The sequence below is a fragment of the Lepisma saccharinum genome, chromosome 1, assembly GCF_977018435.1.
Source record: "Lepisma saccharinum chromosome 1, izLepSacc3.1, whole genome shotgun sequence".
In the NCBI taxonomy this organism is placed as follows: Eukaryota; Metazoa; Arthropoda; class Insecta; order Zygentoma; family Lepismatidae; genus Lepisma; species Lepisma saccharinum.
The window spans coordinates 7691843-7810318 of record NC_139229.1 but is presented as its reverse complement, the minus strand read 5'-3'; the positions used below and the strand labels follow the sequence as shown (position 1 = coordinate 7810318).

Below are 118476 nucleotides of genomic sequence, written 5' to 3'. Positions count from 1 at the left end.
GGTTAGAAGGGGGCGCAAAAGCAATTCATTACAATGGCACGGAAATATGTGTCCTCTTAATGTATGAGTACCGTATCATACCACAGCCACGGATAACATCCTATAAATTTATTTAAAGATAAAGATTTTACTACTTTCAATTCGCCACACAGTGCGGGAGAACCAAATTACATTCATTTGTCCACAGTCGAAAAATAAGATAGTGCAAGAAAATCGTATTCCTGAAAGTTAAATGAACCTTCTGTGGCAACACGTGATCGCAAATAAACCCCGTAATTTCTTTATTGTAAAATCATGAACGTAACTCCAGTACATTCAACAACATATGACACAAAGTTTATGATGAGTACGTACATGTCGTTCATAACATTGTAACAAGATTGCATCCTCAATGTACATGTGGGGGGTATGTCCAACAACTGGAAGAGCAGCGGAGGGCGATTGTCGTTCCCTACGCTCTAACGTGAGGTGAAGAGTGTATCACTGCGCACAGGAGGGTTCTATGGCGTATTTGGAGCAAGTTTTTCTGTGAAATTGTCCCGATGACCGTGAATTTATGGCGGCGCGAGAATTTCTGCTCTGCATACTGTTTATAGCAGGTGTATTAACGAAGCGAACCGCGGGTGAGTACAATTTTTACGTGCCTTACATCTCTTGCAAGCCAATAAACAAGTGCGTAATGTGGCTTATATTGTGTAAGAGTGCGGTGCTTATCTAAACGAGGTTTAATATGGCTGCCGAAAACATGGTGTGTTGTTCTCAGTCATTGCAAAGCAAAAATGATGGTAGCAATGTGTTCTGAATGGCTATTTCTTACTGAAATGTCAAGTCTGAAATCAGTACAGAACTTTGGTTTCTTAGTAGTGTGAAGTTATTGATGTTATCAAAGTAAAAAATGCCTAATAAATGTACGTGTGCGTCTGCTTAAACATACAAACCTGTTATGTTTTCGTACAGAATGTGTCATTCCTACCTTGACCTTGAACGCGATTAAATGTAAGAAGTACAAATTCCCCTTAATACGTTTTATTCACTAATAAGAGATATAGTGCCAATGAAAGATGTTGTATTAGATGAGTGTTCTTTTACCGGATAGTGGGTAATAATGAAGTAAACATTGTGAATGGCAAGGACGCAACAGCGTGAACTTCGCAATGTAAATAAAACTGACAACAGTTTTAACCGCTATTTTGAGATAAGGCACATTTCATAGCGATGTAGGTTCGTGAATTTGGAAGATATGAATCATGTCTGGTATCTGTTGAAAAGGCTTAGCACTTCTAAATCGAGATCTTTTGGTTTTGGTGCGCTGACCAGTACTCTTCTACAACAAACTAGACGTTTAGGCAAATTCGAATAATGACAAGAAGCCTTTTCATGCTTGTCAGAAGGTAGATCGCACACTGTTATGTGAAATAATGACACTAATATACACATGTTGTGGAAGCATCGTACACAAGTGTGTAACATCCATTGATGTCCGATTAACTTTCGTACACACTCCCCCCGCCCCCTGAGCTATTGAATCGGAAAATAATTATAACGTTAAGCATACAGGGTGTTGTAGTTGATAGTGGATGTTAAAGCATCCTGTAGCAAGGGTTATAATACTTCAGAAAGTAAAAAGCGAGTGCGACAGTCTGGCACTTATTGTTACAGACACACTGTTATTTCAAATATGAAGACATCATAAAGAGAATGGTTCTATCAGTATTGTGAAGAAAAAATTACGTAACAGTGTAGTATATCGGAAACACATGAAAATCTGATATTTTGTGTTTTGCATGGTTCGTACTTACCAATTGTGTATTGCGGAACATAGTTCAAGGTGCCATTATGCTTTTTACACAAAAACAAACACAATTTTCACATACCGAGTGATTTCTTTGATTCATTTCCTCGCTTCCGTAACACACAATATGGCGGCCCCATCTTGACTCATGTGAGTATCCAATGTTTCCAACCTTCTTCACCAAAAAATACCTACTATCGTGTTGTCACCGGTGGAAATAGTACATTATGCATGGGTAGGTGATGCATAGCCCCACGACCCAGTCACGGATACCCCCAAGAACCATTTTGAATAAGGTTAGGTTAGGCAAGCATAGTGAAGAAAAAAAAAGGGGTTGGAAACACTGAAAGGGGGTGATGTCATGAAACGTACGCTGCATCCGGTTTAGGTACGGGAGCCAAATGAAAACTGGCAATTGTTCATCGGTGAGATATGAAAAATACATGATTTCAGTCAAATATATTCCACGATGAAAGAAAATACTTCGACGAACGTTGTAAACCTTAGACAAACTCATTTCCGTAAGTAGTTTCTTCTGTAAAATGTTTCCGATATACGAAACTGTAACAAAAATTTATTATGATAAGATTTGTTTTGGAATGAATCAGGGATGCAACACACACACAAAAACTTGTGTTGCAAGGGGGTCAAAGTGACCCAGCTTGTAGACGCCTCCCTCTTCAACACACTGTCAGTAAAACCACTAAACGTGGTTACATGAAGCTCAAAAAAATACTGACAGCCAGAGTAGTTGCCCATATAGATTTTGTGTAAACACTTTACCAAAACTTGGAACACTTTGACCTCAGCATTCCTAGGTAATGATTAAAAATTAAAGGAGAAGCAATGTTTAGACAGTTTCTTCCCATTTTTTTTATAATTTTACTTGAATTTTTAATACTTCACTGTAATGTGCACATGATAGTGAGACAACTTTTACACTGGCTTACATAGCATAAAATGTCCGAACAAATTGTACACCATGGAGAGGTGCAACCACAAATTTTTGTCTGGGGGGGGGGGATGCAAGTATCATGAGAAACGTACCAATAATAATAATAATTTTAATAAAAAATTGGCTAATTTGCGAAGATGAGGATGAGTGATGATGGCATGATTAAAATGATGAATTTATACTCGCAAACATCCATGCCCAAGCCGGGATTCGAACCCAGGACCAACATTATTATTACTATTAGTAGTGGTAGTATCGAAGACGTTATTATCTTTGTAAATTATGCAAAAAGGGGCTAGAAGTTTGTGCTAAAGCATTTGTGTTCCAACAAACGATTTGAATTACTTTTTTAACACGTTCAATTTCACATTAACAACGGAAAACAAATACATAAACTATTTTTGAAAGACAGAAAATGTTTGATAAATGCATTCCAAATATAATTCCTTTTTACATTAATATAACTTTCATGCACTATATATGTTTCACATATATGCAACGTGGAGTGACGTGGACACTAAATTGTGTGTGCATTCAAAGTTTCTTTAATAAATTATTACATACAGCATATATTATTTAAATATATTACACAACCAATTCATCCATCTCACAATAAACCAACAGCAAAAATTACATAAATTGTCTCTCAAAACAATTGTTCATGCATTTAAAACAAAATCAATTAAGACAAATCTCATTTCTCTGTCTGGTGATTTACAATGAATTACAGCGAACAAATATAAATAGCGAGTGAAGCGAGCAAGAAAACTTTTGAATCCAATTTTTTTGCAAGCTGAAATCAATATTAATTTAATAGGGCGCAAATGATTTAACGGAACGCCATGGCATTATATCATATACAAGTTTTGTGCCTCCCCAATGGTGTAATGGTAACATCGTCGCAAGTCGCCTTCTGACCAAGCGGTCCCAGTGGAGGCACATAGTGGTTCGGAGCCCTCTTTAAGCTATAGGGCCAGACTCAATTATCCTTTCTGTGCATAAAGTAGACTTTAAAAAATATATAAATGAATCAATTAATTTTACAACTTTTTTCATTTAGATCGTTTGGCGCCCAAGCCCGCCTCCCGCCGTTCCCTAGTTATGGTTCTGAACTTGATAAGACTAAGAAAAGGAGGTATTGCGAGCTATAAAATTTTACGAAAATTGTTTCTATTTGCATGAAATTTGAAGTTCTGGGCGGTAATTGCCTCCTGCAAGTACACTTGCCCCCCATAGAACTCATTCCCCACCAAGGTTGTGGGGGCAATCCCCCCCGTGTTTGCGCCACTGAAACCATGGTAATATAAGTGGGCGGTCATACTGGCCCAAAATACTCTGGCATGCATGGCTATATTTCACCCACCACTGGATGAAACCAAATCATTTGCTTTTCCAACTTAATCTGTCAGATGTAGTGTTGTGGGATATTTAAACATTTACTTTTTATGTTGCGTGGATGTATTTTTGATATTTACTGTCTCATTTCTTCCGCTTTAAACTAATCGCGGCGATGATGATAATGATGATTCCATGAAACGACAAGGGGAACCCCACAAAACTTTCTTAGTGCCATCGACGTGAGTGTAAGGAAACTTTCAAACCAATGGGACAAGCGACACTGGATGTTCACACTGTCACACTAGTGACACACACTTCCAGACTGTAAAATAGCATTCATTGCACGTGAGGGTCCAAACAGCAAACGACACGTTCATATGGCGTATTCGCTTTCTACTTGTTACTTCGGTCGGAAAGCTCCTTAAAGGAAGGGTGCTCAGACCGAAGCGACGCGCTACAGGGGGAGTTCCCAACTAAGTGACAAGCGACATGGTGCCTTCAGTCTATTGGCAAGCGTTCGCTGCTAATTGTGCGAACAACAGATAGGCGACACGAAAAACCGCACATTACAATAACAGATCCAGGCGACAGGATAAGTCACATGTGTCGCTTTGTTGCTTGTGCGTCACTGAAACTGGGGTATTTCCTCAATAGCTTGCAACATGTTGCCATGGTTTGTTGTTCGCGCATGTGCAATGCAATGAGTGTCTTGCTTTAGGGAGATGGCGCACCAAAGCGACAAGGGGCACGCGACACTTATCGCTTGAGGATTTCACCAACCGAACGCTGGCCTGTGCTTCCCGTCATGCCCGTCATGCAGCTACGATGTGAAATGTTGCTCTTGATTGGCTCGTTTCCAAGCAACATGTGTCGCTTCGGTGTGAAAGTTGCCTTGGACCGAAGGACCCATGTCGCTTTGGTGTGAAACCTCGTATCGCGTGTCGCTTTGGTGTAAAATCTCCTTGAGGAAACTGTGCAGTCAGAGCTTGTGACGGTTCAAAAGGCTGCATTGATTATGGACTGCTCGCTATCAATAGACACTCGTGGTTTGTTGCCTCGGTATGAAATATCTCTCAGGATACTATTTATATTCTAATAACATAGAAAAATAAAACTAGTACACAATCCAACACCTGACGTCCGGAATCACTTTGCGATGTTTCTTCTTGTGTTACGCATGCTATTTATTTATTAATTTTATTTTACTTTTCTTTCCAAATTAATGTCATTTCGTGACTGCAAATCGTTCCACAAATATAACTGTTTCCGTCAATTCACGTACCGCCTTTCAAGGCAAACAAATCTACATAATATATTCCAAAAACTAACAAAGCCGCATTACTTTCATAAGAAAATTAGCACCGAGATTGCTCGCACTGCCATCCATGTTTCTCATCCGTCTGGGGAACCAGTTTCTTGGGTCGTTTTCCACACTACATTATTCAAGGCGCTGTACTTTTTACGAAAACATTTTGAAAATGTCAATTTTTTCATAAAAAATATGCATGGTTATTCAAAATGTTTCTTGCTGATATGTCATGGTCCAGAAGAAGATCTCCAATTTAGAAAATCCTCTGAATATTGTCAGTTTCCACAAGTAGTTGCATATATTATTCTTTTTTATGGTTGGATGGGGTAGTGTGTCCTCGAAGAGTGGTATTATCTTGTCCTCTGGAAATTTAGTGCATCAAGTATCCATAATACCGATGTTGGGGCCAATTTTCCAGAAATCTATTCCATAAGATGGGTATGCAGTTTTTCTTATATTTTCCCCAATAAGTATCTACCAATGTTCAACATGACTTTATTGTTGTAGGAATTTTCATGCATACTAAATTTTTTCTTCACTTTGATCAGGTGGCCATAGAGAATGTTGAATATGAATTTTTGCATAAAATTTAAATTTTCTTTTCAACATTTGAATTGGGAAGTAAATGTATAAATGTCACATCTGCTGAGAGTCCTTGTCATTGTGCAAGAACAAATAAATCATTCCATCTCTATTACAATCAGCTCTCTTTCTACAATCTTTTTTGGTACATTGCGGCAAGTTCGAAAAGTGCACCTGGAATGTTCTCGTTTGATAGGCTCCCGTGAGATAAAGGCTAATGAAGAAAGTAATTATACTTGCATTTAGATCTTTAGCTAAAGATTTTGCAACCTCTTTTATTTAGTTTTCTTGTACCCTAAGTAAATACAGGGTTCATGCTACTCCATGTTGTGCACATTTTATGTTGAAAATTTGTGTCTGACGCATCTTTGTGTTACTAAACATCATTTACCCCAAATGAACATTTGTGTTATTGTATACAAGCACTGTAAAATAAATCAATCGTTGTTGGTAACCAACCTGTGGGGCAACAACCCTTCAGGGCCAGGACTTGCCTACCAACTGTGGGCCTCCAACTAGTTACGGGGTGATGTGTGGTCAGCACGACGAACCCCCCAGTCATTGTTGCTGTTTCCATGACCATGTTGCGCCACTTATTCATAGCTTCCCAAATTCCTTACGATGGTCGGTGGCCACGGTCCCGTACACAGGATGGAATCTCAGGAGAAGAGTTATGCTCTCCACCAGGACACTCAAACATATATGCATCCTGTAGCCCGAGTCCTAGACTGCACAGCTATAATGACACCTAGCCATCAGCCAATAAATATTTAACCAGCAAATGACGCACAGAATTTGATTCCCCTCCCCAACCCCTGCATGTTTTCAGGGCCCGAATCATGTCCTCTTTTTTATAACTTCATGTATTAAGGCATGCCATTAACCAGATGAGAGCTCATTGTGTCACAGGTCAAAATATTGATCAGTACATTGAAAATATTTGTCTGACACCTTATTTTGTTTTAACACACAGAATGCTCTCCATGAAAATCATGCTTTCGCTGCTGTCCACGCAAATCAAGAGTGCAGATTATACTGAGAGCAGCCCATTAATGTGACTATACTTGCTAAGATAGAGGCAATTTTTACCAAATGTCTATCGACTGCTTCGTATTTATTGCAGTTCTTCCTGCCAACACTACTACTCTCTACTGTCTTCGAAGAAAGACACAAAATCATCTGTAGTGAAGAACTCCATACTGGCTTAACGTCGATGACTGAAATGAATTTTTGTAAAAAAAATGTACATGCAAGTCAGACATGCAAATTTTGAACCACCGAAGACTAGAATTGAAACTGTGTCAGATGTTCGATTTTGTGAATACATTGGCTCGCACTAGCTATGTCTTGGTTATAAAGTACCCAAAACCCGTAGTTAATTGGTACTCGAGAAATTCATACAAACTACAAGAGAACCACATATTTAGATAATTTGCATTCATATTCACGTCTACATTTATTCTTCTACGCTTTGAGCAGTTTTTTAAGGCCTTAACAGGCATGTGGAATATATCTGGTTTAGTCCCCTTTTGGAACATCTATTGTATAGTTCACATATTCTCCTGATAGGTGATTTATGTATAATGTTTGATTTTCTCTTCCACTTCTTCACCTATTCTATGAACTGTTCCCTGAGCTGGGCATAATATCACTCACCTGTCACAAACTGACTTGCATGAAAAGTTCCAAACAACTGGATTCAAGTAGTAATCAGACAGAACAGTTTGCAAGAGGTAAAGCTAAAGTTTCCATGTGGATATAGCACCGTGCCATGATGGCACATTTAAGGGATGTGGTGGTAGGGCCCGAACATTCTCGATTTAGGCCATTTTGGAGGTGGTGATCAGCACCAGGCTACTGCCACCTGAATCCCCCCTCCCCCAGATGCAGTGGGGTCCACTAGTATTGCTCGGCAAATTGTCATGACTATTTTAAATAATTTTTCTCTTACATCCTGTGTGTTTTTAAGCGATGATTTTTTATGTATGCTGGCGCAGAAGTTGTCAACAGCTTGTTTTGAGTTTTCTTTTAATTCTTGAAGCTCTTATTGGATCAAATAAAGTGCACGAACATGGTGATGGACAATTTGCACGTCAGTACTCATGGATCCCACTGTACCCATTTATTTGAGGCTGGATGAGCCCCAGAGTCGCTTTATGCGGGACAAGGCCGGAAAAATTCCGACCTTAGATCACCCCCCCCCCCCCCCCGGGGGAATCGTACCCTTCGCTTCGATCATGCTCAGCTCGCACTTCGGTCACAATCAGGTGGAAAGAATATGTGACTTTGCCGAAGCTTGATCGTTCATGTGAACGTGTGTAACGAACAACCCACGGTTGTAACAGTCTTCTTCAGCCCGTTGCAGAGGATACGTCGTAACCCAGTTTTGTGCGTAGATGATGAGGGGGCTGAAGTCGAAGACCTATTGAAACCGAGAAAGGCGAGTATAGATAAAATTGATTGCGCAAAAAAATCCCAAAATATTTTCCTCTCAATTCTGTTTGTAAGACATCGGTAAAAATATGCGATTTCATAAACCCGAGTAAAGGAAATTTAAGAGAAGAACTAACCTAAACGACCGAAATACAATTACAACCAATGAACAAATTCAGTAGAGGCAAACCACAAATATGATCCATGAGCACTGGTTGTAATGACGTCCTTTGCATGAATTAAAATCATTGAATCAAAAAGCTAACCTGTTGACGGTCATATTTTTCCGGACAACCAAATTGTCATTTGTATGTGTGTGCAAAGGGAATGGAAGTATTGGTCAATCCTCGGTCAAGGGAAAAAATCATTCTTGATATCTAGACAAACTTGTTCGTCGTTTACGGAATACTAAATAAAATTTATTCCTTTTTTTTTAGTCAAGGAATACGACTTTTCACACGATGTGCGTAACAATCGGGTCCTTGAAACTATGCTTTATCTGTCATGTGTTGTGTTGGAAACTTTCTGATAAAAGAAATGGTAGACAATGTCGATATGAAACAATGAGGCCGAAAGTGTTCATGCCAAACCTAGGCCGACAAAGTAGTTTTGTCATTTACAGTTTTGCACATTGTAGCTGCGAATAAACGTTTGCCGATTTCAAACCGAAAGTATATCAATAAACAGTATTATATTTTAATAGCCGACCTCCGTGGCCGAGAGGTCCCGGGTTCGAATCCTTGCCTGGGTATGGGTGTTTGTGAGTGTCCATTCATCAATTTCATGATATCATCACTCATCTTAATCTTCGCAAATTAGCCAAAAGTGGAACAAAAGACAAAGTAAAATAAACTAAATCAATCAATTCGTTCTTGGCCGAGTGGTTAGCACAGCGCACTACTACGCCAGGTGCTCCGAATTCGAATCCCAACCTGACGTTTCTTAGGGCACAACGGCGTGGTTTTCAAAACGCAACCACTTTTGTTGGCGACCGCAAAAGGGGAAAAAAAATCTTGGTGGCAGTTGTGAACAAGTGCTGCGCGGTTGCATACATTCAAGATATGATTAGGTTTTCGATTGTTCTTAACTTTGAAACAAGGCGTCAAACCGAAAAACTTTATTTATAATGCATAGTGGAAGTTTATGCGTTGACACAATGTATGTTATTTATACTGTAAGTGTCCTAACGAGGGTGAAAGAGATCGAGGCATGAATTAAATTTTCAAGTTTCATCTCGATACCATCCTGATCTTGCCACCGAAAGTTCCCGTTTCGAATCCTGATCTGGGGAGAGGGGTCGAACCTGTCCGTCGACCCCCCTGGGAATTGAAATAGTTAAGAAAAACAAAGTGTGTTATTTTTATTGGCAGTAACAATAATAATAATGTTCAGCCAGTACTGGAACAGAATAACAAAAGTAAAAACAGCGTTAGATCGAAGAAATAATTATAAAACGCTGGAACCATCATAATTTCATGTTTTCATATTCTACAATTTAAGATATAGTAGTAGGTAAGTAGAGTAAGAAGCGACTTACTCCTTGGCTGCTACAGCCCCTGAAGGGCCTTGGCCTCTCTCACAATGATAGCCCATTCTCTTATGTCTTCTGCTCTATTTCTTCACCGTCTTACTCCCATCCTCCTCAACATCCTCTAACCATATTTTCCTTCTCCCTCCTGGGCTCCATTTGTAGTCCTCCTTAACCGCTCTGTTTTCAGGCATTATTTCCACATGTCCCAGCCACTTCAGTCTAATGCTTCTTATATCGGAAGCTATATCTGTTCTTTTTTGAAGAGTAAGAAGAAGCGACACATGTAATAAATAAAGTAGGTGTTTTATTATTATTACCTTATTTCGCCGCGTAATCATTGCACCCTGTTATTTCAGTCCGGATTTTGTTTTATAACCTTTCATCGCATAACCGTCGCATCCTGTTTTTTCAACCCAAATATTCGCTTATAACTTTTCATTGCGTAATCGTCGTGTCAGGTAACGAAACCAATGTGAGTGACGCATAATCTTCGGACACAAAGTATTAAATTTTGTAAATGCGTACATCCCAGCACTGTAGGAAATTTTCTCAAGTTTAATATTTCGACTATAATTCACAAATCAATATCAAGTAATGTGCTTTCCTTTTCAGACGGGAAAAATGAAATTATGTACATCGATTTGGACTATATTCAATTTTAACGTATATTCACAAGTATTCCGTGCAGTGTAGCAAAAAGTTACTTTTAAGTACCGGTAATGCCGACACAATCTTTTTTTTAAAAAAAATGAAGGAAAGCCTCACATAATGGTCGCACCCTACTTTTGTGCAGAGAAAAGTTGGCATAAAATCTGTGACGATTATGCTGTGAACTACGGTATTATTGAGGGTGTGAAATCTCGGGGGACAGGGGGACTTCCCCCACGAGACTTTTCCAGGGGGAGAGTTTTTGTTCTAACAACAAAAGATAACGAAGTCCTTACTTTTGAAGTCTAATATACTTTACGGGAATAATATCGAAAACACACACAAGAAACGAACAATAAAGATCTTCACCTGTAAGAACACTCAACCCAGCAATCGCCAGATCACAGAAATTAGGCCGACTGGTTAGTCGTCTTTCGTCAGCTACTGCGAAGTATATAAATAAAACACACATTAGCTTTTAGATGTGAATCTTATACAGGACACCATTAACTTCTTAATGTCTCTTCATCCCCCCCCCCAACTAGTCACGCAAATCATTGTTTATGACATTAGTAGCATATGCAAATCTTCAATTTGCAATCGAATTTGGAATGGACAGTCGATATAATATATTGTATATTTTATAATATAGTTTAATTATTTAATAATTGACATATTTAATGACATTATATATATATATATATATATATATATATATATATATATGCGTGTGTGTGTTTGTGCATCTACCCTCCACCAATCTGCAGTGATTTCGCACCCTGGATCATTATTATTATTATTACTATTACGTGTGAGAGACTTGTTTCGGACTCTTCCCGAAATATAGTTTTAGATGCGTGTCTGTTTCATTTTGGTGCATTTGCAGTTGTAAAACTTTTGGCTATGCTGTGGAATTTACGGCGTCTACAAATCCGTGTTGTCTTTTCGTACTTTGCAAAACTCCTGGTTTTCCTTCGTGGAAGAACAAGTTGGCGCAGGAAGAGACTAGCATGATTTCCTGTACCTGCTCCTCACAAAAGGACAGAGGGAGGTTCAGATTTTTTTCTTTCTTCTCTGCCGAGGTCGACCAGGTGCGCTCCTGTCCACAAGGGATGAGGGCTCCATCCCTCCGTTCGCGATCTGTTATGCCTCCGGGGCGGGTCGCCTTGCGTGGTGTTGCCAAATTTTGCAATGTGGGACCCCGGGTGGGTTTCTTTTACGAGACAGGAAGTCTCCTTCCATTCTCTCCCCTTGGGAAGAACATATTTCATGGTTTATGCAGCGTGGCCACTCCTCCATGTGGAAAGATTGGGGATTACGTGAAATGTCCATGAAATTTTCTGGTAGAGATGCTATTGGGGGAATAGCTTACCTGTAAGAAAGTGGGCTATGGCCAAATTTATGTATGTTCTGTGTTCATTGTTGGTGTGGATGGCTAGCCTAATTTCGGTGGGGGCAATTTCTTATTAAAAGGGTTAGGGTTTCTCTCTACCAGGGTGCGATATCATTGAAGACTGAAGGGGGGGGGGAGGGAGAAAGATTTTAAGCTATACACAGGAAATAATATATAATGTTATTAAATCTAAAATAAGTTACTAAAGTGAACTTAAATCAAACTTAAACAATTTTGGAACCGTAATAGACAAATGAACTTTGTGGTATTTAGCCAACATTTGTTTTTCTTACTTTTTAGTAACACTGTTATGACGGAGGTTTGATTTCGAAACAGTCGCCTTCCCTAAACGTTGGTTATCTTGGTATATAGTAAATTCACGGTTGTTTGAATATCATTTTAAACAGTGGCCCCAGTTCTGTGTAGTTGGGTGTCTTTTTTTTAGTTTGTCAAAGATATTTCGTCTTCTGGAGCCGATAAAACGACGTAAACAGTGATTAGCGTTCTTTCCTTTGGTGTTGGCGGTCCCGTGTGGGATTTCCGGTGCCCCCCCCAAAATATCGGCGTCATGATGGAAATTGAGGAACTACTTGAAAAGGAAAAGTAGCGTGTTCCGGTCTCTGAAGCCAAAAAATTACGGCGATGGATCCAGGCCCGTAGCTAGAACTGATCTCCAGGGGGGGGGATTCACGGGTTATCAGGGGGGGCTTTGTAAACCAAGTCCATATTTCAAAAGTTTAACAGTATTAAATGAAGTTGAATTATGTGTGTCGGGGGTCATTAAGTTAATTTAAAATATAAAATTTAGAAATATACAAATACTACAGTTTCTTCTATATCTTCTAAAACATAACTTGAAGTGCTAATGACTGCTACTGACACCACCCCTTCTACACACTCCTTACTATTTTTGATGATACAGATATTTATATTGTACAGGTTAAAATGTACAATATTCACTTCTAACATAGGCACTGCCATACCCTGGCCGAAGCAATAAAACTCCTCTTCGTTCCCAAAACTTTGGATATGTTGACATTTGAGGCAGATGTGGAAGGAATGTGGATGATGACGTAAAAATTCACAGATTTCTGTCACACGAGAGGCTGCAACAGGGGCAGTGAAGGTACAGATAAAGAAGGCCCGCTGTGAAAGAACTTTATAAAGTCTAGAAAATCTTCTAAACACTTGCCGCTGCTTATACTTCTGTTCATAAACAAGATGAACGAACAAAGTTGTGAACAAAATAATATTTGCTGTCTACATTTACACTCTTCCCCTCAAACAAATTAGAATACAAAATAGTTTTACCTAATGTCAAGGGGGCTCAACCCCCCCCCCTGGCCCCTGCCTGGCTACGGGCATGGATGGAACTCGCCTAAAGAAAAAGTTGGGCTGTTACGCCTTGAAGTTTGGGTAAAGCGACGTAATGAAAGACAAATAAGGCGTTGATAAAGATCTGGATAATGAAATGTTGGGCTTTCAATAAACCAGTGAAATAACTATTTTGCGACTATCCATGGATTTAAAATTTTTGGGTGTGTGGATACGTATGGACATTTTGCACCCGTCATTTATATCAGAAAATAAACCCTTATCTAAAACCCGTACCTTAATATTAAAAAAAAGGGTGCAAAGAGAAAGGTTAAAAATGCAAGTTGTAGAGGAGCCTACATAGGGCAAACACATTATAAATGGTATGGATAGTCTAAAAACTTACCTCAGAAACAGTGTAAATGGCTTGCTCTTCTCAAGAAGCATTTTTTTTTTTTTTTTGGCTAAATTACTATTTTCAAACATAGCTGACAAATCGTTGGGAAGGGTTAAAATCCTATTTGACAGGACCGTATATTCTAGGCTATCTGTGAAGCCTGAAGCCTAGAGGGTAAAATACAGAAGAACAATCGATTAGAAACTGTTTGTAAACCTAATTTCAAAAATATGATAATGACTATTCTGCAGTTGGCAACCTGAATTCTTGGAAGTTGGCAACCTGAATTCTTACAAGTTTGCAACCTGTCTCTGAGCCCAGGTCTTGGACTCAGCATACGCCACTGCTATTTGAGGGCATTAAAATCGCCACACTTGAAACAATGTTACAGGTGCTAAACTGCGAGAAGTGAAAAGGAATAGTATATGTAATTCAAGCGTTCCGGGTCCAATTTCCGCCGAGGAACTATGAACCCGGTACCGATTGTTCTTTGTGCGTAAAGCGAACGTGTGATTGCGAATCGAAGTTTTTGTCACTTGGCGCGGGGAAAGACGAGACCGCTCTGTGCAGCCGAGTGCGTCGTCCAAATACGGAAAGCTGCTTTGGAGAACTTTGTATTGGTCACGGGACCTCCCGCCTTCCTAGTGGACAGTAACAAATGCATCGCATTTCGGCAAAAGGCTGGCCAACCGGCGCGCACAATGGTTTTGGCAGGCCAGGGGGATTTGGATCTGGCAGCTTTATAATGAAATCGCCACGTTTTTCAAGTCCGGTTTGGATTCAAGGACTTTTTTTTGTCCCTTCCGTTCGCGTCTCCGTTTCGGGTCGCCGAAATTATTTTCGTTATCGGAGGATAAAATCTCAACTTGCTTGAGCTGGTCAGTGCGTTTCGCATGAAACAGCAGGAGACGTTGAGATCGAATTCTAGCCGGTCGGATCCCGGAATAAGGATTGGGATCATCATTAAAAGGCTTTAGTTCTTTCACTTTTGAGAGATGATTTTTTTAAAGACACACTGGTTTTCAAATTCAAAGATGGCAACACTTGCTTCATAGGGCTTTACACGGGATTTTTGCTGAGTAAATACGAGTACCCCATTTGACATTTTCCAACTAATTTTGGTTTTCGCAATTCTACAAGCATTGTATTGTGTCATAATTATATGCCTTTAATGACAAAAAAAGCTCAGTAGAAAATATTTGTAATGAGTGAAATTCAGGTATTCTGTTGAAAAGGCGGCCATATTGGCTTGTACCATTTGTGGAGACTGATAAACACTTAACTATCGTTGTTGTCAATCAATTCTAGTGGTGTGCGCGACGAAAAATTGTTTAAAATTCCAACGTTTCGAACGGGAAAAATTCGCCGGAAATGTTCGAAATTTTTTAATAAGAATTGCATAGCATATCGACCGATCCCTAATAAATAATAATCAGTCAACACATTGATGCGTGAAAAGTCAACAATTCAGGCGATCTACCACACAAGAGGTAGACAATCATTAACTGTTTTTGTGCTGTTTTCGATCCAAATAGTTTAGGGACTTTTCGTTTATCCTGTACCTTGATATTGTAGCGTTCTTATCAGTTATTCGCTCACATGGAGGAATTCTAGAGAATAATTCTAGGAATGCTAACAACTGTTATCTCCCCCATAATCATATTGTTTCATTGTTTTCTAAATTATTCACATCTGTTGGTAAATCATCATACATTCTAGTATTTCTTATATGACTTTTCCTATTCATTGACCATTTCAGGTTTAAGAGAAAGTAATGGTCGTCTCTTGATCCCCTGGTATAAAATGGAACTTTTCTTTTATCTAAGTGTTTGCATGTTATTATGTGTCGACGAGGATGTCTTTGTTTAGATGCGGGTTTAAACATTCAAAGAATTCAGCCACCGAAACTGCCATATTAATGTAAAGTAATTTTGATGGTATGATTCTTCATTAGTACTCATAATCATAAATATTGATTGTTCAATTATATGTCATAGTTGTCTTTTGCCTTTGTTAACGTGGATAATTGCATTGACGCAGATCTGTGGGGTGTATCAAATTTTCTCTGCAGCATATTAGTTCACTCAGATTTACGAAAATTGAGGAAATTCTCCCTTTTCTTGATTTTCTGCCGACCTCCGTGGCGGGGTAGTTAGCACAACGTCAAGGTTCCCGGGTTCCAATCCCGGCCTGGGCATGAGTGTCCTTTCATCAGTTTTATCATATCATCACTCATCCTCATCTTCGCAATTATCCAAAAGTAGCAGAAAAGCGAAATAAAATAAACAATCTGGATTATTTTTCCCAGGTACTTAGATTTCTAAATTCCTTCAGAGAAGATGAAAATAGACACCCCTCTCCCAATTTCTGAAAATAAAGGGTCTACCAATTTTAACGTCAGAACTTTGAAAGAGTTTTGTGGCAACACTGAGTGGAATGACGAGATGGAACTGTGACATCTGTGTGCAGTAGACTGTGGCAATTTATCATGGAGAGATACACAACGCATAGAAATTATTCGAATTTATTATCAAAATCCGTCTTCAGTTCGACAGACATTTCGTGCATTGAGAGGAATTTATGGTCTACATAATGGACCGACAGAACATACAGGACAGATGAAAATCCGCAAGTGATTCTGGACGTGCTCCTTCAACCTAAGAAAGTGACTGTGTGGTGTGGTTTTTGGGCCAATGGCGTGATCGGGCCTTATTTTTTTGAGGATCAGCATGGAAATCACGTGACTGTCAATGGGGAGCGATACAGGAATATGGTGGTGCAGTTTTTGTGGCCTAAACTGGCAAAACTTGACATCAACAATGTGTTTTTCCAACAGGACGGTGCCACTTGCCACACAGCTCGCCAAACAATGGAATTATTGCAGGAAAAGTTCCCCGGACGAGTTCTGTCCAGAAAGGGTGATGTGAACTGGCCACCAAGATCATGTGACCTAACCGCCCTGGATTATTTTCTATGGTGTTATGACAAATCTAAGGTCTATGAGACTAAGCTACACACAGTTCGTGACCTGAAATGGAGCATCGAACGAACCATTGAGGCTATACCGCTCAATATGTGTGCAGACGTGCTGGAAAATTGGACATTCAGAATCCATTCACCTACCGAAGCAGAGGAGGACATTTGAACGACATACTGTTCGAAACTTAATGCCATTGTTTGCTCTTCAAAATAAAAAAAATATATATACATATGTCATTATCACTTGTGGTTTTCATTCTATCTAATTTTAAAGATCTGACGCCCTATATATATATATATATACTCAGTTAATATTAGTATTTTTCAGTTTTATACTAGTGATCATATTTATAGCCAATTCTATAATGGGCGGGTCCCAGAAATGATGAAAGCAGACTTTATTGACTTTTTTTTTGTGTATAAATGTTTATTATTGTTTGCCACTTTTCTGCTAATTTTAACTTATCGCGACGATGAATGTAAATGATTAGGTTAAATTGATGGAAACTGACAAATGAACATCCAGCGGACTGTGGCTGAGCCCGTTATGTGGACTACTTTCTATCTCCCACCGAAGTTCCCCAGTTCGGGTCCCGGCATGGGGGTCCTTTGTCCTTCCTGTATCGTTTCTGCACGCTTTTACTGAATCACCCTTATATATGACCGGGTGTGTGATCTAAGGTCGGAATTTTCCTGCCTTGTTCCCGCATAAAGCGGCTCTGGGCCTCACCCAGCCTCAAATCAATGGCTACCCGGGGACACGCCTGGGAGGTAAAGGCGGCCGGAGCGTGGTGCTGATCACATCATTTCCAAAATGGCCCGAGATCGAGAATGTGTGGAGTCCTACCCCCCCCCCCCCCACACATCCTCTAAATGTACCTTCATGGCACTGTGCTATATGCACGGGGAACATTACTTTTTACCGTATATATGTATGTGTACAGTGGCGGCGATTGGGTGCCAACACTAGGGGGGGGGGTGGCAAGGATAGTTTACTTTCCCCTAAGTAAACAAGGTTATCATTAAGAGGCCAAAGTGCGAGGACAAAAAGTGGGAGTCAGTCAACTGCTAACACACGCCCGTCCCTATTCGCCGCCACAGTGTGTGTGTGTTCTTGTCCAACACTCAAGCGAGCGGCCTCCGTGACGGAGTGGTTAACGTAACGCGCTACGAAGCCAAATATCTCACATTCGAACCCTGGTCAATGCATGGCTGCACTCTGTATTTGTCCCATCGCCATTTTCATCAATTCATCCTCGTCGTCGCGATTAACCCTACAGGTAGAAAAGCAACGTCCAATATCCAAAACAGAAACAGTCTACAGCGATTTTGTTTTGAGTGGGGTAAGAAAAGCGGGCTAGGGGTCCTTGTTCAATCACAACGTAAAAAGAAAATAGATGAGCATGTACGAGCGCGATGAATGAACGCGTAAAGCATCTATCATCGCGAGCAATCCAACGTGGAAACAGCTGATGTGCGTATTTTCAATTCACTGATAGCCAAGCCTTGTTCAGTTCAACTTCCGTAGCTCCATATTTTTAACATACGTAGATCCATTGTTTTGCAAACTCCTCGCAAGAGCGCGCGCGCGAGAGAGAAAGGTTCCCGTTACGGCCATAAATAAAAAAAAAAAGGGGGAGAGCCGCATGCAGACCTGGATTTCGTTTGCTAACGCAGTGTAAACACGTGAGGCACACCATATTGATTTCTTGATTACAAAACTTTGCATAGCACGTAGCCGAGCACGCAAATTACACTCGCGTCCCACAAATTCACGGAAAAGGCTGGTCGTTAACGCAGGCGCGATAGCTGCGTTTACCCCATAAAGGCTCATTCAGATTTGAGTAAATAGAGCACGACACCATTTAAGTTACCGAGCAGCGGACGAGCAAGGGTTAATTCTATTTTTGTCGATATTTTTTTACCTTGTAGGTGGTCACTATTGCTACACTTTTCAACGGAAATGATAGACGGTAATAGGGTGACGAAGCGTTGTTCGTCCTGCACCGTGGGGTACGAAATCCAGGGTTGTTGAAGGTCCAGGAAACCATAAATGCTGTTGGGTTCCGAAACAGGGCCGGGACCTTCTTTCTCGCACAATTTAAATTCTGTCCAAGTTGCGTATTGTTTCATTTCAATACGGAACTTGAACCGTATTTAAATTGATCCGGAAAAATCGTTCCTGGTCCGAATCGAAATACTTTATTAAACATAAAAAAGGTTCTTTACGGTCTAGAGGTCCTCCCCGATGGCGCAGTGGTAGACTCGTCGCCTTGTAATCTAGGGGTCCCTGGTTCGATACCCGGTGGACGCACATGGTGGTTCGGATCCCACTTTAAACTGTAGGTCCAGTCCCGATTACCCTTAATGTGCTATCAATCAATATTTAGGGTCTAGAACTCATTTACACTTGCTGATTTTTTTCTCCCGGACGGGAATTGAATTTATTTACAATTCCTGGACCTTTAACAACCCTGGCGAAATCCTGAGGGGGCGGGGGGAGATTTCCCCCCACCAATCATCTTGGCCTAAAAATTCCCTCCCACCAAAAATATCAGAGGGTGGAGAGTTTTTGTTATGACAACAAAGATACGCAATTACTTTTGACTTCAAATGCACGTCACTAAGGATATCAAAAACGTGCATTTGAGTGTTTTCACCCCCCCCCCTTTTTCCCTTTTCAACAGACCACAAACGGATCTACACCAATAACAATATTCGCAATTCACAATAAAGGTAAAATGATTGATTTATTAGCTTTATTTTACCTCTGCTACTTTTGGTTGAGATAATAGTAAAACGAGAATGCAAGACTGATAAAAGTTATCTTATTGATTTATATTAATAGTTAGAAAACTAAACAAAAACTTATTATTTTGTAATTTATGGACATATTTGACCAGTTGGTAAAGGAATTACTTTGCTGCTTTATAAATATCTGATATGTAAAAAAGGAACAATTGAATTTCTTTATGTATATTTAACAATAAACAGATTTAATGATTTAATTATACATGTAAAAATAAATTTGTGTGTGTGTGTAAATTGAGATTTTCCTGCAGCGATTTACATTAACAACTTTACATGAAATTATATTAAATACGTGTGTGCGCTCAGTGGAAGGAGAGGATATCTCCTTAGGTAGAAAACTTCAAGCAAAGCCTCCACCCCCACCCCTCAGCTCTAGTTGCCTCCATGTTAAACATGAAACATCCCCCAGCTAGCCTCAAGGCTGTAGCAAACATCCCACATCTAGCAATTTGGATCACTGAGTGTGAGTGAGTGTGTGTGTCTTTGTACTCCTGTGTGTATAAAGAGCATTGCTAATATTACTTTAAATGTTATCACAAGTTACCGCATACAAAACTGCGAATATAGGGAAATGTTTTTCCCTTCAACGGGGCAACCAAAGTGAAGCATAAATAAATATTGCACATTTCAGTTGAACAACATGAAACATCTAAGGGTGATCCGTCAGATAAAAATCAAACAAGCTGAGTAGAAGAAAATATTCGTACTGGGCTTTGTAAATACCAGATGGTGTGCGTTAAGAAGTAAAATGTATGTAGCTTTTAATAAACTCGTGTTCTTGAAGGGGCTGCAACTCCTATCAGTGGCGTGCCCATGATTTTTGAAAGGGAGTCACGTATATATATATATATATATATATATATATATATATATATATATATATATATATATATTAGTAGTTAGCCCTCAGTTTGCCATCTTTTCCGCCTTTGACGGTATTTTTTTAGGAATACTGGGCCAAAGAGGAAGGGGTGGGGGCTATGTCTCCGCCAACCCCCCTTGAACACGTTATATCATCGGTTACGAGTCCTTTACAATATGTTGATCATTGAATAAGAATCTCTTGCCCATGCCCCGAACACAGTATCTTCATATTTCGTGATTTTATGCGCGAATTTTTCGTGTTTATATGCGAATTTTTCAAATCAATACTCAAGCTGTATGTGAAATTTAGTTAACAATTTTTTAAATATTGAATTTTCCATGTTTAGTACAACCGATATCTATAAGGGTTGTTCGATAAGTAAGTGAACTGGGCCTGTGATTTCGGTGTATGTAGAAATATGGAAAAAAACGATTGTGGGTGTTTATTGACACTTGTCTATTGCGCATTGTTAGTCATCTGTTTCATTCGTAGATTCGACCCTCAAACGTGAATGAGTGCAGGGATGGATTCCTCCAGATATGCACAACAGTGTGTGGTTCAGTTCCTGTGTGCTGAAGGTGTGCAGCCAGTAGAGATTGTTCGCCGGTTAAATGCTGTGTGCGGGAACGAAGCTTTGCAGCGTACGGGAGTGTTTAATTGGTGCAAATAATTCCGAGAAGGGAGAATAATTTGTGCAGCAGATCGTTGCGCATATCTGGAGGAATCCATCCCTCCACTCATTCACGTTTGAGGGTCGAATGTCTACCTGCGAATAAAAAAGATGACTAACAATGCGCATGTAACAGCGCAATAGACAAGTGTATCAATGAACACAAACGGTTACACATCAAGTGGAAGAACTCGTATACAACCACAGTATTTTTAGCTTTGTAATTCGATGTCCTCAAAATAATTCAAGGTTGGATTAAATAAAAGTAATTAATTCTTACGTCGTAGTGCCCTTCCTAGAGAAGGCTCCACCGGTAACAACATGAATAACTATACTATACATTCTATATATATGACCGAATCTACCATATGGCCGCAGATTTTAAAATTCGGCTAGCAACAGTGCAAACATTTATAAAGGCATGTTCACTTTGAACCGATACTTGAAAATTGTGGTACAGTAAAACCTTGTTTATCCGGATTAATGGGGGGATAAGTTGACCAGTTTAACGAAAGTCCGGATTAACTTAAATAACCTAATAGAACAGTAGAAAGTGCATTAAAACTCCGTTTATAGCAACAAAACACGTTTATTATGGTGTATTTAAAGGGCATAGGCCTAAATACAGTATACAGTACAGTACAAAGTCTGCGGGAAACAATTTTCATCAGTGGTTGACTGCCTTTTCTTTGGGAAGTTCTCCTGTTGACGTCTAGCCACATTTAAAACATTGCATTCTTCTTTTTTTTCCTTTTACCTGTCCGGATTAAGCGAAATCCGGCTTATCGGAGTCCGGATTAACGAGGTTTTACTGTAATTTGAAACTGTTCAAAATATTGAACAATATTACTGTGTCAGTATTCTACTCCAATTGTATACATCAATTTAACAAGAATTTCGATTTAAAATATCAAAAAATTAAAATACATATTACGTAATCACAAAATCTAGTTTTTTGCCACACAATTGGTGCCAAAAGACATAAGTTCAAATTTTGCATAATTTCCAGGATAATTAGACTCCGCGAAACTGTCGTACAGGATTTCTGCAGACCCCGTGAAAGACCAATGTGCCGGAAAGTATGGGCTGGTATTGGTAAATAAATTCTAACCGACACCACCAGCCCTAATGTTTATAATTCTGATTTAATGATGTGATACAAAACACACTAACATTAAAAGAAAAGTGTGTGCTCCCCTGTGCTTTGCACCACGCCATGAAGGCGTATAAAGGTTGTGGGGTTAGGGCCCCACACTTTCATGATCTCGGCCGAGCTGAGGGTGATTTGATCAGCACCACGCCCCTGGTCGCCTTTACCCCCCAGAGTTTCATCCAGGTACCCACAAACATTAACAAACACATACTGTACTCGTTATTTAAAAAGAAGGTAATGGAAATTTCCATAAGCGAATTTGAAATATTAAAAAGTAGATATATTTTTAGAACTGAATTTGAAAATTCAGGTGCCCTGTTCTCTTTACTCATTTCTGACGTTCTTGAAACAATTGGATTTTTATCATGTGGCTGAAAGGTTGTCTCCAACAGTACATTGCAGACGCCAGTATTAAAGTAGGATGGCTGCTCACCGGGAATTCCTTGAATTCCGAGAATTATGCGTGAATTTTTCTCGTAGATGTGAAAAATTGCACCTTTTTTTATTCCAAATCCCATTGAATTGATACATGTTTATGAGTGCCCTGACCCTGAGGCAAGTTTTTCTGAGTTTAGCTTTCATTTTTATCGAGGAAGGATTGATTGATTGAATTGCTTTATTTTACTTCGCTTCTTGTGCCACTTTTGACTAATTTGTGAAGATGGGGATGAGTGATGATATGATGAAATTGATAAATGGACAGTCACAAACATCCATGCCCAGGCCAGGATTCGAACTCGGGACCCCTGGAGTCGTGTGCTAACTACTCTGCCACGGGGGCCGGCTCGAGGAAGGAAAGGAAAGAGAATTCTCTGATCCGTTTTGTACTTCGTTAGTGTCCTTTGTGGAACAGTATATCTGACAGACGGAAGATTATTGCAAGGTAACATGTCTTAAAGCTAATTAGGTAAATTTGAATCTGAAATTCTTTTACAATTTTTGTAAATTAGTATATCCCGTAACATTTACGACTTGAGTTTGGAGCTGTGTTTCTAATCTGATTATGTGAAATGGCAAATGTAAACTCCGCACCTTAAATTATTTATTTTAAATATATGTGTTTGTGCCCTTGAATTTTTGGAAAGTTCGCCTTGAAAACCGGGAATTATACTTGAATTTTATCCTGGTCCTAGAGTGGGCACCCTGTAACGAAACGAGGAAGCAAAGGAGGAAAATAAATGTTACACGATCTGCTATTGGTTGAGAGCGAGTATGGGACTTGTTTATTACGTTCTCTCCTATCCTAACAGTTAGGAGGAGGGGAATCCCCGCGAGTTAACCCTGTTGATGATAAGCCTCATAAACATGCCAGTGCTTTCGTTGAAAGCATTCATTCCTTGTATTTGCTTACACTGATTCTTTTTTATATATAAGTTTATCTTCACATTGTTTACATCTTCCATATTAACATGGATAAGGCAGATGTAAAGATTTCCGCGAACTTGTTTGGTTTCGTCAATTTGGAATCCCTTTTTGTCATAATTTTATCCCAGTCACGCATTGAGAACGATCCCCGACTCAAGTTTCGCTGTTAGCCTCTTCGTGAAGCTAATTTAGAACCTGACTAAAGTTCCCGGTTCAAATTCCGGGCGTGGATGTTCGTTTGTGTAAGTTTCATCCTATCATCATTCACCCTCATCGCCGCGATCATTCTAAAAAGACAGAAAAGTATCGTCCTGGAAAACCTGGAATTTTAAAATATTCCTTCCAGGCATGGAAATTTCACATTTTTCCAAGCTGTACCTGGAATTTTGGAGATTGTCCTGGAAATTCCTTTGCCCCATTTTATTTGTATGATTTACAATAAGTATTCATTCAAAACAGGCCAGTGTCATGATAGTGGTTTATTTACTGATGTCACGTTGCTGTGTAATGTAGTCATAGTTTTGTGATAAGTTTTATTTTTGTGATTGAACTATAATGCCCCGCATTTTTGTATTATTTTGTATCGCTCAGAGGTAGAAAATATGATAATAATAATGGTTAAAAAAAAGGGTTTGCTATCCTAAATATTACAAGTTTTCTAAGGATATAATTCTTGTTTATTTGTAATACAATATGGTAATTTTTTATAAACTTATTTATACTTGTGTTTATTTTTCTACCTTTGTATTTTTTCTGTATTGTAAAAATTAAATAACCTTCATTATACTAAGAAATGAAAGGTGTGGAAAGGAGCAGGTGTAGGGGAGTTGGGAGCCTGCATTAAAAAAATTTAGAACTTTTTTTTATAATAAAAGAAAATATGTAATGAATGTGTATTTTGCCATGCTTACTTTCTACACTTGTCCTGGAGCAATTGTAGAAAATCCTTGAAAAGTCCTGGAAAAAATGCACGATTTTGTGTAGGAACCCTGTATTAAATCTAGAGAGGGAAAATAAACTCGAAATCCAAGTAGATTTTTCATTTTCTCAAAAGTGGGGGGCATCTTCTAAATAGGCACTCATAACTAAAATAGTCAAAAATTGATACTATAAAACTTAAGTGTTGCTCTCAGAAATGGCCTGAAACTGTTTCTAGAACAAAAAATAGCATTTTAGGGCAAACCCTCAGCCTGGTCTTTCCCATCGTCGCGATTGGCTCAAGGGGTGGGCAAGCGATGCAAAATGGAAATAAATTGAAAGAACGAACCTCACCTAAACTGTAGGTCCAGCTCGGATTAGCCTTGAAACGGCAACTACTCAGTTTCTTTCCCGTGTTTCGTGTAAGAATACATGCATGTTAAATGTTGTCCCATATACCTATATAACTTAAGTCTACAAGTGTATCATAGAATTTACAAAGTGTTCTTTTTATTTTATCGCTAATGTTTAAATTGAGCTATTTCTGAGCTTGTATCTATGCACGTAATATGGAAATGCGGTATAATCGTGAAAGGCATTACCTACGCAAACGTTTCGTGCATTCTCTTCATGAAACGTTGCACGAAAGGCTACTAAAGTACAGATGTGTTTCATTAATAGATTTATAATGAATGGGACCGATTAATTGGTTGATAATGATAATCAGCTGATAAAAGCGTATGAGTAAATTTGCTGTTGCTAATGATATATCTACGTATAAGCGTAGTTGATGTTTTTTTGTCGTAATAGTTCATGATGGAAAGCATCATGAATGTGGCTGACAGATTTCTTGGGTGTTATGTTTTAGGCTGCTTCTTTTTTTCCTGCTTCATCAATTTTTTGTCAGTTTTCAAGCGTGTTTTCTCACATTCTGAAGCTCCTCTCTCGTGAATCGCCATTGTTATTACGTCGCTCGATCCCGGTTATAGTGGAGATGTGGTAAGTACCACGCTCCTGTGGCCGCATCTGGAGTGACATCGGCAGAAAAATACATACCCGGGGACCGAACCCAGGTCTCTCGCGTGGCAGTTGGATCATAGATGTTTTCAGTGGACAACAGGTGGTTAGCTCATCGAAACTTAAGTTCATTGAATGAAGTTTAAGAACTCTTTATGCACGGGTAGGCTAATTTGGACTGGACCCGCAGTTTAAAAGGATCCGAACCACTGTGTGCTTCCAATAGGTATCGAACCCAGGCCCCCTTGTTTGCAAAGCAACGACGTTACCACTACACCATTTGGGACACCCTCTTCAAATTAGGGAGCTTTCAAAAACAAATGAACCTCACTTTCACCTAGTACATCCCGCCAACCGCTTCGTTCAGGCCAACGAGGCTCTGGCGCCTGAACCCATGATCAGGATAATCCTTTGTGTTGTCCTGTGTGCTGACTGCCCCCTCACAGTTCTTGTGAAGTAATGAATGAATTAGTTTTAAAAAAAATAGTAAGGGCATGTTTTCTTGTTCGGGACCTGCCGTCGATTTTGTCTTAGTTAATTAAGGGACTTTCCCCGTATTGCGTGACTGGGAAAAATAGTGGGATATTCCAGCGTTACGTGTGGCATTTTACACACAATTTAAAGTTATTGACATTAGATTGGATTAAAATATTCATAATGATCTGATTTCATGGAATTGTTAACTCCTTTGTGGTGTTTGCTAACAAATTAAAAATGTTGAGTGTGATGGCATAGGCTGAATGCATTAACAAAAGTGCGTTACGTGTGTGGCGATTTCATTTGTCTGTGAAGCACAAAGGCTGCAGATGCTACTAACTTTTATTGGTGAAATGTGCAAATTTATGCATTGACAATGCAATTAAAAATAATAATAATTTTATTTATTCATTTTGTTATTTAGTCCGTAAGATGATGTGTCCATGCTATCAAAATCATCGTAATATATAAATAGTAACAAGGGCTGCTGTACGTTGAACCCCACCCCATTATCTCTGTATATACACGGCCATGGACGTGGTCCAGGGTTTGGGAAATAAAAAAGAAAGAAATTGTGAAGCGTTTAATTGCGACGCTGCCGTTCGCGAGCGATGCAATTTGAAGAGGGCGGAAGCGATACTGCTTTTCAGCGCTGGTCGCTCTCTCTGGCCGTACCACACCCCAAAAGATGCAGCAGTCGGTGGCGCAGGCTCAGTGCGCGCTCCTGATATTGATTGGCGAGATATCGATCTTTCGGAGGGAGCGAGGCGAGTGCACTTGAAAACCCAGGAACTCTTTTGCCCAACGACACGCATACTTTCACACACATTCCCACTGCAGAGTAGCGCGTTTGCTTCTTTTACGTTGCCTGCAAGAGGGCGGGAAGAAGTTGGAAGGGGGGAGGAGGCTGCAGAGGAGAAGATTGTCATGAATGACTGTGTACTAATTTGTGCGTCACGGTGTCTCTGCCCGTGGGAGAATGCTAAACGATGTTATTGTAGTAGTAAGAAGCGCGCCTCGATGCAGCGTAGCGTTCTTTTTTCTTCTTTTTTGACTACGACAACAAATGTACGTTGTAGGCTAATATTCTGGTAAACACACTGCTGGACTTTTATGCTTCCCAAAATCTTAATAGGAAGTTTTTAAAATTTTCTTCAGACAATAAAACACAACTGAAATATTTTTAAATATGCTAAAGTTGTTTTTAATCACAAATGCAAACAACGACTCGTTAATTATAACATACTAGCTGATTGCCCAGCGTTGCCCGGATATTTATTTATCCCAATCTTGTATTAGACGGGAAAATAATGAATTCTGACTATAGTGTAAAATGTACCTAATTTTAAATGTGATCGTGAATTTCACCAATTAGCTTAGCGACTCCGAAAACTATGGATTCGACACTAATCTAGGTCATTTGTGGCATTTTGTTTTTCACCCCCCCCCCCATGCCGATAGGTGATGAACTTGAAGTTTAACCGCATTGAGAGTCACGAAAACTATGGATTCCACACTAATATAGGTCGTTTTGACAACACCGCCTGAATGTTAGACAACCCGATAAACACTATCGTTGTGCAGATTGCATAGAGTCACGAATGTCTGTTTGCGCGGAATTTAATATAGGTCGTTTTCGATTATTTTTACATGGGAACCCCACCCGGGGTGCCAGGACTGTCTTACCCCCAAAGTATTCTTTCCAGATTGCAAGTGATACCTGTACCAAGTTTGAAATTGCTCCAGGTGTTCGAGAGTTATGCAGGATCAAACACCCCCCCCCCACACACACAGGTACATCCATTTTTATATAGAGAGAGATTAGTGGACGCCTAGTAGGTAGGGCATCCGACTGCCATGTGGAAGACCAAGGTTTGATTCCCGGGGTGGGTCATCTAACATCAGAATTCTTCCGGCCTCTGGGGCTCACCCAACATCAAATCAATGGGTACCTGGGGGATAAAGCCAGCCAAAGCGTTTTGCTGGTCACATAACCTCCAAAATGTCGGAGATCGCGAATGTATGTGGGGCCTTACCCCCCCCCCCCCCAAACACACACCCTAAATATGCCTTCATGGCACGGGGAGTTTTACCTTTATCAAAGTGGTATTAACGGTACGTTTTTAAAATGTTCTTCACTACACAACTGAAATATTCTTAAATATGCTAAACTTGTTTTTAATCGGGCAAAGTATTAAAGTTTCGTGAATCTTGTAAATGTTAAATTATTCATGGTCAAAGTTCACATAAATTGCCCTTTTTGAGCCCGCTTAAATATACAAAATGTGCTGTAACTCCGCCCCTATTTTGCCTAGGAAGCTCAAATAAAGTATATTGCACAGGGAATTGAACAAGCCTACCTTTGAAAAAATATAATTTTGTCACGTGACCTTGATCTTTGACCTTGAATATCTCAAAACATGTCATCACCAAAATTCGTGAAAAATATATATTTGGTCCCTCATGCCATACTCTAAAGCATCAAAAAATAATTCTGGGACTGCAATGGGATCAGAAGATACAAAATAATATGTGCAAGTATGCGACTGATAAAGAGTCTCATTACATGAACTATGATGAGTCAAAAGTCCCTTAACACCCCCTACAAAATGTAATGGAGTTATCCTGGTCATGAAAGAAATAGGTTAGGCACAAGGAGATCCCTAGCTGTGTGTGTCAAGTGCAGGTCCGGCATATTGTTGACCGCCATATTGAATTCAACGCAAAAATTTCAAAGGAAAGTTGGTGTTGTGATATATTAAATCAGGCTAGAATTTCAGGAGAAATGAAGCGGCGAAGGTTTTTCCAACCTATCTTAAGCCAGCAAGAAGTTATGCGCATATATTTCACTTACAATATATGCACATTATAATGTTGTCAATGTTTCTGTGAGCACACTCGTTCACGTCTCTCACACTCACATAGAACATTTGGCAATGTAGCAAGTGCAACATCATCTCAAGCAGCAACTATGCCTTCTCGCAGATGGTCAATATCACTGACTTTTAGTGCATGCACCATTCTCTTCAAATGTTTCTGAAGGTAAAAGTTCTCCTAAGATGTTAGATCTAGGGTATGTGCAGGCCTTTTAATAGATCCCCGTCTGCCCATCTATCTACCTAGAAATTTACCATGAAGAAATTACCACAATATCCACATAGTGTGGTCACACTCTGTTCGGTTTCAAAACTCTGAAAAAGTGCCATATCCCGTAAGTAAGGATGAAAAACCTGTTCACGTAACAAATCCAAGAAGCCCTCACCATTAAAGGTTCCATTGTTGAATATGGACCATTCCCATTTTCCATACACTATATCACATAACTAGCTTACCAGCAACATCCATTCGGCTGGGATCTGTCTACTGTAGATGATCAAATCACAGGTATTGCATATTCTTTTTATTAACTTCACCGTGAATATAAAAATTAGCCTCGTCACTGAAGAATTTTTCATTCCAAAGAAAATGTCACGTAATTGTTTGAGGTACTTTTCCCAATATTCTTCACAATTCAACTATTTGGTGAATGTTGCTGATTAAAATCATATGCAAAGGCACATATACTTCTTTCTCTCTCGAGATATCAGCGTGATCTCGATGAGTTCCTAACACGTTAGGAACATTCTAATGCTTTGTTTTTAACACCTCGAAAAGGAGAAAATGGTTACAAGCATGCAGTAATAATTTTTTGCTGGTTAAATATAAGTTAGAAAAACCTTCGCCGCTTAATTTCTCGTAAAATTCTATCCTGATTTGATGCTTCACATCACCCCCTTTCCTTTGAAATTTTTGCGTTTCAATATGCCGGACCTGCGCTTAACACACACAGCTAGGGATCTCTCTGTGCCTCACCTATTTCTTTCATGACCAGGATAACTCCTTTTCATTTTGTAGGGGGTGTTAAGGGACTTTTGACTCGTCATAGTTCATGCAATGACACTTTTATCAGTCACATACTTACACATATTATTTTGTATCTTCTGATCCCATTGCAGTCCCAGAATGATTTTTTTATATGTTTTAGAGTTTGGCATGAGAGACCAAATATATATTTTTCACGAATTTTGGTGATGACATGTTTTGAGATATTCAAGGTAAAAAATCAAGGTCACGTGACAAAATTATATTTTTATCTAAAGGTAGGCTTGTTAAATATCCCTGGAAAGCTTGTCCAATTCCCTGTACAATAAGCTTTATTTGAGCTTCCTAGGCAAGATAGGGTGGAGTTACAGTACATTTAGTATAGGTAAGTGGGCTCAAAAAGGGCAATTTATGCAAACTTTGACCTTGAAAAATTTAACAATTACAAGATTCAACAAAACTAAAAATTTTCAAAGTTACTAAGTTCCATGCATAGTTTTAAAGATGGTCAGGTTGGAAATTGCACATATCTGTGTTGCTTTGGCATGGAATGACACTAATGCTATATCCTGGACATTCCAACATGCCATGGAGGCATAGGGGTGTTTAGGTTGTGTGATCGCCACCATGCTCCGGTCGAGGTTATATGCCTTATATCCTTAATTTCTGAAGAAAAATTGTCCCTTCCCTTCTCCGCCCCTGGACAACAAAGTACAGAACATTGTCAAAATACACATGGGAATGATCGCTGGCATGTCTCGAACAAGAAAGTTATTGCACTTGTTATGATATGAACAATACAACACAACTTGTACCCCCAAATGATACGTCTGTATGCCACTGATCCATTCAGCCTAATGCACAGTTACCTTGAAATGACTGTCGCTACTAGATGGACGAATCAAGTACCGTTATATGCGGAATAAACCATAGAATCGGACTATATAAAATTATGCACATTGAGTGTATATATGGATGTGGGGTGCCCTCCCCCCCCCCCCTCCGCCACTGGACAACAAAGTACAGGACATTGTCAACATACACATGGGAATGATCGCAGCAAACTATTTCCAAATTGAGGTTCAACTGCGCTATTGACACTATTGTAGTGGAACAAAAATTCGGGTCTTTGTTGGGCACAATGCTTTTTTTCTTCAGAGGAAGCAGCCATTTTCCCGACTTTTTATGGAAGAACAAAACGTGCAAGAGTCCTTAGGGTGCAATATATGTGTTAACAATAATATAAAAGAAGAAAATCGCAATTTTAGCAAAAAATAGTGACATTTTAACGCAAAAACTATGAACATGACAAGGTATCTTTTAAAAGATACCGGGAGTTACAGGAACCTGTCTTTTAAAGATAGGTGGTAAACAAGAGGTTTTAATGTTAAGAATGGGATGCATGTTAGCATTTTATCGCCATTATTTGACTGCTGTAATAATGTACATGACGTGAAATATCACCTTTTTTTTTCATTATTCTAATCCGATATTAAAAAAAATAAATAAGTGAAACTTTAAATGTGCCTAGTTCTGTATGTGAAGTGAATATTATACAGTTAGTCAGTCTTTATTGTAATAATAATTGTCTTATTCTCCCCCAGGATCATCGAGCATTAATGTGACATTGAAATTCCTGGAGGAACCAAAAGATGTAGTGGCAGTTCGCAGCAAGCCTTTTCTCTTCAATTGCTCAGTCTCTTCAGACCCAGTGTATGGGCCTGTCAACGTCACCTGGATGCACCAGGATAAACTAGTCAATGAGCCAAGACGCACTGTACTACCCAATGGCTCACTCTACTTCAGGAAGGTAAGCGAGGCTCCTGATTACTTAGTGTGTGTGCACATCTTTGAAACTAGATCAACTTTTTCTACGACAACTGATATCTTCAGCATGTCTTCTTTCAGTTCATGTGCTTTTCTATGCCATCGGAAGTTTGGTAATCCCAAGTGAACAAGTAAAAAAATACTCCCACAGTGGTCTAGTCGTTAGGGCGTCTGATTGCCATGTGGGAGACCCAGGTTCGATTCCTGGTGTAGGTGATCTAAGGTCGAAATTTCTGGCCCTCTCCCTGCATAAAGCAGCTCTGGGGCTCACCCAGCCTCAAACCAATGGGTACCTGTGGGTAAAGGTAGTTGGAGCATGGTGCTGGTCACATCACCTCCAAAATGGTCGAGATGGAAAATGTGTGGGGCCCTATCCCCACATCCCGACCATCTCTTTCCATGGCTCTCCCCAGGGAAAGGTCGATGGGGAAGGAGCAGTTTAGGGCACTTGCATCTGTCTGAACACAACTTCCTCCTGCCCTTAATGACCATCACAGCATGAATGTTTCTCTACAAAAGTTAGATTTTCCCCTCAAGTTTCTGTCACATAGTAATCACCTGCATTTTAGGAACTATAAACTGTAGAATAGACTTTTTCTTGTGTGATGAGGGTGCAGCTGCAAAATTCTTCTAAATTTTTCCATTGGTACCAAATTTGACTTTGCATATTGTATCTGGGCTTGGTTTATTTCATGAATTTACATATTTCTTTCTTGCTTCCAGGTGTTCCACAAGCGCTCAGGGCGCACAGTCATAGACGAAGGAGTCTACAAATGCATTGCAAAAAATTCTGTGGGTGTACTAGTCTCCCGACCTGCACAGCTCCGTGTTGCAGGTGAGTTGCAGTTCATCGGGTTTGCACCCTGAAACCTTTAACTGTGTGCCAATGCATGATGTACGTATGTAATCAACTGAGGTGCAAAACAAACCCGCTTTCTTATGCATTTACTATTTTTTTCTTGACTTTTGGGGGGAGATAAAGGATAATGAAATGTCTGGCCAATGGGGAGGGTGTTTGCCTCTTAAGGCATCATCAATGTTGATGGATAATGGGAGATGTGTTGTCCTACCAGTGGCACAGGCATCTTTTGTGATATTTGTGTGAAAGGGTAAGAATATTGATTTACTTCATTTTCCAGCCACACTCAACGTTATGTTGTGTGCTTTCTTAGTGTGCAGAAAAATGCATTGAGATTGGTTAATTTGGTGTTTTAAGTCCACTTTATGCACAGTAAGGCTAATCGGGACTGGACCTACAGTTTAATGTGGGATCTGAACCACTATGTGCCTCCACCGGGTATCAAACCCAGAACCCCAAATGCATTGAGATACTTGACTCTTGTCTTTATACCTTGTTAACACTAGAATGGCGAAGGATCTAATACCACCTAGAACAGCGGAAAGATGTCATTTTGACCCCTCATAAGAAATACCTTTAAAATTCCAATTATTTTAGAATGGGAACATATTTTTAATTTTTAATTATTTTCTATACTTTATCAAAGTGTTTAAGTGGTTTATGATACATTTTGATTACAAATAAAAATTATAATCATAAACAACTGAGCACTCCAGAATACGTAACATTTCACCGCAATAACCTGCTACTTGATGTGACATGTTTGGAGATGTCATTCCCGGTACAAGAACAGTAGATACACGACGACATGTAAACTGTAACAAGTAGGAACATGCCAAAGACAGGTTGACACAGGAACTGCAACCTAATGCTGATATTGCACCATGCATAAATGAAACTTTACAGGGCTCAAATTGACCCCTCCACCTGTTCTAGAGGTATAATGTGAAATTTCAGAGAAATATATTATATTTTGTAGACTCCAATATATTATCTTAAAAATGACAAAGAAAATTATGAAAAGTTACAAAATTTCGAGGAGAAAATAAGAAAAACTGGTGCCAGGAGTCCCAGGTTCGAATCCCAGCTTGGCATGTGTGTTTCATTGTGAGTGTCCTTTCACCAATTTCATCACTCATCCTCATCTTTGTGATTAGCCAAAATTGGCAGAAAAGTGAAGTAAAATAATATCAATCAATCAAACTATCCCTTTTTGAAGTCCAGTTATTTGCCATATGCATTATCTTAGATGGGCTCCCTTGTAGCCAAAAGGCTAGCACTCTTCCCTTTGGTGCAAGTGGTCCCGGGTTCGATTTTCAGTGGGAGCCCCCAAAATTTTGGCATTGACCCAATATTGTGAGAACAATGAGGGAGCTACTTGAAAAGAAGCAGTAGTGGACTCTGTTCCTGAAAGCCAGAAAACAAAGGTGATGGATGGGGCTCGATGCGCTGACCACATTTCACACACTAAAAAAGCTGCTCTGGCAGGCCTTGGCCCTTAGAGGGCTGTTGAGCATGGAGTTTAGTATCTTACATTTTCTTTGGATATAGTATTTCCTCCCAGTGTCTCCCCTCTTACGTCTGACATCGTTGATGCCAGCTAATGAACCCCTTTAAATAATTCATTTGAAAGAAGATGCAAAAATTACTAACTCAGTGGAAAAAAGTAAAAGGTAAAGGTAAAGTGCTCCCCTGTGCTTAGCACCATGCCATGAAGGCGTGTGGGGGTAATGCCCCATACTTTCTTGATCCAGTCGCAAGTGGGGGTGATACTATTACAAATTTGTGCAAAACTATTGCTAATTTGGAGCATCTTTCACACTATATTTTACCTTTCTAGATACCAGTAACTTTTTCAATGTTTTTGAATTAGCTTGGAAAGTTGAGAAATTTGTCTTAAATGTCATAATACCGCATTTCAACGCATAATCATCGCAGATTTTATTCCAAATTATTTTGGAGTGAACCATTATGTTGAAGATTTTTTTAAAAATTGTGTCAGTAATCCCGGTACTTAGAAATAATTTATTATTAATTGTTTCAAGATTAGGATGCCCAGAATTCTCATGAATATACATTAAAATTGAATACTCCAAATCGATGCTCATCATTTCTTTGTGACCGTTCAGAAAACACTTTCCCGGTATGAAAAAAATGAACACATTAGTTGTTGTTCATTTGTACATTACAGTCGAAATATTACACTTGAGAAAATTTACCAGAGAAAATTTAACAGTGTTGTGAAGTATGGACTTAAAACATTTAATCTTCTGTGTCCGAAGATTCTGCACCATTCTCATTGGTTTTGCGCAATTACACAATAAAAGATTATAAACCATTTTTTGGACTGCAAATACAGGATGCAACGATTATACAGTGGCTACGTTATGCGATGAAATGTGTGAAATGAGTAGGAAGGATACGAGAGGACAAGATCAACATTTTAAGGTGTAAATATTTTTAAAATGTCCACAACAATTTCAGTGCTCTGTATGTTAATATTATTTATAATTAATGTTATTGTGTGTTTGAAATTATATAGCAATTTTAGATGGAAGTTTTTTTAAAAAAAAATTCCCTCCTCCTCCCAAAGTACTATTTTTTGTTGTACGGGAAGTCGTGCATCGAATTTTGAAAATGTAGTAATTGCCTACTTTTTTTTCCAGAACTCTCACATAACTTCTCCGAGCCTCCGACAGATGTGTCTGTCGAGGTGGGAGATGTTGCTCGCTTTAGGTGCCAAATTGAATCTGTTCCAGAAGCCCTGATTTCATGGGAAAGAAATAGGGAAAGTCTACCTCATGAGGACAGGTGCGTGTGTCAAAAGAACTCCATGATTTTAGAAGTACATGTATGTTGTTAGCAAATAAGATTTCAGCTTTCTGTTTGTTCAACAGTGTATATAGTAAATATAAACCTTATGTGTGATGAGAGAGAAAATGTGCCATCAGTTGCACGATTCACTGTTGACCTTGATACCATAGAGCACTGCAGCTGATTGGTTATTATGTAACAGAAAGCACACCCTGTTATTTGGTAAAAGGAAACTTGAGTAGATTGTTATTGTTATTGATTTGGTGTTTTTAAGTCCACTTTATGCACAGTAAGGCTAATCGGGACTGGACCTACAGTTTAAAGTGGGATCTGAACCACTGTGGCAAGTGCCTCCACCGGGTATTTAACCCGGGACCCCTTGATTACAAGGCGATGACGCTACCGCTGCGCCCCGAAACTTGAGTAGTGTAATGGCTAGAGTGGTAATCAATTTTTGTCATAAGGGTATTGGGCAAAAGTTATAACTTGAGCAGCTTCCCACCAAAAGAGTATCTCCATTACCAAACCGTGCTGAATGTCTGTTGAAAGGGTCAGTGGCCTTTACCTCTTATGAAAATATGAATGTATAGTACGCCCAGAAAGTAAGTTCCGTTTGCAATTGTGCCACTGCACCACTGTGACTGTGAGGGTGCGCATGCATGCCAAGTTGTTTGACCCATTGGCAAGGTACAGACGTCAGTTGGAGGAAAGATAGTAATGCAGATACTTCGTAGTGGGTTGTGATAATGATTAAGAAAATCGAGATGCCTGCCGCACATGAAGTGTAGTCTGTGATCTCATATTTGAATGCACGGAATATATCAGCAGCTGGAATCCACCATTAGATTGGCGAGGTGTATGAGGAACAGGTCATGAGTACATTGATGGTACGGAGATGGGTGCGACAGTTCAATGAAGGACGGAACAATGTGCACGATGAGGAATGCAGTAAGTGGATGGCCATCTGTGGTGGATGACAGCTTGGTCCGTGCATTGGAAGAGAAGATTAAAGAGAGCAGACGATTCACACTTTCAGTGCATTTTCCATACTTTTTCCCGGTCTGTTTCATGAAATTTGTATATGTTGTCTCGTTATGATAAGTGTCTGAGCAATGGTGGCAACTGTGTTGAAAATCAGTCCAAGATACGTACTTCAGTGTGCAGTAAATTTTTTTGTTCCACATTTTGTTTTTATAATTAACAAACAGAACTTACAAGGGAAAGTGAAATGAAAACCTTAATTTGTTTTTGTTTCTTATCTAATAGATTTCTGTATGTAGGGTTGCACAAGTTTGCTACATGTTAGCACAGACCTTTTGCTTATCTACATATATTTTCAAGTTTGAGTTAGTTCCTGTATACCATAAGAATAATAGGTGTTTGGGGTCCATGTGCAGTCGCTTATAAGCCAATGCGAAGAAGGCCTTTCCATCCATCTGTATGCGAACTGATTCCATTGTCGAACTTTCTCCTCCATTCTTAAACTTGCTGGTGTGATAAGCATGCACAGAGATATTGACTGTCATTTGCCGAGAAATTTTAGCCTGACAAGAGGACAAGAAACCACTCCTCTTCACTGGTGCAAGTGTGTATAGGAGGCATCATCTTTAAAATAACAAAAGTGATGTTTTGAAGCTTACTTGATTAGCGTTGCAGCCTTGAGGTCGTTTTGTAAATAACAGTTGACCTCATTTTTTATTGGACTTATAAGGTTTTTATTTTTGACTTGTAATACTTTCTGGATGACCCCTGTATGTTAAAGCAAAGCTCTTTTAATTGATATGGTATAGTTCCAGTGGAAAACATTAATTGTTACAATTGGTATCAGTTGGAAACTGCAAGAGTATCTGCATTGATATCGTCTCAACCCTACTTTTTTGAGATGAGCACATGTGCGTAATGAGATGGAAGGCTATTTTTGAAGGTGTTTTTAGAATGATGGAAATAGACATGCTATAAATACGTTTTCTGAGACGTGATTTTTATCTTCCAGGTATTTGAATTTACCGTCAGGAGTCCTACAGATAACCAGTGTGCAGCCAACCGATGCGGGTAGTTACAGGTGAGTCTTGTAGCGGAGTCTTCGTATGCATCTTCTGTTCACTGTCCAAGCTGAACTCTAGCATTTAAATTAATATAAGTTCAGATATGTTTTTTAAAATATGTGTTTGTAAGCTAACTAGGTTGCAGTCTTATAATCCTGACAGTTGCAAATTTCTGTTTGCTTCCGAGTTGAAATATTCATAACATGGCCAAAGTTAAAAGTCCAACCACTTTTTTGCAGTGGCGTCTCGTCCCTTGGGGCTTCTGGGGCTTAGCCTCTAAAGAAAAACGGACGTATTGACGTAATTTTCAATCACCATAATACATAACTATCACACAATCTTTTAAAAGGCGATTTTTACCGACGTAAGTTCATCGTCAGCAGCAATGGATATGACAGCGCTCCTAGCGGCATTGATGTCGGTTATCATCTCGGGGCTCGTCGCAGAGGAAGGCATGGTCTACGCTACACTCTACAGTGAAAGTCACGTGCTAGCAGAAACAGCGAAGGGAGGGGTGCAATGGGTTTGGATGTTGATTCGGGGGTTACTTCCGTGGCATCGCGTTTGTTCGATCCTGCGTGTTGTAGTGTAATGTTGTGGTGGCTTTTATTCGCTATGAACAAAGTGGATTTCTTGTTGGCAACACCATTTCAGACATTGAGTGACCAAGAAAACTTGTTGTTAAACAATTAGGTCCTGACCATCCGAGTGTTACATTAATACAAAAACACAAATCACAATCACGCTCTTTCAATCCAGACTGGTACAATAGAAAACCGTGGTTGACAGCTAGCGAGATCAAGAAAACTCTCTTTTGTTTTAATTGCCTTTTGTTTGGTGGTGATGCTTCATGGACAGTTCATGGTATAAGTGATCTCAAACATCTTTCTGAAAGAATTAAGTCACATGAAACTAGTTCTTCGCACATTGGAAACTCGTTAAATATTGTTATCGTTAAATAAGTCCAATTTTGTAGTCTAGAAGAAGAAAAATACCTATTTTTGTAATTCATGTGAATTGTCATTATATTTTAAATTCTTTAAAAAATAAGCCCCGGCCAAATTTGAGGCCACGAGACGCCACTGCTTTTTTGTATATTTTGAGTTCTGTGAATAGATGTGCATCATAGCATTTATTGTGGTATCAGTATTATTTTGGTTTTGAGTTGCTGTTTTAAGTCCACTTTATGCACAGTAAGGCTAATCGGGACTGGACCTACAGTTTAAAGTGGGATCCGAACCACTTGTGCCTCCACCAGGTATCGTACCTGGGACCCCTTGATTACAAGGCAATGACGAAACCACTGTGCCATGGGGGAGGCCTGGATATCAGTATTAAAAAAAAATATGTTCTGCATACCTCATGTCCTTATATTACTTCATGTTTCTGTAAGTTTTCTATTTGCGAACAGTTATAGTTTTTGTAAAATTAAACGACATGTCCTAGAATAAATCAAAGCATCATCTTTGATGGCTAAATTTTCTAAGAAGCAAGGCGATATTTGAACAAACATGTTTGTTCTGTGACTTTGTCGGCATGATTTGTGAAACAGTGTTGTTACCAGTATTCATCATGTACACCATTGCTTCACAAATTATATCAAGAAGTCCCAAGAATATAAACCTCGTTTCAAATCTGTCATTGCTTCCTAGAACATTTAGCCACCTTTAATCCTGACACTTGTGGTATGATTCTTTATTTACTCAGTGTTAAGAAGTTTTTTTAAGTTCTTTTACAGTCAGGTAGGCTAATTTGGGACAGAAGTACAGTTTAAAATTAAATCCAAACCACTATGTAATGTACCTTGGAAGCCTTTGATTGAAAGGTGCTTTGTGGTTTTTACGCACACAGCTGGAAAATGGAAATATATATATGTAAAAGTTTGGATATTTGTAAATGCTCTTCCCAAGGTTGCTTTCTGCCCGGTAGCCGTGGAAGCCAATGGTTGTTTTCATTCAACGGCTTTCCTGCTTCAAAGGTAACAATAGGGCCTTGCCCTGGTGGTTGGGGGCAGGCCGTTTGTCGGAGGTATAAGTACCGGGCTCAGACTTGTTACGGGCTCTCAGATACTCAGACCCACAGATCTCGGAAAGTTGCCGTCACTCAGATACTCCGATACAAGGCCCGATGGATTGACAGTTTTTTATGGATGCATAGAGATACACAGAGAGTGAGCGCCGTATATATAGGGACCTCTGCATGATAAACTGCAGGGGCAGTTTAGCGCTGTGCTAAATAGTGCGCTCCTAGCTCAGATAAGATGTACATTACTGAATGAGAGGATGGCATAGGGACTCTGGCATCATTAACTGTGAGAGCGGGTTAGCGCTATGCTAAATAGTGCGCTCGTAGAGTGAAGTCCTTGAAGACCTGTTAACTGCATTTCTTTGTTTTGGGGCAAAAGGCAACCGGGAGCAGGGGTTAATAGATTGTAACGTAAAGATGTATATACGGAGAAGGGCAGCAGTGTAAATAAAGGTACACATACAAGATAAATCTCAGTGAGACGTGTATTGTTTATCGTAACAAAGGTGAAAGTGTTACCATTCTGCCAGCAGGAAGACCCTCTTCTTAATAAACACAGTCAAAAAAGTTTTGCATCAGTACAGAAAATGACAAAAGATATATGAAGCACAAGGTTTAGTGACAATGACAGTGGGAATATAAAAGAAAAGATGAAGAACAAGATATGTTGAATGAAAAGGGAACAAAAAAACGTACAATTTTCTCAGAAATGTGTTTAAAACGAAAATGGCACAATTCATGACGGAGGCGAAAAAACAAAGAACTCTCACAAGAAGACTGTTCGTCATAGCGGATCCACCAGAAACATTGTCTACCACATGGTGTGTCCTCCCCTGGCTGCAGGAAGGTATTGTACATGCTGTGGCATACTGAGGATGAGACGATCAAGGTGATCTTGTGGTAAGCGATCCCATTCGTCCTGTGACGCAAGAAGAACTTCACGAAGATTGGTGGGAACCACAAGGACGATTGGTGGGAGCCACAGGACGGTTTTCTGCAATAGCATTTTTTAGCATCGACCATACATGTTCGATGCAATTCATGTCGGGACTTTGCGCTGGCCAGAGCATGCGACGGATATTCGCCGCCTGCAGATAATCGTGCACCATCTGTGTGCAGTGTGGATGGGCATTGTCATCCACCAAGACAAACTCGTCACCAATTTCCTGAAATGGTTCCACAGTCGTGTGGAGAATGTCCCTGACATAACGAACAGCTGTTTGTGTCCCTCTAATTGGAATTAGGGGCGTTCGACGTCCGAGCATGATCCCTGCCCACACCATGATTCCTCCTCCTTGGTATGGATGGATCCCCTAGACACCACGAAGCTGCTCCTGCAGTCCAGGGCCTCGCCACACCCATCCTCTTCGTGAATGTGGCCTTAGACAGAGCCTACATTCATCGGTGAAGAGCACAGCCCAATGATCGGGTCCCCAATTTCGATGTGCACAGACCCAATGCACACGGTCGCGCCGATGTCGTGGCAATAGGTACTGGTGCTGGAGAGGTCTTCTGGAACGTAAACCACTTTCTCGGAGTCTGTTACGGACAATTTGGTTTTGACACACTCACACCAGAGGCTGCCTGGAGGGCATGAGTGATGTTCTTTGCCGTCATGGTATTCTGGCGCCAAGCTGAGAGTCTTACATAGCGCTCTTGTGCTGGTGTTGTGACCCGTGGACGACCTGTCCGTTGACGATCTGCTACTGTTACTGTGTCTGTATACCGCATCCAGGTCCTACAGACATCACTTTGCGCCACTCCACAGCCCTAGCTACAGCCCGTTGTGACATGCCAGTCTGCAGTAGCGTGATGATTCTGGCCCGATCAAACTACACTATTGTACGCCTAGGCATGCCTTGCACACAGCTGCACTCGCTCGCCTTCGCTAACTGGACACAAGGAGCACTTAACTAACCTTCGCCGACTACTGTGGTGCTACGCTTGAACACACGCATGTGCTTGCTGACTCCGGTAGTCGTCTTTGGTGATCGGTATTGCATGTCGACCGTGTTATTTCGCACAATGAGCTCTGCTTCATCGTTTCTTGTCCGCTTCGGCATGTTGCGGACGCTATTTTCATCACTTCTCTGGTGATGCAAAACGTTTTTGACTGTGTTTATTATGATGCCATAAACATGACATATTTTACAGGATTTTCAAATGGAATACACTTAAATATTAATTTTGGAGGCTAGAAACTTTTGTAAGCAGGTAACGCACACAAAGTTGTTAAAAATATGTTTCATTTAATATCCTTTTGTTCATTTACTCATATCTACCGTCTCATATTTCATACCCTATTATGGAATAACTGTCCCTCATCATGCTGTGCTGTCTAAAGCATCAGGCTATGGGACATGTGCAGGTTCGAGTCTCCTGGGTGGAAGTGTAACAACCTTTCTCCTGAGATTTCACGCAGTGTATGAGACCAGTGGCCAGTCACCACTGTGAGGAAATTGGGGAGCTACGAATGAATAGCGTAATCCAGTCATCGAAAAGCTAAAACATGAATGACATCTGGGGGTTCGTAGTGCTGACCTCACATCACCCTGCAACTGGTTGGATGGTCACCCACCTCTCCTGAGGCAGGTGGCAGTGAGGCCGTTAGTCGGTAGGTGGGCCATGGCCCTCACGAGCTGTTGTGCCACGGGTTATTAAATTATTATGGAAGAGATACCCAGCATCATAACGTAGGAAGTGTAAGTACAGGTGATTAGAAAGAATTGTATTTATTTAGATTTATACAGTTCTCAATTTTCACACCTTAATCTGTGCTCTGTGATATTTTTCAGGTGCCTGGCCAACAATACAGTAACCATGAAGCAGAGGCGCAGTTCAGAAGCCACTCTCAGGGTGATCAATCAGACAGAGACTTACCGCCATCCTCAGTTCCTCTCCTCTGCAGTTACGGTCAAGGCACAAAAAGGTGACAACGTTCTCTTGGAATGCAGTGCTAGTGGGTGGCCAGCTCCACAGTTATCATGGTCTCATGTGCCGAAAGGTAACGAAAAGTGCACTGATTTTAAATTTTAATGATATCAAAAACTTGATAAGACTTTAATGTATAATTTAGAGTGCTGCAACGAGGCCTTTTTTGCTCGAGCATCTAATAGTCCTCATGGATGGCACTAGATGGCATGAGGAATTGACAGCTTCTTCGCTCGAGCGAATAACGCTCGAACAGGCAAAACAATCTGTATACGCTCGAAGCCCAGTAGTTCACAGATAACTGTAATTTGTCTGTGGTAGTGTGCCTCAAATATGGATCATGAAATGAAAGAAGCATTGAAATTGAAACTTAAGTGAGCATAGTCATCATCTCCATGTAATGTAAATGTAGTTTAGTCTATTCTACCAATACATAGCGATATATGAAAATGAAATAGATGATTATGGGCTGAAACTGCCAGGGTAGATTTATACACATAGGCTACGATTATTGTCACATTGAAATTATATTTTATTCGATACACTCGAGTGTATCATGCTCAAGTGTGGGAGGCCCGAACAAATATGAGCGAGTGAAAGTAGTCCCATGCAGTTCTCTAGTGTAAAGTAAGACCAAATCTGAGTTAATACAGGCATCATCAGGGTGATATTACAGTAGTGTCACGCTTATCCAACATAAATGAGTCGGCAGAACGTCTGATAAGCGAAAATATCGGATAATAGGAAGGTGTTAAAAGAAAGCCTATTAAACTTCAAACGAATGTTATAATTTTACACATTACGAACCTAATACAGTAATCTTATTTTACAACAATACAGAAAAAAATAACTGGAAAAATGAACTTACAGTTACAGAATTGTCTGAAGTTACACATCTGCTTTCCTGATGATTGCAGTTTCTTCGCTGCCAAGTCTCGCCATCTTTGCAGCATCATTATGTCGATTCCTGTAGCTTTTTCTTGTTCCTCAATGTATTTAATTGCAGTTTCTAGAGCCTTAACTTCATCGTTATGTGAAATTCTGCGAGGCTCAACAGTTAGTGCTTGATCTGGATCTTCAATTTCGTTGTCTTTGCAATTGACAGGAGCGACAATCTCTTCATCAGTTATTTCATACTGATCATCATCCTTCATCCAACTTTCGATTTCTTGCAAAGATGCATCCTCACATCCAGGGATATGTTCCACTAAAGGTCAAATTGTTTCTTTGGTTTCATCTGTGGTTTCCTTTCCCATACTTTCATCATCACCTTGGTCCCTGAACTGTGTAAAGCAAACATACGAAGCTTCACTAACTTTTTCATAGTCACATTTTTTCATAGTTTTTCTTTCTTTTAATAGTTTTTCTTTCTTTAAATTCACCCTCCATAACTCTTGATGCACACCATTTTTCTATTGCTATTCGTTTTCTTTTCCAGTCCCCTACTGTTAACCCATCCAACGCCAAAGTCGTCAGCTACCTTCTGCATTGTCTCTCCCTTGTCCAGTCTCTTGATTGCCGCAAGTTTTTGTTCTATCGATACCACAACTTTCTTTCTTTTCATCGCCATTCTGTACTTGCGTAAAGTTCAACTTTTAAACAACACAACAACGTTTGTCAAATTAACACACAGACAGACATACGCATGTAACAGACGATAAACCAATCTGCATACAATGATAAACTGCACTGCACTGAGTAGTGAATGACAGACACATGAGTCATAGTGTAGGCAGGCACGCCACACCACGGGGTAGAGTCTGGAGAAACTAAAAATAGACTAAGCTCACGCTCGGCAACTTGCAGTTCTTGTTGCCGATTGTTATTTTTTTCCCCCGGTGGTAAGCAAGACTCTACTGTACTTTATTAACTTTTAACTTGCATGCCTCACGTACGGCAGAACTCCCTGAGTCATGGAGTTACTTCTCATATTTAAAAATACGTGGAGAACAACCAAGGGTGTATTGATTTTTTTACGATAATTTCTTGGCACTTAAAACCTGCAACATACGCTTGAAGTGGAAAATCTTAGCAGGGGGTTTGTTTGGTCAAGCCTTAGGGCCAGCTTGTGGATTGTTCCTATTGTTTAACATGGTAACAGTGAGGGGTGGATGCTGTGCAATAATGTTGTTACCTGGGCCATATCAGATACCTTTTCAGCATGTTGATCGTTCACGGTGTTTGCAAAAACGCTGCGCAATACTTGCAAAAGTCTAATTATCCTGGTGGTTTGTGCAAAATTTAAGTTCCTTTAATTTGGACCAACTTTGTATTGTGATTGCAGAACAGGTATTTTAATATTCTGGTGTAAATTTTTTAATTTTTTGAAACAAAACTCTGGTAAATTGATGTTTATAACTGGAGTGGAAAACTCAGTCACTAATGTTAATCAGTATTTTGAACAGCTTTTACTTGTTTCCATGTTAATAAAACATTAAAATGCTGACCAAAGCAACATTTATTGTTAAATTTTGCCTTGTTCAGTATTTTAAAGCTTGAACTTGTTACAATTTTCAAGCATTGATATCTATATCTTTGGAAGCATTGATATCTATATCTTTGGAAGCATTGATATCTATATCTTTGGGAATCTCTAAGAACCCCATCTGTATCAGTTCTATCATTGTATTATTACTATTAGTACACTAAAACTTCAGTAATCCGGACAGCGATGAGCAGTACTTTGCTTAATCTGGACAAGCAAAAAATAAAGAAACAAAATGCAAGGTTTTAAATGTGGCTAGAAGTCAACAAGAGAACTTCCCAAAGAAAAGACAGTCAACCACTGATGAAATTCTGTTTCCTGCAGACTTTGTACTGTACTGTATAGTGTATTTAGGCCTATGCCCTATAAATACACCATAATGAACTTGTTTTGTTGCTATTAACGGAGTTTTAATGCACTTTCTACTGTTCTTTTAGGTTATTTCAGTTAATCTGAACTTTCGGTAAACAAGGTTTTACTGTCATCATGATTCATGTTAGGAGGAAATGTTTCACAAACTTTTTTGTATCTTCCAACCCAATAGAGTTGAAAGAAGAAGCCAATACCAAACAATAAAAACAATTGGACCTCAGTTATTCTGTAGTTAAATTGAATATGCCATGGGTTGTTAAAAATACAGTCTGCATGTGTTTAATTACTAGGGTCTTGCAAACAGAACTCCATGAACTTAAAAGTGATGAGGTTGGTGTATTTCTTTCAGGAGGTGAAAGCCAGCCAGTCAGCACCACTCAATCAGGTACAAATAATTTGCTTGTAAGTAATATTCAGAAAGAGGATGAAGGTACATACGTGTGCAAAGGTGCCAATCGAAATCACAGTGACCATACTGAAAATTCCATTACTCAGGTATGTATACATTGCTTTTGCATTAATTAAATTTTCTATTCACTGACATCTCAGTGAACAAGTCATTGATACTTTTTTAGTTGTGTAATCAGTACAAACAAAAATATATTCATTATATTTGTAGACACATGACAGTGGTTTGAATCCCACTTGAAACTGTAAGTCCAGTCCCGATTAGCCTATCTATGCATAAAGTTGACCGAAAACAACAAATTTATCATTAGATTTGTAGTTCTGACAAAAGTTGCTCATTTACATAGGCATACCACAGAAAGAACATTTGGCGTGTTCACAAAAGATTTGTTACGAGGTAGCCATGAAAAAAAGTGTTAAGGATAAGAGATACTGTTTCCTCCACTTAGTGCAAGGAATCAAATAGGAGGGTGATGAACGGGTTTGGCAGCTGGAAGGGTACATAAATAGTTGTGCAAGTATTATTCTTAACCCCTTATGTGTGGAATTTTCAGAACAAGTCACTTTTGGGATTTTTTTTTCTTTCCCAAAATTCCATTTCATCACTCTCTTCTTCTATTTGCGATTCAGATTCACTGCCACTGCTTTCAGAGATCAACAAGTGCAACCACTGATAACTTTCCACTCTTAAATATGGCAGACATTTTAAGGGGGGTTTGCATTTACCACTCTGGTTTTCCCCAGAGTTATTTACTTATTTTATTATAAAATTTTGATTTTCTCAAAATTTTGGAGGGGCTGTAGCCCCCCCCCCCCCCCCCCCCGTCTGTGTGTGCCAGTGAGTGCAACTCAGGCATCCAGATAACACAGTGGTAATGTCGTCGGTTTGTAATGAAGAGATCCCGGATTTGATACCTGTGGAGCCACATTGCACAGTGGTTCGGTTCACAGCAGAAAAAAATAGTTTTCTGGATGTAATGAACTCTTTTGGTCTGTCTCATACAATTACAACTCCAACTAGAATCACCAACAAAACAAAAAGTACAATAGACAATATTTTTACCAATATAAACGTTAATAAATATTCAGTAGAAACTTGCATAGGTTTTTCTGACCATGATTCTCAGCTTATTAAGGTAAACGTAATAGAAGACAAGCGGAATCATAAACCACGTGTAAAATTCAGAGTTATGAGACCTACAAACAATGATGAGAACATTTCAAAATTCAGAAACGCGCTTAAATCAGAAACATGGGATTTTATAAACAATATGGCTGTAAACGTAAACGCGAAATTCGAAAAATTTCTTGATACTGTAAGATACCATTTTAATAAATGTTTTCCCATAAAAAAAGCACGAGTTCACAACAAAACCAATTGCCTATGGATAACCAAGGAAATTAAAAATCTTAGCAAATTAAAACGATCATTGCATAAACAGAGTAAATATGCAAACAGCCCTACCCTTAAAGATCATTACAAACAGTTCAACAAAAATTACAAGAAAACATTAAAACATTACAAACAGTTGTATGTTGATAAAAAGTTGAATAATTCAGAAAACAAAACTGCAGAACTATGGAAAATAGTTAATCATATAACAGGTAAAAAAACGACCACGAATCAAGATATCATATTAGAAGCAGGTAATGTAATAGAGACAGATCCTCAAAAAATAGCTAATACTTTTAATAATTATTTTGTTAATGTAGCACTTAACCTGCAACTTAACATCAGCGTAACGGACACATACAAAGAAAAGTTAAATAATGTGAAAAGATCTTTCACGCATTCTTTTTATATGACCCCTACTACAGACGAAGAAATTTCCAACATAATTCGAAATATGAAAAACAAAAAGTCAACAGGGCTAGATTCAATGCCGATTAACGTGATCAAAGAGATTTGCACGTACATTAACGAGCCTTTGGCTAAATTAATTAACGAGTGTATGGAAAATGGAAGCTTTCCAGATTGTCTAAAAATATCAAAAGTAATACCCTTATATAAGAAAGGAAATAAAACAAAAATTGAAAACTATAGACCAATTTCCTTATTGTCAATTTTTTCAAAAATTTTCGAAAAATTAATTTATAATAGGATAATAAAGTATGCAGAAGGGGTTTGTGAAATCGAAAACAACAAAAAATGCCATTTTTTATGTAATTGATAATATTCTTTCCGCCATAAACAAAACGTATTCTGTTGTTGGAATTTTTTGTGATTTATCAAAAGCGTTTGACTGTGTGAATCATCACATACTACTAGAGAAATTAAAATACTACGGAATCCGCGGTCTATCAAATAAATTAATAGAATCCTATTTATCGAATAGAAAACAGAGCGTTGCAATAAATAGCTTATCCAATAATGGGACGCAAACAACATATTACTCCGAATTGAAAGATGTGGTTATTGGAATCCCTCAAGGATCGATACTAGGACCCCTATTGTTTTTATTGTTCATAAATGATCTTCCAGCAAATGTTGAAACTGCCCAAGTTACTCTTTTTGCTGATGATACTACGGCTTTAGTAGATTCTGTTAACGATGTAACTTTAATTCAAAAAACGGAAGAAGCTCTTACTGAACTACAAAGCTGGTTTTCAGCAAACAAACTTTCTATGAACAACGAAAAAACTAATATAATAAAATTTGGTGTATCTAGACCCAAAAACTCTTCTATTAAGCAATATAATTTCACATTAGGGCATGCCGTTATAATAGCTACTAACAATACAAAATTTCTTGGAATATTTATAGACGAGTGTCTAAACTGGAAAGTTCACATAGATCATTTATGCAAGAGGCTAAACACCGTATGTTACCAATTAAGAACCTTAAAAAATAGTTTCAATACAGTATGTATGCTAAATATCTATTTCTCAAACTTCGAAAGTATTTTGAGGTATGGTATCCAATTTTGGGGGAACTCGGCTCAATCGCAGAGGATTTTTAAAATTCAAAAAAGAGCATTGCGTATTTTGGCAAATGCACACAAAACTGATACATGTAAACCTCTTTTCAAAAAATTCCGTATATTAACACTTCCAAGTTTGTACATACTTGAAACACTTACTTTCATACACGAAACACAATCGAACTATCCAAAGAACATAGACACTCACAATTACAATACCAGACAAAAAGATAACTTCCACATTCCCAAAGTGCGGCTAACTGCATACCAAACGGGACCTTTTTACTCAGGCATCCAGTTATACAATATATTACCAAAAAGTTACAAAAATTTTGAAAGATCCACAATCTTTAAAAGTAAAGTGAAAAAATTGTTATTGGAATACACATTATATTCAGTTCAAGAATTTCAAGAATTAAATAACTTTATAAAATAAATGAAGATTGTATACACTAGATAATATGTACTTTTACAGCACTAGTTCACTTCAAAAATAAATTTGTCAGTCTATGTTTTACTATTATATTATGTTATATTATAAAAAAATCTTCCAAATTGATGTATATATGTATATGTATATATTATGTGCGATGTCAACATGTTGTATTTTGTAATGTACATGCACCAATGCCCCTCAGGGGTACTTTCGGTGTGAAAATTGCTCAATAAACTCAAACTCAATAAACTCAATAAACTCCCTTTAAACCATAGGTGCAGCCCCGATTAACCGATATGAGTTTTTCATCTTCTTCCCGTTCTGCTACTGTTTTCTGTTTTGACTACAGCTAGCAAAATCACCTAACATGATTGTTATGTTCTCAACATCTGGGCCGTGTATATATATATATGCCTTCCGCATTGCAACAGCTCATTGCCAAACACTTAATGGTATTTTTAATAAACTCTTCCCTGCTTAATAAATTAATTAAATAGACCTGAGTCGATACTGATGTCGGATGTATCAGTGTCACAAATTATTGGTTGGATTTTATTTCACTTGATGTTATTTACAAATGCTTTTGTGGGGCCCAGGAGTCTGGTTATCCTGGAAGTTATGCAAAAATTGAATGTTTACAATCTATTTTTCACGAAGATCATGTGAAAAACTGTATTTAGGCTTTTTGATATTCTAATTTTCTGATGTAATAGTTGAAAATTCTGAAGGAGAGACTGGTAAAAAAATATAAAAGATAATATGAAATTATGTTATGTACAAAACTATATTTTTGAAAATAGTAAACAATTAATTTTTAAATCACTTCTGTATTGTTGCAGTGGAACCTCAATTTACATTTTTCAGGGGACCAAGCTGAAAAGAACAAAATGTGGGAAAATTTAAAACCGAGGAACATTTTGTTATGTTGACCCTGTAAAGATGTGAATGTATAATGCAGGAAAATGTAAAATCGAAGAACATAAAATCATTGTTCCACTATATACTCTAGTTTATGGGAACTGTAGGAATATCTCTCAGATCAGTACATGCCTTGTGCATAGAAACTATAATTATTATGTTTTAGATATTGCTATTCTCTTACTCTGTGTGTTAATTATACAAGCGTGTGTTTTCCTGAAACGTCACAATGAAAAACTGTTTTCTTATGCTTGTACTAACCGTAAACTACAGGAAAATAAATGTTAAGCATATTTTGCGAACACTTACTGTCAATGACTATCAACAGTGTATCCAAGACCTGTACAAACGCAGTGTATTGCCTCCTCTGGGGATTATTTTGAAAGTGATAAAGTCATGTGAAGGTAATTACTTGCTTTCTTTCCTAAAAAAGTTCAGTTTTTTTATGGGTAAACCTTGTACTTATGGCATTTTAGATTGTTTAATCACCATTTTGTCAGCATGCTGTTGTATACAAACTAGCTATACAATCATAGACTGCAGATTCTAAAAATTTATTTTTGTGTTAAGCAATACAGTTAATATTTGCATGCTAATGTAAACATTATTTTTGTCTTTATTACAGGCTTCAACATTAATAGTGCAAGTTAGTCCTTATTTCATTAAGCCACCAATGTCTCAGGGTTACCCTACAGCCAAAACGGTGCGATTTGAGTGTGAAGTTGGCGGAAATCCAACCCCGAGTGTAGTCTGGTATAGAAACGGAGAACTCTTACAAATAAACGGCAGGATAAAACAACGAGAAAACACTTTGGTTCTCTCGAACACAGTAACATCTGACTCAGGTCTTTACCAGTGTGTTGCGGAGAACTCAGTTGGCACGAACTGGGCTGCAGCAAGGCTGCTTGTGAATGCTTCACAAAACCAGCAGGACCCACCTCAGGATTTACGATGTCAGCCTGTATCCTCAAGCGAGATAAAGCTGATGTGGAACAACTCTGACACTACAAGAAATTCTACTATTCAGGCCTACACCGTTCATTATCTCCCAACAAGTAAGTAGGTCCAACTCTGGTTTCACGGTCTGGGTTTTGGAAATGTGCATTTGTATATCAGTGTTTATTTCAGACACAGAAGCGATTTGTATCAGTCATGACTAGACCTCGGATTTTTAGGTTTTAAAATGTGTGCTTTAAGGTTCCTCAAATAGGCTCTAAAATCCTAAGATAGGCTCTTGAAATTAGACTGGAAAAAATACTGATTAGGTATAATTGTTAAAAACAAAATTTCAAGGGAACCAACCATAAGAAACTTAATAGACATATACGAGGTTTATTCAAAACGTACCAGACTTTCATTAATTAAAGAAATTGTGTATTCAGATACCACAATCTTACATTATTCTCCTTCAAAGTAGTCCCCTTGGGCTGCCACACACTTCTCCCAACGGTTCTCCCACTGTTGAAAGCAGTGCTGGAGAGCCTCTTTTGGGATTGCATGCAGCTGGTTCGTTGCATTTTGCATGATGTCTTCTCTGGACTGAAATCTGTTTCCTTTCAGGGGCATTTTAAGTTTGGGTAAAAGCCAGAAATCACATGGTGCCATGTCAGGAGAGTAGGGAGCCTGACAAGCACAGGTGTGCTGTGTTTGGCCAGGAAAGTCTGAATCAAATCTGAAAGATGGGCGGGTGCGTTATCGTGATGGAGCAGCTTCGGCACGAACTTCGCTGAGATTCTCCTGAGGCCCAAATCATTAGTTAAAATGGAATGAACGGATCCAATGCTGATGCCCACCTCGTCTGAAAGTTATCTGATCGTGATTAAACGATCCTGCATGACCAGGGTCCTCACTTGGTCCATGACGATCTCATTTCTGGATGTTGAGGGCCTACCAGAACGTGCTTAACTCTCCACTGACATGCAGCCATCTTTGAAGCGGTTGTACCACTCCTTTATCTGTGTGGTGCCCATTGCTTCGTCCCCGAAGGCCTGTCGAATCTTGCAGATCGTTTCCACTTGGGATTCTCCAAGCTTGACACAAAATTTAATGCAGTTGCGTTGTTCAAGTTTTTCAGTCATTTTGTCAAATATGAAACTCCGACGCTGCTCACTTACACCTCGCTCATCAGCGGTCAGCCGGCAACTTGACTGCTTCTGCAGGCTGGAAAAAAAAATGTGCATTAGGATCACCTACATACGTGCATCAAACCACGCCTCCCTAACTACATTTGTTTACGCCAAAAAAATTAAGGTCTGATACTTTTTGAACAAACCTCGTATAACCACCAAATGTTAATTTTCTAACCAAATTTTCACTTCTATGCATCCTTTTCAAAATTATCCACAAATTATTGTAATACTAACACTTGATCTGTTAGAAAAAGTCACTTGTTGAAGAAAAATCAATTGTGTATAATTCCTGCACAATACATAACAATATTTGTACTTCATTCATGTTGAGGAGAATAAACAACGTGGTTGATAATATAAGACGTAAACGAATTTCTCAGCATATGGACAGCGACAGCAGGAATTTTGTAGAAGGCGGCCCTACAGAAGGCATCCAAATTCCACCCAACCCACCAAAAAATCAGGTCAGTGCTAACCGAATTCAAATCTTGGCTGGAAGCCAACAACTTGAATTTGAATTTTGAATTTGAAGTTAAAATTTTGGGAGCGTCAGCACTTAGGCTATTTTGTTCCCGTCACATTATACGGGGGTCAGACCCTTATCATTACAAATAACAACTCTAACGTTGAATAACTAAAAATCTTAAAATGTTCTGACTATTGTTAAAAGCTGAGGCTGTAAATGGGCACTCAGCACACACAAGGACAAAAACAGGACAACACACGCAAAATTATACTGGCCATAGTGCCAGTCGCCAGAGCCTCGTTAGTCTTTAGTCCAGGGTGCACTACGTGGAAGTGAGGTTGACTTTTGGGCGCCTACGTGGAAGGTACCCCTTACACCCCGGAAGCCAACAACTGATGGTGCATGAAATCTGTATGTGATCATGTATAAAGGTGATGACTACTCCTGAAAAATGCATGAAAAACTAAATGGTGATTCATACAAGACCATCGACAGGGACCCAACCGAAAAGTGCAAACGCATTATTAAGCGTGCAGTTGAAAGTTGTGTGATGCTGAACCAGGAAAACTGCAAACTTCTCAACACCCATCCATCTCCCGCCATAGCGTATGGCATCCCAAAAATGCACAAACAGGTATTCCGATGCGCGTCATCGTCACAGGATAGTTGACATGTATAACTCCATCCCAATCGACCTAGCCCTCAGCTCAGTGGAAAGATGGCTTTCTGCCAATAAGGTCTAACAAGTGGAAGTATCTGGAGGTATGCAAGTTATTGGAAATCTGCCTCAGGTACAACTATTTTCAATTTTAAGACAAGTATTTCATACAAACAGAAGGTTTGGCAACCCCCTGTCCGCTCCCATAGCTAACATTGTCATGCACCTAGCTAAAAAAGATATTCTTCACTCACCAGAACTCCGAGACATACGATACGGCAGATGACACCTTGGTCGTTTACAAAAGGGAAGAGGAAATGGATCTACTAGTGGAAAAACTTAGCAACATTCACCCCAGGTTGAAATTTACAGTAGAACTGGAAAAGCATGGCATCCTTAACTTCCTAGACCTAACCATCAAAAGGAGGGACAACAAATTCACCACCACGGTCTATAGAAAACCAGGGGCAGGGAACCAGTATATCCACTCCCTTTCCAACCACCCACCCCAGCATAAAGCCAATGTATGTCTTAACTTCTACAGAAGTGCTTTCTCGCACTGTTCAAGTGAAGAAGATTTGAAGGAAGAAGTTACCATAGTGACGGACATAGGACTTCAAAATGGATACACAGTACATCAACACTCTACATGGTGCAGCAAAGCAGAAATGCAAGTACGACAACCTGATTCACTCCACCCAGCCAGCAGTGATAAAGCTAAATGGATTGCCTTCCCTTACCACCAGACTACATGCAACCACCTAGCCGAGACCTTGAAACAATATTACATAAAACTCGCACACAAACCAACAAACAAAATAGCCAGTGCCCTAAGCAAACAAGAGATCATTCCTTTCCCCAATAGACAACCCAGGTGTATATGATGCCCAGTGTGAGTGCAACTCAAACTACATTGGCAGATCCATCAGATCTGTCAACGAGCGTATACAACAGCATTTAGCAGACACAAAAAAATCCCAACCCACTACCAAATTCTACCACTTAGATCTGTGTATATGCTGTATCAATTTCTGGTATTATGCAACATCAATTTGCCTATGCCTGCGTCTAGGCATTGGACTACTAATGCCATCTAACTGCAAATGAGGGAAGTATTTCAAACTGGATAATTTTGTGGGATTTAAGTTGAAGCCAAAAGTTGGTTCAGTCGTCAAACACTCAGATTCTGTTCCACAGTTTTTCATAAGCTTTTCAGCAAGTTAAGTTTAATATTTGGTTTGAAAAACAAACCATGGTAAGATGTGCGTGCCAAATGTAATTTACGTGAACCAATACGAAAATTTTAATTATTTTGGTAGTGTACATATATTTAATGGGTTTTTGATTTGGGAAAAGCAGCAACTCATGAGAAATTTGCTTCACAAAATCTGGGTACAGTAAACTTTCATATTTGAGAGCAAGTAATTGTTTATTCAATTGCAGGCCATTTATAGAAACTAAGGATGGCCAAAAAATCTGGATAACAGATATCTGAATTTCATATTATCTTGTATCCATTTCGGATTGAACATATAATCTGGATAATGTGGATAGTATGGATATCTGGGTAATTGAGATATCCGGATAGTACAGATCTCATGAAGGATTTGTAGAATATGTGTACAGTGAAATATGAACATGAGAAATAAAAGAATATGTGGATAGGCTGCAAAATGGACAAATGAGAAAACTGTCCAGATAATGCACACATCGGGATATACAGATTTGACCATCTCTAATAGAAACATCATATTGGAAACCCAACAATTTTACTGATATGTCTGTATTGGGCAACACATAGAGTTCTGATTAATCTATCTGATTATTATTATTATTATTATTATTATTATTATTATTATTTATTTGTTCAGCACAGGATACATTTCCCAATTATGTTGAACATAATACACTGTGAATAAATAACAAGAGAGAAAAAAGAATACATGAAAGTATGAGCGTCTATGCATTTATTATTTTGAAACCTAAGGATAACCAGCAATGCACACAATTAAAAATAGATCTAATATTGAACTGTCTCTTTTGCTCTTACAGATGGTGGTGAAGAACTGCAGAATGTTAATACGGAGACGACACATCTTATCACCAAACTAAAACCTTACACCAATTACACATTTTATGTGAGATCGTACAGTGTCCTTTCCGCAAGTGACCAATCAGAACGAGTTATATGCTGTACATTGGAAGGGGGTGAGTAACTTTGCATCTCCTGAATATCACATCTGTCTACAGTTAAACCTCGATGAAAGCGGTTTTTGAGGAGACTATCTGGGAAAAATGTAAAATCTGTGTGCCATTTTGTGTTTTTGGGACCAGAAATGTAAAATTTAGGCAAGAATTTACAATACCGGACCCTTCCGTAATTTCTATCCTAGTTGTTATACTCACGAAATACCTAGTCCCGATGACGTATCTGAGGTTAACATGTGGGGGTGACGTGTTGAAATTGTTAATTGACGTGTAGAAGTTGTAAAATAAGCTTTTCAATTACCGCAATCGTTCTCCATATACAAGCATGGAAACCATGTTTGTTGAAGGTAGGAAATAAAGTTCTTTCTTTCGTCATTTTTTTTAGTAAATTTTAGTTGGGTACATATTAATAATAAAGGGGCATTCGTTCATATTTTGCATAGTCAATAATTTAGGACACTTCATCACGATTGTGTATTTAAAATTTGTCGCTCAAATGCTACAAAACTGACATTTTTTTACGGTGCCCCACAAACCATTCATGGTAAGGTTAGGTTAGATTAGGCAAACATAGTTAAAATTTTATTCTAAAACGTAAAATATGGAAAAAACCATTGTTTTCGTAGAGAAATCCAGGGTTTCTGTTCCGATCGCTGACCACTCAATTTCACTTATTTTGCAATTTCTACATGTGACCCCCAAATTTTAACTTCAAATTCGTGATTAGGAGGCCTTAATTAGTGAGTATGCGAAGTATTACAAAAATCGGGGAGGGGTCCGGTATTGTAAACTCACTCCAAAATTTGTACAGCAGAAAAATGTAAATTCTGGGATTGTGAAAAATAGTGCACTACATTTTTGTGGACACATTAACTCCTTAAAAGTATTAGTGATTAAATTATAACCGATACTTCCTGGTACCACTGTTATTGGCCAATACCAATACCACTGTACTGATATTTGTTTGGCCCAAATCTTTATCTCAGAAACTACTCAGTCTACAAATGTGAAACATGCTACTCTGAAAGACACTTAAAATGTCAGTTTGATTAAATATAAAATTGTTGTGAATTGTTTATACGTAGGTTGGAAATTTAATAGTGGGAACTATTTATTCTCAAATGATACAAAAGAAACTTTTACATCCCTTCAATGTAGTCACCAGCATTGTGTACAACCCGTTGCCAGCGATGTGGAAGTCGTAGTATTTCTGTAGCAGTGCTTGTTCTGTTGATGGTTTGAATGGAGAATTGCCTGAAGAATCTCTGGAACAGCTCAGAAGCGAATGTCACGAAGTGTTTCCTTCATCTTAGGAATCCAATCAAAGTCACAGGGGCTGGTAGAGCACCTGTCAGCGCCATCCAGCTAACAAATCCGCCACAGGTTGCGCTACATGCACTCGAACATTGTCCTGCAAAATGGTGGGAGAATTCAGCAGAAAGTGTCCCTCTTCTTTCATAACCCAGGTTGCACCTTATGTTCCAAAAATGAACATTATACTGCACATTGACAGTCTGTCCTGGAGGTAGGGTGGGCATCACCAGAACTTTCACATTAGTTGGGTTCTGACTACACAACTTTAGACTGCCAACTCCTACGATGCTCTATACTTCTTGTCACTGCCCGTGCACCTAGTGTTGGAAGGAAGAGTCCATTTACTGGGAGGTACTTAGGTGTCAAACTAACATGTGGTATAAGTGAGAAGCACCGGTTCCATTTCATGGTGTATATACAGCAGTGTTGCCACTATTAAATTTCCAACCAAGGTATTAATATGGTGTTTTTTTCCCTTTGTTTTGAATTTTTGAGGGGGCCTTAATGCTCTCAAACCCCTCCTTTGTGTATGCCCTTGCTTTTGAGAGCTTCCCGTTCCTTTGTAGTGCCTTCCAGAGCCCCTGAGGTGGCTTTGGAAGCAACCAGTCCAACTTCGCTGAAAGTCACATGGACACCTTTAAGCAGCGACGAAGCTCAAGGAATTGTCACAGAGTATAAGATCCAGTGGCGACCGAAGAACAACCCTTCCTCCTTCATCGATGCAGTGAAGGGTGATGTGTACGAGTACACTATGACACGTATGTATTGTTATTTTGTTGTACTAAAGTTCAAGTTATGTACTTGCATGGTTGATTGTAAACTCAAATTTAAAAAAAAAAAAAAAATATGTATTCACCAAGTAAAGCTAAAGTTCCCTGTGCACATAACATAGCACTGTGCCATGAAGGCACATTTAGGGAATGTGGGAGTAGGGCACAATTTTGGACAATTTTGGAGGTGATGTGATCAGCACCAAGTGTATGCAATAAATCAATTTTATGTTGTAAGGTTTTATTGTTGGTTATATCTAATTTGGATGGGAAATATTAATTGCTACTGTATCAGTTTTTTGGTTTATCAGGAAATTTACTGATAATTTTAACAATCTGATAATAGAATATTGCAAACGTGAAGTTTGTGTTTTCGCGTTGCAGAGGTGCATAGTTTTTTTTTTCGATTAATTTCGAAGGCTCACTGCCTTCATTCACTAAGGACAGGTATGGCGTCTGTTGTGAAGATGGTATAGTGGAACCACAAGCAAAAAAACCTGCGCAGAAGCACATCGCGCCGGTGGGTGCGGGAAAGGGCAGGGGGGAAGGAACATTCAGCAGGCTCACGGCAGCGTTGCCAGGCCTATTGATTTCTCGGGAGAATTCCTTAATAAACTATTGCTATGGAACCTCCAACGGCCAGCTCAAAAACACGTTTCCTGCTCATCTTTACTTGAACATGGAGGGGAGAAGTGGAGTGGAACTCCACTCAGCCGTGAAAAGTGCTGTTTGAACTGTGGAATTATGTCAAACGCTACTCAATTGTGCTAGGAAATTATTTTATTACTTTTACTACATTACTATTTTTAGATGGCTGTATTTTATCCCACCCTAAACTCTATTTCTATTTTAGTTATTTTACGTCGCTTTTGTGCCTCTACGGGCAAGTACGACAATATGGATGAATGAAAAACTGATGAAATGGATGAAATGACAGATACACAGTGAAAAACGTCCTTGCCTTACTAGGTAGAAACACTGACTTCGTAGCATGGGCAAATTATGTTATACATGTATGTGTTTGTGGGTGTGTGTGTTTTTACCAGACGGGGAGGATGGGTGGCACCCTAGCATAAGCCTTGCTATCTTGAATTATTGAGGAAGACATGCTGTCTAATTGACATATGTAATGCATTTTTTCATTATGGCGCAGGATGCGTGCCCACCCCTATCGATAGCTGTACACCGAACACCAGCAGAAGGGAAATTGATTTGTTATTGTTAGCATTCGACTTGAAAGATTGTGGAAAATCGCCGACAACGAAAGGCGGCACGTTAGCTTCATCTGTGAACACAACTTTCTACCATTTCCTGTCATAAAAATTCCTCGCGATAATAGAGGCATCGCAAACCCCTTGTGTCGGTGCTGAGAAAGGGCAAATTTGAGGGTGTTTTCCACGCACCCTCTAACCGGAAAATGCGGAAGAGATGAAAGATGTTGGTCGGTTCCTTCGGGCGATTTACTTTCTTTTGTTTGAAACATGTCCACTCCTGAAATGGAGATCTTCGGTATATTTTCGCCAAACACAGGGTGCTGGGTTTAGCACCATTGTTACAAAAGTATCTGTGACGTTTACACCGTAAACAATGCATGCCACTCCCCTTGCCCCCCCAGTGCGCACAACTATGCCGCCCCTCCCCCCCCCCCCCCCCAAGAACGTCGTTCATCCGGTACTATTAGATCATCTGATTTTGTAGCAGAACTTCTGGTTTCCAAGGAACAATCTCCCGAATTTTTTCAAATCTGACCTGGCAACACTGCCCCGAACACCGATAACTGCAGGGAAGTTGCGCAAACGCTTTGGACGGAAGGTTTTTTTCCTTGTGGTCGAGCTATAGCATGTCACTTCTTTGTTTGTTCCCAGGTGGCGGAAGTTACATTTTCTCTCATCCCGTGGCGCTGGCCAAGAAACACACCCCAGCGCTAGCATACGGGAGGTTGTTCATTTTATGAAGGAACATAATTATGAAAGTCCAACAATTTTTATGATGTAATTTGCCTCTATATATATTAGGGACGAAAGTAATTGGTACTCTTTTTATTGGCCAATACAAGCATATTGGTTTATCTGTCAGAATTTTTGATAATTTTCCTATTTAAGTGAATTTAAAGGTATAATTCATGTGTCTTTGTTTTATAAAGTAAATGTGCAGCGTTGTTTTTATAACATTTACACATTACACATATTAACATTAATTCACAAGGTACATGTAACATTTATAATTTCATATCGAATTGGTAGAATATCGGTTAACAGTAAATTTTGTATTGGTGTGGGCATATCATCATCATCATCCTTCACAGTTTCCTGCCTCTTGCTGGGTCGGCATAGAAGTCAAGCCTCTCCATTTTCTTCTGGTCTTCCACCACTCTTTTCTTTCCACGATGTTCCAATCTTGCCCTCTTCTCCTAACACTCCATATCACTATTTAATAATAAATTAACCAACCGAATGCTTTTAGAAATCTGCTCTTTCTACCGACATATGGGTCTCCCCTTTGGCCTTGTTCCCACTTCTTGTGTATTTTTATACTGTTACTGGCAGTTCTACATCCACCCTCTTCATGTGTCCAAACCATCTCATCTGTGCCTGATCTATTTTGTCCTGAAGCTTCACCAGCCCCACTGTTTGTCGGATCTCCTCATACCTTATTTTGTCCCTTCTAGTCTTCCCCAATATACTCCTTACGAATTTCATCTCCACTACCTGCATTTTCCTTTTGTCTCCACTTCCTGCATCTGTCATTGTCCAAGTCTCCTCCATACATAATTATTGGCACATAGTATGTATTATATATTACCTTCTTGCATTTCATAGATGCATCTCTGTTCCATATTAATCTTCGAACACTTCTATAGAGTCCACCACCTATTTGTCCCCTCCTCATCTATTCTTCCACTTCTCTCAATTATGCTTCCTAGATATTTGAAGCTTTCCACTACCCTCAACTCTTCCGTATCCATTTTTATTCTTGGTTCATTTCTGGCTCTGTTTCTTGTTGTTATTAGCACCTCGCTCTTTTCTGTGGGCATACATATTGTCTATTCTTGTCAATAATTGAATCCTCCCAAGTAATAGTGTCACTTATTTATTTCAGGTCTTCTTCCTGGTAAAGTGTACGAAGTGAGAGTGTTGGCAGCTACGAGTATAGGATGGCAAACGTTTTCCGACAACAAACCTCTTTGGACGGTGTACGAGATGCCAAATCACGGTCAAGGGAATGTACCTTCAGCACCAACTGTGCACTTGACTGTTGTGAACTCTACCTCGATTGAGGTAAGGAATATTCTCTCTGCTTATCTTTGTTGTGTCGCACTCTTAATTAAGGTGAAGAGTGGCAGTTTTAAACTATGTGTGCATTTATTTCAATGGACACTGCTACTAAAAGGAGACCCAACTATACACGAGAATATGATTTTTTCTACATGTTCAATGCGAAAATATTCATTCTTTTCTTAGGGCACGTCCGTTTACCCCTTCCTTACAAAGGTAAAGTGCTCCCCTGTGCTATGCGCCACGCCATGAAGGCGTATAGGGGATGTGAGGTTAGGGTCCCACACTTCGTTGATCACGGCTGAAGGTGGGGGTGATGTGATCAGCACCCTGCCCCTGGCTGCCTTTACCCCCCCCTCCCCAAGAGTTTCCTCCAGGTACCCACTTTATATGATGCTGGGTGGGTGCAGGATCTGCTTGAACAGGTGGAAAAAATCCCGGTTCTCTCCTGCCAGGAATCGAACCCGGGTCTCATAATAGGTTTATTACAATGAAATATTGTTTTTTACACAGAGGAAAGTGTAAAAATTAATATTTGATGTTTGGTTCATCGCCAGATCTCCAGCTGGGAACCATTCACGTCCAAACACACTTGAAATCTTGGTTGGAATCAGAGAATTTCATTCGGACAGTGCTCGTCTGGAATGTTGTGAATCACATCACTTGTATTGAACTTCAGGTCGTCAAGGTCTGTCGGTTTCTGTGCATACACCTGAGTTTTGACATGTCCCCACAGCCAGTAATCGCTAGACATAAAATCTGGTAACCTTGCGGGCCAAGGTGTGGGTCCTCTGCAGCATTGACACCATCTTGGAATGACACAACACTCAGCAGTGTGGGCAGAACAAAATTTTAAATTTTCCTCTATAAAAAAACAATATTTCGTTTTAATAAACTTATTATTTTAAAGTTTTATCTTTTTAGAATCCTTCAGGACTTTTTAAAACCCACTGTATTTTCTGTGATGCGATGGGACAAAATAAGCTTTACTAAATTAACCTGTTTGATATTGATACAACTGATTTTGTTAGTCTTGACCTTTTCAGTTAAGCTGATTTGAATTTTAAGATCCTTCCATGCCTTTCTGAGAAGTACATTTAAATGTTTGCAATATTTCAGGTTATGTGGACATTGCCACCTGAAAGCAAGTACAAACCAACAGGATACAAATTGACCTACAGGAAACAGAACAGCAAAGCTGAAGGTCCTATCAAGTTACCAGCAAGCCAGTGTGAACATCTTCTTGTTGAGTTAGGTATGTATGATCGATGCGGTGGCAATTCCCAGTTACCCAATATTTTTCTGTGAGACGAACTTCCATGGTATGTTGTATCAAAATGCATTCATTTCAGAACCAAGATCTCGAGAGTTGTACTTCAGGTAAAAGGTAAAAGGTAAAGTGTTCCCTTGTGCATAGCACAACGCCATGAAGGCGTATAGGGGGTGTGGGGGTAACGCCCCACACTTTCTTGATCCGGTCGTGAGTGAGGGTGATGTGATCAGCATCACACCCCTGACCGCCTTTACCCCCCAGGGTTTCCCCCAGGTACCCATGTTATTCGACGCTGGGTGGGCGCCGGGGCCGCTTTTACCGTTAGAAAAGTTCCCGGATTTGAACCGGCTGGGGATCGAACCCGGGACCTTGAGCATGGTAGTCAGATGCGTTACCGACTGAGCCACCGCGGCCACCAGTACTTCAGATACAATGTTTTTTTTTTTCCTTATTGAACCTAAATCGACAGAAAATTCAAAATACAATAGACATTCATTTGTGTGTACAATAAATGTGAGCAGAAATTCCTCTCTGTAATGAATTAATAGTGTTTGTTTTAAAAAATTAAAATTCAGTGTTTTCTTAATTTGATGAATAAAAATGTTAGCAAACATTATATTCCTGCAGAATTTGAGAATTTTCTCATCAGCACTTTCATGCAGCAGCCTTAAATTATTAGCCATCAAAAATTAATTGCAACCCTCTATTTTGAGTTCAAGATAATAAAATAATAATACAGGGTGTCGAAAAGTAAAGAAATCAACAAATAAGTCAAGATATCAATAAAAAGTCTAGAAATTATACTTGTGGTCAAGAATTTTTGCTATCACTATAACTTACGTATCTATTGATTTAATTTATTTTACTTCACTTTTCCCCCCTCTTTTTGGCTAATCATGAAGTTGAGGATGAACGTTTGTAAGATAAGATGGATGAAGGGGCAATCACAAATGTATGACAACACGAGCCCCACAGAAGATTAAACTGGCTGAGAGTGCAGACGCCAGAGCCTCGCCTCTCTAGTCTGCCAAATGCAGTCCAGATATAGCAAGTCTAATTCTCTTGTTATGTATAACTTCAGTTTTCATCGTAACTGGCCTTTTAGTAGGGTTTTTTATTAAATATTTATTTTCTTACAAGGTGTACAACTTTGCTTCCGCCGTTTTTCCCCAAAAATATGACGCTGTAATGAAAAACATTGCTTACCCAGGCATTATTCAAAGTATTGTCCATCGCTGGCCACTACTTTCTCCCATCTTTCGGGTAGCGTACGAAAACCGCGTCTAAAAAATTGTTCATCTTTGGAGGCGATCCACGAATCGATCCTTTTTTTGACTTCTTCATAAGATCGGAAGTGTTGGTCAGCCAGTTCATGAGCCATTGATCTAAACAGGTGATAATCAGAGGGAGCGATGTCTGGAGAATAAGGTGGGTGGGGTAGGACGTCCCATCTTAATGTTTCCAGGTACGTTTTCACCACTTTGGCAACGTGGGGTCGTGCGTTGTCATGCTGCAAAATCACTTTGTCGTGCCTCTCGCTGTATTGCGGCCGTTTGTCCTTCAATGCTCAGCTCAAACGCATTAATTGCGTTTGATAACGAGCACCTGTGATTGTTTCACTTGGTTTTAACAGCTCATAGTACACGACGCCGAGCTGGTCTTCCACCACTATGCCGGTCTTCGACGTTAAAGTCACCGTTCTTGAAGCGTTGAAACCACTCACGACAGGTTCTCTCACTTATAGCGTCCTCGCCATACGTAGTGGAGAGCATTCGATGAGCCTCAGCCGCAGTTTTCTTCATATTGAAACAAAAAAGTAGAACCTCCCGCAAATGGCGAGAATTTGGCTCGTACACTGACATTTTCAATCGCGAACAACTTCACGATGCACACACCACTCGACTAATGTTTGAATGGGGTTATCTTGACAGAGGTCCAAGATAACTGCGTGACGTCTGCGATCTGCTTCTTTCGACCGCTACTTCCTGTTGTTGCCACCTGTCGGAAAACGGCGGAAACAAAGTTGTACACCTTGTAATTTGCTAATTTCAAATAATGTTTTGAATCATTGCAATTTTAACAAATATATTGCTTGTTTACACAGCATGTGATTTTATCCTTTGAAGTAGATTTACATCAAGCATTGTGCACTTTTAAGAAGAATCCTCTAGTTTGGTTACAAACTATATGCCCTTTCACATGTAATTCTTTCACGATGTAAGCATGCCCGGGTTTGAATTCCAATCTGGGCATGGGTGTTATTTATGACTGTCCGTTCATAAGTTCCATCATAGTACATATATAATATATTGAAAGAAAGGTAGGAGTGCCAGAAAGACAAAATAGCATGCAGAAAGGAAATGGGAAAGACCAGACACTGGAAAAAAATATTGTAATTATATTTAACCTTTTGCTTACCAATCCCATTTTGCCAGGTAAGCTCCTTGTCTACCAGGCCAATTTTAAGCAAAATGCAGAGTTTCATTTAGATGACTGTAGATCGGAGGCTAATTGTCCTAGACAGACGAATGATATATCATTATACGTGGAATGAACCATACATTCGGACTACATACAATTTATGTACATTGAGTGTATGTATGGATGCAGGGGAGGGGAGGAACCGGAAAATTTCAAAATTTCTGAAGAGAAATGCCCCTTCCCCCCCTCCGTCTCTGGACAACAAAGTACAGAACATTGTCAAAATACACATGGAAATGATCGCTGGAATGTCTGGAACAAGAAAATAATTGCACTATTATGATATGAACAATCAACACGACTTGTACCCCAAAAACGATATGTCTGTACGCATTGAGCCATTCAGCAATATGCGCAGTTACCTTGAAACGACTGTAGGTCCGAAGCTAATTGCCCTAGACGGACGAATCAAGTACCATTATATGCGGAATAAACCATAAAATCGGACTATATAAAATTTATGCACATTGAGTGTATATATGGATGTGGGGGAGGAGAGGAACCGGAAAATGATATATCATTATACGTGGAATGAACCGTACATTCGGACTACATACAATTTATGTACATTGAGTGTATGTATGGATGCGGGGGAGGGGAGGAACCGGAAAATTTCAAAATTTCTGAAGAGAAATGCCCCTTCCCCCCTCCGTCTCTGGACAACAAAGTACAGGACATTGTCAAAATACACATGGAAATGATTGCAGGCATGTTTGGAACAAGAGAAAAATTGCACTATTATCATATGAGCAATAGAACACGACTTGTAGCCCCCCCCCTTCCCCCAAACGACATGTCTGTGCGCCACTGACTCAAGCCTCGGGTTGCAGAGTTACCTTGAAACACCTGTATATTGGAGGCTAATTACCCTAGACTGATGAATCAAGTACCGTTATATGCAGAATGAACCATAGATTCGGACTACATACAATTTATGCACATTGACTGTATACATGGATGTGGGGGGAGGGGAGGAACCGGAAAATTCCAAAATTTCTGAAGAAAAATGCCCCTTCCCCCCTCCGCCCCTGGACAACAAAATACATGACATTGTCAAAATACACATGGAAATGATCGCAGGCATATTTGGAACAAGAAAATAATTTAATTATTATCATACAAGTAATAGAACACAACTTGTAACCCCGAAAAGACATGTCTATGTGCCACTGATTCAGTTTCAAAGGAAGCCGCCATTTTCCCGGCATTCCCCCCCCCCCCCTTTTATGGGGAAAGAGTCTTTACGGTGCAGTATGTGTGTTAACAATAATATAAAAGAAGAAAATTGCAATTCCAGCAAAAAATAGCGACATTATGACGTAAAAACTACGACCTTGTCGAGGTATCTATATATAGATAGCTGGTAAACAAGGGGTATACCTAGAGGTATCTATTTATAGATAGCTGGTAAACAAAAGGTTTTAAAAGATGATGATTGATTGCTGAACCAACACCATCAACAGGGATAATTAGATGAAGATGTGTCATTGCGAAGTTTAAAAACTTCTTGAGTTATACACAAAATGCTGTTAACCGTCGCCTGGCCAAGTGGGAGACTTTGGGTCCCCTATACTATGATTGTGTCTTATTATTCTTAACCTATGTGACGTAAAATGTTGTTATTTTTTGTATGTTTTACTTTCAAAAATACTCTCCTTTGGGTATCTTGTGTTTTGTTTTTGGAATCTTAATTAACCCCACAATGGCATTTTATTGCATTGGGTTACCCTAGGCCCCCCACTCTTCATGTTCACGTCACCAAAACTTTCATTCTATTAATATATAGATATATGTGAAGATTTATGACCTGCTATTTAGTTACTTATTATTTGTATTTATGTATTTTTGTATAATAATCATAATAATATGAATATAAGGATGTTTAGTTTTTTTGGTCAAGCCAGTATTGTTTGGTTTACTTTGGTGTTACAAGTTCATTCGCAATTTTTTATACTTATTGTGGGTAATGTTATTACCGCTTCGTAGTGTAGCATTCATTCTTTCTGGTCTGCAGGTTGGGAATACAGTGTTTTACGAAGTGGTCCACTAGTTAAAAATGCATAATTTAGGTTGGGGGTCACTTAGGTACCCCATTTCAAGATTCATGTAACTTTTCGACCATGGTTGGGCAAGGGTTAAGTGCAAAATAACATGTTTTGATGCAGTTCAAGTATTTTAAATTTTAAGTTGACATCATACAGCAAATGTTTGCTTTTTGATAACCATCTCCCCAAAATTAGGATTGACTTGTCAAGGGGTTACAATTATATTAAATGCAGTACTGCTCTTGCTTTTATTTATTGTTTTAAAAATTAAATGGCAGTCAGAACATAATATCTTATCTTCACAGTACCTCAAACGTGGTATGAAGTGCTGGTACAGGGCTACAACCAGGATGGTGATGGGAGTGTAGGCCAGAAATCAATCCACACTCTTCCGGAAGACAGTGGCGAGACTGACGACTCAGACATTTCAGGATTGGCGGAGCCACCAACGAATTTGGAGGCTGCACCTATGAGCTCTTCGAGCATTTATTTGACCTGGATTCCACCTCAGATTACCGTCAATGTCAGCTATTACACTGTGTGCTACCACCAGGTTCAGAATACATTGGCGGTAAATGCCTCTGCTATGAGTTACATTCGAAGGTAGGTAGGATGTGTTAAAAAATTGTTATATTCCGCTTTCTGAGTTGAGGTGATACAGTTTCAAACTATTTTCATTGTTGTAATCATTCAAACCAATTCCTGTTATGATACAGGGTTTTCCAAAAGTCCTTTCCACGTTTAAATTCACTATAACTTTGTAATGAAGTGAAATGAAGTTTGTACTGCACAGCAGTATTCAAAGTTTTACCTGACAACAATGCGCATTGAGAGGATCATGTGACTGCAAGTGATCAGGTGGTACCAAGATTGCGTTGATTCAGGAGAAAGCACAGTGTATTCTGTGGTATGCAGAACTGAAATCGGGTATTCTGCTGCGTATTTTCCTGCTACATTATGCAACAAAATTATTATTTTTTCTTAATTATTAAGGCTCAGTCACAATGCTGACCAACAGTATTCACAATCCTGACCAACAGTATTCTGGTTATAGAACATTGCGCAACATTGCTGACATGTTTAATTATTGATCTTTTATTTTCTATTAATTTGCTGTTCCTTAATTTTTCAGCACAAGTCAAGGTGTGGAGGTCAGTGATCTGAGGCCATTCACATTGTATGAATTTAGCGTAAGGTCCCACACTCAGAACAATCACTACGGACCATACAGCCATAAAGTTGAATGCAGGACGAAGGAAGGTTGTAAGTACCTAATTTTTTTTTAGCTTACTCTAGTGGTTAGGAATGTAATATTTTAATGTATCTTGGGTGAAAAGTATACTTGTATGATAGTTGTGTATCTCTGAAAATATGGATGCCAATGTTATCTCAGGAACTCCAACACATTGTTACAAAAACAAATACTTTCTCTTTAATAGAATTTTCTACAGATTTCACATGTCTCATCATAAATGTAATATCTCCAATGGTTTAGTAAATATAACAAAATAACTAACATGATTGATGTTTCGAATATCTTTGTTCACCTTTCCCACAAAACAAGTTATACCCCAAGAGGTAGACATCACAGAAAGATGAGTTTGGTACCAAACGAAAGAACAGAAAATTGTCTATAATGTACAGTGTACATTTAAAAGAAGTAGTACAGTAGTCATCTCCTTGTGTCCTGCATCGTGGTCGTATGGTCTAAGGCGTCTCCTCGGGGAAGCGTAACAACTTTTCTCCTGAGATTTCGGCCTGTGTATGGAACTTGTGGCCACCCACCATCATGAGGAAATTGGGGAGCTATGACTGAGTAGCATTACCCGATCATGAAAACCTACAGCAATGACTGGTGGTTTGTCATGCTGACCAAACATCACCTCATAACTGGTTGAATAATCTCCCACCTCGGCACGTGAGGCCGTCAGTCATCAGTTAGGCCCTGGCCCTCAAAAGCTGTTTCGTCATGGGTTACTATTTATTAGGGATGGGACCAATTAATCGGTACTCTATCGGTATCGGCCGATATAGGCATATCAGGTAATCGGTAAAAATACCGATTATTTTACCGATCCAATATATGGATAACTACCTGATAATTTAGTGCAAAATTTTGCCATTTTGTTGTAATTTTTATGGATAATCTCGATGCCCTACTTTAAAAAAAAGTAAATGTTTAAATATGCAATTTCTTTAGCACTGCAGTCACCTTGAAACACACATGTATTAAGGAGGTCAATGAATCTTTCAGGTTCTTCAAGGACCATTTTTAATTTTATATCGGATCGGTTATCGGTATCGGTAAATTTTATATCAGTACTTTATCGGTATCGGCCAAAATTTCATATCAGCCCATCCCTACTATTTATATTTATAGTAGTGCTGAGCCAATACCGATGTTGATGTATTGGCCGATAACAGTGGTGTACCAAAGTAAAAGTAAAGTGCTACCCTATTCTTTGCACCACGCAATGGAGGCGTATAGGGGGTGTGGAGTTAGGGTCCTACACTTTCTTGATCATGGCTGAAGGTGTGGGTGATGTGATCAGCACCATTCCCCTGGCTGTCTTTATCCCCCAGAGTTTCCTCCAGGCACTCACTTTATACAATTCTGGATGAGCATCGGATCTGCTTGAACAGGTGGAAAAAATACCGGTCTCCCCTGTCGGGGATGAACCTGGGTCTCACGCATGGTAGTCAGATGCCCTAAGGACTGAGCTACCGTGGCTCTTATACCAGTGTATACCAGATACTGAAATTGCTGATGCACGCAATTTTCAATTCAATCCGATCAATCAAAGCTAGATGAGACCATAGCATCAATGTCTGCCTCCTTAGTGATAAAACTCACATTATTCTAAATTAGCAATGATAATTATGTAGTATTGATGAATACAATACCATTGTTTAAGAATCCAACATGCTAGATCTGTGTTGAGTAACCTTTTGTTTCCTCTTTCTAACCTTAGTGCCAGGTAAACCACGGGACTTGAGCTGGATTCCAGTCAACACGACAAGTGTGCAGGTAATATGGAAGGAACCACATCAGGCGAATGGCATTATCCGAAGCTATGTGGTTCATTATACCTTGGATAAAAGTATCCCTAAAATTGAGTGGCAGAAACAGACAACCAATGGCTCTCATTGCGTTATTGAGGTAAGATATTACAAATATTATTTGTATGTTGATTAAGGGGGGGGGGAGTTAAGCTTTGATTATCTGAACTCTTTGTGTTACACTTTACACTTTTCACCCTTTTCAATTATGAATTACTCAGGGTGGCTACTCACTGGGAATTCCTTGAATTCTGGGAACTGTCCAGGAATTTTACTCCACAGACGTGAGAAATTGGAAATTTATAAATCTAAATGCCATTGAAGCTATACATATTTATGTATGCTCTGGGGGTATGTTTTTCACAGTTTTGCTTTTGTGTTTTATCGAGGAAGTAAAATATAGCTACAGTGGAAAACAAAACAGATTTCTGTCAGTCCATATACTTTGTTAACATTCTTCGCATAACAATCTCTCTGACAGACATAGTAAGTCATGTGATGGCACCAAATCTAATCTTTTTTGGGATTTTAAGCTACGAGTTCCTTTATGACGGAAATTCGACTGCGTTTAGCATCAGTTCATTGTCTGTCTGGATACGTTTTAATCACAATGATCCTTTATATTGTTAATATATTTGTGTGTGTGTGTAAGAGGGGGGGGAGTTTGCCTTGAAACCCAGGAATTATACTTGAATTTTATCAGGGTCTTAGAGTAGCCACCCTGTTTGTAGTTGTAGCACTACTACAAAGTGAGTCTGTCAGTGATGTGTCATAGACTGTGAACTATATAAAAAATGTCATGTACAATACTGTTTTAAATGAAGTGCTATTTACAGTAAGGTTTGTTCATATCCAGCTGGAATGAAGCATATTAACTTCAAACATTTCTTGCACTTCTCTTTAAAAGAATCAATTGCTTCGTAGATGTTGGAGCCTAGGGAATGATGTGACAATCATAGGACAAAAATAGTGTATGTTTGGCATCAAGTGAGACTATTTTGTGCATTAAGTAGCTACAATGGAAATTGTTTGTAAAGAATGTAATGAACTCCTCACACTTTTTCCACATGTATAAGTTTTACATTGTGTGTCCTCTGATGTAGACTATTTACGATTAAAATTATCCGATTTGCCATGGGGTAAAATTTTGGGAACTCCTGTATGTAGGGCACTATCCTGTGTTGAAGTCGTTCAAAGCATGAAGAATGTACGAAAGAGTAATTAACATCTACTGTTCAGTTTTTGGCTCTAAGTCATTTCATGAGTTAGAACAAGTGAAAAGTTTTCATGTGTTTCCTCCCCGTGGAATCAACAAAATGAAATTTGTAAGTAAATAAGGGAAAATCAAAATGGTTGATAGAAGACTGGCATGGAGGATAACACTGAATTGTGACAAGGAAATTTCGAAGAATGCACAAGACTAAGCCCCGCGACAAGTTAAGTTTGCATCAACTTTTCGCCAATGTAGACCCAAACGTGCACGCATAATATAGTTTCGCTGCAATACTGCCGATTTTCTCAATGTCTGTGACATGAACAGCTCGGCGGTCGAGGCAAGACTCGCACGGGAGATGCTGAGCGCCGTTCTAGCGCGGTTTAATACATAAAACCTGTCGCAGGGTATACTCACTTTATTTTTTGAAAGATGATTTATATATTACCTTGCAAGTAAAGTTTTAAATTCTACTGTATAAAAAAAACATGTTTTTTGTTGAAAAGTCATGATGTGTTTTGCCCAATGCATCCAGGTAAAGAATGTACAATGTATGTATGTAGGAAATTTGGAACTACAGGGTGGCGACAAACCTGGAAAACCGGGAAAAGTCAGAGAATTTGAGGTGTCAAAAAAAGTCAGGGAAATGTCAGGGAATTTAGTCTTCACTGACTGTTTTTTTATTATTTATTTAAAGATATCATTATGGAACTCTGCACGGGAACAGGAAATCTCGTTCCTAAGTTTCGGCCTCAACTTTTAGGCCCATTTTATGCGCAACACAAACATGGCGCCAGAAACTAGTGATGGCAGGAGGAGAAAGACTTTTTTTGGAGGAAAATTGTTATAACTCGGGCACTATGGGAGAAATCTACTTCAGATAACTTTTGTTTTTCAGCTAAAACATCAGCGCATGCAGCCGTGTACAATTCAGAACGTCGAACCGAGGAAGGGGGATGGCGGCGTGATCCCCGAATTTCAATGGGAAAAAACATAAAAATCTGGAGTTTACCCCCTTTTCTCCCACTATTTTGAAGAGAAACCGCGAACTTTAGTATTCTTTTCAAAGAATGGATATTTCTCAAGAGAATGAAACATGTTTCATTTTCTTGGGTGCCATACAAGTTGAATAATAAGCCAAAATGTGTTGTTTTTTTTTTACAAAAAATAAGTAATTTGCATTTTTGAAGGAAAATTGTTATAACTCGTGCACTGTGGGAGCAATCTACTTCGGATAAGTTTTGTTTTGCAGCTATAACATCATAGCATGCAACTGTAAAATTCAGAACGACAGACCAAGGAAGGAGGGTTTAGGGGCACAACCCTCGAATTTTAATGGAAAAAAAAAAAATCTGGAGTTTGCCCCCTTCTTCCCCCGCTATTTTGGGGAGAGGGTGCGAACTTTAGTATTATTTTCAAAGAATGGACATTTCTCAAGAGAACTTAACATGTTTCATGTTCTTGGGTGCCATACAAGTTGAATAATAAGCCAAAATGTGATTTTTTTTACGAAAAATAGGTAATTTGCATTTTGGAGGAAAATTGTTATAACTCTGGCACTATTGGAGCAATCTACTTCAGAAAAGTTTTGTTTTGCAGCTAGAACATCAGAGCATGCAACCGTGTACAATTCAGAATGCCGAACCGAGGAAGAGGGGCTTGGGTTGGGGGGAGCAACCCTTGAATTTCAATGAAAAAAAAATCTGGAGTTTGCACCCTCTTTTCCTGCTATTTTGGGGAGTAGGAACAAACCTTCGTATTCTCTTCAAAGAATGGATGGTTCCAAAGAGAATGAAACATGTTTCATGTTCTTGGGTGCCATACAAGTTGAATAATATGCCAAAATGTGAAACTGTTTTTTACGAAAAATAGGTCATTTGCATATTGCTCAGAAAATTGTTATAACTCTGGCACTATGGGAGCAATCTACTTCGGATAAGTTTTGTTTTGCAGTTAAAACATCATTGCATGCAACAGTGTACAATTCAGAATGCCGAAATGAGGACGGGGGGTTTGGGGGCGCGACCACTGAATTTCAATGAAAAAATCTGCAGTTTGCCCCCCTCCTCTCCTGCTATTTTGGGAAGAAGGTGCAAACCTTAGTATTCTCTTCAAAGAATGGACGTCTCGAGAGAGATTGAAACATGTTTCATGTTCCTGGGTGCCTACAAGTTCAATAATGAGCCAAAATGTGAATCTCTGTTCGGAAATGTGGCATGGATATGTTGCGGAGAGGTGGGGAGATTGGTCATCAATATGAATTTTCCAGGCTTGCTCCAGACCTGTGTCAGTCTCCACTCAAACATAAGAGTATGAAGGTCCAAAAAGCACATTCATTTCGTAATCAGCACCATGATACCATTTGGTATCATCGGATGAGTACGACCTTACTCTGATGATACCATATGGTATCATCGGGGAGTAAAGGTTAAGCCACTAAATATTACGTGGAAAATGCATTGAATTATCATTTTTTCTTGTCCGTATGGGAGTTGTAAGGGGACTTGTGAACAGATGGAGGGGATAAGAGTGGGTGGTGCCATCCGACGATAGTTGTCGGACGTCGTAGTAAGGCATTTTGTTGGGCAAACTGAAGGAAAATGGAAACAAATAGGTTCCATTGATATATACGATTTTGTTGAATATCGCCACCGGACAAAGTACCTCACTACAACATACGACAGAAATTGCATGGACTGCAACATCCAACAAAAATTGCATGCATAAATAAGAAGAGCATTAGACTGCAAATATGCTGCTGGAATTTTATTACTCTTCTGGCTCACTTCACCTTATTTAATGTAGCAGTGATTACGAAGGTTTTCTTTCATCATCCTGACATATTACTGGTTTTGCACAAGTTAACATACGTTTACAATGACATTGCACTATTCTTAGATATCAAGAAGAATCCAACCAAATGGGATATATATTGAATACTATCACGAAAAAGTGAAACCCAAATCTGCATTGATGAATGTTTTAAAAATTGGCAAGTGCATGCTCCCAACCTCAAATTTACTGCAACACTAGTATTGCAATGAAATTAATCCCACTCTCTGTCCTGTCTGTTTAAACTCATGAGAGATGGTCATTAATCTCTCACTGAGTAAGGTTAATGTCCAATATTATGAAATAAAATACTAATAATAAATACGTAAATGCTTTAATATCATATTTACTCAAATCATTCAATCATAAAAGCAAATCACTTTCTTCAAGAATTGACTTTTCTCTGCCAGCCCTGCTAAATTTTCACTTTCCATATACTGATTTATACGAGGGTTGGCCAGAAAGTAATTTCCAATTAGTAGGGACATTGATATTTCGCAAACGTGAAAAATGGTAATTGCTGCGACCTTGTGTTTATGAATGTTCAGTGTGATGTCTGGACACATTTTTCGGCCGTTCAAAATATCGAAATAATGCAAATTTGGCATAAAATGCGAATTTTTGTCATTTTTAGTGATTTTTTTTTTAAAGAAATGTCCTAAAACAATGAAAAACTCCATGAAATCCAACATTCTTGTCTTTTCTAGGCCATGTTTGTGTACATAGAACATGCAAGTTTTCCAACATTTTACTCAAGAGTAAACTATAGAGTTATACGTACATGGAATAATTCCGACAGCTACATTAAATCATGTATTTCCCACGATTTTTTCAACTTCTATCAAAACCATTTGCATCACAAAGCAAAGTGGCATGGTTCTAACAGGAGATTAAGTGTGTATCTACCGTCACACGGGAGCCACATCTTCGTATTTGTCGCACGAGATATGTTTTGAATTACCAAGCTAAGTGCGTACCATCGGCATTTGTCGAGCAAGTAATAATGGAACTCAGTCATTAGGGCATCTGACTATTATGCGAGATACCCGGGGTCATTCCCCTGCGGTGGAGAACCGGGATGTTTTCCACCTATTCAAACTGCTCCGGTGCCCACCCAGCATCATATGAAGCTGGTACCTTGAGGAATAAAGGTAGCCAGGAGTGTGGTGCTGATTACATCACCCGCACCTTCAGCCGTGATCAAGAAAGTGTGGGGCCCTAACTTTACACCCCTATACAACTTCATGGAAAAGTGCAGGGGAGCACTTTACTTTTACTTCCTGAAAAATCTGTTCCAACATATCAAACTGTCACGAAAATACGTAGACCATGTGACCTACAATTTAAAATAATAGTTTAAAAGCACAATGGAGTATTAATTTCTGGTATATTTGGCAGATAAATGTTCTAAAACAAAAACGCTAATTTTGGAAAACTTAACACTAACAAGTCAAAAAAGATAATGCTATTTTTTGGTGCCTGTCACGTGAGATTGATTGATTTTAATTTTTTGGGTGCGTCGCCACTTATGGTCATTATGCGCCCATCAGAATATAGGGGGAAAATTCCATTATCTAAAATCCTTACCTTAAAATTAAAAAAGGGTATGGAAAATAACTTTCCCAAAATAACTTTCAAGATATCAAACTCTCATGATGAGGCATAAGCCATGTGACTTACAATTTGAAACAGTAGTTTGAAAACACCATGAAGGTATAATTTCAGATATTTGCCAGAAAATTCGCTAAAATGAAAATGTGAATTTTGGGAAAAGTAACACCGTAAAAATAAAATATAAGATAATACACCTATTTAAAATATATATATATATATATATCAAGGTCCCTACCGATTAGGCATAAATAAAACAAGAATATCAGTTGTAATTTATTGCATTAGTAACAGTGAGTCCTAACCTAATTTTCGGCATAATCACCACCATTGTTCTGGCATTTGTCGTAGCATGGCACTAAATTTTGTATGCCCATGGTATATGTGTCTGACAGCAAAGACTGGAACTATCTCTACCGCAGTGTAGCTGTCAAATCCTTGTCCTGCCAGAAACCTCTTCAGTTAAACAAAGAGATGAAAGTCTGTACATACAAGGCCAGGGCTGTACAGGGAGTGGTCCAAGATCTCTCACCTGAAGTCATGGAAACGCCCGTGTGTACTCAGCTGTATGGGGTTGTGCACATTCGATTGGCCTTCCGTGAATTGTCTGCACCATCGTCTGACCATACTATCCGGTCTGCACACCTCACACGATTGCTGGTGGCTCTGTGCCAAATTCTGAGCGTGCAATGTAGGCTACATCGCAGTCGGTGGGAGACTGTATGACAGCTGCAATCTTTAACCTAGAACTGTCGTAAAACGGCTGCATTGCAACTGTACCAGATTACAGCTACATGCCACTTCTTCCTGCCTGCATGTGTGTGTGTGTCGCTCTCCGCCCACTACTGCTGCGTATAGGCACCATTGGAGCTTTTTTCAGGATGCCCCTCTTATATGAACTTTCAGAATCTTTTATTATTAGAGTGTTCCTGTTTTAATGTGTTGATTAGCTAAATCAGGTACCTATATAATGCAAATCTATAAATTCCTTGCGTTAAATTTCTAATACTTACATACCCTTTTCGTCAGCATTAATGGTATAATATACAGAAGATGCCATCTTACAAAAGCAACTCGCCCCCTCACATCGGAACTAGCCTCTTCTTTTACAGAAGTCCTCCAGCAATTTTTGCAATCGCAAAAAACGGATGAGATTAATCAGTGGTTATTTCCTGGTTTATTTCTGCTTTTTTAAGTATCTCTTGTAAATTTTCCTTCAGCTCAAAAAAAATAATTATAGACCGAGAAAAAAGATCACCGTTTGAATGTGGATTTGACCCTGCATGTTGTCAGTTTCACAGTACTTCACTTGGATATACTGTACTGAAGCAGAAATATCATCGATAATGTAAGGAAATATGACACTTTCTTTTGTTCGATTCAGTTGTTTCACTTATATGCAAGAGTTAAGTTTTTTGTTTTACAGAGAAGAGAGAAGTAGCTTTATGCATTGAAAAATGAGTCCGCACTCATAGCTTTTGCAAGCAGAGGGTTCCAAACCTCAGTGGAAATATCAACATATAATACCGAGAATGTATAAGGAGACTTATAAATTACAAATTGTATTTCTTAATCAATCACTCTTCACTCTTATCTCATTTAGTCGTAACTTTAAAAATATTCAAGTATTTTATTTTAAACTTACTGCGTATGACAAAATTCCATAATCCTTCCTTAGCTTGTGAATTGTAATAATTTTCCAAATTCACTATTTTGCAGTTTGAATTCAAATCATAGAGAATAGAGAAATTAAGTCAATTACATAGAAGATAATAGGGGAAGAGGGATAAATATGAAATAGGGGTACAAATATGGAATACCATTATATCTCTCCTGGTAAGTGCTGCACTCTTGCAAGAACTACGTGAAAAGCTGGGCAGTGTCCCTCACCACCACAGGAAGCAGTTAGTTTGCATCTCGAGGTTGAACAGGGCACGTTACGATTGTTGTGGTCCCCGTCCAAAGTGAAAAGTTTGTAGTTAAGTACCTTTTTGCGTTGTGCTTCTTATTAGTACACAGAATGAAAATACATTGTATACAGTTTAGTAGCATATCAATCAGGCTTTATTCTGGTATTTTGCGTATATTATTGAGGTGAGTTTGAATACACTCGTGGCCCTCGATACTCGAAGGTAACAGTGGCTCAAATATGGAATAGTAGTATTCCATATTTATACCCCATTTATGTACAAAAATTAATAACGTGGACTTGCATCTGGATCCAAACCCGAAGATGGAGCAGGACCTTCTGCTAGAAGTGAAGTGGCCACCTCACCTGAAGAGGCAAGGCAGTAGGGGGAGGAAAGCAGGGACCTCTCATATCCTGAGCTCATCGCCATATAAGACTTCCATTGAAATGTCCACTGCTGTTAAGAAACAGCCTGTTAAAAACAATTGGAAAGAAGGGAAATCGTCATTACCAAAAGACTGCGAATCATCAGACTCGGACAGCGACGGCATATTCAGCATGCGAGATGACTCTTCTGATCTCAGTATGTCAGATGCCAGAACACCAAGTAGTGATGATGCTGAATGTCTCTTCTGTACTGGACAATTTTCTGATGATAAGCTTGGAGAAGAATGGGTTAAGTGCGAAATGTGTGTTATGTGGGCTCATACTGAATGTGCAGGATATGATAATGGACTTTACATTTGCAATTTTTGTAAGTAGGTAAATAGTGCCCTCATAATCATAGTAATACAGACATGTACAGTTCAGAAACTTTCTCATATTTGTGACTTTACAGTGTTCATTTATTTCATGTTTTCGCTACAATTGTGTTTATTGTGTTTATATGTTCATTTTCTGCACAATGTTGCCAGTATTCCATATTTGTACCCCATTTTCTTTTGGAGCAATCATGTCAACTTTTAGGAAAATGTTATTTGCAAATACTTACTATAATGTTACTTAGTCTAAACCTTATATTCTATTAAAGAACTAATTAAGGAAGAAGAGGGTAGTTTCTCACATATATTCTTCAAAAAATGTGCCATTGAATGGTCAAAAACAAAATGGTATTCCATATTTGTCCCCCTTCCTCTATTGGTACTTAACAAAACCATACGTGGATCTGTGCGAGTTTATTATTTCTATTTGCAAAAACATCGATTTAGTTTAGTTTGTAATTGTCAGGGAAAAATGTAAATTTTGCAACATGGAAGTGTGCAGATGCAGCACTGCTTTGAAGAACCAGTGTATATATGTAGGTTTCATCTGCGTTATTTTTGCCTATCATTATTACATGTTTCGTCCTCATCACAGCTTCACCTTCGTTTTAGTTCCTGGTATTCACATCGTTAGGGGCATGCATATTTCGTTTTTGACGAAAAAACAAAATGTGAAAACACATTCTAATGTTAATGTTTCTGAAAGGTGTGAGGTGCATTTTGCTACCCTGTTTTGTCACGAAATGATGCAAAATGAACTGCAAAATGCGAAATAGACTCTTTAAACACGAAATTTCGAGTTTATTTACCAACGCGTCACTTACTGAAGTTTGAATTATCTTGGGAGTTATGCAATTTACGGAAAATTTATTAATTCTGCTGTAAATATTTGAGAAGCAAGAATGGACCCCTTTATACAGGGATAAACTTAATATTGTGGTAATTACATAAATGGGCTATTAGAAAGGTTATGTTTATTTTGTAATAAGTGCAGTTTTTAAATCAAATTTTGGATTACGTTCACAATTTTAAAACCAAAATGTCATTTTACATGCTGCCGCTATAACCCTGAAAGTTAATTTTTTTTACCGCTTTTGAACCTGAAATGGACTGTTTTGTACCAAAATTTTGCTTTTTTTTTTTTTTTTTACCAAAAATATGCGCCTCTACAAATCGAAATTCACAATATTTAAAAATAATGCGTAACTTGAACGTCTTCATAACAGCCACGACCACACACTACTACTAGCTACTTCTAACTGGACGTAAACGAGGGATTTATCCTACGTACGGTGGCCATATTGAAAGTGACACTAGTGCTCAAGTGCTAATTTTAATCACAAATAGTCTTTATCGTAGGTACACGTCTGTTGACTGAATAGGAATGAAAGTGTGCTTATGTTGTGTGATGCTTTGTTTCAGATTGCTGGTCTGTCGCCGAATGCAAGGTATTACTTGTCCGTCAGCGCAGCAACCCAAGCTGGTGTGGGTCTACCTACAGATGAAATCACCATCACCATTCCCCTTGTGACTAGTCCAAGTGAGGAACCTTCAGATATCCATCAACCTCCCAAGGATTGGAATGTTGGTAAGCAGACATGTCCATAATCAATAAGGTATGTAGCCACAGTAGCTCAGTTCGTAGAGCATCTGGCTATCATGTGGATTCGATGGGGGCAACCCAGAGTGGTAACAGAAGCCACGCATGATGCTGATCACATCATCTCAACTATGACCGAGATCGAGAATATATAGAGCTCTCCCACCATATGCCTTCATGCCATGTTTGCACATGCACAGACGTATCTTTACCTTTACGTAAGTTTTGCCTAGCTTCTCGTTCAAATTTGCCATTTCAGTTACAGTTTGCTAAATTCAGGGAAACATGTGTAGTGAGGTAGGAAATTTTGAAAATACTTCCAAAAAAACTGGAAATATCAGCTTTTTTATACTTGTCAAGATTTGAGTTTACCAAAATGATTTAGATTTTCAGCTTTTTGGCAGCTGGCTGGCTAGAAGATACTTGGTACTTACATTGTAGCGTCCAGTGTTGCAAAGTGCATAATCATCATATTTTCGACAAAGGATCATACTGTTCTGTTTGAAATTATACCGGATGTTTCAATAAATTTTATATTATTTCGTAATCAAACGACGTTACCAATTCTCATGTAAATGATCTGAAAATTTAACAGTATATGTAGAAACACCTCAAAAGTCAGTGTGTAATAAGGTATGTTTTTGTCTTTAGAGGTATAGACATGCCATTCACTGGAAAAGAAAAGGCCTTTTTTGTGTGTGTGTGTTATGTATGCTCGAGTACAGTCAAACAATACTGTGGAGTGTGCATGTGTGAGGGAAATTGAGTTGAAATTGCATTGAAAATGCACTAACTGTAATGCAGATATGGACATGGCACAAAAAGTTCAAAAAAGGATGGCTGTCTGTGCAGGGCAAAAGGATCTGGACAGTGTGCGAAGCCCCAGGAAGTCCATAAGAACAAGTCAGGAAAATCAGATCCCTGTGACGACAGTTTGGCGTGTCATAAGGAAGCGCTTGCGAATGAGGCTGCAGCTTGTCAAGCTTTAAAGACAGATGACAAGCGAATGCCCAAGCAATTGTGTGTCGATATACGAGAGAGACCCCTTGTGATTTTTTGTTTTGGTGGTATGTGAAGGGCCTCCATTTATCCCACCTCCTACAAGCCTAGAGGAACTCCAGCAGAGAATCGCCGCTGCACTGAAGACTGTTACTGCTGACATTCTGCAGAGTGTTTGGCAGAAGCAGAAGCGGGACTACCTACTTGACATGTGCCGTGCCACAGGCAGTATGCATAATTGAACACTTGTGAACAATCGTTTGTGACATCCACATACCTTTGAATTTCTTATTCAAATTTTTATGCATAAATCTTATTCAGTTGAGGATTGCACCTCTGTAGTTTCCTTTATCTTGACTATGTAGTTACTGAGATATTTACATCTGTAATGATATCAAATTTTTTGAAACACACTGTACATTTCAGTGCAATTTTGGTGATGAATGTTTGTCCCAAGCAAGGGTAGCTGGGTGAAAACGATTTGTGAAAGATGAGATTATGACGAGACTAGGCAGACGAGGCTTCCCCGCTCCTATATGTCCTCATGCAATTGCTCTACAAAGTTCCCAAACCTAAATTCTCCCTCAAAATTTTAGGACCACTGCACGTTGGACACACCCGTCAGGCAACGCACGGATACGCAGCATTGCAATTGCTCTCGTGAGATTATGCCCTTAAAGCTTCAAGTTTAAAAAAAAAAATCATCGTCCAATAATAAAACAAATGTTGACCAACCAGTAAGAATGATCAGCCCTGTGAATGAATTTAGATCACCCCTTGCCCTTACATTTAATGTAAATTCCCGCAGACTTTAGGAGAAACAACTAATTTATACTGATAATTGAAATTCAATACTCAAGAAGACCAACTATTTAGCTTAACGGGGGGGGGGGGGGGGGGTGCTAGCTTTCAGTACGCTCCAACCCAGAATAGCAGACTCGAATATGAAGTGCCCGAGCTGAAAAAGAAGTTCAGATTATTGCCCATGGAGACCAGAGCAAGATGAACCTTCCCAGCCTGAAAGAAATATTATCATTAACATGATACCACATAAAATACACTAAAGCATGTATGGATTCGAATTGCTGATTCAGAGTCTGAAATATTGATTTGACGACAACTATTTATTTACATCAGAACGTAAACAAGCTTGTATTTGACATTAAGTATTCTACTCATATGCCATGTGCCAAGTACACATTATTATCTTTCCTACCAGAAAATTATAAATGTTTCATGTACTGGAATTGTATAATCCAGAAAAATATGAAACTGAATCATTCATCAAAAAGTTTTGCCGTAAAGACAAACGTCTGAGACATATAACGTTCTTTACGATTGATAGTAAATTCCACAACTGTTCTTATTTTCTTTTTATTCAATATGGCTACCTAGGATGCCAAGTTTCCCGCCGAAACTCAACACAAGGAATGCACACGAATTATGGCCATAATTAGACACACGGATGCTAGCATATACGAAATTGAGAATGAAATTTTGTATAGTTCACGTTCCTTCCCGTTCATCTAACTGCGATGCAAGATTTGTACTTACAAGTCAGCTGACATCGGGCGAAAAATTCTGTCATCTTTAACTTAAAATATCCATTTTAAGACACCATGGAGAGTAAATGTTCATTGGAATTTTTGAAGAACGGTCCTTAATAAACAAATTAAGGCAAATGGATTCACTTAACACTTCCTAGTAAGCCCGATTTCCATTGATACTTATTACATGTTCTTTCACATCCGCCATAGCTTCTCCTTTTTTCCCGGACCGAGTCCTCGAACCGTTCCGCCGATCCGATTCCTACTACGTCCATTCCACGGCTTCTGCACAGGCAACGGGTTCGGTGATCCGTTCTTTGAACCAGTTCACTTTTATTGCGCATTCTTCCAGTGTTGACGAATGTTTCTCTTTTCTTTTAAATTCGCAATGTACATTACTATTGCGATAACTTTGTAAATGTACATAATCTAATTTGAAAAATATTATCAGTTGTTGTATACACAATCCAATCTTATATTTTCATCGCTAATGCAATCATTCGTACTAATTTACACTCAGAGTACATTGAGGACATCTATTATCAAATCTTAGTATTAATCTTCAGTTCAATAAGCTATTTGGCACTCAAATGCCATCTATGGGCAGTTTCGGCACAATCAGTCTTAATTTACATTTCAGTTGTCACAGTTATGACAGTTATTGTCATAAGATTGTGTGAAGAGTAAACCTCATGGCTGTTTAATAAGGTCCCACTACTGGATATGTGGACCACCAGAAACACTATTCGAAAGTGTTATTCACAAGCTACTAGGCTGTTGGTGAAAGGGTAGCTAACAGAAGCTTAACTTGGAAAAATAAGATGTTACATGTTTTCATTGCAATGCTAATAAAAGTGTACACAAATATTTTTCATGTTTGAATATTCAGCTGCCTCAGTAGAAACGTCATGAGTAGGGGCATGCATATTATTTTGTTTTTGACGAAAACATGAAATTGTAAAATAACACTTTGTAATGTTATTTTTCATGTTTTTGAAAGGTGTGAGGTGCATTTTGTTACCATCTTTTGTCATGAAATGATGCATGATAAACTGAAAATGCAAAATAAACTATTAAACCCGAAATTTATGTTTATTACCATCGTGACACCTTCAGAGGTCAGAATTATCCTGTGAGTTATTCAATTCATGGGAAATTGAATAATTCTGTTTCGTTTGAGAAGCAAATATCGACTCTTTAATACAGGAATAAACTTCTTACTCTAACAGGCATGCAAGACAGTCTCTGCCTGGCTTTTCCCTCAGAGTCAGTATTGACAACTTAGCTCTCTTGGAGCCAGATCTGGCTCTTTCGTGCACTCGTTTGCCTTTGAACTGGGGTGGCCGCCCCCGTGCCTCACTATGATACCATCACTGGTTCCGGCCCACATAGACCAACTTTACCATGATTATACATTTTGCATGTGACGTTATATTGTTATATTAGGTGCGTTGCACCATCCCTATTATATCCCCAGCTACTTTTTTTTTATAGCGCCTTGTTGACTTGAAATTGGCATAATATTGTTATCAGGGAATCCTTTATTTTTGATATCGTACAACCATGAGGATCTAGATGGTGAAAACTAAGAATAAATTGTCATCAATTTAGAGTTAATGGTAATAGCAGTACCCCATCCCTTTGACAACTAACATTACTCTAGGAAGCACTTCGTAAATCTAGGTCCTTGAAAGCCAGTTTTAACTCCATTTAAGGGAAAATTTAGTTCTTTTATGCACACCAGGTTTTGCAACACTGCCAGGAAAGCAAGGAGAAATGCATTGGGCATATGGGAGTATTTTTTGATTTGTTATCTTGGGAATATCAAACTTCCGATGGAATATAAAATTATATCAACAGGAAGAGGGCAGTTTGAAGAAGTGATTGCCCAGCAGAAAAGTCGAAACTCCCATTTGATTAGCCGTAACTTGATGTTGAAGTTGATTCCCCATAAGAAATACATGGGATTCTGAAAATTCTTATTCGTCATTTTTTTACAGGTCGTATCTAGCTTAATAATGAACTTTGAAAAATGCTTTGAGCTGCCACATGTGTACCCCCACGTTTTTCTTCAGTAGCATTTCCCATTCCGACGATATTAAAATAAATGCACACATGGTGCGTAACTGTATCTCCTCTCCTTAATAGCACATTTACAAAGTTATCAAAGTGAAATGTTAGTTTTGTGTAATAAGTACAGTTTTTAAACCAAATGTAGATTTTTATTCACCATTTCAACACCGAAATCCATTTTGATCCCGAAATGTGCCCAGTTTTTGTACTTATATCTTTATCTTTATTCACCATAAATATGTGGCTCTAGTGATGAGTTGTTGATTCAAGGTCTCGCCACTTTAGGTTCTGGGTTTAAGTCCTGCATGGGACATCAAAATGTTCCCTCATCAATTTAATTTATCATAATTCTCATCATTACACTTATCTAAAGGTGATGCAAAATATGAAAATGCAGAAAAATAGCAGTGCAAAAATGTGTGTTACTTTCATGCAGTCTAAAAGAACTAATTCTTCTGTGATTAGGTTTGTTTTGTATTTAGTGTGAACAAATCAGAAGTACTAATTCATTGCATTTTTAATTTTCCTTGCAGGTTTAACAGCTGGAATAGCAATGGGTGTAGCATCCATTACGATTTGTGCAGTCGTAATTCTGTTCCGGAAGCAGTGCATGAATCCTTCTCCCAATATACCTCATCGAAGTTCGAACCACCAACCCAGCGCAGGGCATGTAAATGGGAACGGCTTTTACAAGGACAGAAATGCAAGGCCCAGCGGAACATACGAAATGGACCTTTTCATTCCGATGTTAACTAATATACCTCCTGAATCGAATACCCATCTGGATACGAAGGTAATGTTTCACTCATGAGCTCAGACATTGAGCGTGTGCGAGAGAAAGTGAGAGAGAGCAAGCTTAGGTCACTCTTTTTAAGTGTTTGCACCAGTAGTGTTTGTTAGCACAGTAGATTTATTGGTGCCAGTAAACAGGGATACTGGTAAAATCTCAGGAGACCGGGGGCTCAAAATTAAGTTTGGGATCATTTTGTGTCTACAACGGGGTGAATTTCAATTCTTCAATAATTGACACTTGACAAATTCTGTTCAACTGAACAATTGAGAATAATTCATTGCAACTATGTAGATATTAGGAATGGACCGATATGAAATTTTGGCCAATACTGATATAAAATTGCAAATGGGTCTTGAAGAATGTGAATGGTTCATTGACCTCCTTAATAAATGTATGTTTTAAGCTGACTGCAGTACAAAAGAAGTTGTACATTTAGACAATTACTTTTTGAAAAAGTAGGGCATGGAAACTTACAACAAAATGGCAGAATTTTGCACTAAATTATGAGATATTTATAGAACGGATAAAATAATCAGTAATGTTACCGATACCAGTAGAGTACCTATTAATCTGCCCCATCCCTAGTATATATAAACCTCAGATTTTTTTTCCACTTTTTGTACACTTATCTTACATAGGCAATGGATTTCACCCCACTCTTTATGTATACTTTTCAAAGTGAAGGTTGGGGCAGGCGGGGAGGGTCTTACATAACAGTTATGTATGTTTCCATGTTGCAACAATCCTATTGAAAGTGAAGAGGGTATTTTCAAATTTGACGCCCCAGATTCGAATCCTGCCTTGGACATAGGTGTTCTGTGTGTTAGCCAGAAGTGGCAGAAAAACAAAGTAAAAAAATAAAACATCAATCAATCAATGTGAAGTGTACATGAATACAACTTTTTTTTATTTATTTATAAGAAGACTCTTGTACTTTTCTCATCCTACACTGCAGTCTACATTAAACTTTTTCGTGGTTTCAGTTCACGAGAGGATATGAGCCTTTGTCAGACCTTATGGCAAAATCCTAAATACATAGAATGTAAACTGAAATAGCTCGTGGCATATTTTGGTTTGAATTGTATGCTCAGTTTCAGGAAGTTGGCACTTGTTTTCAGATTTGCCAGTTTGAATCCAATAATATACAGTCAACTCTCGAGACGACGACCTTTCACAGTTCCCAGGAAAAAGGTTGTTATTTTGAAGGGGTCGTTATTGGAATTTGCACCAATTTTCAGCTTAAACGGAGCTCAAATGGACACAAAGATGCCTAGGAGACGGTAACACCGTTATCCTGGTAGTTATAAAACCTGTTATGCACATGACGCGTGTTGTGAGAAGGAAAATAGAAGAAAACGTTTTCACAAAAAGGATTTAAAATAATGTTACTTTCTTTTAATTGTGCAGTTGTTGCTCTTCCAGGAAATGCTTACAATTCTCGTTCATGAGAAACCCGTTTGCACTGAGACCTATGGAAAGTAAAACAATCTCTCGCTTATTGCAAGCGAAACTCGAAGAATCTTGACACCAGTTACACTGGCGCCAGCAAAGGTCTGGAGATAATTGGGCAGAATGAACGTTGGATTTTATACGGGTCTACTGGAGCATTGTCTGTAGCAAGATTAACTGGTAAGATAAGATCTCTCCGGAGAAACAACACAACCTTTCCAGGCACCAGACGACGACAAAAAAAAAAAAAAAAAAAAAAGGCGGGGCTGTAAATTTCGTTCTGGTTCGGCTGTTTAAAATACATCAGAAAAAAAAGTCACATTTTCTTTGCTTCAACCAACTTCATAGTCACCCCTTCTCCATTCAAGGGAGGAGTCCAAACTCCTTCCTCGACTTGCATTGTAATCCAGCATGAAAAAGGAAACACGCAACTTGCGATCTGTTTTCACCCAATGCTTATTCTAGGACACATCATTAAACAGTGTCGCAGTCGATAATGATTCGAGTTTGGAATTGGATTTCACTTTAAACTGTATATTTAGTCCCGATTAGCCCATCAGCATAAAATGAACTCAAAACAAGCTTTATGAAACCTGCGCATTTTTAGATATCAAAATGGGAGATCGTTATTTACTCTCACGTTAATTGACAATTTAATGTTGGATTTAGAAGTATTCTCGATCTCAAACATCCTCTCCTCCAAACATTTTCCCATTGAATAATGTTTCTTTAAATCGGACTCAGCGTCCATTCCTACATTGAGCACTTTTTCCTCCCACATGAATGGTTCTGAAGAAAAGCGGCTATTATATTGTGTGCATTTTCTTCCAACATGCTCCGAGTGTGAGGAAGTTTATTCTTGTCAAATGAAAATTAAATTTACAGTTTTGCTTATCAGAAGGCGCAGAATATGAAGGTGTTTTTCTTTCTGGAGATCAAATTTCCTTATCTTCAAATCAAAACAGCTTTGCGAGATTCTAAACAAAGGTTAAAGAACGCATTTTGAATGAAAGCGGTTACTGGAAGTTGTCGGCTACAAGGCCAAGAGTTGCTCACTCACGGGGACCTGCTGAAATCGAGGTCAGAGCTGGACAGACAGTCCTGTCTTCCAGGCACCACACATGTGTCAAGGTCGATTTAAAATAACATCCAAGCACATTCGATCTTCTCTTCTCACGTATCCAAAAGCAAGTGAAATCAGAATGTCAAAACAAGCGTAGCGTGTTGGGTAGCGGCCGTTGGGTGCAGGCTAACATTGGTACGTTTGGGGGAGGGGAAGGTAGAGGTCAAATGCTATTGGATATCACTCAAGCTTGGTGTGGTGGTGTCTAATTTTAGATCTTGCGAGCGGTAGAGTGTTCGTGAAAGGAATGGGTGCGAATAAAATGAGTGGAAGAAACTTATTTCTCGGCCGATTTCCTTCAATTTTTCAACTTTTTTCCAAATTTTGTGTGTGTGTGTGTGTGTGTGTGTGTGTGTGTGTGTGTGTGTGTGTGTGTGTGTGTGTGTGTGTGTGTGTGTGTGTGTGAGAGAGAGAGAGAGAGAGAGAGAGAGAGAGAGAGAGAGTGAGAGAGAGAGAGAGAGAGTGAGAGTGAGTGAGTGAGTGAGTGTGTGTGAAAGCAAGGAGGGCCAAAAGGGCTAAGTAAAAATCAAATAAGGTAAAAGGAAACACTCACCGGACAGTAGGAAAATTCAAAATTTTCGCTAATTTATAGCATCATCGGTGTGAGAAGAAACAGAAGACGGTTCCGGTGAGTGTTTCCTTTTACCTTATTTGATTTTTATATATATATATATATATATATATATATATATATATATATATATATATATATACAAAAAATGAAGGAGACAGTAAACACTTACCACACGAATAGAGATAATTCAATATTTCGCGATCTGAGTCGCATTTTCAAGAAGGTAGATAAAAGATCGACGACACTTTGAGTAGAGGCACAGAATACTGACCGTAGCGTCTCTACGGTCAGTGTTGCCAGAAACAGTTGAAAGGAAACACGAAATACTTTAGCCAGTGTTTACTGTAAGGTGGGTGGGTAGTTTCGGGGAGGAGAGGAAAGAGTTACTGGTTGGCTAGGTTGAGTCCGGGGGGTATAGTGGCGTGCATGCCTGCTATATAGGCCCTTTCCCATCGCCTACGGAAAGATGTGTCAGAGCGGGGGGGGGTAAAAGGTGGATGATGGCAACACGGAAGCAGTTATTGAAGGTGGTGTTATGGCTGTTGGTGTGGATGGCAACTGTGAAATCGGAGTTTTGGGTGGAGGAACGGTGATTATTTATCCTTAGATTCAAGGGGGTGGAGGTTTCGCCTAGGTAGAAGTTGCCCCAGATTTGACAGATGAGGGTGTAAATTAGGTTGGATGAGTGGCAGGTGCCCTTAGGGTGAAGGGTGAACTCACCTGCCGCTGTGGGGATCAGGAGGGTGGGGGAGGTGATGAGTATGGGGCATATCTTGCATCTGGGTTTGTTGCACCTGTGGGCTGGGGGAAGGGGTGCGGAAGGGGTGGGGGTGTTTCGGACCAAGATGTTTTGGAGGTTGGGGGGGGCGACGGAAGACGACCCTAGGTTTTTCCCGAAAGATGTCTCTGGTCTCGGGATCACTGTGCAGGATGGGGAGGAGGGAGTGGAGGGTATGTCTGATTTTCGTAATGCTGCTTCCATGTTGCCATCATCCACCTTTTACCCCCCCCCCCCCCCCCGCCCGCTCTGACACATCTTTCCGCAGGCGATGGGAAAGGGCCTATATAGCAGGCATGCACGCCACTATACCCCCCGGACTCAACCTAGCCAACCAGTAACTCTTTCCTCTCCTCCCCGTAACTACCCACCCACCTTACAGTAAACACTGGCTAAAGTATTTTGTGTTTCCTTTCAACTGTTTCTGGCAACACTGACCGTAGAGACGCTACGGTAAGTATTCTGTGCCTCTACTCAAAGTGTCGTCGATCTTTTATCTACCTTCTTGAAAATGCGACTCAGATCGCGAAATATTGAATTATTTCTATTCGTGTGGTAAGTGTTTACTGTCTCCTTCATTATTTGTGTATATATATATATATATATATAGAGGGAGAGAGAGAGAGAGAGAGGGGGGGGGGAAGAGAGGAAGAAAGAAGGAGAAGAACTCTAAGAGAGAGAGAGAGAGAGAGAGGGGGGGGAGACAGAGGAAGAGGAAGACTTCTCATTTTCTTTCCTCTCTTTCATTCCCTTCTTCTTTCCTTCCTTCCTTTCTTTGTTTTAGTTTATTTTCTAGTCCACTTTATGCACTGAAAGACTAATTGAAACTGAACCTACAGTTTAAAGTGGGATAAACACTTCGTGTGGCCTCCCCGATGGTGTAGTGGTAACATCATCGACTTGTAATCAAGGGGTCCCAAGTTCAATACCCAGTGGAATCACTGGCTCAGTGGTTCGGATCCCACTTTAAACTGTAGGCCCAGTCACGATTAGCCTGTCTGTGCATAAAGTGGACTTAAAACAGCAAATCAAGCCACTATGTGTCTCCACCTTATATCAAACCCAGGAACCTTTGATTACAAGGCAACAATATTACCACTATGCCATTGGGAAGACCTAATACCACCGGTATCAGCCAATGCTAATACACGTCGACATAGGTGTCTGTTCAGACTTACTGAACACATACATACCTACTGAACAGACACACACACAGATAAGGAGCGGAACATAGTTTTTTTTAGTTTTTTTTTACATTTTTCATGGGATCACTGTGAAAGAACAGGGTTGCTACGCGACTGGAAAACCTGGAAAACAGGGAAAAGTCAGGGAATTTGGTTGGTCAGGGAAAAGTCAGGGAATAGTCAGGGAATTTTGCATATTTTCTGGAATTTACGCGCATTTTGGAGTTGCAGGACAACCAGTTACAAAATGAACGAACGGTTCATTTCCACTTCCGAATTCGGTTCTTGTGATTCCAGTTCCACAAAAAAATTCAGTTCAGAAACTTGTTCCTTTCGTCATTATGACTTCTAGTCTGTTATGTACAAAATTATGGTTCCTTTGCATTTCGATTCTATATTTATTCACTCTCGGATCTAGGTTCTTGGATCCGTTCATTTTGCGACTCGTTTTTGTGAACCTGTTCAAGAACGGAATTTGGAGAGGCCTGAGATTTTTCCTTAGCGAACAAGCTATTCAAGACTAAACCTACGCACCAGCTATCCTGAGAATTTCTTGCGGAGAAAATGTTGTTTTAGCTTTGTGTGTGGTGATTAAATTTCCTTTCTGCAAGAACACAACCGTTTGGAACCCGTTCTCTTTTGGTACGTGAAGTGGAGCAGGTTGGTGTTCGGACAGTTCATTGGCTTTGGATCTGCAATAACTGTATACTCCTTGAACCAAGAACAATGTAATACTTTCTGCCTTGAAGAGCAGAATTTCACGTAAACTGGTTGTGGTTGACGTCACACTGGACGGATGCGGATGCCTAGTAAAAACAAAGGGACTCACTACTTCGTTCCTCCCGTGAACCCGTTCTGTGAATTTGAGTTCTTCGTTTGCGACTCGTTCAGAAGCAACCTGATCAACTAGTTCATTTGCTCGTTGTCGTAGTTTTTACATTGCAGAGATGTGTTACATGCGAGAAATTAGTGATTATATGCAGTATGAGTGACGTCATTATTCGAATATGCACGTGTTTTGTGCATGTAGAATGAATTTATTTTTTAAAAACTGGTGCGAAAAGAGGAATTAAACGTACGCCGGTCACACATCGTTGTTAGGTTAGGAATGTTGGTTTGATGCCGATAGTAATTTTACGTATTTTTTGCGTGTAGAATGAAATTATGCTGAAAAGTGGTGAAAATGGGCCCAAGTTCCTTTTGTTCTATTACGATTTCATCATACTACAAATGCAACTTTTACATGGTTAGATTTCAATTTAGTATGTCTGTTAACACATACAGTTTTAGCGATTACTTAAGATTTTGTCAATACATGCTTTTGTGGTTAGGTTAGGAAGGTCAGGTTTGGTTGTCTTAGAATTAAAATAAAGACCCTCAATGCACTCTGATTGCGTAGGGCATTTTGAAGTTTTCTTTTCAACATAAATAACTTTTTTCGAATCCAAACAGTGCTCATTATTTTAAGGAAGGTTCAAATTTTGTGTCACAATGATTACCAAAATTCTATGATAACTAGTCTTCATGCTAGGAAAATTTGAAAAAATCATAAAACATTTGGAACTGTTACCTTTTAATAGACAGATTTCTATGTTTTCGGTAATAGAAAATTGGTTCCAGCATGTGGAAAACTCAAGTAATGGAGATATTTGATTCCAAAGTATGGCCCACGTATATATTTTTTTTAGGTGTATGGTGGGTCACCAGCCCCATTCACGTTCTGAATTTCCGAAATATGTACTATTTTCAATAAATTTAAAAATATAATCATTAAACTTATTGCATATTTTCTAAAGGTACATGACCTAATTTTCTGTTGTTTCTCATTTGTATTGATATAATGGAGGTTGTATACAGGTTACATTGTACAGCTTTGATATATGCCACATTTTTTTATTGATTTTTTACACCACTTTAATTGTAATGACTTAGTGAAAATGCGGAAGTACAATAGTTTTTATTTTTTCATTGAATAGCATTGTATTAATCTCTTGGTAAATTTTCAGCTAATAACTGTGTATATTCATATTCATAATAATTAACGTGCCTGCATATTTTATTGAAAAACATGAGGTTCAAAAGGAAAAATCATGACAACAAACATGTCTGGAAAAATTTCATTTCTGGTCTGGAAAACCTGGAAAAGTCAGGGAATTTCATAATCAAAAAATCGTAGCTACCCTGAAGAAACAACTAAAATAGGAGACAGTGTAAAATGTTTAATCAAGGTTCCAGTGTGTGTCCGTGTGTACATGTGTTTGTCCACTCACTCCCAGCCAGAACCTGGTCTAACACAACATTATTAATGCCACACATCACCCATAGAGCGACCACAAAGAAAAGAACCTTCAACGAAAAGTCTCCGTGCATCTTTCCCTTGTTTTGTTCAGCTCGGGCCACAAGGAAGCATGCTCCACTCTGTCCCTCCCCTCAGCGTGGGAGTACGGTGCACAGGAGTTGCGGGTCTGTGCAGGTTTTTTTTGCTTGTGGTTCCACTATAAGAAAACACTACTTGGCAGATCTTGGTCCTCAAAATTATGTTGCACTGGAGAACTTATGTATTAACCAGTCCTATCCAAAGGGTTTTCAATAAAAAATTAAACTCTCTTAAGATACATGAATTATTACTTTACATTCATCAGAATAATAAGAAAATGTCAAAAATGTGTGTGCACTCATTAACAAACTGCTTAATAGAAGTGTGTACAGTTTTTATCAAAATTCCTTTTTTCTTTCTTCTTAGGGTGGGTATCCAAATGGGCAGATCAATGGTCTTAAATACCCTCTTCTGACCAACGGGCAGATTCCAAATGGTCATGTGACCAGAGATAAGGCCAATGTCCATATAACCGAGAACCCTCAGGTAGGTGCAAATTTTCAGTTTCCGTGGACTCTCATTCATGTGCATAATTCACTTTAAATTTTTTTAAATATATTCGTGAAAATGTCTGAATACAGTGCTTCTCACAGTCAAGTCGCCAGACAGTGAGAGCGTGTGTGCCGGCAAACTGAATGCAACATCTGCAGAACTGAAACCGCTACCTATGTAATGAAATAAGCTTGTACGATTACAGTGACAGTTACAATTAAAATGAACACATACCTTGTTAAAAGAGGTGTTGGAAATGTCCTCTTGCATCCATGCTGATGTCTTTCAATTCTTGTAATGTATGGCTTTAGGTTTAAAAGCTTGGTAGCTCTCCACGCAGGCATCACGTATGTCTGTTTCTTGTGCAAGGCACCTGAGGGATTTTTGAAGAGTATGTTCCAATCGTGCTCCAACGTCGTCTAGTTTCTCCTCTGTAAGCACACGCTGTTTCCCTAAATTTGTTCACAAGTTATCGAACACTGTTGGTGGAACAGTAACATCTGGGAATTCTAACTTCCGTACGAGAATTCGTAATGATGTAAGAGTTCATTGTTTTAAATTGTACGGATAACGTGTCATTATTAGGCTACAGAAAGGCACCAGTAATGCATAAAACAAAACAACAAAAACCCTTGTTAACACGTACAAACTGGATACTGAAGCACTGACGCGTCCAGTGCCAAGGTCAGCATACAGCTGTTTGTCTAAATGCCGATAGAAGCACTCTCACCCCCCTCCCCCCCAGCCCTATGCATGCTAGCCACCACTCCAGGGAGACATAAGTGCTGTATATATTTATATGGTGCACTGAAAAGCATCATAAGCATAGTAGAATAGACAGGTAACTAACTCTTAAAGTTAGTATTGTGACTAAGCAGGAAACCTGATTCTGTTACACTCACTGACTGATGTATCTGTCGATTTTGCAGGAGAAGGTAAAGGGGTTAGGTTAGAGACAAGATGTGGTATAACACGTATCCTATTTACCAGGTATGTAGGCCACCTCAGTTACCCAGAAAATGGACAGAACTCATTTTGGGGAAGTTAGATTTGTACCCCTTATCCTCCCTGCATGCTCTATGAAAGTATAAAGTGTTGCGAAAATCTGAAGCCACTTTTCTATTTCGCTTAGATCATTTTCACGCTTTCTTTTCAACTGTGCTGTTTCTGTGCCAAAGAGAATGCAATTCTCTGTGATTTGCCTCTGACTACACATGCAGTGGACACCTCAGGGACTTCCATTGTTTTTCCACATTTCATGCAGCAAGTTGATGCAGAGTGAAGACAGCTGAAAAGCAATGAAATCACCCTGGTTCTTTTGACTGTAGGTGCTTGACAGGAGTTGTAAACTGTCTGAAACAGTTCATATGTCTTGGCAACTATTTTTTTTTCGCGAGAATTCAGGACCAACATAAAAAAATCGAAATATGCAAATGGAAGAGGACACTTTATGGAATTGAACAACGTATGAACTAGGCAGGTCATGTGTATCTGGGGCTGGTAGGGAAGTGCCAAAGAAACCATTTCAAAAGTTTCCTTCTACATGTATGTATTAGTCACAAGGCTACATTGTCAGTACAAAAACAAAAGAGGTGCAAACAAAGCACCCTACGAACCCTCTGAGAAGTCCTTAAGTGTGTCCACAACGTGGTGCAAATGATGTGGGAGGCGTCGAATACCATCCACCTCATCAGGTTTGAGTTGAGACATCTCATGTTTCACGGCAATGGTAATTTCCTCTGAGTCTGAAACTGTCTCCCACATCGTTGGCAGCATGTTTTGGATACTCTTGGGGACTTCTTAAAAGGATTCATAGGGTACTTTGTTCTTTGCTCCTCTCTTGTTTTTGTTCCGGCAATGTAGCCTTGTGACTAATACACGCATGTAGAAGGAGACTTTTTTAATGGTTTCTTTGGCACTTCCCTACCAACCCCTGGTACACATGACCCACTTTGTTCATACATTGTTCAATTCCATAAAGCCTCCTATTCCATTTGTATATTTCAAACTTTTTTACGTGTCCTGCATTCTCGTGAAAAAAAAAAAAATAGCCATTGTATACATATGTACACAATTTATCTTGACTTTCAAGGAATGATCAATGGAATCCTTTTAACAACGGTTAAATAAATACTCTTTATTCATTTTGGCTAAGAAATAAAGTCGTATATTCATGAATACAGGTTGTTTATTTCCACACAACAGGACATAGAATATGCAACACTGTAATCAGTAGCCTTCAAATGGCCTCTGCTTACATTTTCTTGCTATTGTTTTTTAATATTCATTACTATCTTCCTCAACTCCTGGCACAAATGTAGTTGACATACATGAAGCACAACCAGTGATGTGCGTCTACGCGTAAACAATGATTGTCTACATTCTACGTGTAGACAATGTAGACAACACGGCGCTCGACGTTCTCCATGCAAAACACGTGCATTGTTCTAGAAGCAGTAACCAGCATCAGCAGGTGAAGTATTCCACTGTACAAAAATAAGTGTTTTAAGTATTTATTTACGTTCAACCAATTCAACTGCAAAATAAACGTGTCGCGACATATCCAAAAAATGTGATGTCCGTAGAATGACAGATTTGTTTTACTTCTATTTCCACCATTTCACACGTGGAAAAATCTGCTATAAAGACACATGCACTTTCCTATGCAGTAATAAAACAAAATACTATTTTCAGCCTTCCCTTTTGTCAGTGTAAAGAATAATGTCAGTTTTCACTATGCCTGTCGTTTGTTTTTCATTTGGTAGTCCCTTTTCCTCTTTTTCGATAACTTCGATTACGTCGGATGGTGTTAAGTTGCCCAGATTATCGATGTGTTTGAAAAAAAAAAAACTTTCTCTTTCAAGGACCACTGGGATTTCCTTCTTCCCTCTTGTTTGTATTGTCTACAGTAGACTATGTAAACTATAAGCCAATGTAATCTTCATGTAGATTATGCGTAGAGAACGCATGTAGACGTAAACTTGTAGTCTACGGGACATCACTGAGCACAACTATGTCGGTGGTAAATTGAATCCCTCTCAAAATATGCCGAATTCCTAGCAAAATATTAAAGGAATATCCTCAAAAAGCATACCAGTTGAATCATTTAGAGCAGCAGTTCTCAATTTTTTTTCTCATTGTATCCTTTAGTCATCACTAAACATCTAATGTACCGGGCTGTATGTGAAAAGATGGTAAACAAATGAGCATTAGAATCCTACGTTTATTATTTTATTGAGTGTTCCTACATTTACAATCTTTATGATTAGTTACAAAAATTAAAATGTGAAACACATGTTTGTTAAGTTTATAAAAACGTTAATTTTCATATATTTTTTCCATAGTTTGTAAACAAACTGTCAAGCATAATTTTGGAGTTTTTATTGTAAATCCTCGGAGTTTCTAATGAGAAGGATGTACCTGCATAGCCTGACACAGTTTCTTGATGTCTGGTTGTGTACTTGGAAATTTCAAGCGGAAATTTAAAATCCAAATTTGGTCTATTTCAGTTCTTGCGTTTTAGTTCACCATGGATAAAAAAACACTCTGACATAAGTATGTAGTGGATCAACAACTTTATTGCACGGTCAACAATATGAGGAAAATCGTCTACTCTCTGCAACCAAAAGTCCATGAAAGATGTTCTCTTCAAACTGAATTTCACGAGTTTCATTACAGGACAGTTCAGCAACTTCTTCTTTCTTCTTAATTGAAAAGAAATCTGGGTCTGGAATCCTCTACTGCAGAAAAAGGGACTCATATCCAAAAATCATTGAAAGTCTGCTCTACACACCTGCAGCAAATATATTGTGTGGGTATTCTCGACATTTCTCTTCCGAGCTGATCGCGTACCCCCTTCGAGTCTTTAATGTACCCCTGGGGGTACGGGTACCACAGTCTGGCCAAGTAGCACGTACGCAAAGCCTGCTTTGTTTGACTTACCGTCGTAATATTGATCAGGGTGTCTACCAAAATAACAAATTCAGAATTCTTGACTTTTTCTTAACATTTATTTAATCCCCCTCTACTTAGGTACAGCACATTTTGTTTAGCCTGAGCTCTGGCATGCGCAAAGCGGGAAAGGTTTGTCGTCTGCAGAAAACGTCACGTGACTCATAGGAGCAGTGTTGCAATATGCGGAAGTTACAATTCTACTAGACAAAAAACTGGCAAAGCTATATACTGTTGTCTCATTATAAAAGTTACTTATGAATCGAAAGTAGTACGCTGTCCTTCATGATAGTGAAATTCGTCAATTGCTCTACGAATATAACACACTTGTCAAATTCTTCCACATCACTTTTAAATGTATTTCTTTTGTGTGGTTTGTTAGGCGTTACTAATCCCTTCCCAGTTACTTTGTAGAGATCATTTTCGTTTCAAAGTACTTACTGACATATCAGTAGCTGCGGAAACACGTTTTTGCACTTGTTTCACATTCAACGCAAGACTATTGTCAGCTTCTTTCTTCATAAACTTATGCACGTTAAGAAAATTGCTCTACTCTGACTATGAATCACTTTGCTTTCTCCAATATTCATTCCAGTTTTCACCTCAGCTTCCATTGAATAAAACACCCTAAGGAACACAGGTTGACAATCGCCTTACTCGTGGTAACACGATCTGCCTTCCCCCCCCACCCCCACCCTGAGAGGAAGAGGAGGAGAAGGAGGATGCCTCTTTTGCGGAGAAGTTTAATCACTGACAAAAAGAATCCTCTGTTATTCTTTTCCTTAAACTATCACCTTCTCAAACTGTCGGTTTTTAAAAATATATACATAATATAAATGCAGTAAGTACCGAACACACCTACCAATAAGCTCTGAAGTCAGATTATGGATATAGGTAATTGTTAAGGCAGTTAGCAACTCTGCTCTCAGTGTAACTCTCGCATCGTCGTGCTGATGGCAGGCTTCTTCGCAACTGAAGGCCAGAGCTCAAGCTAAACCGAATGGCCTGTACAGTTGGAAATTGAGAAAATAGATAACTATTCAATGAAAAGCCCGTACCATAAGGCCAGTTGATAACTGAAGCTGTAATTTAACAAGACATTTAGACTTGCTTTGATTATTAATGCATGTAAAAATTAATGCTTCCGACTTCATCCTGGATGGGAAATTGCCACATTACTTAATATTTTTGGAAAACTTTAAGATTGTAATTCTTAATAAACAAAGTGAACATATCTTAACCACAATTCAAAACAATTTCAACTTCAAATATTAAATTTTATCAAATCCCAGTACAAGTGTATAACAATGTAAATTCACAATAATTTCTTGACTTTCTTGACCTACGTGTTGATTTCTTGGGTGATAGACACCCTGTTGATGTACATGTTGGTATTGGCTAGATCTAAACCATTTTTCTCTTATTTTTCAGTGCATCCCGGTCGCAGAGCACTGCATACCATTTCCGAAACAGGCCAACAGAGTCTCAGGCCAATCCGATTCAACAGATGAAGATTTCAGTCGTCCACAATCCGTTTCAAACGTGTCTCATAACGATGCTGAGAAGTCATTGGATCTGGATTTCGACGACCTGCACGAAGTTGGCCAAAGCCATGACCCCAACGAAGATAGCGACCTCAACAGTACGCAAGTCAGCTATCTTACCTCAAGTTCCATTGTTCCACAACAGTCCCATACTCACGATACGGGTACAACAAACCAAGTTCCCCCCATCTCCTCCATAGTTCCCACTGAATGTCATATCTTCACATCGCAACCTCACAGTTCGTCACATCAACCAGTCATTACTCAGGACTCAAACACTGTTCCCACAGGGTGAAACCGGTCACCCACCAGTTTGCTGTTTCGGATGGATGCGGGTATAAACATACTATATATATATACATATATATATACACACACATATATATTTTTTTTTATTATTATACAATTTGATATTTATAAGTAAGTATCTTGCAATGTATGCTGCTGTTCTAGCTGTATAATATTTGAAGTAATATTTAAAAAGAGAAAAAAAATAAGACAGTAGATTGTATCTTTGTGTTGTTCCTCAAAATGCATTTTGAGGAAATTGGAGGCTCCTTTGTTCATACTTTTATTGTGAATTTATTGCGTATACAAAAATTAATATGTACAGTTATTTTAGAAGAACAGAACATGCCATGTTGGAAAGAGTGTAATATAGTTGAAAAGAAAGAAAAAAAATAGTGAAAATTTAATTTTTTGCTAATATGGATAATTGTATAAAGTGACCCCCTCCCTTTTCCCCCCATGTTACACCGTTGCGGAGCATTAGTTGGAACTGTATTGTACCTGATCGTAATTTTTCGGCTATTTGAAGTGTACACTGTTCATGTAATGTAATAGGACTAGGTGCTGTTGTAATGCATTGTTCGTAGGATGGTGTAGTGTTAACAGAGAGATTTTTTTAAAACAGAAAAAAAAAATGTGTAGAGTTCCAGAGCCAAGCTCCCGTTCAGAAAAAAAAAAAACTGATCACTTTTGAATTTCCTGCACTCTTGGTGCCTTCATGTGTACAAAGGCTTTTTTTTTTTTTTGGTATCAAGGAATCAACACTCATGTCCAAGTTACCAGTTCAAGATACAAGGCATAATACTGCTGTTTGAATAGAAAAGAATGTACAAATGTTTATGGAGTTTATTTCCAGTAAGGATTGCACAAGAATTAATTTATTGCAGATATGTTGCTGTCCACCCCCTCCCCTTCCCATATCTTCCCTGTTTTACCCCCTCCCCTTGCAGGATTTATAGTAAGTAAAGTACATTATGTTTATGTTCCTTCATCCTCGGAATCTTTCCCTCCGTGATTGGTTCAGAGCAGCTTCTTTCATTTGTTAAATAGTAAATGGCGATGCATCACGGCAGTGAAAACAGTTTAAACACGACTCCTTCCCTTCTAAACGACAACGGTGGCATTACATGTTTGTCAACTGTGAATGTGAGTGTATACATTATGCAAAAAAAAAAAAAGTGTTGTGCATATTTACGCAGTGTCAGATCTTCTTAAAGTTAGTGCTTTATGTGAGTTAGTTGAAACACCACAGAATGGGAGACTACAGTGTTACTTATCTAGACTTTTAAGCGTAATAGTAAGCAGATGCATGGGGAAGGCGAAGAAAAATTTACAAAGTACAAATGAATTGGCTGTTTTTCTCTTGTTTTAAAAAAAATGAAATAATACATGTACTGTCTTTTACAATGAAGATGTGTATAAAGTTGTAGGTAGTTAATCGTTAACGGTGTGAGTATACATTAATGATTACTAAATGTAAAAAAAAAACATAATTGCAGTTATGTATAACTTACATACAAGCAATTGTTTTCTTTTTCTTCTCTGTACTTTTTACTATAGATGCTTGAGGGGCAAAATACTGTGTAAATATTATTATAAGAAATTGTTGTTGTTATTATTTGTATTGTTTACATGTACCACATTGTAAACTTTTTTTGTATTACCATGTTGGCTGAACAAACAACAGGGAAGATGGGGGAACATTAAGTACAATAATATAATATTAACTTGCACTTGCCAAGTACACATTCAATATGGAATTACAGAAATACGCAGGAATTTTTTTTTATTATTTTTGTCTGTAGTTTCAAGTTGATTATGCCTTTTGGCTGCATAATTAAGCTATTATGTATATTTTTTTTTAATTCGTGGCATGGGCCTCCATTAATAAACTACCTCACAGCTACTTGTATGACCTCTGGTGGTATCTCAGGGAGTTAAGACTTTTTAAGTAGCATACCGGGGGATATTTACATGTACTCCTTAGTTTCGTTTTCGATTCTCCCTCTTCCCTCTTTCTATCATTGGCTTGGTAACTGTCTACCAATGAGAGTAACGTTTCTGTATTTACAAGTCTCGAACTTCATACGTCGTGGTAAGAGATCAAGTATTTGTTACGTTTAGTCTTTGCGTAAACAGGGGAAAGCTTTGATATTTGTGTTTAGCATGCGGGTTTCTTGTAGCTAAGGTTCTGGGGAGGAGAAAGCCAGTAAAAGTATTTCAAAGCTTGTAACATGTGAGACTGTGTGGTGTTGTTCATTTGTGCCGTTTTTGTCCATAACATGCTTCACGTTTTTGTCCATAAGATGCTTCAATTTGCTGTGTAAAACATTCCAAATAATTGTAATTGTTTTTCATCTTCCCAGTGTAGTTTCGTTTCCTCCTCTTGTTGCGATAGTGCTATTTACTAGTTATGTTATTAGGATGAGTAGGAAAGTGTGTATTAATATCTACTTAACACACTTGATATGTGTACATAATAATGAACATTTTTTCATAACACCATTGCTCATTCTTCGTCTCTCTGCATTATTATCATCATTCTTATCAGTATTTACCAGTGAATAACATGTTTATCATTGTTGACAATATTTCTTGTACATATATATTTCACACGCATTTTCTTCATTCATTTACCTCTTAAGAGAACATCACATCACTTTTTTATTGAGCCCCAGCTGTATTTTATCATTATTGAACTGAAACCGTATTTTCGTTAAGTTATATTGCATCTTTTTTTCAGTTTCTAATGTTTTTATTTTTTGACAGCTTATGTGCTAATATTTTTTACTACTGCAGCTAATAATATTAAAAATGCAGCTAATGATATGAAGTAGCTAATAATATTATCAGCTATTGATGCACATCTCAAATGATGTCAGTCTGTTTGCTGTCTTGTTTTGATTCCATGACCAAAGAATTTCCCACGTGGTAGTGCAGATACCAATTTCACATTACTAGGAAACAGTGCAAGTAATGTGAAATTATGACATTATTTGTTCAATGAATAGGTAACCACAAAACTTAAAAACATTACACTTCAATGTGTTTCAAGTAGGAGTCTACTCACATTACTCAGGTACTCATGTTTTCCGCAAAGCTGTTTTAAGTAATTTTCTTTCTATTAATTTCGGTAGCCACTTCCACCATCCTTGTTGGAATTCATTGTGTCTGTGACAAATTTTTTGGTTGATATGCGATCACGATGAGAAATATTCAGGATGTCCTGTAAGAATCTCTAATTTTACATACTATATATCTCTGAGCCGGCCTCAGTAGCAGAGTGGTTAGTTAGCACATCACATTACAATGCCAGGTGTCCAGGGTTTGAATTCCGGCCTGAGCATGGGTGTTTGTGAGTGTCCATTCATTAATTTCATGATATCTCATATCATCACTCATCTCCACCTTTGCGATTAACCTAAAGTGGCAGAAAAGTGAAGTAAAATAAACCAAATCAGTCGATCAATATATCTCCCAGAAATATCTTTGCATTTATGTAATGAAATTTGTCATTTTTCAAGAAATGTCCAAGAGAGCTGCAAGAATTAGGCAGTTCTGATATGCAACTGGTAAAAATGTCCTCACTGTTATGAATCTCGAATATTAGGAAGTATTTTCCCAAAGGTGGGAGAAGAAAATGTTTTACTGATTTTCAGGATCGTGTACACAACCAGTTTCAAGCATATTTTTTCACAGAGCCAATATTTCTCGGATTTTTTTTGTTATTTTGTGTTTCGCCAACAGAGAGAGAAGTTTTTAGCTCAAAATGTAGGACATACACAATCTTTTTTAACTCCTCCCAGAATGGAGGACATGAGACTTAAATGTACGACATCTGACAACCCTACTCTTGAATTGTGTACAGATTACTTTTGAGAACACAAGTTAATATATTATCTTGCAAATATACCTGATTCTAGAGCTAGTTCACTGTTGCTTGTAACTATGCATCAACTGGAGAACTATAAAATTAGCAGTAACTGACAACTCTAAAGATTATACAAACCAGTGAAAGCAGCAACTGATTTTGATGTACTCCATAATAAACTCTATGTAATTAGTTCTCTAAATGTAATTTTGACACTTATGAAGCACTGGGTCTTTTTGCCGCAAAACCTTGGATGGACAAAACAAAAATGTATCAATCATTCTCAGCATAAATAAACATGCATGGCTTAAAATAAGCAAACATTAGCTACCTCAGATCCATGTTGAAAGTAGATTCCTTTTGTCTGTAGACCTAGTCTTCCGTTACATATTAACCAGGAGTGGGTTGCAGGAGTGAACCATAATTTTTAGCGAATCATTACGTTCATCTTGAAACAAGATCTTCATCTGAATCAGAACCCATTCCAGAATTTGAGAGAATTGCAATCTCTTGCCTATTAACTTATCATCACATTCAATTGTCTTATTTTCTTTAATGTTACATGTCTTATAATATGCCGAGGAATATACATGTTATAACTTTTGAAATACTTTTCATAGTTACTGCACCATTGTGCATGGGATTGTTATCTAGATTGCTATTATCGATGTAATTGTATTAAGGGAGATGTTTTAGTTTACTCTGGTGCATGTATCACTGCAGTGGGTTTAAAATAATATGTTTTAAGGTGAAAGAAAATAGTACATCCATCCACTAACTTTGACCTGAGAGTTTGTTTTACATAGATTTTAAATAGTGGACCACGTATTACTATCTAAAGCATGTCATAGGTGATTAGCAGCTATAAACTGATTACAGGGGACAAATATTTGCCTAGATTACTGCAAACCAATGTCACTTCAATCATTTCCAATTATCTAATCTGTTTCTTGCATTGCTGTGCATAGTAAAGTAAATTTACAATTGTTATAAATATATTTTGTTTATAATGGCATATATATATATATATATATATATATATATATATATATATATATATATATATATATATATATATATATATATATATATATATATATATAAATTGAGAAGTTATTTATAAGCTTTGAGAGTATTTGTTTTTTAATGATGTATATCTTGTGTAAAAGTCTGTTTCAGTAGTTTATGTTAAAGCCACATCTTAAAATTGTAATAACAGTTGTCTAAGCCACAATTTCGAGTCTTATAAATCTATGGAGTTCAAACTGAAATTTGTTCAAGAAAACAAGTTTTGTTCCTTAACTGATTTAAAGACAATTACCATTGCATCCGTATTTTATTTCATAACAAAAATGTATTAATATGCATTATTGGCCTATTATTTTAGTAACAAATGTTACAAATCATTTTAGATACATCTCAAACAAATAATGTATTTCTTCTCAGAATATTACAGAATGTAGACAATACATGCACTAATATGTCAACCCCTCCTCCCTTCTCTCCATCGTTGCATCTGTCTGCCTCTGTAGGTGGAAGTTTGTAACACATTTGCAAGAGTTTTACTTTAATTGTTTTGTCAGTGCTACCTGTTGCATTGTGTTGCATTCATTGTTACATAAAAATATTGTAAATTCAATATTTGACCTGAAAGAAAGTGCCATAGTTTCCAAACAATAGACTGTTGTTTTGTGTCATACATTCATCCTACACCGTATATCTTATACCATAAGCGGAAATTAACAAGTGACATATTTGCTTCTTCTTAAGTGCTCAACCCTTGGTTTGCTCAAGCTCTTTCAGTCCCGTATGAAAGGAACCCCTCCCCTCCCCGTTGTTTCACTGCTCACTTAATATTGTTTCCTGGAGCTTTATGTGTATGAAAGGCAGACTCTTATACTGGTTTATATACGTTCTTTACTTTGTTGCAATTCTCCAGTTGTTCCTGTCTGGATCTGGTCCAGGAAATTTCCCTGTTTGTGCGTGGCTCTGAAGTCTGCCTAGCCTCGTATAAATGTGTACATCGGGATAAAGGTGGCCGGGCATGATGCTGATCTCATTATTCCAACTATGGCCAAGATCAAGAATATGTAGAGCTCTATACCTCCACATCAGCCCATATGCCTTTATGCCATGTGTGCATATGCACAGGGGTGCCTTTACCTTCTTCATTTCTCAGTAGGATTTGAAATTTTCATCCTCAGCGATTCGCGGCATTAAATTTCCACAGGCTATCTGGAGTCTGTTCCTCAATCATAACAAAATGCAGGAATCGAACAGAAATAACTGAATTTGTGAACTGGTGAAACCACTTATTGTACTGACTTTAGGAGTGCACTGCGTGAAAGTGTCGGTTATGATATTTTGTGCATGAAACGTTTCCACATGACATCCAGCCTTCTGGTACAAATAAACTCTATTGCGGATGTTGTTACTCAGTATGATCACATATTAAGGACAGTTGAGGCATACTCATTCTGTTCATGTTGCTTATATCGTTTATGTTCAACTTACATTGTATTTTCTGAATGTACGTGTATTGTTTGTAAGTAGCAGACAATTTTCACAAAACAAACCAGCCTCCTAGTTGGTGCGAACAAACTTAATTAATGCCCATGAAAAATGACTTCAGAAACAACATAACAAACTTCACAGTATTCCCCAAAGCACTTAAGTAACAACCAATTGCCATAACTCATTTAACACGTCAAACTTGTGTAATTTTCAAAACATGCCTGTGGAAATGGAACACATTATCCAATAGCACAACATTTCTGATGTTACCACTGTTTCCCCGTTTACTCTCACCCTCATGTGATAAGAGTAACTATGAGCTCTGTAAAGACTTATTCTTGTTTCTTTTGATCTACTTACCTTCTTCATCTCATTGAAAAGTTTTCTTTTTCCTTGTATATAACTGTGCATTTTACTACCTCCCCAAAACTACATTTAATTGTTAGACATTATTGAGTATTGTAAACAAATATAAAACAACCCCTTCCAAACAGTTCCTTCACGTATAATATGAACCCAAAATCATCCTTACCCTGTTATTTGATACATTATAATTTCTTTTAGAGAAGATATCGAAGGATATCAAGTATATTTTAAATCTAATTTTTTATAGTTTATGAGCATTGTTGTGACATCAACATAATTTACTTTTTTTATTATTGAATGATGTCATTGTTTTCTCCGTTGATTGGAAGAAAAAATGTTCCGAAGAATCATAGGAATTATAAATGAATCCTATAGCTATCACATTGAGAAGAAGCTACTTATACAAAACTGTTCTGTATCTTTTATCCTTATTTACTGCTTCTAAGATTTGGATAATTGGAATTGATTTTTCAGAATTCAGAAAAGTAAAGAAAAAAGAATAATGTATGAAGCCTTTTTATGCCTTATCTTGTGCACTGTGTATGGGGAATGTACAAAATCTACACCTCATAAATTAATACAAGTACCTGAACATTGTTTAAATGTTTGTAGCATTGTTAAAGTAAAAATTTGTATAAAAAAAATATATAAAAAAAATTCATGAATCTTGATTGTGTAACCTGGTGGACAATTAAAGTAACCATTATGTTGTACTGTAGTAGTGTGTTAATTAGCTTTGTCAAATATTTTTTCTCTCTCACTTTTGATGATAGTATGAGCTTAGAGCTAAAAATGCCAAGTATACAGAGATTGTGGTATAATACTTGTTCCTACATATAATTAAGATTAAATATCACCTGTATATTGGTAGTACAGTTTCCAAGCCTCATTGCAATAGATAAGTCTATTTCTGTTCTATGACGTTTTTACCCAAGTCACAGGGTTTAAGTATAAACTATTCAATCATAGTGTAAGTGAAGATCTAGTATACTATGTATATATATATAAGTGTACATACAGTATATATATACATATGCTTTTTTCATAAGAACCAGCAAGTCCATTTAAATGCATTGGAGAATATTTTAAAGTACAAAACATAAATTATAAATCTGTACTACATTAGAAATTGTATAGTGTAGATGTACTTTTGATTACAGATATTGTATTTAAAATAAGAAAAAAATGGATGAAAAGTGTAGTGAGCTCATGTTTTGGTCTGTTTTTTTTGGAAATGCATGTAACAAACCAATGTTTGCAAATGTTGTCAGTTGTATGGAACGAAGATAATCTTCTAGTAGTTGACTTCAGCTAAGAAAATTTACGCAAAGAACAATTTGTATACAAGAATGAGTAAAAGTATAAGGACAAAAATGTCAATTCATTGTTTTGCAGCTTTTGGCGTAACTAACTAAAGATAAAAAGTGCATTGGTATTCTTACATCCTTCACCTCAAGTATTTAAGAAAAAATAAATGATTAATGTGTTTGTTCGCTTGTGGTTTGTGGTAGATTGAAAAGCTGCCCCTTTAAAATATAGGATACAAAGTATGTTATCGAGCAATGGCTTGGTTGCTAATAAGCATATTTCTGGACACACGGTTTCCTTTAAAACAAAAAGAAAAACACAAAAAGAACTCAGAACAGTGGGATGTGACAAAATACACACACACACAACCACAGATACATATACGTGTATATTTAAATAAGATATTGTTAATGCAGATTTATAGTTCTTTACAGATCGAAATACTACTGAGCATAGTTCATCTCATAACTATATTCACAAAACTCATGTATATATTTTTATATATTTTATTCCTACCATAGGTTATTTATTGTTTCATTGATTGATGGAAAATTTGCAAGATTTTCCATAACAACGAATCCCATATTCCTGAATTCCAGTCATTAAAGCTATTTGCCCTGCCAGGTTGAATCTTAACTGCTCATTTTCCTTGCTCATTCCCCGCCTACAGACAGTTCAAATTGACGTCACATCCCACATGCTGAGTCATAGTCTCAGTGTTGTTATGCTACCTCAAGTTAGGCAATACACTTTTATTCTCTGAAATAGTGTCTTGCCATTTTTTTTCATATTGTAATATTTTTCTTTCTTTAATTTGATGTCTTTGTGTTTTCTCGCAGATTTTTTTTTGTAAGTGTTAACATTTGTCAGGTGCCGTTTCATATATTACTTGCGACTTGAAATGATGAATCTGTGTTACTCAGGAAAAGAATTGTTACTATATTTTTTTTCTAGAGATTTTAGTTTTTTTTTTTCGTTTTATTAGTGGTGTACACGTCAATTCTTTGTCTAAGTTTACCTCAGTTATTTAGACAGCATTGTCTGTCGTTTTGAAGCAATTTAATTATCATAATTGTTAGGTGTACTGTACTGCTGTTTAGTACTTACACCTACAAGTGAAGTATTAATTATTCAGAAGAAGCTTATTTTTATACAGTAAATGAAAAATACAATCTAGGTGGTTATAAAAAAATAAAAATACATAAAAAAATAACTCCTGACACAGAAGTTGCATGCAGTTTAGAATCTGCTTTGGTATGGTATAATTTTTTTTAGGTAAAAAGAACAATAGATGGAAACCTCTGCCAGACCAGAGCAGAATCTCAATGAATTTTGTGTAGCAATGATGTAAGTGTGAGCAACTGTAAAGTAGAAAAGTAACCAAGACACCCTCACGCCTGTTTTTTAAATAATCTTATCGGTTGTAAAAAAAAAGAAGAGAGAAAAAGAAAAACTAATTTTTACTTTACTTATATTGCTTTAAGAGATTAGACTTTGTTATAAAGAATTATCTTTAGTCTAAAAATGTGTATACTATCTAATGTAGTTGACAATTTGGAGGTGAGTATGTCTTGGTGCGTTTGAATGATAATGTAATGTAAAATATTTGAGAGTATTCCCTTTTTAAGTAAAGGGGATAATCACTTACAAGATGAATAAAAATTCTCTATACGTAAGTCAAATAAAACCAGTTACTTGAAATTGTTTTTTTTTTATTTAGTGCTTTTAACATCCTCATTAAATTTTCCTAATTTAGCAGGTGTGCTTGGTCTACGGGTTATTATGAGAAGCTGAGAATCTCTATACTTAATTTTTTTTTCTAGGGTGTAACTGAGAAAGTACCAATCCCTACGTTTTGATATAAATGTTAATTTATAAGCATTCCATTTCAACTTTACCTTAATAGTTTAACATAGTTTTGAGTACATAATATTCAGTGTTTACGTAATTTTATCTTTGAAAACAGCCCTTGTCGCAACAACCATTCAAATGTCAGGGCCTGCCAAAAGTTTGAGGCCTCCCCGATGGTGTAATGGTAATGTATTTCTTTAAATTAGGCACGCACAGGAGATGTACTACGTAGAAATTTCAGCAAAAATGCATGTTCGACCAGGACCCGAACCCGGGTCTCTGGCATACCATGCCATTGCTCTACTACTGAACCAGCCTGGCCTCACTTGAGAAAAAGTGGGAATGTCCATCAGCTATTCATTGATTTCAAAAGAGAGATTATATAATATATTAGCATGGGGGTTGCCAGAAATTTTTGCGGGCGGGGGGGGGGGGGGGGATTAATGTTGTTATACAATAATATATATTATAAACTAATAAAAACTAATTTTAGTTGAAATAAAAATAATTATTACATAAATGTGGAGACTCGATCCACATAACAAGTGAATACCATCACAACTATTTTCCATTATTTCTTTTGCATTTTATGCAGTTAGTATCTGAAATGCATTTTGATATCAACTTTTGCACGTTTCATTCAAGAAAAGGCTTTAAATTGTAGAGGGATTGTTTTCATAAAGTTTGTTGTGTAACCTCTCGCCTACAGCTGTAATTATTAGAATTTTGAGAACTGGGGAACCATTTGAAGGGCTCGGGGTGTAAAATGTGACATTTTGGTCATTTCTGAGTTTATTAAGGAAAAAGGTTCGAAGCTATACTGTAGATAAATTATTTTCGTGTTGTGTTAAATTTCAGAATGCTTCAGAGTCCAAGGCAAATTGTATGACATGGCAAATTCACTCGAAAATTGAAGGATGGCACATTTTACTTCATAACTCGAAAATTATCGAAAGGTCACTATGTTTTACACCCGAACCCTTCATTTGTTCTTTGTATGAAATGGTAGAATATAACCTTGTTCCTGTATTTTCACTCGTTATTGATCCAGTGCATTTTTACTTTGATTATTCTGTTTGAATACTAACTAAATGAACTTTTTTCTGTTCTTAACAGTAAGGGTAACAAACTTTCGGCTTTCTTGTATCCTTAAATGAACGATGTCAATTTGCAGGGGGGTCCAACGATCCCCCCTTCCCGATGCCCATGTACAGGGTGTTTGAAAAAGAACTTCCTAGTTTTAAGTACAACCTTAGTGACAATGAAGTTCGACCAGTCACAAATATAGGAGTGTGAAAGAAGGAGAACACATGCATATGCTGAACATATTTTATTCAGCAGGCTACATGGAACAAAGGAAAACATAAATTTCCGCTGCAACGCAGCAATGTATGGTGTCCACACAAAATAAAACATTTTCGTCCATCTACACGTGACATTGAAGTTCGACCACTGTTAGAGGGGATCCTGTTTACCATGGTGTGACGCCGCCCCGTCGGTGAATAACTGGCATTGCGTCGGGGAGTGCTGCGGACGAGTCGTTCAAGGTATTCCACATCAATGCGGTGCCATTCCTCCTGCAGGCAGGCGATAAGAGCAGCCACTGTCGTGGGTCCCCTCTGTTGCACACGTCGCTTAAGAACACGCCACACATTCTCAATGGGCGAGAGGTCGGGACTAGTTGGTGGCCATGGCAGAATTCGCACGTGATGGCGAGTCAACCATTCTCTTGTCAGCCACGCTGTATAAGGCCTGGCATTGTCGTGTTGAAAGATGAGACACCACCTGTAGAACAGGTGCCTTCGCACTGTGGGAAGATGCCGCTCCAGTATGCGTGTGCATTCACAATGCCCTCACAGACGTGTAGTGGGCCAATCCCAGATGCCGTCATGCATCCCCATACCATCACTGATGCAGCTTTCTGTACCCGACGTGCATAACATTTTGCTTCATTCTGTTCCTCCTTCCGACAAATTACTGTTTTCCGTATTTTCCCGTACACAACATTGAAAATGGATTCGTCCGTCCACAAAACCCTGTTCCACTGCCGAAATGTCCATCCCCGGTACATTTGTGCCCACCGTAGTCGATTGCCTTTGTTCAACATGGAAAGAAAGGGTTTACGTTTCGCCTTGTACACTCGGTAACCGCATCGCTGTAGGTAACGGCGAATGGTTCTGGTTGACACTTCAGTGTGAAAGCGTTCTCGAGTCCACAGTTGTTGGTCTGGATATAGCGCCTAAATATCCGTAGGTCACGCGTTTTCGACCAGGGGCCTTACCTGGCTCTGTAGTACCCGTATTTTGGTGGTGTTTGATGATGCAGTGGACGGTTGACTTGGGTAAGTTCAGTTGGCGCCCTATTTCCCGTTCACTGAGTCCATCCCGTTGAAACTCCACCACTCTTCTCCTCATGGTGTTGTCAATAGGTTTGCCCCTGGCCATGGTGATGATGCACTGCGGTTCCTCGGTGCACAGCACGCGCTTACATACGGCAGACTCCCTTATCGTGTCCGTGACGTCATGCTTCCGTCGAATGGTCCACTATCTGGAATTTTCCGTATTGATCTGGTTCCTGGTTGAAGTTCAATGTCACGCATATAGTTTTCGTTCTTTACGTGACCTTGGGTGCAACATGCTGGGATCACGATTCTTGCCTGCTCACACGCCTCCTCTTACACACATGCGTCACTTCTGCGAGTCACCCATTCCACCGCCTATGCCTCTGTGCATTTAATCACGTATTCCTTTCTGGTCGAACTTCATTGTCACCAAGGTTGTATAAATTTAATAGGGAAAGTAATGAAAACTTACATCAATGAGTACATATCATGAAAGAGGATTCCTTCAAGTTTTGTTCAATGTTAGTACACCTCAACGTGGGATCCATTTGTTGCCCTGCGCACGTCGAGACGATATTCCACTTCTCGCCACGTATTCACCAACATTTCAGGTGTAACTGTCCCAACCGCAGCGACGATTCTTTCCCATAAATGATTGATGTCTCTGATCCTAGCACTGTACACAACATTTTTTGTGTGGCCCCAAAAGAAAAAGTCCAGTTGGGTTAAGTCTGGGCTTCGTGGTGGCCAAGGTATTGGGCCAGCCCTGCCTATCCACCTTCCTGGAAAGCGAGTGTTAAGAACCGCACGCACCTGTTTACTGTAATGAGGTGGGGCGCCATCTTGTTGTAACTGTTAGTACACCTCAACGTGGGATCCATTTGTTGCCCTGCGCACGTCGAGACGATATTCCACTTCTCGCCACGTATTCACCAACATTTCAGGTGTAACTGTCCCAACCGCAGCGACGATTCTTTCCCATAAATGATTGATGTCTCTGATCCTAGCACTGTACACAACATTTTTTGTGTGGCCCCAAAAGAAAAAGTCCAGTTGGGTTAAGTCTGGGCTTCGTGGTGGCCAAGGTATTGGGCCAGCCCTGCCTATCCACCTTCCTGGAAAGCGAGTGTTAAGAACCGCACGCACCTGTTTACTGTAATGAGGTGGGGCGCCATCTTGTTGGAAAAACACAAGCCCCTTTTCCACCTCAATATCGTCCATTTCGGGAAAGACGTACTCTGTCAACATGTCATGGTAAACGTCCCCGTTTATTGTTTTTTCTACAAAAATGAAAGGACCAACCACACGATCTTCCATCAAACCGCACCAGACATTAAGTTTGGGAGAGTCGCGTTGATGCTGAATAACTTCATGTGGATGCTCTGCCCCCCAAATTCTACAATTATGACGACTAACTGTTCCACTGACATGAAATGTAGCCTCGTCAGAAAAGAGAATGTTTGGTAAAAAATTGTCATCATCATCAATTCTGTGTAGAAAATCAACAGCAAACTCATATTTTTGGATTTTATCAGTAGGTTTCACTTCATGTAACAGTTGCAATTTGTAGGCACGCAACTTTAGTCTTTTACAAACAACATCATACACTGTATCTTTAGGCACTCCTAATTGTAGACTACGTCTGGCCAATGACTTCTTCGGTATCCGAACACACGAAACACGGATCTGTTCAACAACATCTTCGGAAGTTCTCGGTCTACCTGGTGATTTACCTTTTAAAACACTACCGGTTTCCTTGAAAGACTTTAGCCAATGACGGATAGTTTTTGCTGTAGGTGGTTCACCACCATACTGACATCTAAAATTACGTTGCACTGTTATAACTGACTCAGTTTTCACAAACCAAATAACACACTGCACTTTCTGTTGCAGAGTACACACTGTTGCTGAGTTGCTCTGCACTACACGAACACCGGAACTGAACTGAGTGAACAAAAGAAAAAACACAGCACTGGTGCCGTCTCAAGCTCAAGCAGACCTACCAACTGCAAGGGTGCCAAACTTTGAGAGTTGATGAATCAAACACCACAAACTAGAATACTGTATGTCACTTTCTACAGATTCTAGGACACCTTAATACTAGGGAGTTCTTTTTCAAACACGCTGTATATTAGTCGACTTTGGAATATGTAACAAGCTTGTTAATATGATAAAAGTATGCACCAGTGAAACAGAAAGTAAAATTCGTGTGGGTATTAATGTGTCTGACAAATTTACAATTCATGATGGGTTGAAACAAGAAGATGCATTATCTCCCTTGCTCTTTAATTTTGCCTTAGAATATGCTGTTAGGAAGGTAAAAGAAACTAACGAATGAAAATTAAGACGTGTGACTCAGATGTTAGGATATGCAGATGATGTAGACTTATTAGGGAGGATGTAAATACAATTAAGAATAATGCTAAAATATTTTTGAAAGGAGCTAAAGAGATAAGTTTTTGAAGTTAGCAAAGAGAAAACTAAATATATGCCTGCAGGTCGAAACCAAGTGTTAGGTAATAATCAAAATCTAATTATAATAACAACTTGTTTTAACCAGTTTCCAAATTCAAGTACTTAGGAGTAATACTGACAAATGGAAATGATATTAAAGAGGAAAAAAGAGGCTGAATTCAGGAAATGCATGTTACTTTTGTCTTCTCGTTTAATATCTAAGAAACTAAAAGTTAAAATATAAAAGACAGTAATTTTGCCTGTAATATTACATGGATGCAAACTTGGTCCCTTACATTGAAAGAGGAACATAAATTGAGTCTCTTTGAAAATAAGATCCTTAGGAAAACATTTGGACCTAAAAGGGATGAGGAGACAGGTGATTGGAGTACGTTACATAATTTAGAAGTACAAAATTTGTATTCATGTCCAGCAGTGGCACAGTGGCATAGCACACTTCTCTGGGGGCCCCCTCAGTGAAAAAAAGAAACATCGAGATGATGCCAGAATGGGACGGACACACAATAGTTAGCAAGCCCTCCCCCCCCCCCCCAGTTGTAAAATGAATTAACTTTAACCCTTTCTTCCCATTTTTTGTCCGACTTAGGCTATATATCAGTTTAGTAGTTTGTCAAAACTAAATTTAGGGTGGTCTGAATCTCTATTAAACAACTGAATGAAGAAATTAGTAATATTTTCTCTTCAACGTGGTGGCACAGCCAGGATTCTCTTTTTTAAGGAGGGTGGAGGCTTCAATCGGCCAACTATTTTGTTGGTGATCCTTTGTATTTTTTGTTCGAAACTTTTTTTTTATACATATATTTAAAAAATACTATTTGGGAAATTGTTTAAAGGATAGTAAAAACTCATTTTTTGGACTTAGAGGTGGATGCACTTTCAGCCAAAAAAGCCACCCCCCTGCTATGCCAGACCAAGATTCAACGTAAAAGCCGTTCACATTACACTTACAATACTAATAGCGAGTTATATACTCAAGCAAACTTAGCATTTCAGTTACGGGGGTTGAACTGGACATCTGGATTGTTGATGGTGACCTAACATCTAAAGGTCAATTGCAATCTGCTGCGAAGAAATGGCATCGAACTCTAGTCCTGATAGATGGAAAATTAAGCAGCGACTGGATTTTATTTACTGAAAATTTTTCACTCAATGAAATGCTGATTGGAGGGATTGGAGCACTCTGAGCACTGTATACGTTGTATAACCTGGGGTGGCGGAATTGAGGCTACTGGACCTAAGGGTAAATGGAGAATTGCCCCTGGGCTCAACATCCTGAGTTTTTGGGCCCCTTTGAAGTAAAACATAATAGGTGTGAATGTTGTGGGAAATTTATCTCGGATCTTATTTCAATCTCATACTGAAGCTTGGGGGCCCCCTTGAGAATATTTGGTGGGAAGTTGCATTTTAAATATCACGTAATATTACTGGTAATTAAAAAGGTCATACATTATCAAGTTTGTTTGTTTAGGTATTGTGTAACAATAAGGCATCGACCGGTTGACCAACTGAATCTTTCTACTGGATTCACAATTGTACTATACTACACTAAGGTTACGACAAACTGCATAACTATAAAGGTATGAGATGAGAGAAGTTTCCTATTGATTGCCATCTATGAGCAAGTAACTTAATTCTGAATTTCGGAGGAGACCCGTAATGTCAAGTTGCCCGGGCCCCTCTGGCTAAGACAACACCACTGCTTATTATTGCAGATGTCGTCATATGATATGTTACTGGGAACCAATTTTCTGTTTCGGAAATCCATTTTTTAAATAAGCGACACTAACTGCTGAATTTCTGGGATTATATAAAATTTCAGGATCACAGAGAGAGAACATAGAGGGGGGAGGGGGGGCGACTGTTAAAAGGTTACATAATTTAGAACTACATAATTTGTATTCATTCAAGTAGACAGGTGGGCAGGCCATGTGGCACGAATGGGAGATGAAAGAAGAGTTTACAGGATTCTTGTTGGAAAACCTGATGGTATGAGACCATTAGGAAGATGGAGGGATAATGTTGAGATGGACCTAAAGGAAATTGGTAGGGATAGAAAAAGAGTATATAGATCTTGCTCAGGATAGGGACAGATGGAAGGCCTGTGTTGCTGCACCCATGAACCTTCGGGTTTAAGAAGGCTAGAGAGGTAGTTAGTTGTGATCTAGCCAAGTACTGGACTGGGAATGGGTGTTCCTAAGTGGGTCTTTCATCAGAGGGCCTATTAGCCAATTTTTTGAGGCATAATTATTTTAAACATTTTCAAATCCATGTTCCATATTCATGATTGAATTCCCACAAAACATTTTAAAATCAACTTCCTAGACAGAAAAATGAACAAATTTTTACGTTGATTGATTTAGTTTATTTGATTTCTGCCACTGTTCCCGTGACCTTTGGTACCAAAGGTGATAGTAAAGAACCGCAAATTAGCCAACAGATTCAAGAGATCTTTGTTTACAGGAATAGAGCTGGAGTGGGTCATGACCCTAGTCATACAGATTATATAGGCATGGATATAGTTAAATTTATTTTTATAACATTTTTAAACATTACAAAATCAATTGCTGTTTAAAGTATTGTTAATACCTAATTTTTAACATTTTGACAAACTTATTAATATTTGAGTGAACTCTTGGCCTCCTTTAAGAGGGCATTTTTTTCTAATGAATTACTATAAAATTCAGAACATGACTTATTCTCATTCACTTATTATTTCTTTAGCTAAATACGTGACAAATAGGCGTCCTGAGAACATTTTCCTGGATACCGGGACATTTCTTTAAAAAAGGGGACAATCCCGTATATACGGGACGTCTGGCAACCCTAGTCCATCCAAAATCTGTCAAAATGTAATTGACAAATGTAGTGATAAAAAAATAATAAACGTTTTAAAACCTACACCTGCGTTTTCTTACATTTCTGTGCATTAAATTTAAGCGGGAAATTGAAAGAAAAAGATACTTCCAAAGTTGGAAGGGCAGGATTGCTTTCAAAACACGATCCTTCATGATGATAGTTCCCTCCCCTGGGTTGTAGCAGGTTCTCGTCTGCTCCTCAAGCCTATGGAGCCTGTTAAAATACAATGTGTGCAGCAGTTTTACAATCTATAGATTTAAATTGAATGATGAAAACAGGAACAATAGTGGTAGTTAATGCTATGTAATTATTCTTCTATGAAATATCATTGCTGCCCTCATGGTTGCAGGAAATCAAGCTGCGGGCTAATGCCCCTTTGTGTAGGGCGATGGGGTTACACTTTTCCGCTCCCCCCAAAAAAGTGGTTATTGGTTGACAAGATCTTAAATATACTTGAAATCAGCAGTCGCGATTATTGATTGAGTTTATTTTACTTCGCGTTTTGTGTTTCTTGGCTAATTTGCGATGGTGGGGATGAGTGATGAAATTGATGAATGGACATTCACAAACAACCAAGCCCGAGCGGGATTCGAACCCGGGACCCTTGGCGTCGCAGCGCATGTGATAACCACTCGGCCACCGAGTCCGGCAGCAGTCGTGATTAAAATTACCACCTGGGCGCTAGTGTCGCTTCCAATAAGGTCGCTCTATGTAGGATAAATCTTAGCTCGCTTCTCTGTGGTACCATAGTACCACTGGGCTACTTTTGGGTATACCTTGTCGCACAACGTGATAGCAACCTTGTGTTCTGACGTCAACGTCGCTGTTGAATGCGTAGATTGTTATGCTACGGATGTAGGCTCGTGAGGTTTAGATCTCTTAGCATAATACATACAATACATTTGTAGTGTATATTTATGCTAAGAGAACCAAACCCCACAGACAGTGGCGGTGATTGGGTTTCAAAACTGGCGGGGGGAGGGGTCAAAGACAGTTTATTTCCCTTTGTATATAAGATTTAGCACAGTACGGGGGAAAAAGTGGCGAAAGGTGTGGGGGCAAATTCCCTCCTAATCGCCGCCACTGCACAGATCTGACCTAACAATATATTTCACGTGAATGGAGTCCAATAGTGTGGCGTCACAGCAGATGAAAACAGACGAGAATTTTCCGAAAGCTGAACAGTTTTCTTTTACTATATTAACCTGAAAATAAATCTTAGATGAAATTTGGAGCTCCAATTTCGGACTCCTAGATACAGCGTTACTTGTTATACAGTTACTATTATATTATTCTTTGCGCTGTGACGTAACTATAGACCGTGTTAAAAATGTAAACATAAACATTGGTGAGGTCTTGCCCGGTCTCCCCGGAACTTCCGGTTTAGGCCACTCCCCCTTGTTGCCAGAGCAGATTCACAGGCATACGAAGTAAGAAATGAGAGCTTGTCTTCATCAGTTATGCGACGATAGTCAAGAAAGGTATTTGTTAAAGTTCTACTATGAAGGAGTGGACGTCTAGAATCCGTCGGATGATCAACTGCAGAGCAGATTATTAAAATATGACGTGTCTTTGTGGCCGCCAGTTGTAGCTATAGCACACTATGTACAGTCACGGACACTGCTGGTTTGTAATGATTCCATTGAATGTCAATGTATTCACTACAACCCAGAAGTGTCCGTGACTGTACATACAAGTATCTCATGTACACGCACGACGAACGTTTATATATATTGAATTATTTTGTAAATGGAAAAGTGAGGGAAAGATAATTCTATAAAACAAGTGATAGTATTATATTATAAAGTATGCTTAAGTGAATCTTTGCCAACAAATCTGCAGAAGTAATGACACATAACAAATCAGGCCCGTAGCTAGAATTGATCTCCAGGGGGGGCCCACGGGTTATCAGGGAGGGGGCTTTGTAAACCAAGTCAATTTTTTTAAAAAAAAATATTAAATGAAGGTAAATTATGTGTGTGGGGGGCGGCGCTCATTCATTTATAAATATCATATACTACACAAATACTACATTTTTCTACATCTTTTAAAATAGCTCTTGAAGTGTTAATTGACTGATACGGAAATTGTCCCTTACACACCCCATACTATTTTAGATGATACAGATATGTATATCACACACAAAAAACACATATATTTAATCACAGTGCCTACAGTACGAGGGCTGTTGGGAAAGTCTTGTCTATGGCGGTCAAACAAGAAAACCAATGAACTGAGGGGGAAAAAAGTTATTATTTTTCAATGTAG

The 118476-nt window shown here is 38.6% G+C and overlaps 1 protein-coding gene across 1 annotated transcript; it reads left to right on the top strand.

Annotated features, from left to right (window-relative positions):
* Positions 1 to 496: 496 nt before the first annotated feature.
* Positions 497 to 103507, top strand: LOC145992475 (protogenin B-like). The gene is made up of 19 exons (XM_083128859.1): positions 497 to 623; positions 31413 to 31618; positions 32359 to 32470; positions 35161 to 35305; positions 37302 to 37370; positions 42174 to 42382; positions 45516 to 45661; positions 50475 to 50904; positions 55155 to 55310; positions 57191 to 57382; positions 60494 to 60672; positions 61789 to 61924; positions 66774 to 67071; positions 67601 to 67731; positions 69441 to 69628; positions 79277 to 79442; positions 84607 to 84866; positions 92718 to 92837; positions 98226 to 103507. Exons 1-19 carry the CDS (start codon positions 557 to 559, stop codon positions 98631 to 98633), a joined length of 3618 nt encoding a protein of 1205 aa, XP_082984985.1. The 5' UTR covers positions 497 to 556; the 3' UTR covers positions 98634 to 103507.
* The last annotated feature ends 14969 nt before the right edge of the window (positions 103508 to 118476 follow it).

What these genes read in the sequence shown, in the direction of transcription:
- LOC145992475 (XM_083128859.1), top strand. Translation starts at nt 557, where the DNA reads ATGGCGGCGCGAGAATTTCTGCTCTGCATACTGTTTATAGCAGGTGTA. An exon ending in GCTCACTCTACTTCAGGAAG is followed by an intron (nt 31,619 to 32,358) that starts GTAAGCGAGGCT and finishes TCTTGCTTCCAG; the next exon opens with GTGTTCCACAAGCGCTCAGG. An exon ending in CTGAAAATTCCATTACTCAG is followed by an intron (nt 45,662 to 50,474) that starts GTATGTATACAT and finishes TCTTTATTACAG; the next exon opens with GCTTCAACATTAATAGTGCA.